The 144,179-nt window shown below is 36.8% G+C and overlaps 6 protein-coding genes, 5 long non-coding RNA genes and 3 pseudogenes across 14 annotated transcripts; 7 read left to right on the forward strand and 7 right to left on the reverse strand.

Annotated features, from left to right (window-relative positions):
• Positions 1–48,062: 48,062 nt before the first annotated feature.
• On the reverse strand, positions 48,063–48,459 carry LOC147512973 (uncharacterized). The gene is made up of 2 exons (XR_015217310.1): positions 48,422–48,459; positions 48,063–48,301 (listed from the first exon to the last, which is right to left on the reverse strand). It is a non-coding gene; the product is annotated as an uncharacterized LOC147512973 (long non-coding RNA).
• A 671-nt stretch (positions 48,460–49,130) lies between these two features.
• LOC147512974 (zinc finger BED domain-containing protein RICESLEEPER 2-like) lies at positions 49,131–51,173 on the reverse strand. The gene is made up of 4 exons (XM_086598837.1): positions 51,073–51,173; positions 50,101–50,911; positions 49,904–50,007; positions 49,131–49,803 (listed from the first exon to the last, which is right to left on the reverse strand). Exons 1-4 carry the CDS (start codon positions 51,171–51,173, stop codon positions 49,131–49,133), a joined length of 1,689 nt encoding a protein of 562 aa, XP_086454963.1.
• A 9,559-nt stretch (positions 51,174–60,732) lies between these two features.
• LOC147512975 (uncharacterized) lies at positions 60,733–62,421 on the forward strand. Its single transcript, XR_015217311.1, has 3 exons — positions 60,733–61,586; positions 61,864–61,975; positions 62,209–62,421. It is a non-coding gene; the product is annotated as an uncharacterized LOC147512975 (long non-coding RNA).
• A 285-nt stretch (positions 62,422–62,706) lies between these two features.
• Positions 62,707–72,282, forward strand: LOC147512976 (WD repeat-containing protein 55-like; annotated as a pseudogene). Its single transcript, XR_015216106.1, has 16 exons — positions 62,707–62,864; positions 63,342–63,394; positions 65,037–65,109; positions 66,111–66,357; positions 66,475–66,700; positions 66,769–66,841; positions 67,287–67,393; positions 67,520–67,562; positions 67,690–67,746; positions 68,315–68,391; positions 68,517–68,565; positions 68,654–68,700; positions 68,951–69,024; positions 69,505–69,560; positions 70,949–71,075; positions 71,976–72,282. The product of XR_015216106.1 is annotated as a WD repeat-containing protein 55-like (transcript).
• Positions 72,283–73,634: 1,352 nt separating this feature from the next.
• On the reverse strand, positions 73,635–74,811 carry LOC147512977 (acetylajmalan esterase 1-like). Its single transcript, XM_086598839.1, has 4 exons — positions 74,676–74,811; positions 74,352–74,505; positions 73,937–74,019; positions 73,635–73,846 (listed from the first exon to the last, which is right to left on the reverse strand). Exons 1-4 carry the CDS (start codon positions 74,809–74,811, stop codon positions 73,635–73,637), a joined length of 585 nt encoding a protein of 194 aa, XP_086454965.1.
• Positions 74,812–75,192: 381 nt separating this feature from the next.
• On the reverse strand, positions 75,193–76,344 carry LOC147512978 (uncharacterized). Its single transcript, XR_015215157.1, has 3 exons — positions 76,284–76,344; positions 76,143–76,215; positions 75,193–75,695 (listed from the first exon to the last, which is right to left on the reverse strand). It is a non-coding gene; the product is annotated as an uncharacterized LOC147512978 (long non-coding RNA).
• Positions 76,345–76,969: 625 nt separating this feature from the next.
• Positions 76,970–77,568, forward strand: LOC147512979 (uncharacterized). The gene is made up of 2 exons (XR_015215159.1): positions 76,970–77,363; positions 77,467–77,568. It is a non-coding gene; the product is annotated as an uncharacterized LOC147512979 (long non-coding RNA).
• Positions 77,569–78,023: 455 nt separating this feature from the next.
• LOC147512980 (uncharacterized) lies at positions 78,024–80,457 on the forward strand. Its single transcript, XR_015215158.1, has 2 exons — positions 78,024–79,820; positions 79,968–80,457. It is a non-coding gene; the product is annotated as an uncharacterized LOC147512980 (long non-coding RNA).
• A 210-nt stretch (positions 80,458–80,667) lies between these two features.
• On the reverse strand, positions 80,668–82,649 carry LOC147512981 (psbP domain-containing protein 3, chloroplastic-like). Its single transcript, XM_086595961.1, has 7 exons — positions 82,494–82,649; positions 82,341–82,409; positions 81,987–82,067; positions 81,820–81,902; positions 81,642–81,717; positions 81,408–81,526; positions 80,668–80,920 (listed from the first exon to the last, which is right to left on the reverse strand). Exons 1-7 carry the CDS (start codon positions 82,630–82,632, stop codon positions 80,834–80,836), a joined length of 654 nt encoding a protein of 217 aa, XP_086452087.1. The 5' UTR covers positions 82,633–82,649; the 3' UTR covers positions 80,668–80,833.
• A 922-nt stretch (positions 82,650–83,571) lies between these two features.
• LOC147512982 (WD repeat-containing protein 55-like) lies at positions 83,572–102,859 on the reverse strand (annotated as a pseudogene). The gene is made up of 14 exons (XR_015216107.1): positions 102,085–102,859; positions 101,910–102,010; positions 101,745–101,832; positions 101,599–101,672; positions 88,120–88,226; positions 87,950–87,992; positions 87,766–87,822; positions 87,120–87,196; positions 86,946–86,994; positions 86,811–86,857; positions 86,488–86,561; positions 85,984–86,039; positions 84,839–84,957; positions 83,572–83,600 (listed from the first exon to the last, which is right to left on the reverse strand). The product of XR_015216107.1 is annotated as a WD repeat-containing protein 55-like (transcript).
• Positions 102,763–104,598, reverse strand: LOC147512983 (WD repeat-containing protein 55-like). The gene is made up of 7 exons (XM_086598840.1): positions 104,347–104,598; positions 104,158–104,258; positions 103,993–104,080; positions 103,852–103,924; positions 103,300–103,406; positions 102,961–103,034; positions 102,763–102,860 (listed from the first exon to the last, which is right to left on the reverse strand). Exons 1-7 carry the CDS (start codon positions 104,439–104,441, stop codon positions 102,763–102,765), a joined length of 636 nt encoding a protein of 211 aa, XP_086454966.1. The 5' UTR covers positions 104,442–104,598.
• A 4,415-nt stretch (positions 104,599–109,013) lies between these two features.
• Positions 109,014–110,126, forward strand: LOC147512984 (uncharacterized). Its single transcript, XM_086598841.1, has one exon. The coding sequence runs from the start codon at positions 109,014–109,016 to the stop codon at positions 110,124–110,126; it is 1,113 nt and encodes a 370-aa protein (XP_086454967.1).
• A 6,924-nt stretch (positions 110,127–117,050) lies between these two features.
• Positions 117,051–118,682, forward strand: LOC147512985 (F-box protein At5g46170 pseudogene; annotated as a pseudogene).
• A 9,904-nt stretch (positions 118,683–128,586) lies between these two features.
• VAD1 (GRAM domain family protein) lies at positions 128,587–138,241 on the forward strand. 2 transcript variants are annotated; one of them, XM_086595962.1, is made up of 18 exons: positions 128,587–128,844; positions 128,916–128,978; positions 129,054–129,104; positions 129,185–129,250; positions 129,600–129,695; positions 129,857–129,958; positions 130,598–130,698; positions 130,797–130,987; positions 133,509–133,549; positions 133,698–133,785; positions 133,960–134,046; positions 134,303–134,357; positions 134,542–134,608; positions 135,422–135,521; positions 136,484–136,545; positions 136,636–136,678; positions 136,813–137,114; positions 137,793–138,241. In XM_086595962.1, the coding sequence occupies exons 1-18, from the start codon at positions 128,677–128,679 to the stop codon at positions 138,039–138,041; spliced, it is 1,932 nt and encodes a 643-aa protein (XP_086452088.1). In that variant the 5' UTR covers positions 128,587–128,676; the 3' UTR covers positions 138,042–138,241. The 2 variants fall into 2 exon arrangements, with proteins under 2 accessions (XP_086452088.1, XP_086452089.1); XM_086595963.1 differs by having other exon boundaries at positions 128,919–128,978.
• Positions 138,242–144,179: the final 5,938 nt, after the last annotated feature.

Here is a 144,179-nt window from a genome sequence, read left to right on the forward strand (position 1 = left end):
TTTGTTCGGTCTACTACGAAAATCTCTTCTTAATATTATTGTTGTTAAATAAGTTAGATAATTGAATTGAATAGAAGGACAGAGGAAGAACTGTCCTTAAGAAGAGATTTTGCCCCCTCAGATGGTGTAAAAGGCTTCACAGGTGCAGTGTCTACTCACAAGATTCAATGAAAAAAGTATACCTAAAATATACTTTAATAGGCTACTCTCTAGAACATCAACACAACTCTCTCCGGGGACTAGAGGAAAAAGAGAAAGAAAATGTTTTTGGGCTTCTTAATTGAGTATCTAGATCTGGACATGAGTCATGTTTATATAGAGATCAAAGGTTTCTAAATTGGTATTATAAACCTAATGTAATTAGGAAATCAAAACTTGCTCAAGAAGCCAAAACCAGTTTTAATTTGGAAATTGGCTAATCAAACCCACTAACATATCACACACGAGAAACCCAAACTCAAGCCCGAATCCGACCAACAAAGTTAGTAGTAGTTTATCAGGACTATCACATAAACATAAAGTAGGCGGGAACACTCATTGTTCTACTTCTCTCTACTTGGGTACAAATAATTTGAAATACACTGTTTCGACCAAATATGATCAAAACACCAAGTGTTGATGAAAAAAGACGAAGAACGTAGAAAAGTAATTAGAAAAATGATGGTGATCGGGGGAATGATGAGACTGTACCTTGCGGTTGCCTACGCATTCCAAATTATCGGTGGGATCAAGTCTCAAGAACGTAGTTCTGAATGAAAAATAGTTTGGTATTTATATGTATAGAATAAAGACTTCTTGTAGCTGAAGTATTCTTGTAGCTCAAGTAATTGTAATTGAATAGAACTTTCAACCGATAATTATCTCTTTGATAAGAAACGAATATGGACGTAAATTAATGTAATTAGTGGCAAAGCCATGTGGCTAAGGTTCAGCCTTTAGACACATGAGTTAATGGGCCCGCATACATTAATCTATGGTATTATTGTAAATTGGGCTTTAGCCCCGTCGATTAAATGAATAAAGTGGAGATTCCTACCAATGGACGCGTTACAGCCACGTAGGTGGGGGTCGAAACATCGCCCCCTTTTTGCATGCGAACAAAGTTCATATGGCAAAGAAGAAAGAAAAATGAGCGGAATGTATAACGAAGTGTCGTATGAAAAGAAATAATTGAAAATTGATCGAAAAAAATTAAGTGAATTATCGAACGAAATAATGTCAAACTAACGATATCACGGACGAATGTAGTTAAATAAAAGATGGCCGAAAAATGCACAGAAAATATATATATATATATATATATATATATATATATATATATATATATATATATATATATATGCACATAAATAAAATTGCAAAAAAATTCAATTGGCGAAAACTGTACCGAACGTGTCACGTAATAATACAAAATTTGAATTTGACGATGCGTGCCAACGGAATAGCGATACTTGGATTATACCGTTGAAAATTAAACGTAGAGGCAGTATAGTAATAATAGGAAAAAAAAAAAAAAAAAGACGAATTGAATTCGAAGGCGACTAAAGACGATAAGAATTCGGATTAGATAAGAGTTTGATTAGATAAGAGTTTAGATTAGATAAGATATGATAAGAGTTTGGATTAGATGATAAGAGTTTAGATTAGATAAGAGATGATAAGAGTTTGGATTAGATGATAAGAGTTTAGATTAGATAAGTGTTTTTCTATTTGGTTCATCCAAAATACATTAGGCATGCTTAATTGTTGGTTGGCGAAACCACAAAAGGGTGAATAATGGTATCCATGTGAAAACATCACATTACAATCTCCTGCCTGCCTTAACTCAAACTCAAAAGGAAAGCTAAAACCGAAAAATATAAGTTTGACCATGATACCAAAACCAAAAGCCAAACATGCGGAGGATTAAGTTTCTCTTATGAGTCTGAAAAGTATTTTTTGTCTCATTATAAGGATTCCTTTTTCTGAATAAGAAGATTTGTCCAGCAGTGGGATGTCCTCACGTGAGGACTAATTTCGAAGCTCTACCGCTACATGGCGCCATGGGAGAGTGAATTTCTAGAATCTCAACGTGTCTGGGCAGAATATGCATTGACGAGGCAGGAGGCACAATCCCAGAATCCCAGAACAGACGCTTAACTATTGAGGATCTTGAGAATTCTTGGGATAACCGACAGCATCCAAGCACTCGGGGAAGTTGAGGGAATTCTCGAGCATACCTTATTTAAAGTAACATACTTTCCAACTTGTTTGTGGGTGTGAAGAAAATTCTCATTGTTTGTTCGTTCTCGAAGGAAATCTGCTTGAACAGAAACAGAAAAACTTCTCAATATGGATGAGCAGGATAATGGATATGACAACAGAGACGATGTCAGACGCCATTGATGATGCTGTAAATGATGACGAAGCTGAAGAAGAAACTGATGATCTGACCAATGAGGTGCTAGATGAAATTGGGGTTGAAGTGGCAACACAGTTATCAGCCACTCCCAAAGGAAGAATTGCTGGTAAGAAGACGGAGGATTTGATGCAGTGATTAATCGATTCTGATGAAGATTTGAGCATTGAGGAAATTATTGAAGGTATGAATTTGGGCTGCCGAAGAAGATGAAAAAAGTCAAGGAAGCCTAAGAAAAGGGGAGGCAGACGCAAGGGGTCTAAAAGCAAGCTTAGCTCTGAAGTCAATACAAAACTTGGGGAAGCTAATATTTTTTATGCTAAAGGAAAGTATGAAGTGTATTTTTGTCGCAGCCTGAAACGGCGGTATAATGAGCAAAAGATATTGACGAAAAGTCTGCGAAAAAAGTTTCGAACGGAAAGACCTTGGAGAAAATTTTTGCACAAAAATTTGAAATTTGACGTAATGCGCCTTAGAAGAAAAAAGAAGCCAACAAAAACTTTCGCTTAGAAAAACTGACGAAAAGTCTCTAAAAAATATCGGCCTAATGACGTAGAAAAAATAATGAAGCTAACAGAAAGTTTCACTCAAAAAATTTCTCGTAGAAAGATCAGCATAATGTCTTAGAAAAAATAATGAAGCTGTCGGAAAGGTTCAATCCGCTTGGAAAGATTCGCTCAAAAAAATCGGCTCAATGCCTTAGAAAAAATAATGAAACTGTCGAAAATTGTCGCTCGAAAAGTTTCGCTTAGAAAGATCGGCACAATGCCTTAGAAAAAATAATAAAGCTGTTAAAAAATTTCACTTGGAAAATTTCTTGTAGAAAGATTGGCAAAATGCCTTAGAAAAAATAACGAAACTGTCGGAAAATTTTTAAACGCAAGTTTCTCGTAGAAAGATCGGCACAATGCCTTAGAAAAAATAATGAAGCTGACGAAAATTTTCGCTAGAAATTTTTCGTAGAAAGATCGGCACAATGCCTTAGAAAAAATAACAACGCTGACGAAAATTTTCCCTCGGAAAATTTTTCGTAGAAAGATCGGCACAATGCTTTAGAAAAAAATAATGAAGCTGACGAAAATTTTCGCTAGAAATTTTTCGTGGAAAAAGATCTGCATAATGCCTTAGAAAAAATAATGAAGCTGAACGGAAATTTTCGTTCGGAAAATTTCTCGTTGAAAGATCGGCACAATGCCGTAGAAAAAATAATGAAGCTGACGAAAATTTTCGTTCGGAAAATTTTTCGTTGAAAGATCGGCGCAATGCCGTAGAAAAAATAATGAAGCAGTCAGAAAATATTTAACCGAAAGCGCTAAACTAAGCGAAGCGAATGCATATTTCGTAGAAGAAAACGAAGATTTAATCGAAATAACCGTAAGACAATTGATAGAGACAATTAATTAGGTAATTGTGTGAATGTAATACCATAAAGCTAAAAAAAAATTTGATGAAAAATAAAAATAAAGTATGGGTTTGCTATTGAATATTGTTGTTGTGTCAGATAACATACCTGCGGAAAACTGACAATGTTGTAGATTTATGTAATTGAAATGAAATAGAACGAGACGCCCCCAATGTTAACTTTAAGCTTGCAAAATTAGATTGAGCGAAAAAATCCTCCGACGCTAACCGATTTAAACGAAATGGGGTAACTTCATCAGATGTTGACATAGCGCGAGTAACCGACTAAGCGAGCGTAAAATCATTCAATTTAGACTGACGAAATTAAATGTAGTAAGTTCGATAGATTTTTTCGTTGCGATAATACGACTAAGCGAGCGTAACGGCATTCAACTTAGACTGCCGAAATTAAACATGGTAATTTCGTAAGATTTTGTCGGAGCGATAGTAACGACTAAGTGAGCGTAAAAGCGTTCAACTTAGACTGACGAAATTAAACATGGTAATTTCTCCAGATTTTGTCGGAGCGATAGTAACGACTAAGCGAGCGTAAAAACGTTCAACTTAGACTGACGAAATTAAACGTAGTAATTTCGTCAGATTTTGTCAGAGCGATAGTAACGACTAAAGCGAAATAAAAAAGCGTTCATCTTAGGATCCGGACGAAAATTAAACGTGGTAATTTCGCCAGATTTTGTTATAGCGATAGTAACTAACTAAGCGGGGGTAAAAGTGTTCAAACTTAGATCGACGGTTAAACGCGTAACTTCGCCGATTTTGTCGTAACGATAATAATGACTAAGCGAGTGTAAAAGCGTTCAACTTAGACTGACGAAATTAAATGTGGTAATTTCGTCAGATTTTGTCGTAGCGATAGTAACGAACTAAGTGAGTATAACAGCGTTCAACTTAGACTGACGAAGCTAAACGCGGTAACTTCGTCAGATTATGTCATAGCGATAGTAACGAACTAAGCGAAAAAAAGCGTTCAAACTTAGACTGACGAAGCTAAACGCGGTAACTTCATCAGATTTTGTCGTCACGATAATAACGACTAAGCGAGCGTAAAAGCGTTCAACTTAGACTGACGAAATTAAACGTGGTAATTTTGCCAGATTTTGTCGTAGCAATAGTAACGAACTAAGTGAAATGTGAATAAAGATTCAACTTAGACCGACGGCTAAACGCGGTAACTTCGTCGATTATGTCATGAATAAATAGTAATAGAACTAACTAAGCCGTAAAGCCGCTCAAACTTAGACTAACGAAGCTAAACGCGATAACTTCATCAGCTTTTGTCGTAACGATAATAACGACTAAGTGTAATGATCCGGAATTTTACCTACGGGTAAACCGGTCATTTTACGTGTTAGTTCAGTGCTACTCTAGGTAATTACGTACTATATGGCGAGGTTTAACTTTTATCATTTGGTGAGCTTGATTAATTGATATGGGTTTTTTTTTTTCTTGATGGTTAATTTTATGTTGGGCCTTTATTTATATTAATTGTTTGATTATGTGGGTTTAGAATTGAATTGGACTTGATTGTGTGGGCTTGAGTAGAAATATCAATGTGCATGTGCTATTATATTGGGCTTGTTTTATTTTGGGCTTGGTTTAGAATATGGAGTCTGTTCTTTTAGTGGGCCTATTTTATGTTGGGCCTGCTCTAATATTAAGGGGATATGTTTCACTTTAACCCAGGAGGGCTTAAGAGGGGATGAGGACGAAAAAAAAAAAAAAAGAGGAGCAGATGGAAATGGACGCCTGAAGTGCCCATCTATCTCATCTCCTTCACCACTCTCTAAACTTTCCACACTACCTCGAAAAGGATAAGCGTAAACACCTCCCCGCCCGAAAAAATCTACTGTTACCGGAGACATTGAAGATTTTGGGGACGATTCTCTCTCTATCGCTCTCGAATATGGGATCTCGGCCCTCACTTTGAAATATTGTTAGGTATATCGAAGGTAATTAAGTTCGGTAAGGGATCAAGCTAGTTATTTTAGTATCTTATGAATAAAGAGAGTTGCATGCAATGGAAAAACAAAAAAAGGGTTTCGAATTATATTCGTTTATGAAGACACTTGTTCAGTTACATTGTTTGGGGTTGTTTAATTTCCTACTTTTTTCTAACTTTAATTGCTTTGAACGAGGAAAGCATTATAAACCATCAAAGAACTAAGTCGATGTTTAACTGGTTCAAAACGCCCATTGAATTGTTAACTTGTCCATGTTGGTCGGATTGGTTATAGTCAAGCGGATATTAATAAGTGAGTACTTGATAATAAGTATAGTTTCTTAAGCCAAGGCCATTAACAATCTTGATTAATATGTAAGTGGTTGCTCTGGATATTGATGTTGGTTAAGCGACATTTATTGGGTTTATATAATCTGGTGGACTAATCAACCATAGATTAATTCGGTCTTGCTTAGTTGTTGCTTGGCTTGCTGAACACATGAGGTGAAGGAACAAAGATTTGGAAGAACGTTGGGTACAGGATAGAAGTAGGGTATAGTTATTATTTTAATGGTCTTTACATTGAAGTAGGTCACTCTTAGTACTTTATAGAGTGATATGGTTATCGGGTACTGATGAGGATACACTATATGTGCTGGTTAGTTTTATTAGCTTGTTAGGTTGATATAGAATCATGTTTCTGATAGTATATGAAAGTCTCACGTTTTACGCTAACAATCATTGTATTATAGCTGTATTATTATAGCTGTATTAGTAGCATTTTAACATAAGATAAATTCAGGTATCCTTACTTGATAGTGAACTAGGATTCTAGTACTTAGCTAACGACTTACTTAAAGTCTGTGATAGTGTTTTCACTAGATTGATGAATAGAGGGTTAAGTTGCTTATATTATTAATGATATCTTGGTAATATGATTCTTAGTTTCTTACAAAGTTGGACGTTAGAATGAGAATATTTGTTATTATTAGTAAATCAAATAGTATTAGTGCGATAATTTGCATAGGTTTGAATAGTTACTTTGTGGAGCCGTAAAATAGTTATAGTGGGTTCAATTAGTGATTAGTTACGGAGGAACCGCGAATAGTTGTTAACAGAGAAACATGATTAGAACAGGAGTGAGGAGCCTATACCGCCGTCCTCATCGGAATGGCTTAATCCATTCCCATAGATCCTTACCGAATTGGAGAACTACGATTGGCTTGATCCCTAAAAGGGTGCGTGAAAGGCAGCCACCCGCTCACCGCGCCCTTCCATAGGAAAACCCCCACCCCTTGTAGTAAGAAAATCGGTTGTTCAAGTTATTTTATTACTGGTTAATTCTAGTACAATTCATTTGCCTATGTGTTAAGCACGATAGAAATCTTGTGAGTATGAATTATATTGAATGCTAACGTTTTTTTTTTTTTTTGAGATTATGTTAATCGATATAATTACGATGATTTAATAAGGAAACGGTAAGTGGTATTAAGCAGCTAAAGGTATGTGTTAACCTCGTCTTTTGTTTTCAATTTCATTTCAAGTTGATTATTATATATTGACTACGTATCCAACGTTGAGCGTTGGAATATCTTCACAGGTGCTCCCATAAGACAAGAAAAGGTGTACGAGCTAATTAAGAACAATTTAACGTGAAGTGCACTCTGATTGGCGGGGCGGTTCTTTTAGCTCTTTCTTGTTTATAAATTTATTCATTTAAGTTGTTTTGTAATAATTTAGTATTTCTTTATTGTCTTTAATAATGAATCCATTAGTTAGAAACTAGGATGGGGATTAAGCGTCAATTGTGAAAGACCGATCCGGGTATGAGATTTGTTTCTATTTGCAGCCTACTTGATTTAACCGGCATTTGTCGAGATGGTTAAGTAGTCGGTGCCACGAATCAATATCTTTAGTAGTTGGGTTTACGGTTGAGGTCTTAATATGATAAATGGAAGTGTGTTATTTGATTTTTCGTTTAAAACAGGTTGTAAATTTATGAAATGTTAGAAATACGAGGGAAACTCGTTTAAATTTCTTTGAACACGATGTTCAAAGGGGGTTTTTATATTTTAGTTATAGTTTGGACTCATTATGAGTCAAACCTGCTCACGCCTTGGTTTATTAGGCGGTTGAATATTTGGATCGAGCTCTTTATCCGAATATTCAATTGTCCGAAAAACCGAGACGCCATAATTGCGAGCATAAAAAACGTTCAACTTAAAACCGACGAAATTAAACGTGGTAATTTCGCCGATTTGTCGATAGCGATAGTAACAAACTAAGTGAGCGTAATAGCGTTCAACTTAGATCGATCGGTTAAACGCGGTAACCGTCGCCGATTATGTCGTAAGCGATAATAATGTTGCGATGGAAACATAATTATACCATTATAACCGGTGAAAGAAAGATCAGATTGATCACCAAATCTTGAAAAGTGCAAAGATAATAAATGTAAAAGAAAACAATTGAATGGAAACGGACTAACAAATTTTTGTCCGGTTTTTCGCTCAACTTGTTTATTTTGTCCGCCCCTTAGTAAAATAATTTGTTGACGAGCGAAACGAACACCGCCGTCGGTCATGTCGAAATAAACCAACAATGTCAAGGCCCCATTTCGCAAATTACCAAGGTTTATGGATTGGATGACGCTTTGTCATGGGAAGTTGACCCATATCATATATCATGTGTTTGACAAGGCACACACTTCTCGGACAAACGCTTAACATCCTTTGGCATGGATGGCCACCAATACCATTGGGTCATTGCTATGTGGCGATGAGAGACTTAAGCCGGAGTGGTGTTCACATAGTCCCGAATGAATTTCTTCGGGGCCTAGTAAATTGTTCGTTCTGCCCAAACAACGAAGGATAGGATTGAGACTTGTGCTGCTATGATAGAGTTTTTAGTCATCGAATTCACCGAGCATCGTCGGTGATGATCGCCATCGGTAGATACCGAGACATTATCGCTTAAGCTCGTTGGAATCATCTTACAAAGATAAGTGTTTAATCCAAAGTTGTCATAACAGTGGACGACTTTGATTTTCCACGGATAAGTATGCGATAAAATCGGGATGCCTTACATCATAACGCCGGATAATGTACGAATGATAGATGTAAAATTTCATGCAATTAAGTTGAACGAAGTCTAAATAAACGCTTCATTCTATCATTGCGAGCCGATATTATCATTCAAATTGGCTAACGACTAATTTAGAATAATTAATCGTAACTTAGTCAGCCCCACCAAGAGTTGTCGATACCACAAATGACGCTTTAAATTATTTGACACGTCAAATCCCCAATGTAGAGACCTCTCAATTATGTCTTCATTCAAACTCAAGATGACACAAACAAGACCGAGGCGGACTTATTATGCGAACTATCGGTGTAAATCTAGTAATTAGTCGATATATCCGATAAATATTTCAAGTCATCGCCCCGAGGTAATGACAATTAGAGATCGACATTTTCCTCATCGAGTAATGCTTTCGACATAGGAATATCATCAATAAGAAAATCAGTCATTAGCGAAACCAAAGTTTGTCTCTGTTTAATTGTATGAGTGTCAGAGACAATGTTGTAAACGTTAAGGTAACTTTTTCATTCTGCAACTCGATCCGTAGACGTTGCGAAAAAACTTGCGCAGCGGATATTCGACAAGTAGAAACTTCAACTATTCCTTCTTTGAAATAAGCTTAAGACGTCTGACAGCATAAAACAAGGCCAGTGTAATATTTTCAATTCAAGAATGCCTCGAGACATATGACGGACATTATCCGCAAACGATGACGAAAAATCGTCGAGGCAATAACTTCGTCTTTGAATAATTTGGCATCGGGTGGAATCGGTAGCCGGTCGTGTATCTGTCGGATGTTGAAAAGGAATAGGAGGGAGTAGTTCGATACCGCTTAGGTTGACACAGAACCGCATTCGCGATGATCGCCGATAAGTGCATCGAGAACTTAGGCTCGCGAAAGTATTCATCATAACTTTTGTAGAACGTGATCGTCGGTTTTGCATAAGAACCGCAGACGGCGCCAATTATGTTTCGACCAAATATGATCAAAACACCAAGTGTTGATGAAAAAAGACGAAGAACGTAGAAAAGTAATTAGAAAAATGATGGTGATCGGGGGAATGATGAGATCAGACCTTGCGGTTGCCTACGTACCCAAATTATCAGTGGGATCAAGTCTCAAGAACGTAGTTCTGAATGAAAAATAGTTTGGTATTTATATGTATAGAATAAAGACTTCTTGTAGCTGAAGTATTCTTGTAGCTCAAGTAATTGTAATTGAATAGAACTTTCAACTGATAATTATCTCTTTGATAAGAAACGAATATGGACGTAAATTAATGTACGTAAGTGGCAAGCCATGTGGCTAAGGTTCAGCCTTAGACACATGAGTTAATGGGCCCGTACATTGATCTATGGTATTATTGTAAATTGGGCTTTAGCCCTATCGATTAAATGAATAAAGTGGAGATTCCTACCAATGGACGTTCGCCACGTAGGTGGGGGTCGAAACATACACGAATAAGAATTCCAATATATTCGATCATATCAAATTATCTTTCTTGTTTTACTTTTGGAGAAGTACATTGTGGAACTGTGGATCCACTGTGTTGCCACTTGATGTGGAAAAAAAAGGTCTTGCGCCCTCAATCAAATTTTAATTATTTTTTGTACATTATTTTTTATGTTTTTTATAGAAGATCGAAAACCAAATTTTTGGTAGTGGTGGTCTTTGCAAGGAAGTGTTTTTAGACAAGGTTTGAGATCAATATTTGTAAGATCTCAGGAACATGTAACTTAACGGAGTAAAGATAAATTTTCAGTCTCGATCAAGTGATCGTGATCAGCTTATTTAGCTAAAAGGGAAAAATAGATATTTTTATTTGACACGACTATTAGCGCGAAACACACATTGTCAAAGGGCTTTACTCTTTGGGTGCGTTTGTTTACCAGGAATCGGACTTGAGGAGTGGAATTAACTAGAATTCTTGGTGGACCACTCACTTTTGGCCTATTTGGAGACATAGAATCCAATAGAATTGGATTCTAAACGGACTCCAATTCCTTTTATTAAGTCTTTGACAGACCCCTGTTAATCCAAAGGAATCCTAGACTATGGGAATCGGTTTTTTATTTCTAATCCGAAAATGGGGAAATAAACTAAAAATTGGAGTTTGTTAGAGGATTCTATACGGCAACCAAACGCATTAATTGAAGTAGGAATTGAATTCCGATGATTTCTAAATGTTTGCCAAATATACATTTTGTAAGTTGGAATCAAATTCCCGATCTATTCTAATAGATTCCATTCCAATGGTTTCCTACTCCATTCTATTCTTAATTAGTTTCCAGTCTCAGTTGCCAAACACACTCTTTGCCTTAGAGATGCAATTGGCTCCACTCCTCTCTCTTTATCTCACAAAAGAACAACTAATCATTGTGATGCACCGCAACCTTACTTCAAGTTATCATGTACCTCACATTTATCAACTTCGTTCTCTCGGTGCAATGGTCTGTGGACAAGTACACAAGTTCTTCAAAAGGGTACTAGGTATTTTCCCAAAACAAGCAATCAACCATTGTTTCATTAAATCTGCCAATCCAATCATCAGTCGTCTCTCTGTACTCAATCTAGATTTAATACATTCATTGATAATACCTCCTCGGTGACGACGCTCTTGTTCTTTTTCCATTGGAACTGGATCCGCCATATATGGTGGGACTTTCGTGCTTCATTCTAAATTTGCTGGTTTCAACATTTAAAGAAACTAAGTATAATACATTGGGTCCAGAAAGACGGTATCATCATTACCAACCAATGAAATTCCTTGTGTACCTGCAAGATTAGTTCTGTTAACGTATGAAATTGCGCGGATGACTTTGAAGGAATGTGTAGCTACTTCTTTCCACTTGCTTTCACCCTGCGTGAACTCTAGGGATTTTCCTAGAATGCGTATCCCACACACCTTGTATTTATAGATGAAGGGTCGTAGACTAAAGCCCAACTAACTCGATCATATTTAGCAGGAGGAAGAGCCACAAATTGTGAAGTGATATAGCTATAGATGTAAAGCTGGTTAGGACAATTTATCTTTTGAAAGAGGAACAAATAATTACACGACGACAACAACTAACCATAAGTCGTTTGGATTTACGATTTGTTTAGAGGAAAACAACAACTCTTTTGGTCTCGTATTCTTTTTAAAGTTGATGAAAAAAATAAGTGGCTGACTCTTCGGACTTTTGATTAACAGTTTTGAAGATAGTCTCTTCTCGATGTTCAACTTCTTGATGAGAACGGGCAAGCACCTCGTTAGAAAAAATAGGATTAGTGATCAAAGAATGCCAGGTCAAGGCACACAGACTTGACTTTGATGATATCTGTAAAGGTGCATTTTGGTCTTTCCTTTACATAAAAAGAGAGAGAGAAGGAGAACGGATTAGAATATGGTCAAGACCGAGTTCGTCGAGAAGCGAACTGCCTTCACGTATCTTCTCTTGATTCTGTGGGGGAGAGAAGAATCACGTCTGGCGTAGTTCATATGGAGAGTATTTATAGGTGATCAAAGTGAATCCCCACCCAACACGTGTAAAGAACAACACAAATGTAGGGTGAAGATTGTGGAGGCGTGTGAGAACTGTGTTTATAGGTCTGTTGTAATGATGGGGATTAGTAGCCTGGCTTAGTAGCTTGCGGCAGTGATTTGCGTACGTATAGATTCCCTCATGATTGCTTCTAGAAGGTAAGATGAGTCACGTTATAGAACGGTTTGTATGATGATACGAACTGTTCTAGAGCGATCTCGTAGCTTGTCGCTGCAAGCTAGTAACATAGGTCGGCGAAGTACGTCAGAGATTGATGTGGTATTTCCACCATGCTGAGCACGTGCTTGATATTCCTGAAGGAGAATATTACGCCCTCACACAGCCCCCTCTCAGTAGGGTCGTTGAAGCGATCTGCTGAGAGAACACATTAGCGTGTGTGGAGCATGGCTAAAGAGTGGAGCTGGCGATAGTGGAAATACCTAACGGACTGTGGAGATTGATCCGTGCTATCTGGTGTCCTGATGGGCAAAAATATTTGACACGTGAGCAGATCTGAGCAGTTGCAGAGAAAATGTGTCGCCCCATTTTTCGAGATTTGAAAAGACAAAATAGTTTGTTGGAAGTCGTGTGCAACTAGGGCTAGGGTGCAATCATAACGCTTTTTGAACTGGAGGGGTGGTTATACAAAAACTACGCTGGTGCACTAAAACGCCATTTTGTTGCTTCTCTTTGCAGAAAAATCTCACTACACCAAGAGTTTTCAGGTTAGTTTTCTGTCATTGTTGATCTTCTGTTGTGTGCTTCGTTCTTGCGCTTTGTTAGTAAGTTGTTAGGTCGCTCGCTTAGTTGCTTGCGGTTAGAGTTGTGAGAGACAGGAGATGTCTGACTCAGACGATACGTGATCTAATGAGGTTTCCCTTGGTTAGGATGACGCGGAGGAAGAGAAGGAAGAGTCGGTTTGTGGGGTGAGTGAGGGTGGCGATGAAGATGATGATGTTGATGAGGCGAAAAGTGGGGAAGATGATGCCCGATCTGCGTCTGTGGTTGCTGAAACTAGCACTTCAGGTCACGGTGAGAGGTCGTCTTCTAGTGGGCTGCCTCCTATCCCCCCTAGGGTTGTAGACAGACACGCTTTGAGGCGTTCCCCTATTTGAGGGAAACGTATGGGATAACCGTAAGCGGCTTGGAGATCCATGAGCCCGACCAGGAAGCTCGGGTCTTTAGTGGTAGGTATAACCCACCGAACTATGGGGTTATAATCTGTGAGGGGCAGTTGAGGGCGCACATGATGATACCGTTCTCTAAGCTGGTTTGTGAGTTCTTGAATCATTGTGGCAAAGCGCCTGTTCAGTTTGTGGGTAACACGTGGCGGTTGTTCAAGGTGTTTGACCTGTTGAACGCCAGTGGTGAATACCGGATAGAGGTCCCTGATATTATTGAGCATTTATCAGTAAAGCGATCTCGGGCGCTTAACTTTAGCTTGCAAACTCAAGCTACGCTGTCAAGCGTTATGGATGGTGTAAGTAACGAGTCTTGGGATAAAAGACCGTTGCTGCTTGTTGGCAACTACTGTGCTAGGGGGTTCAGTGTGGAAAATAAAATATGCGAATTTACTGGTGGGTACCAGTACACTATCTGAGAATTCTAATCTTGCGATGGTTGATTTTGTACTGACATTACTATTTTGTTGTCTGTGCAGAGCTCGCTCTAGAGAAAGAGACAAATCGGGGGGTGATTGAGAAGTTCGCTAGGTTGATGCGAGTTGAGAAACGGGCGAAGCTTCCTGAGGTTGTGCATTTCTTTAAGGAACGGGGAGGGCCCGCGATTAGGGAGAAGAGGGAAGTGCAAAAGAAGAGGGCGGGGTAAGGTGAGTGGTAAAGCATCGAGGAATCCTGTGATGGAAAAGCGTAAAAGCAATTTGGTGACGAGGGAAGATAAAAACCAAGGTCGTGCTGGGTCGAAGCGACCCGCTGGAGGTGTTGGTACGTCTGGGTCTGGAGTTGGGAGGGGTTAAGAGGACGCTCCATTCGACTTGGATGACATCCTCTTTGAAATCTCTGAGCGAAGTTGCTTGCCAAAGAGGAAGGGTAGCGATCCAAAGTCTCGACCTACCAAGGTCGCAAGGGTAGTTGAGACCGCGCTTGGGGGTGGTACAGGAGCTGGTGGTGAATGGCAAACCGGGGGGAGGGTGGCTCGTAGTTCAAGGTCAAGGCTGATGCCCGACTTCAGTGTGTTGGGTGAAGAGACCACGAGAGGTCGCTGGAGATACTCCCGGGAAGATGAAGGGGAAGGTTGTTATGAAAGAGACTGGCAAAGGTCACTCCAGTGGTGGGAAAGATGAGCTAGAATGCAATCTAATGTATGTGGATGACGTGTCTGGCAAAAAACGCTATGTGAAAAGGTCGGATTATAGCTACAAGTCCGTACCTATAGTTGCTTGTTTGCTGGAGGGAATGACGCTGGATGGCGATAGGAAGGACTTGGATTCCAAGGAGCTAGAGTCGAATGTGAGGGGGATGGATAAGGCGTTGTGCCTGGTAAGTAGCTCATGTATTATGACTTGACTGTTTTATTGTGCTCTGTGTTATTACTTGATGCTAACGTGATATATACCGCGGCGATTTTTCGCAACTGATTCTTTGGGTACCGTAAATTGAAGATGGTCACCCAATTACCGAGCTAGAAAAAGATCGAGGTTACGTTCTTTGAGGGACGAAGCTCGACTCTTTAAGAAGTGGAGCAGTCTGAGAAGAAAGATCTGGATGCTTTGAGGATGGAATTGAGTCGCTGACGCTGGAGAAGACGCCAGCTGTCAATGAGTCGGTCGGGCTGAGGCATGAAGTGGACAACCTAAATAACAAGGTAGCTACCACGAATGCTTATGCTGAAAGGTGCAAAACTACCGCCCTGCAGGCGAAGGACGCCTATCTTGCTATTCGTGCTGAGATAGAGGAGTTGGAGAAAAAATATTATGATCTGCAAGAGGAACACGAACGTGGGGCTCTGGGTGATCGTAGGGGCGAGCCACTTGAAGATGCTAGTACTGTTCCTGAAGTCGTGCTTCTTTTGTCTACTGGTGCGGTGGTTGAGCAACCTCCAATTTTGAGCGACCTGGATATAACCGTGACTGATGCAGCTATAGCGACTTCTGGTGACCCGAGCTCTTCTCAAGTTTTGGATGTCATCTTCACTGAAAGTTTTGATCACGTTGTTTAAAGATGGTCGTTTGAATTTGTGTTTGTATGTGGCCTTTGGTCTTGAAACAATAGAGCTGGTTTCCTGGGGTAACCTGGGCAGTTCGTCTTTCTTTATGTTTGTGACAATGATGAACTACTTGGCTTCCTTGAATGTATTGGGGAGTTCAAGTAGTGATAACTGGTGGTTAACTGAGCTAGATTTCCTGAGTAGACTCAGCAGCTTGGTTAGTCTGCGAACTGCGGCTTAACTGTGGTCATCAGTTTGCTTATTTGCTTGTATGGAGAGCATGTTGCTTTACTTTGTTCAATTAGCTTTGCATATGATATGTCTGATTGCATTTTGTAAGCGTGTGACTGTTGTTGTGACTTGTTGTGAGAGTGATATAGTTTAAACGACCTGTGAAATTGTTGGCCTGTCTTGCTTGTTGTTCGGTTTAAGCGATGTAGGTTGCACATATTTTGAGGACGCATGGAGCGTTCTATAATCTGGAGTTACCTGGGCTACAGTACGTGCATGGCACATGTAGGAATATGAGCGGTCGAGAGATACGAAATGATAGCTGCCTAGTGGCCTGCCGTTTGGCGTCTCGATGCCATTATGACTTGCCTTGGGAAGAGACGTTACTTGGGCATAAATAGAACTGTTTCGAGAATCTGAAGAGTATTTGCTCATCTTCTTTTTCAAGCTGCTCTGTTCTTTTGGGTAGTGTTTGCATTCTTTCCTCTACTGATCTCTTCAGGTACGTGTTTTTGGTTTTTGGTTCTTTGTTTGATCTAGAAAACTTTGTTTGTGTAGCAACTCGCTGATCATTGGCTGTGTTTGTAGACTGTAAAATGGCTAGACGTCGTGAAAACATTGCTGGTGGTAGTGAGGGGTCGAGGAAAACTTCTCCCCTGGTGATGGAGGAGATGGAATTCAGACCTCATCCTCTTGGTAACCATGGTAAGCGTAAAGCTGACGATTCTGACACTAGGAAAGGCAAGTGTGCGAAGGTGGAGGGATGCGCGAACCGGGGTCGTGTTCAGGTCCCCGAGCCGCAGAAGGGGCGACGACCTGGGTCGAGATCACCATGTTGCGGCTGGTAGCTCATCTGCGCGTCTTGGTGATGTGGGGTGCGACTTCTTCTACTTTGGGAAGACAGGGAAGAAGCGCATTGTGAAGCGTTCTGATTGTAGTTTCCATTCCGCCTCTATAGCGAGCTATCTTTTGGAGGGAATAGTGCTAGATGGAGACAAAGACGAGCTGGAGAGTGAAAGTTTGGAAACGACTCTAAAGACCTCCGATGCGGCTTGTTGTTTGGTGAGTTTTCTAGTTGTATCTTTTTATTGTGACATGAACGAGGACTATTAATAGTAACGTTCTTTGTGCAGTTTTTGGCGGGGTACGATAGGTAGGTTGATAGGTTAACCGCTCATCGCTTTGGTAGCGGCGATGGTGGTGGCGGGCGAAATGGGCGAGGATAATGCGTCTTTGCCAGGAAGTCGATAAGAAGAAGCTGACGTCCCTGAGGAACAAACATCAGGACACACTGAAGGAGAAGGCTATTCTGGTTAAGGCAATGAGGGACCTGCAAAAACAGTTGGCGTCCGTGACTGAGTATGCCAAGCAATGTCAAATGGTGGCTCGCAAAGCGTAGAAGGAGTATGATAGAACTTGTAAAGATCATGCTGTGTTAGCGGAATTGCACGTGGAGCTACCGGAAGCAGGACCAGGAAGCTGAAGATACTGCCGCACTTGTCATTGCACATGATGCGAGTCATATCCCTTCTACCAGTGCCGTTCTAAGGGATAAGCATGTTGTTGCTGATGCAGGACGATGATTTTTTTTTAGACTTCTCTCAGTAAGTGTTGAAACGAATTTTTGGATGTGTTATGGGTTCTCCTCTCTGTAAAAGAGTTAAACAATAGAGCTGGTTTCTCAGGCTTGCCTTAGCAGTTCGCCTTTTGGTATAGATACCTAACGAGCTGGTTTCCACGAAAGTGGCAGCTCGATATTTTGCAACACTTGTAAGAACTGCCGATCTGGATTTCTTGGGTAAACCCAGCAGATCGGTGAATACGCTAACTGGTTTCCCGGCCTTGGGCCGGCAGTTCTGTTGATGAATATGTATGGAATGCATGTTTCTGCTTATGCTTGACTGCTTGTAGCTAGTGTTTTGTTTATGATGGTTGTGGGACATAGTGGCTATGGAGCCTATGAGTTAGCTTAAGAAAATGTTTTGCTCGTTAAGTATTGCACAAGAGAGTGATCTCATTGAGTTGATCCTAGAAGTATAGGGGCTACTAGTGAGAATTAGAGAGGCTATGAAGCCTGTTGGCTCAAGAGAGCGTCTTGCTCGTAGAGAGCGTATTTAGATTACAAAAGTGTATGGCTCACTGAGAGCGTATTTAGTCTCTGAAGGCATACTTTGCTTCAAGCGATTTAGCGGCGTATTTAGCCGTGTTAGCCTCGGCGCATTACGATTGAGAGCGTATTTAGCCGCTGAAGGCATACTGCTCACTCAGAGCGTATTTAGCCTCTAAAGGCGTATTGCTCACTGAGAGCGTATTTAGCCTCTGGGCGATCATCGCTTCAATCGAGGCGTGCTTAGCCTCTAAAAGCCGCATCGCTTCACCGAGAGTGTTTAGCCTTTGAAGGCGCATCGCTTCAATCGAGAGCGTTTTAGCCTCCTGAAGATGATCGCTTTGCTCACTAAGTTGATCCTAGAAGTATAGGTCTTCAACTTAGTGAGAATTTGGAGAGGCTATGAGCCTGTAAGCTCATTAGAGCGTCTTTGCTTTCAGAGCCGCGATTTAACTTATGAAAGCGCATCGCTTCATCGAGAGCGATTTAGCCTCTCGAAGGTGTAATCTTGCTCATCGAGAGCGTTCTCACTGAGTTGATCCTAGAAGTATATGTCCTCAACTTAGTGAGAATTTCGAGAGGCTATGAGCCTGTAAGCTCATGAGAGTGTGCTGCTCACAGAGAGTTTATTTAACTTATGAAAGTGTATGGCTTGCTAAAAGCGTTGGATCTTATGGGAGTGCTGGAAGTGTGCGAACTGGTGGTGCATTTGGTGCAAGCGTGGTTGACAATACAAACATAATTAAACTAACTATATTGACAGAAATAAAAAACCTGAATTGTACAAGAGTGCATCTTTATTGATAAAATCTCTTTAACAAATAAGTATTCCAGGGGCGTGGTAGTGATCTCCCTTCTTGCGTCTTGATCCAGTACGCCTCGTTGCCAACAACTCGGTCTACTATGTATGGTCCTTCCCATGTTGGTGCTAGTTTGGAGTCATCCTGAGTCTTTTTCAGAACTAAATCACCAGGCTGAAAAGATCGAGGATGTACTCGTTTGTTGTAGGACTTCTTTAGAATCTGTTGATACGACGCCACTCTGGTGGCTGCCAAGTCGCGGTGCTCTTCCAGCAAATCGACCTCATGAGTTAGGACGGAGTCATTTTGTCCTGATTCGATGAGTTCTGATCGAGTCATAGTGATTGTCAGCTCGGTGGGAATGACGACTTCTGTGCCATAACATAGGGAGAATGGTGACTCGCCAGTGCTGGAGCGAGCTGTGGTGCGATGAGCCCACAGAATGTTCTCTAACTGGTTTGGCCATTGGCTCTTGTTCTTTTCAATCTCTTTCTTCAAATTTTCTAAGATTGTTTTGTTACTGGCCTCTGCTTGGCCATTGCTTTGAGCGTACTGGGGAGTGGAGAATGCATGAACGATCTTCCACTTGGCTAGAAATTCTTTGACTATTTTGCCCTTGAACTGGGAACCATTGTCCATCACCAGGGTGTGCGGCAAACCAAATCTGGTGATAATGTGAGTCCAGATGAAGTTTCTAATATGTGACTCCTTAAGATGTGCTAACAGAATTGCTTCGCCCACTTAGTGAAATAATCGGTTACAGCTAAGACGAAGTGAAAACCGGTGTTTTTCTGTGGAATGAATGGTCCCATGATGTCCACTCCCCACATGTGAAATGGCCAAGGGCTCGCAATGCTAATCAACTCGCAAGCTGGTTGGATGATGTTGTGGCCGAAGGTTTAGCATTTGATGCACTTGAGGACATATGCTTTGGCGTCGATCTGCATGCGAGGCCAAAAGTATCATTAGGAGATCGCTTTGTGGGCCAAAGAGCGCCCTCCAGCATGGTTGCCACACTCTCCTTCATGAATTTCTACAAAAATTAACTGACCTTGTTCTGGGCTTATGCACCTCAAAAGAGGTCTGCCAGCGAATTTGCAGAATAACTTGTTATTAACCAGGCAATAACGGCGAGCCAGATATGGGACCTATCTGGCTTTGGCACACTCTTCTGGGAGTGTACCGTGCTGGATGTACTCTATGATGGGCTGCATCCACGTCTCACTCATCTGAGCCTCAGAGAGTGGGCATAGGTCGCTGATTTCTAAAATGTAGTCCATTTGGTAAGCAGGTCGGTCAACTACCTCAATCAGTAGTTGTCTCGTGGGCGCAATTCGGTGTTTGAGTAGCCAAGTAAGCTAAACTGTCTGTGTGATGGTTCTCATCACGCAAAAAGTGGTGTATGGTGGCTCTCTTGAAAGACGGGAGTAACTGATTAACAACTTGAAGATATTTAGAAAGGTTACCTTCATGGGTAGTGTACTCTTTAGCAATTTGGCGAACGACCAGTTGCGAGTCACTAAAGACCTGCAAATCTTGTACACCGAGCTGTAGTGCCATTCTGAGCCCCATGATTAATGTCTCGTACTCCGCCTCATTGTTGGAAGTCGCAAAGTCGATGGGAACTGATTTCTCCACCATTGCTCTATCTGGCGACACTAAGACAACTCCGATTCTACTCCCTCCAGGGTTGCTAGAGCCATCCACAAAGAGAGACCAGACGGTCTTGTCATTTTGCTTTGAGGGTAAGATGTCGGCTTCAGGTTCCCAATGTAGGTCGTCGACAGGGAAGTTGGCGAGGAAATTGTCGACGACCTGTCCTTTCTGCGAGGTGCGTGGGACGAACTCGATATAGTGTTCCCCGAGTTTTTTAGCCCATACTGCCATACGAGTTGTCTTATTCTCTTTATGAAGGATTTTCTTCAACGGGAGGTCAGTGAGTACTTTGATTGGGTGCGCTTGGAAATAAGGCCTAAACTTCCTTACAGAGTATAATAATGTGAGTACTGCTCTTTCGATGTAAAAGTAGTTCTTTTTTGCTGGAGTTAGCGTCTTACTTGTGAAATAGATTGGTTTCTTGGAGTTATTATCCTCTTTGAAGAGAACCGAACTGATAGCAAAGTCTAATATTGCGAGATAAAGCCCCAGCGTTTCTCCATCTGTTGGTTTAGCTAGGACAGGAGGTGTTGTGAGATACTCTTTGAAGGTGGAGAACGCTTGGTGACATTGATCGTTCAATGAGAATTGCTCACCTTTTTTAAGAAGTTGTAGGAACGATCGGCACTTGTCTGATGCTCTGTATATGAATCGGTTGAGTGCAGCGACCATGCCTGACAGCTTCTGTATTTGCTTCTTTGTCTTCGGGTCGGGCATATCCAAGAACACCCAGATTTGGTCTGGGTTAGCTTCGATTCCGCTTTGTGAGACCTGATAGCCCAGAAATTTCCCGGAGGTCACTCCAAAAAAGCATTTTTCTGGATTCATCTTCATTCGAGTTCGGCGTAATCTGGAGAACGCTTGCTTAAGGTGAGTGAGATGGTCACTTGCTTTCTTGCTCTTGACGACCATGTCATCAATATAGACCTCCATGGTATCCCCTAACATGTCCTGAAACATGTCAGTTACCAGTCGTTGATACGTCGCTCCGGCGTTCTTGAGGTCGAACGGGAGGACATTGTAGCAATAAATGCCCTGCTCTGTAATGAATGTGTTTTCTCTTGATCTTCCTCAGCAAGTGGTATTTGGTTGTACCCACTATATGCATCCATGAAGGAGAGGAGCTCGTGGCCACAGGTTTGGTCCACAAGTCGGTTGATTTTAGGTAAAGAGAAGCTGTCTTTGGGTGTTTCTTGGTTGACATTGGTGAAGTCAACACAAAAGCGAACCATGCCATTCTTCTTTGGAACTGCCACTATATTAGCGATCCAATCTGGGTAGTCGACCTTTCGGATGAAACCGACTTGCTTGAGTTTGTCGACCTCGTCATTGATTGCTTTCTGAAACCATAATGATAGTCTCCTAGGTCGCTATTGAACTGGTTAAACATTAGGATTGACATTTAATCTATGGCATGCGACATTAGGATCTATACCTGGCACATCAATATATGACCAAGCAAAAACATCTTTATTCATGGATAAAAAATTTACAAGCTGGGCTTTGAGTGTGGGATCAAGGTTAGCCCCTACATAGACGAACTTAGGATCATCGTATGTTCCTAAGTTCACTTTCTGCCTTTCTTCGGCTTGTACTGTGGCATGTGGTGGGTGAACACCCTGTGGGGGACTGCTCTCTGTAGTTGCTTTGTCTGTCTGATGAGTAATGGGAGTTGTTGCAGGAACCGGAGCGTTTTTTGTGGTTACGACAACAGGGTCTGAGATGACTTCTGTGGTCATAACAACAGAAGCTGGAGTACTTGTCTAAAGATGTATTGGTTATATATATGGGATCTGGTGGGGTGACCGCTGGGGTCTGAACAGGTGGAGCGCTGACTGTGGGAGCGACCTCTAGGGTCCTTACGATTGAATCAATAACTGCTTTAACGACCTTCGTGGTCTGGACAGAGGGATAGACCTTCTTGCTAGAGCCCCCAACGTTCTGATTTGGTACGTTGCCTCTGACCTCAGCGACCAAGTTTTTGGCCATCGTGTATCTAGTGGGCTCGTTTCTTATGCTAACAGGGGACTTGGCAGTTTTATTCATTGAGAGGATTTGATTACAATGATAGGCCTCGAGTTGGTTGCTTCGAAGCTCCATCATGCCCCTAGGGCCTGGAAAACGAAGGACTTAATGCAGTGTTAACGGTACGGCTTGCATTTGATGAATCCAACGCCGTCCTAAGATGGCGTTGTAAGACGACTTGATATCTAAGACGCTGAAACGCGTATTGAAGCTGACTTTGTCCTCTCGTGAGCCCACTGAAACTGGGAGTATAATGTCTCCAATTGGGTTGGCTCTAAAGCCATTGAACCCGTAAAGAGGAGCAATCGGATATATGAAGACTGACTTGGGGAAGTTCATCTCCTGTACTGTGTTGTAGAACAAAATGTCACATGAGCTACCAGGGTCAATTAGAACACGCTTAACTGTTCAGTCACTGATTTTGACATGGACTACAAGCGCATCGTTATGCGGGAGACAAACTTTGCTAAGGTCGGCTGCTGTGAAAGTGATGTCTCCGGTGCTGCGACCTGAACTTTGCAGGGCGGGTGCTGCTTATGAGGAGAAATGGTAAACTTCTTGAAGGGCACCTACGCGCCTTCTTTTCTCTCTGGGCGAACTAACCGAGTTGTCAGGGAAAGTGATCATATGAATAGTTCTTTTATTGTTGCAAATCGATGATCGCAGCGTGCCGCCATATGGCGGAACGGTCTCTCGAACGCCCCTCTCTAACCTAGAGATCGAGTTTGATCGTTGTGGCAATCAAGGCGGGGTAGAGTTCGGCTGCGCAGCCTCCAAGCCATTAGTTTATGGCGCAGATTGCCATCAGCTATGTTGGTGTACTGCTTGATGTGTCTAGCTTCGATGAGGTCTTGAAGGTAATGTTTTAGCCCCCATCATGCATCGGTCTCATGACATTTGGCTCAGTGAAAGGCGCAGTAAGGCTTGTCAGGTCGATCTGCTGGCTGTCGTACATCAGGTCGGTAGTATGCAGCTCGCTTAATCTTTTCCAGTATATAACTGGGAGATCGTGTGAGGACAGTGAACACACAATCATTGTTCATTCGGTTTCCTGACTTCCGTTCTTGCGGTTGTGGTTGTTGTCGGGGTCACTTTTTTGAAGCTGAGGGGTTATCAAAAATTGCTGTGACTTCTTCTTCTTCTAGTAGGCTCGAGGCGCCTCAGTCCTTCTTGTAACTTAATGTACTTGTCCACGCAAGCATATAGCTCGGATAACGTCTCGGGGCATTCTTTCATCAACGATCTGGAGAGTGTCATGTGTTGCGCACACGACAGGCGTTGGAGAATGCCAAAGTGGCAAATGATTCTTTCAGGCCAGCTTCCATGCATAGTAGCTCTGCTTTGAATCGACCTAGAAACTCACGAATGGTTTCGTCTTCGCCCAGTGAGAGTTGGAACAGCGAATCGAGATCAGCTTTCTTACGTCTGTTGTGGACATACTGACTAGCGAACAAATTGGTGAGTTGCTCGAAGGTCTTTATTGAGTCTGACTCAAGTGAAAAGAACTAATCGAGTGCGCCATCTTTGAGACTGACGAAACAGACGACAATGAAGATGGTCAAACTCAGGTGCGATGTAGAGTGCTAGGCTTTGAATGTAGCGGGCTACGTGCTGCCCAGGACATGCGCTGCCATCATACATCGGAAAACATGGTTGTATGAAATCTGGAGGAGAAGCTCTGCTCAGTACTTCAGCAGTAAAAGGAGACGTACGGTATGTCTTCAGCATTTTTTGGACGATCTGGGTGGCGTCTTTTTTTACAGCGCTTTGGTCGATCCGTTGTGACAATTCATTAATCTGTTAATTAACTTCATTGATGTCGTCGTCTGCTAGGGGAGGAGGTGGAGTATGAGTAACGACTTGCGTGCGAAGTAAGACGTTATCCTGCCTGAGAAGGGTGATTTATTCATTCATCGTTCCTAGCTTACCAGCTAAACTCTGGATTTGAGCTTCGAGGCTTGTCATGCTTCGTGGGCTTGAGAATTTTGGTTTCTGGTTTTAGGATTTGTTAGGTGGTTTTTCAAGAAATCGAGACCACAGACGGCGCCAATGTAAATGTGCGTTTTGGTCTTTCCTTTACATAAAAAGAGAGAGAAGGAGAACGGATTAGAATATGGTCAAGACCGAGTTCGTCGAGGAGCGAACTGCCTACGTATCTTCTCTTGATTCTTGGGGGAGAGAAGAATCAGGTCTGACGTAGTTCATATGGAGAGTATTTATAGGTGATCAAAGTGAATCCCCACCCAACACGTGTAAAGAACAACACAAATGTATGGTGAAGACTATGGAAGCGTGTAAGAACTGTGTTTATGGGTCTGCTGTAATGATGGAGATTAGTAGTCTGGCTTAGTAGCTTGCGGCGATGGGTCGTTCGAGAGTCGGGGGCGATGATTTGGCGTGACGTGTAGATTCCCTCATGATTGCTTCTAGAAGGCAAGATGAGTCACGCTATAGAACAGTCTGTATGATGATACGAACTGTTCTGGAGCGATCTTGTAGCTTGTTGCTGCGAGCTAGTGACATAGGTCGGCGAAATACGTCAGAGATTGGTGTGGTATTTCCACCATTCTGAGCACGTGCTTGATATTCCTGAAGGAGAATATTACTCCCTCACAATATCCTTTATAGAAACTCTTAGCAGAATCTCTGTTATTAAATCTTGATGTAATAATAAGCAACCAATCCCTCTGTTTGATTTTTCCATTCAGATAACATAAAAACTATAAAACTCTTATCTACTATTATCCAAAAAAAACTATAAAAACTATACAGCAACTTAGCCAAAAAAATATCTATATATATACAGCACAATTTTTTCCTTGTTTGTTTTTGGAAACGTAAATGGTTAACCGACCATCGTTTTTCATAGATTTTAGTTTTTATCATGGCCCAAAATATCGGCAAGAATTGGTACACCGATATCGATATTTCCGATATATATCCACCGAATATTGAACCCTTTTTTCCGAGATATATCGGAATTTCCGATATAAAACTTTATATCGCCGATATAATCGATATTTCCAATATAATCGATATATATCGGCTGACTTTTTGACCATTTTTAAATATAAATCCGATATTTCCAATATATTTCCGATATTATATGTCTGATATATCCTGATATATCCGATATTTTTGATATTTTAAATAGTTTGGACTGGTCACCAAAAAAACCGATATATCCGATATATCTCGGTTTTTGAGTACACCGATATATTAACCAATATCGAAATTTTGGGCCTTGGTTTTTATATCCTTTTCGGAAACTTTTTCCTGTTTGTTTTCGGAAACGTAAATGGTTCAACAATTCAAATTCTTTGGTAGGGTAGCAAATGATTAGTGTCCCAGAGAATTCATAGTTTATATAGGTCATATAGATGTTAGTGTTCTATTTGTTAAAGAAATTCAACTGTCCATGAGCATTTGGTTACTTTGACTATTGCATCAACTCTCTGCACACTTGAAGTGGCAAATGTGTAAATTCTCTTCTATTGCACTGGCTAAGATTTACAGGCATCCAGCCTAATTTGTAATTATTCAGTTTAACGTAACCACAGTCTAACTTCTGTAATTTAGAACCGGAAGAACCCACCCTTGTTTTAGCATTTCGAACAAGAAGCGGCGATAATAGGCTTTGATTTCCAAACAAGACCAAGTAACAATCAATTACGGTTTGGGCTTTGAGAGCAAGTCCAATGTAGTGCTATATGGGGTTGCCTATAGCACCCCCAAACACCAAATGACCATTTCAACTAGCTATTAAGCCCGCCCTGTGGTCGGACATGCTACCTTGATAGTCCAATATATGGTTGAATAATTTTTTTAAGTATGTATGTATTTTATGAAAGCCATTAACTAAATAGAGTTTTATTAGTAAGTTTTCTAATTGGATTCCACTTTTATTAACTTATTAAAAGTTAATATATATATAAATATATATAGAAATAATAAAGTAACTTTTGAATCTTGGAGACGAAGGAGATCGAACTTTGTACGGCTCGCATGGAAAGTCGGCGCTTGAGTTCTAAAAATCCTCTTGTTTTCAAATTTCTATCTGGGTGACATTTGATTCTATGATTTAAAAAGTTCTCTTAAAATAGAGTTGCAGTGTTTGCCAGAAGTGGGAAGGAGTTCTCTTGTAAAATTGAGCATCAGAGATTGTTCAAGCCTGACGACATTGTTACATGTCCTGAGATATAAAGGAACTCTACAGGATTTAGTTATTTCTGGTTGTCCAAATTTGGACATCTCAAAGGTGGAGTTTTATCACGTAAGATTTCCTCCTGTAAGAGTTTGACAATCCTGTCAAACGGATTGTCAAACGGATCTGACTGGTCTTCAGACTCTAATTCACATTTCATTTATTGGGCCTATAATCCATTAAGTTGTTGAAGTTTTTTTTTAAATTGTTTGGGCCTCATTGTTTATTTATTTTAAAAAAACCAATTAAAGCCCATTAGATAGAGTTATTTTCTTAGTTGACGTCTGATGCAAATATTGTTAGGAGTCTCTCTTTTCTCATCAGTATATCCTTTACCAAGGTTTACCTATTTTAGGTACTGTTCTTGAATGGAGTTCGAATTTTCTTTTCTGTTTTCGTTTTTTTTTGGTAAAGATCGTTTTTTTATTGTTTTGTGTTATTTCTCAAAAAACTAACTAAATGTATGGGTTTATGTTGATTCATGATAAATTGAATGTACTATTTTTTTTTCCAGGTTATCTTGCTATTTTATCAAAATGGAAGTGTAAGTTGATTTAATTTTGTTTTATGTTTAAATGTTTATTTTTGTTATGATTACTAATTTCTCTTATTTATTTATTTTTATGTTTTGTAGAGATTGTTCTTGTAAATTTCGTAATATTTTTTGTTCTCCAAAAGACAAATGGTCAGCAAAATCGCATGCTCGATATAATTATGAGTGCATGACTGTTTTTGGTTTTTTTGAATATCTCATTAAAAAAATCATGCAGAAAAGGTATTGTATACACCGTGGTGAATCTAATGTTTATGCGAATAGTGAAACTCATCAGTCGGTTCTAAGGATGAGGAATATATTAGATGAGTAAGTTTTTATTTATTTATTTTATTTGTAATTTAATTACTTATAATGTTATTAATTTGATGTTTATTATTATTATTATTATTATTATTTTGTGAAGTGTTGGTGTTCATTCGTATGCTATAAAGATGTTCTGGGTAAATAATGAAGCGGATAATTTGTGCGCGTATTATAGGGAAAACTTTGAAAGATTAAGTTTCTTGAACTGTATGGAATATTTGGTTGAAGTTCTTACGAAGTATATTGATTTGGATGAATCTGATGAAGTGGTTGTTCCCTTTATATCATCTACTTGTCGTTTTTTGTTTTTCTCCTAATTTTTATTTTGGTTGAATTGAATATTTTATATTTGATTTGACATGTTTGGTAGTTAACCTGCGTTAGGAGTAAAATGTCAGAGTATGTATAGGGAAGACAAATGTGTCGCTGTTGCGAACACAGAAATGGATAGGAAAGTTGAAGGCTGAAAGGCTAGCTGTGGATATTTTTAAGAAAGACATGATGTTTTGTTAGTTTTAGAAAGTTAGTGTTAATTTATTGGTGTTTGGATAGCTATTTTTTTCATTTTGAATTGTAATATGTCTTGATACTTTGCAAGTTTATGTGTTTCAGTCAAATTAATTATTTTCTAGCTTATGTTGATTTTATGTTATTTTGTAATTGCTCCAGTTAGTAAGTCTTTTGGCGTTGTTTGAGAATGATGTCACAAACTAAAGTAATAAATCAGTGCTCTGTGGAAACTATGAATCATAGGTGTTGAAACAGTTTGAATTGACACTCAATCACTTCCCATTACCCTCGCAGTGACCATGCCTTAATTGGCTTATTGCCAGTCCTTGTATAGAGATGTTCAGTTCCAAAGACAGCCAATGCATGAATCTTATTCTAGCGACAATCTTTTTGCTCATACTTGGGTTAATATGGGTAATGGGATTCATGGGAAGGTTTTGAAGTTTGGGTTTGAGTGGAATACGTTTGTTAGGAATACCCTTATTTATTTTCATAAAAATTGTTGGGAGTTGAAGGTTGCGAGGATGCTCTTTGAGAGTTTCGTGGAGAGGGATGTGGTAGCTTGGTCAGCTTTGACGGCTGGGTATGCAAGGAGAGGTGAGTTGGTGATGGCTCGCCAACTTTTTGATGAGATGCCGATTAAAGATTTGGTTTCTTGGAATGTCATGATTACTGGGTATGCTAAGCGTGGGGAGATGGAGAATGCTAGGAAACTTTTTAATGAGGTACCTGAGAAAGATGTTGTTACGTGGAATGTGATGATTGTTGGATATGTGCTTTGTGGGTCTCATGAGCAGCATTTGTAGAAAAGATGGAAATCGAACCCAATCCCATCATTTGGAGAACATTGCTTGGGGCCTGTAGGATCCAAGGCAACGTTGTTCTAGGGAAACGTGCAAATGATTAGCTTTTAGCAATGAGACGGAATCATAGTGGGGACTATGTTTTGCTTTCAAATATATATGCCTCAAAGGGTGAGTGGGATGGTGTGGAGAGAGTCAGGAATTTAATGGATTATAGAGGGGTGATAAAAGAAGATGGTTCTAGCACAATTGACACAGACAACAAAGAGCTTATGGGGTTCCTTTTCAATTCAAAATCTTAATTGAACCTGGAAATGGTCTCTAAACGAAAGTGTGTGAGTGATTAAGATTGATCTCAATGGTTTATATATTTCCCAACTTCTTATCCACCCCCTCGCCTAACTTCCTAACTCACGGCAACACAAGATGTAATGTGGGTTTGCTCCTCTAGCAATCATTAATGGTGAATGCTAAGCCCAAATCATAGGAAAGTTTTGTCAAGATGACCTTATTTGGGAAACAGCATGTACTTTCTTAGTCTTTGAGTAGTTCCTAAACAATGATGTGTTTCCTTAAAACTGTGTATGGAATTTAAGAATGAAGGCTTATGATTGTGTATTAATAAAAATTTTACGATTCTGCAGTAAATCACAACCAGCTGACATGATTGTCTATAGCAGAATTAAGGACATGAAGATCTACTTGCAGAATATGCTAAAGGAAGTACCAAACACAGCTGCTACTAAAGTATCGTCTTTTTGGATAATTTGGGGATATTGGGTACAATCAAATTTCAAACCTAAGATTACTACCTGGGGCTGTAAAAGTGAATGCAGATGGTTCTTTTATGGCTGATAGATATGGTTTTGAGGTATGATCATAGATGACCAAGGGAGTGTCATGCTCAGGGCTATTGATGCAGGTCTTGCAAACTGCATAATGTTAGATTCTAAAAGGTAGAAGTCAGTTTAGATCATAAACAACGTCACCTCTCTTCCATGGTCATGTCAGAAGGATAGAATATCTTTCGGCTATTAAAAGGAACTCTTGAGATTCCGCAGATTAAGGCAAGTTTCCAAAGAACCAAGAATATAATATTCATTTGGTTAAAAGAAACTGAAGTTAAATATATGCTACAAAGGATCTCCCATTGTCGTGAGTTATAAGCTATAATATTTAAGAGAGAACTGAACCCAGTGACAGGAAGCACATTCCTTAGAATAGTAATTTAAATTATACAAACAATAAAATACAACAAAAAAAGTAGTCCAAACCTCAGCACCAAAATGCAAAAGGGACAATTCAACCAAAGTGCCCCTGCAGAGTTGGCTCGATCCAAATGGGGGAGGGAATTTCATATTGGTTTGAATTGGACAGTGTCTCTCAATACTGCCATCTTCCAAGCTGAAGACACCCGTATCATAAAATACATCTGGTCCCGCTACATCATGTACTTCAAAATGATCATCTGTGACGTATATGCAATTCATCTTGCACCCAGTGAAGTCTGATGGAGATAGACATATTGAAAAATTATCGCCCAAAAACAATGCACGTCCGCAAAGACTCTTCACTTCATCCCACTTAAAGGACATCGAGTGTAGTTTGAAGATTTCAAACTCAGTAGTGAAGTAAGTTGAGCCCCCTATCATCCAATCTCCTTCGACTTGCAACAAATCTCCAGATGACTCCACAAGATATATCCTCATCGAAGGGAATCTAGCCTTAGGGGAAGCTGCTACCCGGGATAACTGTGGTTGAGGGCGATACACATCCGCAGATCGACAGATTGTCCCTCCCCAAGTGACAACATACGTAGATCTTTATACCATATAACATCTTCAAACACATAGTCATAGTCGGACAAATGGTAACCATCCAAACTTATGTTGCAAGTCCAAGTCGTGTCTCCAGCATAAAGAAGGCCAATCTACTACAACCACCATAAACAGCCATAACTACACAATTGGCATTTGACGCGGGGGTTAGCGGAGACAAAACAACTTTGTATAGGCAAGTCAGTTATCAAGTTTAAATTCAGGGAGCTTAATCTCATTATTGACAACCAAAAATGGGTTAAATAATATAACATCTCTATAATTCTGCGTCCGTTATAACCAGCCATCCATGGCTAGAACCATGGCAGACCATATTGTGAGGTAGTGTAACCCGAATATTGCAAACTCTTCTCTCGTGAAAAGACTCGTAGAAACTCGAGTTTGATTTTCGTCCCTCGTCGGTGTCTAGTTTAGTAGTAAGCATTAGAAATGGAAGTTGGAGAGCTTTTTCATTAATACTTGCCATCTATTATCGCCCCAAATATTGTTGTCACTTTTGTCCATTTTTTTCTTGACAACCTAAGGGTTCAAGCAAGTTCCCTTTCCCTTGAGTTCCTTTTATTTCTTCTATTATCGCCCCATTGTTGCAAACCTAAGGGAAGCATCTCCCTTGAGTTCCTTGAAGTCCTTCGTTGTTGGGTCATTGTTGGTCATCCGTGAGCTCCCATGGGAACCACCATTTTCTCAGGGGAGTAGGGCTCTGAGGTTACCAGGAATATCAAGTGTAGAACTCCTAGGAGAAGTGGCTGCCCTAACCTGCTCAAACAAGAGGACCTGCACCACCACCCGGAGAGGAAGCCGCTCATTTTGCACAGCATGCATGCAAGCAACTGTTGTTAACTTTTTTCAATCCATCAGTCCATCAGTTTTCAGATCCTTTTCCTCTCACTCTTGCTCACACCTAGGTGCTCTTGAACAAAAACATGAACAGTTGGAGCAATCAGTGAGTTATCCATAATCACTAATATATCGTGCTATTGTGTATAACATAACGGACTGACACATTGTAAATAACTGTTATACACAATAGTTCAGAACGTCATCAATTAATATGGTTTCATTAAACAATCTCTGAGCTATATGTACATACCAGTTCAGAAGGTCATCAATCATGTTACAATTTTAAACAAAACCAAAACATCAAGAAACATACCTTGAGAAACATATCAATAGCACGATAAAGTCCATCATGAGATGGCCTTGAGAAGCCCGATACCATCTCAGCAAGGTCAATAAACTTTGACAGAGGAAGATTTGGGTCCCTTGCAATTTCAGGAAGATATCCGTCAACTAATTTTGCCACTGTAAGCTTGGAAGTATTTGACATAAATCCTGAGCTTCTAATCTCCTACATCTCTTCAGTCGGCAGAGGATCAATCTTTAGATTTTGCTCCTGCAATACAAACTCTTCCACTATACTCTGTACTACATCAACATCATTCATCATTGTCTCACCTTCTGGGACTGGAATTTTTCAATAGGTAACAGCCATATAATGGACTCCACTAAAGATCGGCACTTGGCAACATCACAATCTTGGATGACACCCTTACTAAAGCCTGGAATTTTCATGAGTGCATATGCTTTGAGAGCTTCTCCAATTACATCGGCCGACACTCTTTACTTGGTTATAAGTCTTCCAATTTTAGACCAATAGTTCAACGTAGTAAAACTTCAAGGTTATAAGTCTGTTTTATTTTGGCCACAATCATAATTAGACACCACAATGTCAAATAAGTGTTTTTACAGCTTCAACGTTATTATTGTATTGGTTATGTGTTGGTCCTGAGTTTTTGGAGGAAGAGATTTTCTTGTAACTTATTGCTTATCTCCGTATGTCTTCTTTCCCACCCTTTTTTAACCTTTCCCATTATTGTTTTGACCTTTCTTACTATACAATATAGTGTAATGCTTTCATATAGATGTTACCGATAACAATATAGTGTAATGCATTTATATGTGCAAATATAGACATTCTATGTTTATTCAAGTTTTGACATCAAAGTAAATTGAATGAATAATTCAAACTTTGCTACTTAATTGATGAATCATGAATAGTGTGAGATCCGGGAGAAGATTACTCACCCATATTGAGTGTATGCAAACCCTTGTTCGTAGTTGTAATTGATTGGCTGGTGGTAACTAGGGCTTTGATAAACATAAAAAAGATAAAAGTTTACCTAACGAAATGAACGATAAAACTCAAAACGTAAGTAAACTAAAACTTATTACATGCCTAAATTATCAAAGATTTCTACTCTCAATCCTATTGAGCAGATAGTGTGGAGTAGGAAGTTCGTTCCACTCCTAGTTCTTTCGCATGGTAATGTTCTCTACGTATAAATAATCTTAACTAAAGTCTAATGAGAGATTTACAAAATGATAACTAGACTACGATGCAACTACCCACAAGATGCAACTAGTTGACTATTTAAACAACTATGGAAATACTACGTCGATTCTATGATAAGGAGTTAGAGGGGGATTGATTCCACCTTAGCTCAATTTAATTCACTAACGACGAATCGTTGTAATCCGAATTGATCGCTTCCAAAGAATTACAATGGGTTATTCCTAATCCCTAATTACACATGGCATTTCTACCAATTCATAACTAGCATGTGAACGATTACACCCATTCTCATGGTGAACTAATCATTTCTAGAGTGGAAAGGAAATTACGACTATTCAACATTAACACCCGAATCAAGCGCATCATCAAGGCTTCATGAAACCTCTAATGGAGGTTTAGCCGAGAATCATCACGCTATCATTCCCAATCAAATTCGAACAAGACATAATAAAAAGATTTGAACTTTACTTGTTTAAACTCAATTCCAAACTACTCATGCAATAATTGAATTAAACTAATAATGACAAATAATTGAATCTAAGAATTGAACTAAATAAGTAAATGGAAATGAAACTAGATTATGGAGAACTAATTAACTTTATTTATCTAATGAATAGCAATAACAATAGTTTAATACTGAATTTAAGGCAAGAATAAAAACTAATTAATTAATCTAAAACTAGCTCTAGAACTAAAGTTTAATGGCTACTTTTCTTATCCTAACCTAATATATTTTCTAACCTAACTATCTACCATTAACAAAGAGCTAAGCTTTTGTTTTTATACTTTCAGATCCAAAAATCGTGCATGGGCTTGGAGCCATGTTTTGGGCCAGAGAATCAGGCCCAAAACCCAATTCTTTCAGTCCAAAAAGGCCTCTTCAACTGCAGTTAGCTTCAACAGACTTTTCGTCCACTTTTGCTCCTCTGATTGAATCAAGACTTAGACCATTGGAAAGCTCTTTCCGAGGCGGTCGTTTTGACATAAGGTAGGCCCAATTCCGAGGTCTGAGTCCAAAGATACGGCGCCCGGAAGTTCTCAAACATAAAAAGCGACTTTGTGTGCTATTTCTTCCCAAAACGCGTCGACTTTTCAACTTTTGACCGGGCTTTACAAAGGCTTTGTCTTCTTGAATCTTGGCCTTTAATCACGAAACTCCTTAGCAACCGACCTTTGCTCCTTTATCTCACTAAAGTGGCACATTTCTGTACATAATGGACTTTGAAGCCCTATCAAATGCATAAAAAAAACACGTGTCGATATTAACTCTTAATTATTACTCACATAATTGGTCTAAAAGTATGGCTTATCATTCCCAATGGTTAAAACTACAGATTTTGGGCTCTTATCAAACCACCCCCAAATAGCATTTTGCTTGTCCTCAAATGCAAAGATGAGAAATTAGAATAAGTGACCAAAAATGGAGTTCTATCTATCTCGTTTATTTGAGATCGCGATTGCATTGACCATATCATACGCAACAAGGCCTTAAACCACTAGGAATTCCCTAGTGGACGAGTTATAACCTCGTGAGAGTTTTCGAGTGAAGGTACTTACAAACTTCATCCATACTTCTGGCGACTAAGAAATAAAACTATTGTTTCCTTATTCATGCTCTAAATTAACTATACCTCTCACTAGCAATGCATATAGAGTAATCAAGTCGAAACCTAAGCTAATATATGCATAATAATCAATCATCTACAATAAACGTATATACAATGAGTAATACTATGAAATGCTTAGCCAGGTTCGTTTACGAAACTTCGAAATAAGCGTCCTTAAGTAGGTTCTCACAATAATAGTCAAGATACAACACTGATTTTTCCACTCAAGTTTATTTACTCCGATTAATGCGGTGGGCACACTTTACCTTACAATCTCAATGATAACAAGGAAGCCAGAGTCGATCAAACACATCTGCCACTTACTATCACACTAACATATTCCTAATTGAGCTAGAGGTCTTTATTAGGTGTTGCGGGGATTAGGAGATGGTTTAAGAATGAAAGAAATAGATATTCAAGAAGGACAAGTCTGAGATAATAGAGTCTTCATATTATGTAACTAGAGAAAACCTTGTTATTTACTTTTGCTTCTACACTTTGTTTCCATCCTTAGCCATATTTTTTTTCTTTTTCTTTGGCTTTTGACTCCTTTTATTCTATTATTTTTTTTTTGGAGTTTTTATTTTATTTCTATTTTTTTTTCTTTTCTCGGATGGAAACTTCTTTTCTTTATTTTTCCATCAAGCAATTAACTAACTTTTTTGTTTACCACGTGTTTTCTCTTCTTCTTCTTTCTTCCTCATTCTATTCTCGGACTTATTCTAGATTGGGTAGGTTAATTTTTTATTTTTTTTTTGTTTTGTTTTTGTAATAAGGTAAAGGATTTGTGGTTTATGAAAGGCTAAAGAAAGGCTCGAGAGGGGCTTACTAGCGGAAAATAATTCATAGGTTTGAATTTCTGGCTATATCGATCCAAAGAGGGCCTAAATTCTCGCTTTAGGATATGGTTTAGTGATCAAGCAAGTGGACGTGTGATTTCTCTATCCGGATTTTACTTCTCCCTTGTGTCATTTCTCAAATGTTTAAATTTCATATAAGGCTTTAGGCTATATATTCTCACAGGATTTGTAGAATAAGTACTCTAGCCTAGATTTCAGAAACTTACTGCTAACAATCATAGATACTCATATAATATATTTATAGATAGATGCAAAGATTATTACCTACATATTAACCTAAGTTTCTAAAAATTATTCTAATGCAAAAGCTACGTGAGACTTCTAGATTATTAAGAGCATAGAGAAGGAAAACAATACCAATATTCCTAAGTGTATAGCATGAACTTATTTATTTATATTTTTGAATTTTTTTTTTGAAATTTTAACTAGAAAACAAATGCATATTATACCTATCTATATCCTAACAGATGCCTTAATTACACGTGTTTCTATGCCCCCCCCCCAAACAAGAAACATGCTTTGTCCTCAAAGTATTTTAAATAAAGATGGTAGGAAAAATACCATTGAAACGCGTGAAATTCGGAACATCCGCAAAAAACAAGTTAGAATGTACTAATATAGGAAATAAAACCGACGCTTAACTCTATAAAGAGTTTCACCCATTATGGGGTTAACAAGAATCAAATTGCTTGGGACATAAGCGCATTACTAACTAGAATTAAAACTTACCTTATCTCCCCCGCTTTATTCATCATCCTCCTCCTCATCTTCTTCTATAAAGAAGTGAGGTTCCTTCAGCGATCTGCCATGCCATGATAATTTGCCGGGCTTCCGCCATTTATCATCTATTATTGCTAACCTATTAAAGCCACTTGTCCGGCGGGGTGTAGGGTGCAACCCGATGAGGTTGTATCATCCACCCTTGCCAAGTCATTGTACCTGCGGAAAAGATCGAATAATACTATTGGTGGGTCGCGATTAATGTCGACAATCGTAATCCAATCCGTGAAAACGCGTGTACAAAAATCGGGAAAAGAAACATAGCATAATACGAGGAAATTAGAACAGGCATAAGAAGGTACTTATGCCTTATACTATGGGATCGAGCTAAACTAGACATCAAGGTTAAGGGAAGGTCATGACACATACGTCCCGTGGCTAAAGCAAGGAAGATCTTTGCAAGTGGCATCATTCACGTAAGAAAAACGCCATTCCCCAAAATGTTTAGCATGATCCAAAACATAACAGTTCCTACGTTCATGGACCGGGCTACCAAAGGCGGCGTTATATTCCCCTTGGTCCTCGATCACGGAAAATGCCCGCCCCATACGACTCATGCAAAAACTCATACGCGTGTAGACATACATATTATCTACCCAATAACACCATGGGTCTTGTATTTCAAACGGGCATAGCAAGTCCAATAACAAATGCTAGCAAGAACACGGTAATTTCCATTGGTTCATCATCAATGTTGATGGAGAACACTTGTTCTCCATCCGGTCTCTTAAAAAAAATGCAGTTATCGTAAAAATAAGATGCTAGTGTTGGAGAATAAAGTTCAAAGCCAGGTCTTACCATAAGCGGTTCCCAAATTTACGTATATGATAAGCCTCATGAAACCAAGCACCATAAGTAGTGCTTTGGAACAAATCTTCGAAAGACTGTTCCGGTATTATTGTATGATATGTCATCTCAAAACGATGCTCTGGAACAGCTACAAATGATCTGGGAACAACCTGCAGAAAATTGGAAATTTTTGTGTTTACGGAGGTCAGGGTGCGGGTGCGCCCCACTTGGGCGCAGGTGCGCTCTGATGATTTTTGAGTTCCAGTCTTTGGGCGCAAGTCGCGATCACCTTGGGCGCGGATGCACTCTGTGCAAAATTTCTGACAAATGAGTAGGGTGCGAGTGCGCTCCTCTGGGGCGCAGGTGCGCTCCGAGGTGGTGATGGTTGAAAAATGAGACGAAACGTGGGAAATGTAGGAGTGAAAGGTGAGTGATGGAACTTAGGTGTAGTGTGGGTTGTGAGTGTAGAATAAATGAAGTTTATATAGGTTTTAAGTTGCTAAAACGGATCGGGAAGTTGCCAAAAAGTTTTTACGGCAGTTTCCGGAAATACTAAAATTTCCAAACCCGAAAACGGAAACAACTCATATTCTTGATTCTTAAACAACCCTAGTATCTTTTAGGTTGAATTTAGGATAGAACCTACCTATTTTATCAAGATTTCATCCTAACATGATATTTATTCATAGATATGCCTAATCGGCCATATTCTCACCCTGACTCCGAAATAACTTCTAAAAACGAGGGTCATATAAAAATTATGCTGGGATAGATAACACCACCCCCAAACAATTTGGGAAGGTGGGATCAATATTAAACAACCACGCACAATGAAAATAACCGCATTATATTAAATTTTTCATTCAAAGTACATTTCACTACAAAATTCAAATTACGGAATTAAAACTTACATTAAAATAACTAACAATAATAAAACTACAAATAAAAATCATCAAGCTATACTATCCCTAAACACGTTGATGCTTCGGTAGCGGGGGCACACGCCGGGGAGATGGCTCGAAGCTCGATCAGGCCAGGCACCATTAGCCTTTTCGGCGACGACGCTCGTGCCTCGATGATGTATCCTCAGAAGGAGAATCCCCGTGAGGTGGGAAGCGTGCAAGCATATCGGCGAATCGGCCGAGCTTCTAGCTCAGCCCTCATTTGTTCCCACCGCTTATCCTCTCGCTGGGTACGGATCTCGAAGTTATGGTGGATAGTAGCCTGTTGAGTCCGGAGGTCTTCGCAGATAGTATTGAGTGAACGCATGCCACGATGAATCACAGCCATGCGTTCTGCATCTGACCAACACCTCTCCAAGGCATCAGCATCAAAACAAGTCAAGTCCTCCTCATCCTCCGAGTCATTCTCATTTCCACCATCCTCCTCATCCTCTTCCCTATCCTCAGGCAACCTCCAAACTCGTTGGACACAATCCTTATAAATACGAGGATTTTGGTGTAGGGTGAGGTAAATCCTATCAGACGTCGGAGTCACTCTCAACTTCAACATGATCATGGTTATCAAAACAGGGAGAGGTGCAATAGACTTTTCCACTCCCCTAATCATGCTAAGCAAAAACTCCAAAATGCAGAACTCGTACTTCTGCTCCTGGAGTATCCATAGAATGTGGAGGCAGTTCAGACCGATGTCGCTGACCTTCTCCTTCCCTAGGACGTTCCGACCAATCCACTGAGCTGCAGCCAGTTGGTTGGTTCTGAGGGATGCCTGGCGAATACAATGCGAGCTCGCATTGTAGTTCCCTTCAGTAACAGTCGCATTCATCAAGGCTTCTACCCCATTATATTGCGACTCCTGTAACGTGGCATCAAGATGGATTCTAGGCGGAATGCCTAGAATCTCAGCCAACAATCCAGCAGTTACTTCCCTCCTCCTCTTTGCCACCGTAACAAAAACTCTACTCCCATCCAACTCCCTCGTGTTGTAAAACCGTCGGACTAACTCTTCGTGGTAAAAGCGTCAGTCGAGTACCACAAGCTATTCCAATCTCTATTAATCATTTCATCACCGTAAAACGGCGCGAAGTGGTCGCCAGTAAATGTTTGCTCCGGCAAAATTCGACGTTGTTGAGACATTAGAGTTTGAACTGATTTGGGGTTTGTAGAAGGTGTAGGAAGCAATGAGGAACAACCTCACTGGAACAAAAATGGTGGTGGTGCGGTGGTGGATCGGCAGTTCAAATTTTTTTTTTTTTTTTTTCGATGGTTTTTGATGATTTAAATTGGTGGAGGTGTTGGTGGAAAGATTTTAGAGAAGATTTGAAGTTGATTTGAACTGTGGGCGTGGGTTTAATTAGGTTTCTTTTTAATTTTTTTTTTTTTTTAGGTTTTGAAGCTTTGTTGGTCGTTAATGGCGGTTTGGAAGGATGAAGATCGCGACTGTTGGTGTGAAGGTAAGGGGCGCAGGTGCGTGCGGGTTGGGCCCAAGCCCAATTCGAATTTTTCAATTTTTAGCGCAACTTCAAACTAAATTTGCCGCTTCGTTACCGGTCCGATATTTACGAATGAGATATGGAAATGATTAGGAGAGAATTTCCAATCCAATGATCCATAAAACACTCTATTCCGACCGTGGATGACATATAAGATAGTGGAAAACGCCTCAAAGTGCGTGCATGACGTAAGTTATGCGAACAAATGAACTCTAAATTCATAGATTATGTCAATCCGAATCGAAATACAATTAAACGGCCTAAGTAACTCTAATGGGACATAAAATATTCTAGGACGGAAACATGAACACCCCACCCCCAAACAATTTTTTTACAACTGAGTTTAGAAAATTTGTTTTTTAAAAGTGGGTCTTTTAAAGTCAGATTCCCGAGACTTCCTAGATTACTATGTTTATTATTTAATATTTTTTTTACTTTTATAAGGAAAAACAATAAGCAATAATGACATAATTCACCCCATAGAGAAACATGACTAAAAAATCCGAGAAAACATGCAAGAGTAGAAAACGTGGACTTAGGATCCGGTACTTATAGCCACACACTCCATAAGGAGGGCCCGGTTACCTTAATGGTGCACTCACCAATATATGGAAATGAAAGAAAATGCACCAAACACAAAAAATTAAGTCATTTATACTCAGATACTCGAGACTTTGTCTAAACATATGTATGAACATGCAGTTTATCATATATCAACAACCGAAATAGTTGTGGATCATTCCATAAATAAATATCACAGAAAACATATCCAAACACAATCAAGCACCAAGATTTCCTATGACGCAAACTAGTGAACTGAACGCGAAGTCGGATAGACCTATAACGTAACCTAGCATGCACCTTCTTTTTCATCTTTGAACGAGAGGGTGTCCTAGTGAATAAGTGTGGAAAAGTGAATGGTTGCGGAAGATATGGTGGATATGGATAAGTTGTAGAAGAAAAGCATGTAAACAATGAGGATGTGGGTTTAGCACAAAACTCATTCATGGTGTAGGTAGGGACTGTCTCAAGTCTGAAAATGAAGGTGTCAAATGGTTTGTCCTTCTGAAGTATTTGTTTACTAGGTGGATTTAAAAAATTATGAAGCCGCAGGGAGAAATAAAAATGATCGAAAGTGCAAACTCGAGATTCCTTTGAAAGGGTGGAAGGAGGGGAGTCGAGGTGGATGTTGTGCAAAGTAGTTCTTGATAGGGTGAATCATCACCTGCTCTAAGAAAGTCATCGAATTCCTCATCTAGATTGGTCATATCCACATTACTATGGTAGTCCTCTATATCTTTGAGAAAGTCATCTATCTCGTCCTCATCCATAATATGTGTATCGACTAGTGTAGGGATGAAAATGTTGGAGTCTGAACTTCCAAAGGAAAGAAATTTGGGCATATGATTATCAGGGAACGTGTTGTTGAAATAATCTCGAGCGAAGCTCTCGATCATGCTAACCTCTCTATCCATAGAACGAATCGGGTAAATGTGTCTTTGTTTTAAAAACATTTACTTCAACATAAGATGGCCAAAAGACATGGACATCGAACCATCGCGCAATTAATAAAGCGCATTGGCGGTTGCCGAAAAATGACGCCCTAAGATGTTCGGGACAGAGTCGTTAGCGACTTCTGTATCGAGGATGACAAAATCAACCGGATAGTAGAAATCATGAACTTTTACCAGCACATTTTCGACCACACCCTTAGGATACTTAATAGACCGATCAGCTAATTGCAACGTCATTTTAGTGGGTTGCATCTTGTCTAGACCTATTTGTCTATACAAATAAAACAGGAGTAAGTTAACACTAGCCCCCAGGTCTAATAACGCGATCGTCGTATAAGAATCTCCTAAGGTGCATTGTACAATAGGACGACCAGGGTCCTTGTACTTAACAATTCCATTATGTTCAGATAGAGTTGGGAATTGTTATGTTAAAAAGGTATCTTTTGATATATTGGTCTTACGCCTAGTAGTACACAACTCCTTAAGAAACTTAGCATGGTGTGGTAGCTTTTTAATAGCTTCGAGGAAGGGAAGGTTTATAGTTAGATTCTTGAAAATGTCCCTAATCTCCTCATAATTTGTATCCCTAGTTAACATAGCTAATTTTTGTGGAAACGGTGGTTTCTGTCTATATTTAGCAATGGTATCACCTGGATGTTTAACCTTGGCTTTACGTTTTTCTTAGGTTGTGTTGTGGCGGGTACCTCTACGGTGGTAGGCTCTTCGTTTCTATTTCGGTATCTAGTAAAATAATAACAGTGTAGGGCTCTTGGTGGGGGGTAACTATAGGCATAGTTACTTTGTTATCAACCACTCTGCCAAAACGGAGAGTGGTGATGGCATTTAGCTCACCTACATTTTCATATTCATTACTAGTATTATCGGTTACCTCAAAGGCTATGTTTGTTGTTTTAGGATTAAGTATTGCGTGACCTGGAAACACACCTTTGGGTTGGGTTTTATCTTGGGCCAACTGTTGGCTTAAATTATTAACGGATTGTAGAAGCTGTTGGTTAGATTGAGCCATGGTTTGGAAAAGTTTTTGGCTCACTTGTAAGAAAGTGTCAAGACGATCCGGTTGTGTGGGTGTAGTAGTCACGGGTGGTGTGACTGGAACTATCTCGCATGCATTATTTATGGGCAGATTTTGATAGTTATTATTTACCGGAACGATATCTTTATTAGCATTATAATTATTATAACTACCTTGACCTTGTGCTTGACCTTGTCGAGGTTGCACTTGGTTGTTATAATTATTATAATTACCCCGACCGCCCCCTGTCGTCGTGGTGGAGCTTGGATAAAACGTGGCGTTGGCCTAACATATTGATTATTGTACCACCTGAGGTGTGACGTGTTGGGTATTTCTCCAACCGAAGTTGGGATTTTGTCTCCAAGGGGTGTTAGGTTCACTATTAATGGAACAAGCATGTTCATAGGCTATAGGACAATGGAAGTCGGGATGCTCAGGGCTCCAACAGAAACTACATAGATTTGAATTTACATTCATGACGGGGATAGGCTTTTGTTGAACAGAAATGACCTCTACCTTTTTAGTGAGTGATTCGATTAGAGTTTTAATCTCGGGATCGTGTTTAATTTCAAACATACCGGCGGCCTTAACTGTATTAGAAGAACTAGTGGAGCGGTGGATATCGTCATTACCCCCCTAGTTGTTATTTCGCTTAGTTTGATCCTCTAAAAATTTATAAGCCTCCGAGGCTCCTTTGCTTAAGAAATTACCCCCATTCATTATGTCAAGGACTTCTTTATGGTGGTGTAGAAGTCCTTTGAAAAGGCACGAACTAACGTGTCTTTTCAAGGTAGGTTATGATGTGGACACTTTATAAGGAGATCGGTGAAACGATTCCAAGCCTCAAAAATGATTCATGAGGATTTTGTCGAAAAGAAATGAATCTTGGAAAGCATCTCATCCGTCTTTAGGGGTGGGTAAAATGTTCCATAAACAAACAACAAGTTTAGCCCACGAGTCCACGTAATTAGGCTTAGGCAGGGCGCGTTAACCAAGACGCCCTTATCGGGCTAAGGTGAAAGGGAATACCCCGGTTTAATTTGTTCCGCACCAACCGTAGGATGATGAAATGTTGTTAGGACTTGTTCAATCCCACGCGTGTCTTTATAAGGTTTTCATGGTCTAAACCATGAAAAACGGGTAACAAATTAAAATATTTGGGGATTCGAAATCCCCCAATCGGGTCTGCTAGAACGATGCAAGATTTAGGGCTATCGCTCAAGGCTTTGTAGAAGTCGAGAGAGAGAGCTCTCCGCCTTCGGGCATTATATCGAGGTTGGGTGTGTGTGTGAAATAGTAGCTAGAGGTGTAGTGGGTGGTATACTAGATAGACTTGTTTGTTGACGTTGTCGTGTAATTTTGTTCGGTGTTTTTGTCCGACCAGACCTTAATCTCATATAAGGCTAAGACCAAACTTAGCTAAACACGTCAACACTCCAAACAATCCTGATATACTAGTATAAACCTCTAACAGGAGATGCGAGGTGTGGAAGAAAGGAATACCTGATTGCATCCTTGCTTCGCTTATGAATAGCGTCTTGTTTACGCGTGTTCAGTGTATTTAACAAGTTAGAACACTGAAAAACTTGAAAAATCGAAGTTTGAATCAAACCTGTGGAAATCCGGCAAAATTCAGCTCAGGGCGCGGGTGCACTCACTTTGGGCGCAGGTGCGCTCTGTGTAAACTCAAGTTCTGATGTTTGAGTCGCGGGGTCGCGCTCGGTTTGAAGCGTGGTCGCGCCGCTTCCAAGAACCCCGAGCCAAGTCAGTGTCGCTCTTTTTGGAGCGCAAGTGCGCCCGTGCATTTTTTTTTTTTTTTTTTTTTATTTTGTTAGGAAGTTTAATGCTGAAAAAGATAACCACAGTTAGAATCGAACAAGGGTGGGTGGGTGAAATGGGACTTTAAGAAGAGTACTTATACTACGAAAATAATGCGAAAGTGAAACTAAGATGACAGCGGCGCCATTTGATAAACATAAAAAAGATAAAAGTTTACCTAACGAAATGAACGATAAAACTCAAAACGTAAGTAAACTAAAACTTATTACGTGCCTAAATTATCAAAGATTTCTACTCTCAATCCTATTGAGCAGATAGTGTGGAGTAGGAAGTTTGTTCCACTCCTAGTTCTTTCGCATGGTAATGTTCTCTACGTATAAATAATCTTAACTAAAGTCTAATGAGAGATTTACGAAATGATAACTAGACTACGATGCAACTACCCACAAGATGCAACTAGTCGACTATTTAAACAACTATGGAAATACTACGTCGATTCTATGATAAGGAGTTAGAGGGGGATTGATTCCACCTTAGCTCAACTTAATCCACTAACGACGAATCATCGTAATCCGAATTGAATCGCCCCAGCAAACAATGGTTATTCCTAATCCCTAATTACACATGGCATTTCTACCAATTGATAACTAGCATGTGAACGATTACACCCATTCTCATGGTGAACTAATCATTTCTAGAGTGGAAAGGAAATTACGACTATTCAACATTAACACGAATCAAGCCTTCATCAAGGCTTCGCAACCCCCTCTAATGGAGGTTTAGCCAAGAATCATCACGCTATCATTCCCAATCAAATTCGAACAAGACATAATATAAAGATTTGAACTTTACTTGTTTAAACTCAATTCCAAACTACTCATGGAATAATTGAATTAAACTAATAATGACAAATAATTGAATCTAAGAATTGAACTAAATAAGTAAATGGAAATGAAACTAGATTATGGAGAACTAATTAACTTTATTTATCTAATGAATAGCAATAACAATAGTTTAATACTGAATTTAAGGCAAGAATAAAAACTAATTAATTAATCTAAAACTAGCTCTAGAACTAAGGTTTAATGGCTACTTTTCTTATCCTAACCTAATATATTTTATAACCTAATTATCTACCATTAACAAAGAGCTAAGCTTTTGTTTTTATACTTTCAGATCCAAAAATCGTGCATGGGCTTGGAGCCATGTTTTTGGGCCAGATTCTCAGGCCCAAAACCCAATTCTTTCAGTCCAAAAAGGCCTCTTCAGCTGCAGTTGGCTTCAACAGATTTTTCATCCACTTCCACTCCTCTGATTGGGTCAAGACTTAGACCATTGGAAAGCTCTTTCCGAGCCGGTCGTTTTGAAATAAGGTAGGCCCAATTCCAAGGTCTGAGTCCAAAGATACGACCTTCGGAAGTTCTCACGACTTTGTGTCTTTGTTTTACGCCCGCGTCGACTTTTCAGCTTTTGACCGGGCTTTACAAAGGCTTTGTCTTCTTGAATCTTGGCCTTTAATCACGGAACTCCTTAGCAACCTACCTTTGCTCCTTTATCTCGCTAAAGTGGCACATTTCTGCACATAATGGACTTTGAAGCCTGAAATGCATAAAACACGTAATCAGTATTAACTCTTAATTATTACTCACATAATTGGTCTAAAAGTATGGCTGTTACAGGGTTAAAACTACAGTTTTGGGCTCTTATCAGGCTTCCAATGTAAGGGATCGAGTTTTTCCCACTTGCAAAGTAAGGGGTCATTGCCCTCAAATGCCCTAGGGGAAATAGCAAAAACATAAAATTATACTTGCCACACGGAATGCAAAAAAAACTATTGTACCTATACATTTTACACCTACTATAAGGGTAGCAATTAAATGATAGAAAAAAGAGAATTAGTTCTGAGATGACTCTCAAACACCTATCGTATACATTTTACACAGAAATGACATTTTTGAGCCTTCCATTTAGTAATCACGAAATAATGAGGAAATAAGATTACCATAAGGCGATGGAGGGTGAGGTCGTCCAAGTGAAGCCAAATTCCAATTTGCACGTCTCCCGGGACTTGGGTCAAGACAGGCTTTCTTGGCAGCTTTGGGATCACCAAAAGTCACCTAAATAAATAATTTTTTTTTAGCAAAATGAAGAATAAATAAAAAAGAATGAATAATGACAAAACCATAGTCTTTGGATCTTCCAGTGATCCTATCGGTAATGACGACAGCCTCAAGGATGTCTCCGAACTGGTCGAAATAACGACACATTCAGAGTCTCCTATCTTAAAGAACTAACCAATTTGAAGCCACTTCCAGAGTCTCCTATCTTAAATAACTAACACTGCCAATCTGATTTCTACCTCATCTAAATTCGAAGAAACGATTGTGCAAAATAAGAAGAGGCGGAAATCTTTAGAACCATTCGGTGGAATAGTCACACTCGGGTTGTTCAATCTTGTCATCTTGTAATATTCTGATTTTGCACAATCGGGTATACTTATGAAAATATTTGTAATAGCTATAACATTGTAGTAAACATATACACAATAATTACAGTAAGAAAGATTATATATTGCAATGACCCAAATAATCAAAGCAATTAATGGAAAAGAGCCATGTAACAACCAAAGAAACTATAACCTCTAAACTTAGTCATCTGAGTATCTGACTAATAAGTAATAAAGTTTAAGGTTTCATAGAAAGAGAACAAATGTCTCTTTGACAGAGTATTATTGTCCTGTAAAACGGGTTCAAACTTTCATCGTATAATTGAAGGGGTTGTTAATATAAGGGCTGAAAAAGAAAAGGTCTTGGGTGTGGAAGATCGCAAGTAACTAGTACTGTCAAATGGGCCGGGCCGGGCCAGCCCGGCCCTCAAAACTTACAACCATCACAAATTGAGGGTCGGGCCAAAACGGAATAATAGAAAATGTATGAAGCCCTTGCCCGCCCTTCAGCCCATTATAGAGGGCTGAGGGCCGGGTTAGAGAGTCGGGCTGAAGGCCGGGTTAGGAGCTTTTTTTTACTCACTGTAATCTTTGGGTGTGGTTAGCAAAAGACAGACAAGGACTTCAGACTCCAGCAAATTCAGGAAATAAAAAACGTACATGTCCAATTAGTACAAGTGTACAACACATTTGAAAAGAACACTAGTGCCCTCATATACTCAAACTTAGCCACCAGCCCACCACATCCTAAACTTTCTTTATTCGTGGACTACAATTCTGAAAGACTGTGTATGTCACATTGCACAAAACAATACTCTACTTCCTGCTTCAACAAACCTACATAATGAATTTGTGGACGTGCATCAAAAAACATGTCAGTCACACGGCCATCAACTTATCGTTCAATTATTGCTTCAACTGAAAGGCTTTCATCCGCGACAGATTGGGGACTATTGCTTGGAGGATGTCCAAAAAAAATACTCTCAGGAGAGTCAAGAGTGTAGCCCATAGAGGAGCACCACAACAATTTTGTGAGATTGTTTTTGATATTTAAGTCTCGATGAGTTACCTACTCACCTCTCATAGTTTTGTCGGATTGTCGCAATATTCCCAATCCACACTCCCCCTGTCAGAAACATAGAAAATTAGGTGCTCCCCATCAGCATCGAACACATAAAAACCAATATATAAAGAGGCTTGGTACAGAACAATTTAAAACAAACTAATATTTAAAACAAACTAATTTAGCAAACTGGGCTAATATTAGGCCATTCAAATTTCTGAAAATGGTGTTCAGAAGAATCCAGTAGCCAGGATAAACTATTTGGGCTTCCATGTTGAACAATTTTCACTCCTTACGGGTAAAGAATTATGCGTTAAATAAAGCAAACAGATAATAAGATGCATTTTGAGTTTCTGACAACATTAGAATTGAATCAATTGATACACATAATAATATCTAGGAAGTACAAGTAACAAGTATCTCTAGTAAGTTAAATTTTATATGGTAGTACAACGATAAGACTACTCTATTCCATTTTCAGGATACCCTCTAACTTGATTTCAGAACTTTGTTGCTCCTCAATGGGTGACAAGTCCGACAAAAGGCTTACCGAAGCCTCGTCTGCAACTATTTGATGTTGCTGGGAAACAACAGGATGAGCTTCTACAAAATTATCTGATGGCTTGCTCAAAGAGACACTTTTGTAATAGAAAAAATTTGTAAGCAAAACACATTGGAATTGTAAGAAAGCACCTATCAATGGCAGACGATGTCCTATCAGCAGAGCGAAAAGTGTGCATATTAACCATAATAAGGGGTAACATGGGTACATACCATTTGGCTCGCCTAACATGAAGATAACCAAAGACTGCAGAAGTGCAAATACACGAAACTCGCAGAGTAGCAGTCTTCATTCAATATTGAAATACTGATCTTATCCCATACTACAATACAAACACTTAGACCCAAAATAGAGTGTTGATTTATGGTTACAAATACATGTATAATGTTTGGGATCCAACCATACAAAATGAGGAACAAATACATAGTTTAAGTCTCAAGTGGTTTATGGCCCCATCCACTGTCATGATTCAGTAATCAGGTCATGACTTCAAGGCATACCTGAACATGCAGCACAACGAGTCAACGACAATATACATGCCTTTTAAGAAAAATGTGGACTGTAACCAACTTGTTACAATAAACTTCATACACATTAACAAATAACAAAACTTGGCATACCTTTCTGAGTTCAGTGTTCTTCAAGTGACCAGTGCTACTGGAATTGAAAGATAACTGCATAAGAAGAAAATTAATATATGGTTAGACAAGCTTGTAGATTGAAAAGCTAATTGATCCGCCAAATTAAGTCAAAAGTCATAATGCACTCAAAGAATCTTGCGTGTAAAATACACTGATTTGAGCAGCCAACTCAGATGGCATAAACCAATTGTATCACTACCAAATATGCAAAATTTACATTGCTAGTCTAAAAAATGTGAAGGCAATCTCAAGTATCAGGACAATGAAATTAAGCTACATAAGTACATAACTAAGCAAAATAACATAGAAATCACCTGTACACCATCAACTATTCTTGAAAGGTAACACCGAGTCACCGACCCACCATAGCACTACACAAAATATATGACTGAATATGAAATGTGATACCTATACCACCACAATCAGCAAACATAAAATTAAACTTAGTAAGACATAGTAATACTTAAAGAATAATAATTATTATAAAAAAGATATTGAAAAAACTAATCGTACCCTTCCAATAAATGGCCTAGTCACTAGTCAGACCATTCATCTCCCCACCAAAAATTTATCCAAAATTACCTACAAGTCTGAATTAGGAAAATGAAGCATGTACTTAATACTTGTTCGATAATGGAACGCAAAATGTAACCAAAATTTTATCCCCTTGTCCAAAATAGACATCGAGTTACAACTCGAGATCCTGCATCAGCTCTTCCATCACCTTCACACCATGATCTTGGAGCCCTTCTTCAGCTTGAAACCAATCCTTCAAGTACATCAAAGCCTCAATAGTCTCCGGCAACAAAGAGCTGCGGTACTTGCTGACCACCCTTGCACTAGCGCTAAAAGCTGATTCCGATGGAATTGTAGAAACAGGTGAAGTTAGTAAATCTCGAGCTATTGCCGACATAATTAGATAAGTACCTTCCTGAGTTTTCCACCAATCCAAAACGTTAAATGGTGGCTCTTTGTCGACTTTAATGACTGGCTGCTCCAAATAATGTTGCAAATCAGACTTGTTAGTATTACTAGAAGATGCTCTCCTCCACAGTAACAACAAGTCAAATACAATGTCATCATCATCACCGAAATTAGGCACCCGGTGATTCAAACCAAATTCAATATTACCCATTTTCTTTTCATATTCTTCAAAGAGCTCAGTCAATTTGGTTTTATAAGTCTTCATTTTCAACTGATTAAATGTAAGTTCTGAGTTTGGTACAACTTGAGGCTCAGATTCATAATTCAGGTCCACACACAACTCAAGAATTGTAAACTTGTATCGGGGATCCATGCATGAAGCCAGCCCAAGAACCAAAGGAACATCTTTCCAATATCTATCATATTTTTTTCTCATGCTAGTATACATAGGTTTGAAAGCAGGTTCACTATCACATTTTTTTCAAGACCAACAAGATTTTACTCAACTGATAACAAAAGGCACTAGATGTAACATACCGACTCCCTGAAAACAACTTAGTCGCATCTTGGTAAACCTTGAAAAGATCTCTAATAGCAACAGCATTTTTCCAATCAGCAAGAGTAGGAGTATTTGCATACTCCTAACCATAAAAGAAGAGATCAATAACTTTTTGGTACGGTATTGCATCTCTCAACATTATAAAGGTGGAATTCCACTGAGTCGGAATGTCAACGGGCAATCTTTTTGTCTTCATGTTCAAAGATTTACAGTTCTCAAAAAACTTTTCCAGTTTACCTTGAGAAGACTTGAGATGTTTCACACTCTCTCTAATGTTATTAAGGGACACCTCAACATGCTTTAATCCTGCTTTTACTATCAGATTCATGTCATGTGTTGTACAACGAAGATGACACAGCTCTCTACTTAATGTAGCATCACCAAAAAATTTATCTTTCAACTGAGACACAACACTATCATTGTTAGACGCATTATCCAAAGTTATAGTTCCTATCCTATCACATATCCCCCAACTCAACAAGTTGGCATACATTGCATCACTAATCGCTCTTCCAGTGTGAGGTGCAAGAAGCACGGGGAAGCTAAGGACTCGTTGATGAAGTTTCCAGTCTTTAGTTATAAAGTGGGCAGTTATACACATATATCCTAGCTTCTTATTTGACGTCCACAAATCTGATGTTAAACAAACTTTACCAGGAACACTTCTCAAGATATCTTTCAAAGCAGACCGTTCTTCTTGAAAACTCAACATCACATCACTTCTCATTGTTGAATGACAAGGAGGTTTAAACTGTGGACCAAATGCCATCTTAATCCATCTATGAAAGGTTGGTTTCTCAACTTTCACAAATGGTAATTCCTCAACGACAAAATACCTAACAGTTTCTCGACGGGCAATTATCTGATTAAACTTAAAGGAATAAACCACACCATTCTCAGTTCTACCAATTATTGTTTGACCTTTCTCAGTTGAAGTTCTAATAACACAAGATTCTGCATGCCTACGAAGGTGACTAGTCCCTCCCCTACCCCCAGTAGAAATATGAGTTTCACAAATTTAACAAACAACACTATATTTAACAAACCCATCAGATTTTTTTACTTCACTACCATCGTCATTCTTATCAGCCTTAACATTAAAATGGTTCCAAATAGAAGATCTTGGGTGTTTTTGACCAATGGATACCTTCTTAAATCGTATAGTAGTAGGGGTGAGAACCAACCCACTCTACAAGAATGGTTCAACCGAGATTCTACCTCAGAATCACAATCCAATATGTTATCCATCTAGTAAAGAAAATATAACAAGCTGAAGGAAGCAAACCTAAGGAAATAATAATTTGTAACGCAGCGTCGCAGTGTCAACTCTGCATTTAAAAACAAATGAGTATATAATAGAATATTAGTATTTATTTTGATCGGTGAGAGAAGTAACTAATTTGAGGACAGTATTGAAAATCATTTTACCTTGACAAAGACACTTTGATGTGATTCAAGGACTTCTTATAGCTTGGTTCTCCACCACTACCAAAACAACAACCTGGACCTAGGGCTGCAGACGGATAGTTTCGGATTCGGATATGCCTACATCCGAATCCGAATCCGACCGGATGTGTAAAATAATGTCCGAATCCGATATCCGATCCGATCACTAAACATGGGCTTTCATGATTTCGTGATGGGCTTTCGTGATTTCATGGACCTTATCACTTGGTACAGTCCAAATCATGTTCTAAATTAACCTGTTAAAAGCTGCGGCAATACCTTATTCATCAAAATCAACCTGTTAAACACTAAATTAACATTAACATAGCAGTTCATCAGTTCATGCTTCATTAACCTGTTAAACAAACTTCAATAGTTCAACCTCTTAATTAAGAAAATACTTCTAACTTAAGAAAATACCCTCATAACCTATTACAAACATAGAAATCTATTACAAACTAGAGATCATCTCTATTACATAAACATAGAAATCTGGCCCCTGCCCATACAACACTTTTCGCATCCAAAATAGTTCCAATCAATTAACACATTAACACCTGCATAGAGGTAAAATCACAACCAACTCATTTAGAGATTATATTTGAAAATAAATAATTAAATACTTCACGAAAACATAAAGAAACATATGTATCACTAATTAGTAATTACTTAAAAAAGTAGACAAGATATAAATTAACCTTACTAGTCTTATTCTTACCTTGTTCATAGTGTCGAGACTAAAAGTTGTTCTATCACAAGTCAAGCATCCAAGCCAACAATCGGTACTAATGCATAAATGAATTAAGATATAAAGAAAGTTAGACATGATGTAATTCTTGAATATATATATATTCTTAAATAAAGTTCAAGAGAAGGAATTACCATTAAGTTTAGGCAACCAATCCTTCAAACATACCAACGCCTCCACAGAATCAACACCCAATGATGAACGAGAGTCGGTAATTATTCTACCACCAGAACTAAATGCAGATTCTGAAGCAACACTCGACATAGGAACTGCTAGAAGGTCACGTGCCACTACAACAAATATGACATATGACATCACTAATTTTACATCACTTTCAGTGAAGTGATGTCATATGAAAGCTATGACATCACTTTTCTCAGCATGTGATGTAATAATTATCACAATGTTTTTTTAACATCACTTATTTCAAAAGCTGATATAGTAGAGTTGTACAACAACATTTTAATAAGTGATGTCGTGATAGTGATGTAGTAACACTTTTTTATGTCACTCACTATGTCACTTATAAAGTGATGTAATATCCATGTATTCAACATCACTTTAAATGTGTTGTCACTCACCATGTCACTTATAAAGTGATGTAATATCTATGTATTCAACATCACTTTAAAAGTGAATTTGCCAAGTTTTCGAAATCACTTATAATATGACTTCCAGAAGTGTTATTATTAATATAGCTCCTTTTAATTAAGTTAATTAGTTAGAAAAAAAAACCGTAGAAAAAATTAGGTTAACGTTAAAATGTTAAATATAAATGAAAAAAAAGGGCCCCCAAGATGGTTTGCTAGGTTTGCTAGACTAGCCACCCTTAAACAAAAAATAGAAAATAAAAAACCTCTACTATTTTCTTGACTCTTTTCTTTTCTTGCACCAAAAATAGCCCAACCAAATACAAACCGAGAAAACTGGTTATCCTCTTCATCCGCTTCTATTTCAATCCAACCTCCAACTTCAAAAAACATTTTGGGCTCATTTGAATAACCGATGTGAAAATATCAGAGGTTTGTTTTTTTTTAATCAAAGATTGTTTCTTTTACACTAACGCTTCAAATAATCTTTCACAGTAGTTGACACCAAAACAGTTGCTATTGATTTCTAACTTGTTGTTTTAAAGATCATTAAATGCTTTTATACTGTTAGGGCTTAAAGGTTTATTGAGTTTGTTTTGGCATCTTATTATGGAGTCTTACGGTTTCCAAGTCTTCACGGATAACAGTGCATTGCGTTGCAGTGAATTATTTACTACATTGTTGCCCTAATAATTTGAGCTAGTTATAATAGTTTTTATAATCAGTATTTGATTCTACTCACAGGAGATTGGCCTGGGAATTCTGGCAATCATCGCCTGCCATGATGTCCTAAGAAATAGTATAGTTTCTCTCCCAGGATTGATTGACACAGTTGTGGATCACTTATTTGTAGATGACTCTCTGTGCCTTTGTCAAGTTTTTTGGTAAGACTAGCAAAACTACTCTTGGTTATTTTTACCGTCTGATCTATGAGTAGTTTGTTTTTTGTAAAATCTTGTTCCAGATCAGTAGTTCACATGGATATATAAGAAATATAGTATTTATGGATTCAAGAATATCAAGGTAGTGGACCGAAATCATAGTGATCCAAAAAGAAGAGAAAAAAGCATTTACCGTCTTCTATCACTGAATTTGGGGCTGTTGGAGATGGGGCTACTTTAAATACAAAGCATTCCAGAATGCCATCTATCTTCAGTTATTTGCCGACAAGGGTATTAACAAGGGTATTTCAGTTATCTTCAGTTAGACCATTAGTACAATGACACAACAACAAAGCAAACTAAAAATACAAGTACAACAATATTAACAAGAACGGAATTTAGTAGTGACTTGAGACTTGCATTGAGAGGCATTATTGAACAAATATTTTTCTTGTCTCAACAAATGAGATGAGAATGAAAATGGCGTGGTGTGATGCTGCTCCTCTTGGCATTATAAATCCAGTGTCTTCCTTTTCTTCTCATCCATTTTCCTCCTCCTTCTCACAGGTATAATACCTCTCTTTCTTCTGTAACATTTTTTTGTTTTGCTCTTTCCTGATTGACCCTTTCAAATTTCTTATTTATTTCGATTGTTTCTACTTGAGTCAATGATTTTATGGAATTGTTTGGAAACTTTGGCTAATTGAAAGTGAACTACACATTGGTGAAGATACTCTTGCAACGATTGGTTATACATTGTTGTTCATTCAACGGTCAAACCGCTTGTTTTCCTTCTTCCGAAATGATCAAAAAAGAATTTAGTAAATTGTGCACATTATAACGCTTTGTTGCCGATAGTGACTCAAGTCCCTAGTCGTCACCAAGAGGTGCCAAACGGTTCCTTAATTAGGATCAACTAACCCTGCAATTTGGTAACAATGCAACTGATTTTACAGGTACTGAGTAACTGAGGTTAAACAGTGTTGTAGTGATAGATCTGCATAGAGCATTAAAGCCCCATCTTAGTAGAACGTTGGATACCCCATTGGAAGTGATGAGGTTTGAGTTAACTGTCAAATGGCAGTGAAGCATATGAAGGATTTAGTTTCTGTAGTGGGTCTGTCATTTGCTAGTACAGAGACCGAGGCTCTTGCTTAAATGATATCTGTTTAGTGTTAGAGGGTTTGGAACCCTATGGATACTCACATTCCGGGAGGGGTGAGTAGGAAATCTTGGTTTAACTAGGAGGGGTAGTCCAAGGTTGAGCCTAAGTATACGTTGTCTAAAAAGTCGTAGAGGCTATCGGCCTCTTTCAGCTATGGAGATGAGCCACTAATGGTAGTAGTCATAGACAATGGGAACTGAAGTTTCAGAATGAATCACAAAGTCCAGTCTTATTATGGTAGGGATTTTATTTATGATGTCACTAATATACATGATTGGTCTATATCAATCTTGCATTTAGGTCGTAACTTCTTTGATTTGCGATTAAAAAGCGTGCAAAAAAATTACACTCTTTGTATAGTCAGCATGATGCTAAAAACCCGAGCAAATGTTTGTTAAACAATGCAACATGACATATCATCGTCATCACCTACGTAGTCCCGTTGCCTCCACATCGCACAAGAGAAACCTAAGCACCCACTTTATCAGATGCCCGCCCGAAGCTTACCAACCCCGGAAGGTAATCAACGTGGAGACATAACCAGCTCTAGAGAAACCAAGCACAATGTCTATCATCAAGTCCCATAGGATTTGAATTATAACATGATTCTAGGAGATTCTGGGGAAATTCAAACCCAACAGTTGAGCCAATGGCTCATGAGTATAGTTTGTGAATTATTCATTAGTATCTCTCTCTTAATGGAGTTCACAAATAGAAAAGAAATGAGATTATATTTTGTATCATCAAGTCCCGTAGGATTTGAATTATAACATGATTCCAGGAGATTCTGGGGAAATTCAAACCCAACAGTTGAGCCAATGGCTCAAGAGTATAGTTTGTGAATTATTCATTAGTATCTCTCTCTTAATGGAGTTCACAAATAGAAAAGAAAAGAAATAAATGAGTTTCCCAATACGTGCGCATGTGTTTGACATGTCAACAGATCGGTCATGAAAATGGAAATTAGAAATGCTATTTATTAGTTTAAGGTAGAGTTTTGCGCTTAAAGTTCTCAATAAGACATTGGGATTCTGCACCATGCATGTAAATAACAATGACATCTTCTTCTTTGAAGGTTTGGTTTTTCTGGTTTTTAAGTATATGTTTTTTTACTGGTTTTGAAGGGTTGGGCCAATTAATACAGAATGAAGGAAAGGAAAGTTATGACTCGCGGAAATTTGGTTAGTGTGTGAGTGTGGTGTTGTGTCTTTAGCTGCTTTGCGGCCGGGTACCTTTTGCTTCATTTCACTGGTGCCACTGCTGGCCCATGGACCTCACCGGGTGCTTGCCGCCGCTGGGTGTTCTTTACCGGTGCCCGGCTTCTTGCCATGGACCCATCGGGGTGGGTGTTCTTTGGTCTTTGGTGCCCTGCTGCTGTTGCCTTGGACCTGCTGGTGCTTGCTGGTGGTGTCGCTGCTGGTGCCTTTGGTGTTTAGTTCTTCTGTGAAGGGCTAAGTATCAAAAGCCTTTGGTACTTAAGTCATGATGGCCTTACTGTTTCTGGCAACAGTTTCCGCAGAGTACGCGATGTCATTCACAGAGCAATTGTCGATGCCATCACAGAGGTGGTGGTCAGGTCATTCCAACTGTAAGGAGAGTCATCTATGCTTCACAGATTACTGCCAAGCTAAGGCTGTTGGAGCTTGTTTACATGGTCGAGATCCGTGCCCCGTGAGCAGGCACATGGTGGCATTTATGGTGTTTTGAATCAGAATCGTGGGCATGTCTTTGAGGAGATGCAGAGGCCAGGTACTCCATTATATAACATCAAAGCGTATTTGCTAGTAGTCATTTGGGTTCTCCAGTCAACTCAGAGCTGCAACATCCGAACAAGCCTTCCCACAGTGTTTGTTTGATCACTGAGACATGATGTCCTCAGATCCTTTGGAGCCTGGGTCGCAAGCACCCTTGTGTCTGAGATTTGTAGGAGGAAGGGCTTGATGGAGCAAATGACACCTCCTCCGAATTTGAGGACAAGTTATAAGGTGTTAATTATCAAGTTGGGGTTTTCCCATTGTACTTTTGGCTGTCATGTGATATGTTTTTATTATGATTTTGACACTCTGTTGACTGCTTTACACACTTATGTTTCCGACTTTCATGTTTTAAGGTTTACTTGTGGTTATTTGGATTCAGTTATTTTAAGGTTTACCTCATAACTGTTTAAATGTGATTTAAAGATACATTTCATTTTTATTTGATGATAAATGACCAGGAAAATGATATTATATTGGGATGATATTGGCAATTTTGTTTTTGTTTTTGTTTTTATTTTGTTTTTATTTTTTTTATTATTTTGATAAATGGGACATCACTTTTAAAGTGATGTATAGAGTTATTTCACATCACTTTACATGTAATTTGAAATATGAATGAAAAGTGATGTTAAACGTTACAAGACATCACTTTTGAGAGTGTTGTGAATGGTGGCGACGTGAAAAGTCAGGATTTTCCACATCACTTTTTAATTGATGTCCACAAGTGATGTTATAATGTTTAACATCACTTGTGGACATCGATTAAAAAGTTATGCAAAATTATAACATCACTTGTGGACATCATTTAAAAAGTGATGTGAAGTAACATCACTTGTGAACATCGTTTAAAAAGTGATGTGGAAAACCCTGACTTTTCACGTCGCCACCATTCACAACACTCTCGAAAGTGATGTCTTATACTTTTGACATCACTTTTTAAGTGATGGGAAATGTCATTTATGTTGTAGTGTGCCATCCTTGCTAATATAGGAAACTTCGGACCATTGTTTTTCCACCAAACCAATATGTCACAACCTTTCCCATTAGCATCAAATGGGAATAAATCTTCTTCTAGATACTTCTCCAACTCTGTTTTCGGAACTTTTGAACTTTCCGAACGTTGTTTCGTGAAATTTTGGAAACCTTCATCCATCTTAGAACTCCCTTGGTCACTAGAAAATGAATTCAACAAACTAGAAGATGATCCGACATCAACCATAGAAGAATCGGACATTGCATACATGGTGTACAACTCATTCAAAGAATTTTTCACATCTTCTTCTTGTGTAGACTCCTTACCATAAATCATAGTAAAGGCATACTCAATAAACTCCATCTTATAACAAGGATCAAGTATAACACAAAAACTCATCAATAAATTACATTCACTCCAATATTTATCAAAATTTTCTTTCATAGCATTTGCCATATCACGGATATAATAAAAATCAGAGTCTAACCACTCAAGAATATCATGATGAATATCACAAACATATTTAAAATGCAAATTTGCAGTTGGGTATTGGACGCTGGAGAAATGAAGTGTAGCATCATTGAAAACTTTCAAACACTCACAAATTTTAGTTCCCATTTCCCACTATTCAGGAGAAGGTAAATGCTTATAGTTGGAAGCTAACTCTGCCAAACGCTCAAAGGCTCTACGCACTCGGATGGCACTACAGAGCATGTCATAAGTAGAGTTCCATCTTGTAGGAACATCCATAGAAACCCCTTTCCCAGTTAACCTTGTCTGAGCTAATGCATTCAAAAACTTTTCATTCCTACTCTGAGAATTCTTGCCATACCTAGCACTCTCTCGAATCTTAACAATAAAAGAAGCAATCACATTCAATCCATCTTGCACAATAAGATTTAAAATATGGGCACTACATCTTATATGAAACAAACTACCATCAAGACATAAAACCCCTTTCCTCTTAAGCCAATCCTTGAGCTCCACTACCATAGTATTATTGTTAGAAGCATTATCAACGGTTATAGCAAATAACTTTCTATCAACATTCCATGCCAACGCTTGAGCCTTGATAACCTCACTAAGAACAACACCACTATGTGGAGGAACGAGAAGATAAGCAATGATTTTTTTTTTTCAACACCCACTCATCATCAATATAATGACAAGTAACACAACAATAACCAATATTTTGATAGTCAGGGGTCCACATATCAGTTGTAAAACTAACTTTTGATGGCAACTTATCAAAAAAATCTTGTAACTCAGTTCTTGACTCATTGTAAAGTTGCATGACATCCTCTCGAACAGTGGTTCTTGAGACCCATTTGAACATAGGACAAATACAATTTATAAAAACTCTAAAGTATTCATGCTCAGCCATAAGAAAAGGATAATCATGTTTAGCAACCATGCGTGCAAAGTCAAGTCTACTTGTACGTGGGTCATATTTCCAACTTGCTAATTTTGGAGCTTCATTTGCGCTAAATGAATTACACAAAAGCTTTTGACCCGAAGTAGAACGTTTTTTATCTTGCAAGCTTTCAAATGATTTCTCAAATGCGTAGTACCCAACTTACTACTATGATCAAAACTCTTTTTGCAATGTTTACAATAAGCTTTAGAGGTTCCATCTCCTAATTTTTTTAATTTCAAACTCTAGCCACACTTTTGAACGTTTACCTTTCAATGGATCAAGACTTTCAAAGGGAGTTGTTTCTTCATCCGACGATATACTAGCAGCAGCAGTATCGGCATCAATAGGTGTAGGCTCGTTGATAGGCGTATGGCTCACACTACCACTAGGTGAAGGAGCTGATGCAGCACTGCTTGGGGTTGGAGTAGCCATTTCTACCTAGATAATACAATAAATAGAGTCAATATTAAAGACAGACTGACAGACAACACTTCTAGATTCTTCAAAATTCGAAAATTCAAAAAATTCTTCAAAAAAAAAATGATACTGAGAGAGAGAACAACTTGTCAAACTTCATAAACATACCAACTTTAAACTTTTCTTCATTTCAGTAGAGAGGATAATAGGTTTTAAAGGAACAGTAGAGATGATAACAAGTCCTCGTACAACTACAGTATCAGCATTCAAACTTAGAAGGTTGTTTTTTATTAGTTGATAATATGCTTTTATAACACTGCAAGTTTTTTTTTTTAAATCTGTTGCAGAGAGAGAAGAAAAAATTTTATGGGGAAGGAGCGACAATATTGAGAAGAACTACAAATCTCAATATTTACTGAGAAATGCATATTCACTACAAATCTCGTTATTACTTGTAGTAGCTCTGTTAGTTATATGTGTTCATGCATTGTTCTTAGTAATTTCATTGAAGGAAAACTTTATCAACTACAAATCTCGATTAGTAACATCTAGTGTCACTTGTAGTAGCTATGTTAGTTATTACTTGTTGAACATATACTTCCTTGATTTACTGAGAGTGAACTTTCGCAGGAAACCATTTTCTATACTGCGAATAAGTTTACTAAGACTGAACAGATACTTGTTGAACAGATTTCGTAGGTTGTTTTTTCCATTTTCTATACTGCAGGTAAACCATGTTGGTTTCAGCACCATATTCACTAGCCTTCCATCAAGTAAAAGTTCCCAAGCAAAAGCAAGAAAGTTTAAAAGTGGTAGCCATTCTTTAGTGACAAAATCTGAGATGTGTGCTCAAGTGGATGTATCTGTGAAAGAATCTACCACTTTTGACGATATTGTCGATTTGAGAATTTGACATACTTTTGCGTATTGAAGAGTGGTGGTGCTTTGGAGGAAGAAGAAGAGGAGCGGTGGTGCCTGGTGGTGCGTTGAGAATTTGAAATTTGAGAATTTGAGTGGTGGTTGCGGGTTGTGGCGTTGAGAATTGAGATTAGGTTTGACTGTTTGAGAAAGAAAAAAAACCCTAAACTAAATTAAATTTGTATTTATATTTTATAGTTTTAATATAATAATATATTTATATTAATTAAATCGGATTCGGATATTATCCGATGGATAGTACCAAAGATCCGTGATTCAGATTCAAATCTGCTCGATGTGAAAATTTATCCGAATCCGAATCCGATATCTGAAAATTTCGGATAATATCCTATTTTTCAAATACGAATACGAATCGGATTCGGATATTCGGCTATCCATCTGCACCCCTACCTAGACCATAAACAAAAAAAAAAAAATGGTAAGGAAAAGCAAGCATATGAAGCTTAAACTTGACTTGATTGACTTGATTGTGCCTCCTATTCTCTTTGAACAAACAGTCCACATAGATAATTGGGAAGGTCTAGGCCATGTGACTCATGTTGCAAAAGGTAAATATGGGATATTCGTTGTCGCAGATGAGAGTTGCCGGGTCTTGGTTGAAGGTTAAACCAAAAGCCTTTGAACACGTCAACTGCTATTTATCCCTGCAAAGATCAAGATACGGAATGAGGAAAGTACCCGCAGCGTTTTAAACTGCTATGGATGTCACTTAAATTGATCTCCACGTCCCCGCAGCGTTTTTATCCATATTGGTCAGATAGTGGTGACACTTGGTTTGGCGCAGAAAATCCCATTTTAGCTCCAGGGGGAGCTTCTCATTGGAGATGTCGACTGATTTCAGCAAATGTTTAGCATTAGAGGTTTTTTCCTAGAATTATCCATAAAATGGTTGAATATTCTGCCAAACTCCCTTCAACTGAGGGACACGAAAAGATAAACATTGGAAAAAAATCCCTCAATAGATTTTGGGCAAACTATTCAAATGTTTAGATCATAATTCATCCCTATTCCCACCAATGGATGCATGTACTGGTCCGTCCGATTACTCTTCTTCTGGTTTTGGATCACCATCTCTTCTTAGCTGACCCTTACCTGTTTGTGAAGAGTAGTTGAGTGTAACCCTGTCTCACTGTTGCACGTTATTATGCCCGTTTATCTGTCAATTGCTAGGAAAGAAAAGCGAGAAATAAAGTCTTGCTTTGTGTTGTTACAAGGATGCATTTTTAAAAATCTTGAGATTGATCGGTTAAAATAAAACTCTGAACAACAAATTTTAGTAGTTAGAGTTCTGTTGGTGATGATGTTACTTATGTGAAGATGATGTTACTGTAAGTTGAAGTTATCTTAAAACGATTCATTTGCAAGGCCAGCTGTACATGATTGCTTTTACTTTTGGACTTATAATAAAATACCCAATAGCTTCACTGTGCATCTCTGGAACCTCCCATATTCCGGGCTAATTCTGGTTAACTTAGCATGATAAATTACTTGGTGCTAATATATATTGTTTATTCAATAATGTCTATTGTTGCTACATTATACTCTGCGGAAGGGAGCCACGTGGCTTTGGTTTTGTTCCATATGTGGATCATGATGATGCTGCAGAAGCGAAATATCAAATGGATGGACAAGTTCTTCATGGCCAGAAGTTGACAGTTGTGTTTGCAGAGGAGACCACAAAGAAACCTGGTGAGATGAGGGCAAAGGAACGACAGAGGTAAACTTGGGATTTATGTTTTTTTTTTTTTTTATCTTTTATACTGTATTTTCTTAGATTTGTTGCTTTGGTTCATGCTTTGTTTCATAAGTGGTTCATGATTTCTCTAACATACCCTGCATCTCCACAGTTGGAAGATAAGGTACTTTAACAGCAGCTGACCCGGCAGTAGAAGAAAAGTTCCTCGGTGGTATAGCGAAAGCATTGCAAGTGCATCACCCTCCATCTTTTAGAAACACCCCATTAAATTGTGAAGTGTATTTATGATCAATCTCCACCAACAAAATTTCCTCAGAAACCTATTTATTCAAATGGAGCTTTAGAACTCTCTGAGATTCCAAGCAAAGTAAGCACAAAAAACTTTTGAATCTAGAGCTAAGAATATGGATGAATTTCTATTTAAATCCCTTGCATCTCTACAGAATGAAAAAAGATTAAACTGAAGTGATTCCTGTACTTTTTCATAAGCTGAACACGCTCCATCATAAAGAAGCAACTCAGAAAATAGTAGGTTACATTGACACGGGCACGGCGAGCTGTGGGAGTTCGACACGGGGACACGGCTAGGAATAATTAATTAATTTTTTAATAGATATAAAATTTATAAATTACTAAAATTTAGTACGGTATTAAACCAAAACTACTATAAATGCCACTTAATTGTAATTAAGAGGGAAGTAAATAACTGAAAAATGCAATATTACATCAATAAGTTGCAATTTCTTTATTTTGTTGTACAAGATGTTTCATTACCTGAAAAACAGAAAAGTGAAAGCTCAATTAAACAAGGCCCAAGCCCAGTAAACATACAAACCCTACCTCTTCTCAAAAAGAAAACCAGGTTCTTCTTCATCATCGAAAACAGATCGTCATCATCAAAGAAAAACAGGTTCTTCATCATTTACTACTTTTTATAGTCGTTTGTGGGTTCTTTATTTAGCTGTGTCGACGCATATTTATTTTAAAAATTTTCCAATCAAACCACCAACTCAAACGCAGGAAAAAATATAAAAAAGGCTTTAATTCCTAAGCTCCTTCTCAACCAAAGAATCGGAAGTCGACAGAGAATAAATACATACAGTTAACTGATTTATAATATCCAATATTAATTTAACAATAATGCAATACCCTTGATAAAACAAATACCCAATATTTTTCAATTTTTTTGCTCGATTTCTTAGCTTTTAATCAAACATTAGATGTTTTGGGTTTTGCTCAGTATTAGAATAAGAACTCCCTTTGATTCTATTTCCCTCTTTATCTGTCATTCTATTTCACGGTTCAATTCTCCATAGTCATTACCTTAATCAGATGAAATATTAGTGTGTAGCTTAATTAGATTTTTTTTATTTTTTCTGTTTTGCAGAAGACAAAGTTTTAGTGTCTGTTGCTGCTGGAATACCACTGCTTTATCTACAGGTCTGCATATCAACTTCTCATAGTTTGTTGTTATAAACTCTCTATTTGTGCACATGAATATTGTGGGATGCTTTTCTTTCTTCTAACCATCAATTTCCATGTTGAAGTTCCATAAAGGAAAATATATATAGAGTGAGATAATACCAAGTTTGGAAGTGAAAATATGCATAATGCAGTAAAATTCATTGGACCTTGAACTGTCTGAAAGCTTTTAAGAAACTGGATTGAGTTTCACCAGAGGAAAATATGTTTCAATGAAAGTCATGGTAAATTTTACTTCCAAGAAAATAGATTTTCCATCGATGGTTTTCAATCCATCAGTTGATTCTAACTGTAGCATAATTAGTTGAAAAAAAAAACCATCAATCAGTTCAAAAACAAGAATTTATAAACATACAAAAAATTAGAAATATCTCATTCGTGGTTAAGCTAAACACAAAGTAGATAAAAAATAAATAACTTCAGACAGATACTCAAACCTCTTCCGATCCTCACTAAAAAAAATCTCTACGATTGAAACAAGAGGGTCCCTCATTAATTATAATACCAAGAGCTTATATCGACAAGACACTTGTAAATTTTAGCTTATTTAAGCCTCTCTAATTTAGTATTAAAAGTTCCAAGGCTATCAATCACATACAACTAAGACAATTAATTCCACCTGCTGACAGTTGCAAAATATCGGCGGAAAGAAACAAACTTACTACCACCCTATACCCCTCAAAAACCGATGTCGGGTGAGAAGAGATAAGAACTCACTAAACACCCATCAAACTTGATTATGCATGGAGCTTTAAGTTAATGTTTTGACTGTTGTTTGGTAAAAGGAAGTTAGTGTGTTAGTTCTGAAATTGGTTTCTTGGAGTTGGGTTTTTATTATATGACTTCTTTTAAGCTTGCTCTTAGTGTTAAAGCTGCTGTGGCAAATGTACATACATGGGAATATGATTAATCTATAATTTTTTGGTATTTGTAATGGTAATTAAACTTGTTTTCTTAATTTGAATTCAAGGGGTGGTTAATTGTATAATGTTCTTTGCTTGGTTATCCAGTGATGAATAAATTAAGGCTCTAACTTATTTATTTTGTGTGATGATTTATAAATAGAGTAGAGGATCACACCCATGAGAGGTACTCTAGTAGAAGTTAAGATTACTGTTGTGATTAATGTGGACAAACTTGTTGGGAGGTGGATCCCCTCAATTGTTTAGACTTTGGAGCCTATGGATAGAATGTGGTAGGAGAACTTTTTGTTGGGGAAAGTTTAACTCTTAGACTCTTTTCATGAAATAAACCATTGATCTACTGGTATAAGTTGCCAGATTGTATTCCAGCAAAAGAAATTTAGGATTATTTTCTGTAAATCATATGGATGGTTTCATTTGAAGGTGAAGGCTGACCGCTGTTTGGAGTTTATAGTTGGAACATAATTGACGAAATTTCATAATGAGCTGTACAGCTCTTGAGGTGTTAGCCGTTTGTTTTTGTCCTCTAATAGTTTGTGAGTTTCATTTTATAGCTATTTTTCTGTTATGTTACTCTGTTACAACACTTACTGCGTATGCATTAAGTTGGATCTTCATTTTGTTACCTTTTATTTTTGTGTCCTTAGCTAACTCCTGTGGGATAGCTAATTTCGCAGAATTGGGCAGGTCATGGTCGTCTGATAAGGGTGGTGCCAAATACTCCTGCTGCTGTAGGTCACGGTGTAACAGGTACAACACCCAAAATTGAATTATCCACTTGACTAAATTGAATTAACAGGTTACATGGACTTAATAGAAATGTGTTAAAATGAGATTTTTTTTATCTGAAAGATCACATCTGTTGCAGCAAAAGAAGATTTTGATGAGAATGAGGATGACGATCACGATGATGATAAATGTAGTAATTGAAATCTGATATATAATTTCCTTCTCGGTATACGTTTAACAATAGAGAGAAATTATTGTGAATAGAAATTGCCATGTTTAGTAGCTCACAATATTTTCCTTTTCTAACTTTTTCTCATTTTCAGACATTAGTGGTTCATAATTTACTTATCTACTTGTACCTGCTTTTTGTTGTTTCTATTGTTAGGATACCTCATCCTACTTTTTCTATGTTTCTATATTATTATATCAGTAAAATATTTATTCACTGATCAATAGGAAAAAAGAAAATGTTGTGCCGTTAGTGATATGGTTGGTTTCTGTTTATAACTTGGTAATATTGCATCCGTCCCTTTTAGAGGTATGGTTGGTTTTCACCCTTCTGATCCAGTTTGGTTCTCTAGTCATTTATCATCTGTAGTTTTGTGAGAACCTTAAATCTTTTTTGAGAATATTATCTCCAACCATTTGTCTGACTATTGAAATGAAAGTGGAATTTTGTGTAATCACGAGTTTAGCTTGTATTTTGAAGTGAATTCATCACTTCAAAATACAAGCTAAAATCAAAGGAGTTATTTTCGGAATAAAATGGTTAATACTTTTTTCCTTCTTTTCTTGCAAAAACTGGCCTAAAATGGATATAGGACCTATCAAACATCTTAACCTCCATGGTCCAATCCATGGCAGAACGGCAAAAAGCAAATCGGACAAAGAATACAACTAGCATATTGAAGTGTTCTTTTCTTATTACATAATATATCCATTAAAAAAAATGTAATATGTTACTATTTTAATTTACATGCGTTCATTCAATTAATTTTCTCCACCCCAATTTTCTTTCCTAGAACGTGCAACGCCGGTACCCATTTAGTAAGTTTTAAAAAAAAACTTGCAAGCTCGATGGTGTGTCTATAAAAGAAGGTCCGTCCATAATAAAACTGTGGGCATTGATCTAAAATAAGTCAAAACCCTAACACCGAGACTGAGGGGGGTTTAATGGAGATAGATTTGGGAAAGCTACCGTTTGATTTGGACTTCCACCCGTCAAGCCCTCTCATCACTGCTGGTCTCATCACTGGTGATCTGCACTTGTAAGTTGTTATCTCACTTTCACTTTCATCATCATCATCATCATCTTCATCATGTAATTATTCAATTGAATCTTAACTACAGGTATCGGTATGTCGCCATCTGTTTCAACCGTAAAAGGTTTTCGAAATACATGCACATGAAGAATCTTGTAGAGCTGTTCGTTTTATCAATGGCGGTACCGGTATTATTTCATTTTATTTATTTTCTTTCCTAAATTGCATTTTTTACTCTTCTTCTCACTTTGGTTTGTCATTACAACATTTTGATCGCTTCTCCCGATTTCTTATTAAAATCACGGATGTTCAAACCGAGCAACAATTGCTCGTTTGGATAATGCCCATGAGTAAGTTTTTCTTTTACTTTATTCTTGTGAGAAATTTTATGTCATTCTTCTGCTCTGTTGTCGTGCAGGGCAGCTGTAAATCGCTTGGTCAACTTGACTGAGACCACTATTGCCTCAGGAGACGATAACGGCTGCATCAAGGTGCTGTTATCCACACTTTGTATATATTCATTATTATTGCCATCAAGGGATTTTCCTCGAATTCAGCATATAGTGACCTCCTTTGTGTTTAAACATACTCTGGGCTTATAAATTTATACACTTGTTTTTTTCACCCAAACTGCCGAATAGGTATGACACCTTAGGTTACTATCTAATCCCTCTAAGCTAGATGAATCTATTTGTGATATCACCATGACTCAGTTTCACGTCCTATTACTAGGAACAATTTAATGGTTTCGCAATACGTGATATGTTAATCCCACGATTCAATTGGTAAGAAGAACCAAAGTGGAGTATCTTATCTTGTTGTTAGACTTCATCATCCAATTTAGTCATTACTAATCTTAAACTCCATTTATATGCCTGTTGATGAAATACCAGTTACTTTTCTTTATCCTGATGTTTTATAAATTTCATTCCATAGGTTTGGGATACAAGGCAACGTACTTGCTGCAATTCTTTTGACGCCCATGAAGAGTATATTTCTGATATGACTTATGCGGCGGATTCATTGAAACTTTTGGGAACGAGGTAGTTTTATTTTCTTTCATATTTATGATATTACGTCGTTCTTTTATGCAACTCTGGCTTGCGCATATTTTTCTTATTGAGGTTTGAAGCACGTCTAAGATTCACACTTTATTTTTTGCTGAGCAGTGGGGACGGCACTCTATCTGTCTGCAGTCTTAGAAAAAATAAAGTAAGTTGTCTGTTTCTTTTAACTCTAGAAAATTTTCTTGCAGACAGTTGGTATTATTACGCTTATTGTACTTCTCACTTCAGTTTTGAATAAATAATTTTATTTGGTTGTTGTATGACGTTGTTAGGTCCTAACGCAGTCTGAATTTTCTGAGGATGAGCCCCTTTCAATAGTTTTGATGAAGGTAAAGTTACATTTTATCCTTTAACTTTGGGTTATGTGATAGACGCATGGTCATATACTGCTCAGAAACAAACATCTAGACTTAGTATGTCGTACAGTCAGTGTAGTTGTGTTGGATTCCACAAGTTGATAGCATGAGTATATGAGAAACATTAAACATAGATACATCGTTGCAACAATGGACCATATATTGTTGCATTTTTGTATCCATTGAAATTTTGGATATGAGAAACCTCTTTATTGGGTCAATGAGAGGATTATGGTTGGTATCATTAAGGTTTCAAGCTCTTATCTTGTTAGAAAGGTGAATTGGGCAAACATTGAGTCTTGGAATATGGTTTTTTGAAATATGATGTTTTCCATTATTCTAGGTATTAAAAATAGTGTCGTTTCTGTTACCTCTTTTTTCATGGGTTAGGAAACGATTGGTCATGTATTTTGAGGAGCGTAGCTGTGTAGGTGTTCTTCATGGGAGTTAGCTTGTGATGCTAAATATCAAAGGAGTTATTTTTTACTTAAGTGTGTTAATTATTACTTGATCTTCCTTGATAAGTATATATTCTTATCAGAATGGCCGAAAAGTGATCTGTGGAACTCAGAATGGGGTTTTGTTATTGTATTCTTGGGGATATTTTAAGGATTGCAGGTATGCTGCTAAAAAATGTCGGAACAAATTTGGGAATCAACAGTTTATTTTCTCTTTTCACTTATAATTATATTTATTAAAATTAGAGACATCTTAACTTGAAATTTGTATTTATCGGATTTCAGTGACCGTTTTACTGGATTTCAGTCTAACTCCATCGATGTATTACTCAAGGTGAGTGCATTTTCCTGTAATATTTTTCATTGGATTACAAAATACGAGTTACATTATTCTAAACTATTTTTGCTTATTTTGGTTTCAGCTTGATGAAGATAGAGTTATTACTGGAACAGAAAATGGACTCATTAGGTAACAGGACTTGTTCTTTAGCGCAAAGGGGGAGGGGGTACACACTTTGGGTCAGTCAATCATCATTGTCGTATCGCAGAATATATTGGTGGAGAATTGGCTTGATGTGTGCACACTGGTCATTTATGTAGTGTTGAACCGATGGAGATGATGGATAATGTAGATGAAAGATAATGTTTTCCTATTTGTTATCTAGTGGTCCTCATATATTTGCTTTCTATTTGCTAACGCCGTCTTTGTTCAAATCCAGCTTGATTGGGATCTTACCCAATAGAATAATTCAACCAATTGCTGAGCATTCTGAATATCCTGTTGAGCGACTTGGTACGACTCTGTGTGTGTGTTTAAGGTGCTTTATTTATTGTTGGTATAAGAGTCCCTTATTACTGTATTATACCATTATACTCAGGGGAACCAAACCTTGAAACCTGCATTATATCTCTTCTGAACCAAGTCCCAACTGCAAATCCATCCACCCCCACCCCCCCCAACAGGAAAAAACTTGAACCTTTTTGAGAACCTTAAATCTTTTTTGAGAATATTATCTCCAACCATTTGTCTGACTATTGAAATGAAAGTGGAATTTTGTGTAATCACGAGTTTAGCTTGTATTTTGAAGTGAATTCTTCCACTGGGGGCCTTCAGATGGTTAATGCCTCCGTGTGTGTTTTTTTTTTCCATTTGCGCCTTCCCCCTTTACTGCCAGTTTGTTTGTTTTAAATTCAAGCTAGCTTAGTCTTGTGTTATATCTTGCAGCTTATTCTTTAAATTCAAGCTTGCTTAATCTTGTGTTATATCTTGCAGCTTATTCTCATGATAGGAAGTTCTTGGGCAGTATTTCACATGATCAAATGTTGAAGGTATATGATGCTCTCTCTCTCTCTGATAGTATGATACATATATTTATAAGTAACGTTATATCGAAATTCAGTTTTGCACTCAATTGATGTAGTTGTTCAGTACAAATTTATGTATCTGTGTAGAGAGATGACGTACTTGCGGTTACTACTAGAGATTTTTTTTTTTTACTTTCTATTATAAATATTAATTGCTATAGCTTTTGTTCCACTACTCGTTGGATATATTTATTTCTGGAAGAGAAGTGGAAAATCAATAAGTTCAAAGAACAAAACCTGTTTGAATAGTTTAATCCTATGTTACATGGACAAGCCATATTTCAAAAATAATTTGTGTTGGATACGTATCCACGTGTCCATATTTTATTAGAATGGACTTTGCACTGTTACAGATAGTGAGTGAGAACACTACAAGTTCTGCAACTGAAAGGAAAACATACAGGGAACTGAGGGAAGTAAACCAAAATAGCATCCCTAGAATATTAACATCCCTGGAGTCGGCCATTATCACACGAGGAAAAAGTTCCCTAATTGGTATTGTTGTCTTTCCTCATAATTAGACATCCAATACCACAACACACCTTTGGGAAGTAAACCAAAATAGCATCCCTAGAATATTAACAAAACCCCCCGAGTGGAGTAGCGGCCATTATCATTACTCGAGATGTCTTAATTTTTGTTTTTATATGTAGCATGTACATTGGCCATACAACATGGTACAAAATTTTTGCTATCAATATGCTATAGAAATGTTGACATTGTCCATAGTTATTTGACCACTAAAGGTTTTTCAATCTTTTCTTTTCTTTAACTTGTCATAGTTACAAATGCAAAACATGGGTCTCATACACCACATAGTTAAAAAAAAAAATCGACGACATCCAATACCACAACACACCTTTGATTTCTCCCTTTTATATACCGATTTATGGTGAGTAACTTCGACCGATTTGTGAGATTTTTGACCCCATCACTTATGGGGAACATTTTTGTTCCTTTAATATACAAAAATATGATGATTTATGTTCTTCCATATTACCCAAATAACAACATATGGCAATAGACTCCACGTGTCCGTATCAGACACTTATTGTATGTACTATACCTCAGTTTTTGATATTTCGCCGTGTAAGACACTTCGTATCCGTGTCAGATATGGACAGTTGGACACACGTATCCGTGTCAATGTAACTTAGGTTTAATCTCTTAAGCATTTTCCTATCCCCTTTGAGGAATCTGTGGGACTGATGAGATATATACCTATTGTTTGCAAACAGAATCCATATCCTTCATTTCCATTTCATATCCTCCGCTTCATATATTAAATTTTCTTGAGATAGAATCTAAGACATTGCTTAAAGTATTTGACATGTTGTAATTTGTCCATGTAGCTCTGGGATTTGGATGATCTGTTGCAAGGTTCTAGTGATGTTCCAAGGAGCCAGTCAGCAGTGGCTGATAGTGACAATGATGAGATGGATATGGATATGGACACTAATCCTTCAACCTCTTTTAAAGGTATGTTGGTGTTTTTATAGAGGTAGTAACGTAAGTTATTACATCTAGGGGTCATTTCGGATCGGATCGGATTGACCTCTTTCGGAAATTTTTCCAAATATTTTCGGAACTTAATATGCTATCTAAATCCGATCCAATTTTTTTTCGGAATCAAAATATTTATCCAAATTCGGAAACTTGGGAAATTTCGGAATTCTTAGTATATTTCATAGATCTCTTGACTTTCCACTCTTTTTGGAAAATAAAATTTGACTAAACCAATTTGGAATTTCAAAAAACCAAAATTTTACATGTCACAAGTTAAAAAAGAAATATTATAGGAAATGTTACTATGAAAAATTAATTTAAGAACCCTACTTACCATGATGAGGGAGAGAAGTGTTTGAGAGGAGTTAGAGAGAGAGGGAGTGAAGTAGCGGGCTAAGATTTGTTTAGTTATTTGTTTTGTTTTGCTAGTGTAGAAAACTAGAAAATGAATGAATGGTCATGATCTTATCAAATGAACAATGGAGTTTTGTTATATTATAAGTATATGGTTTCACAAAAAATCAGAAATAATATCGGAAATTTTGGATCGGCTATATTTCAGAATTTTCGGATCGGATTTGAGAGTTATATCCGAATCCGATCCGATTATTTTTCGGAATTTTTGGAAAATAGAAAATCGGTTAGGTCGGAATTCGGCAAAAAGAGAACCCCTAATTACATTGTATACAATCAAATATTTAAGTATAATCACCTCCCCTCTCTTCAGTCTTCTCCCCTTATGTTGGAGATATTAAAAGCTTCCAGCGAATTTGTATCTTTGCATGTTTTATTTTTTCACGTCTACTAGTTATGATACTGTGTTGTAAATACCTTTAACTTGTGAATACATATTGATCCATTTAATCTCTGCAGGAACCAAGGGTTCAAAGTCAAATAAAGGTCAACGAGCTCTTGATGCGTCCAACAATTTCTTTGCCGATCTATGATACTTATGTACCTCTGTACAAGAAAATATTTCTGGTAGAAAGGTCCTATATGTATGTGATTAACCTTGAAAAAGATAATTTAGCTGTTTGTTTCCACAATTGCGTGTGGCCCTTGGTTTTTCTTTAAGAGGTGTCTAGGAAATCTATGCAATGGTTTATTATATTCTGATCGTCATTCTCTTTCTGAAGGCATATGAGTTGAGATTTTGAATAACTATGGAATGGTTGATTTGGTCGGATTGGGTATTTAGAGTGGATGCATATATGATTTAGAGCTGTTTACTTGTTTCCCTGGGGAAACTGTTGTGTGAAATTATAATTCTCAGTCCTCCGAGGACCGTAATGCAGTGAGTTGAGAAAATTTCAATGAGCTCAAATGCAATAGATGTCTGCGTGCGGAGAAGGTGCATGGTTTGAGAACAACCTGAGTTTAAACTTTAAAGTTTAACTGACTTGGCTCGAATACCCTCTCGACAACTCTATTGGTAGAGTAGCCAAAGTTTGTTTCATTCTAATCTAAAAGTGAAAAGTGCTGCAAAATTATTCGCTGAAATGTAATTTGTGCCAAAGAGTGTCCACAGTTCAGTGCGTGGGTGCCTGATATAATGTGACTGGGCATCCATTATCGATATTATGGGTGAAATTATAAGTTATGTTCAGAAGCAGATGTGTGATGCCAAGAAGAAGGCAATCTCAAAAGAATGGCGCCTGTTTCTTCAGTGTGTTCCCAGTCCATACGGTCTCAATTCTGGGATTCCAGTTCCACACCTTTCTCTCAGTTCAAACAACGTTCTCATCACACCCCAAAAATCATAAATATCCAGTTTTAAGCATCACAGTTTTTCTGAACTTGCTTTCTTGCCCTTTTGTTTTCAGGTGTTCCGAAATGTGCAAGTCCATCTGCTGTATTGTCGAGCTATAATAAGAAGCAGCAAGGCCAATGCAAAAAAGAATGCCACTTTCTTCCACACTAATGACTTGAAAGAAATCCTAGTGAACAACATACTCGTACTAATTTCCTTTTGCTATGTAGTCTTTATTGTTGAATATTTGTTTTGGATGGACAAAAGTACTAATATCAATTGCCTGTGTAGGCAGCAACATCCTAACTAGTTTGGCTCTTGCATGACAACTTCACAACATATCAGGCGCGCAACTCGCAATTCACACACCCAATGAAATCAGGCATGTCATCATAATTATATCTACTTGGACCCAAGAACCTCTTTTGGCAGCTTCATACCAGTACCGCAGGTACGTCTTTGTGTAGAATGGTCAAGAAATGTGTTACTGAACTGTGAAATCTTGCGAACATAAAGTCATCTCCTTAATTCAATTGACGTACCCTTGCATCCATGTAAATCATATAAATCACTAATAATGTAAAACCATACGTTCTTAAAATAGATCAAACAATTTGAAGGTCTTAAATATCCTTAACAAATCAGTAGACAGGAGTTGAAACATCATTGCCTAAATCAGAAGCAAACTACTATGAGCTCCTATTTAAAAAACCTAACACCACAGTAAATTAAATATTGTCTAAAACCATAAACAAAGGACTAAATCTTTGTAACTTGAAGTCCTAAACAATGCACTCGAACACTTGACTTTTAATAAGCCAATCAGCCATACTCTGATGTGCTTTTTCTGTCAAGTGAACTCCATCCCAATTTATATATTGATCTGGATCAGAACATGCAAAAACTCCTTCCATCCCGTACATACTCATCAAACTAAAGTTGTAGTCACCTCCAGTTCCACAACATACTTTTAGAATAGACTTTGTTTCAAATCCTAAAATTCAGAAAAAGAAACGGAGTTAATATTAGAATTAATTCATTAGTACTTGACATTGCTTCAGACATATTCAGTGTATAAACTTACCAAGTTGAGGAGCATTGGTAAGAACCCATTCAGAAGCTTGATAGTAATCAGCATACAATATTGCCACATTAGGGTACTCTAACCTTAATCAAGGCAAGGCATTTTGTAGATACCGATTGTGATACATGGCAAAAGTGTTAAGACCCTTCAAACAACCTTTGTCATCGTAAGAAGTTGAATCGTTGTTTTAAAGAGCGTAAGGTACATAGGTGAGCATCCAATTGGAAAATTCCCGTGAACAACTAATCGAGTAGCTCCAAGGTCAATCAGTTTACGCATCCAAAGACCCAATATCAAAGCAATTTCAGTTAGTCTTTTGCATGCTAGCTTAAATTAATTATAATGTAGTAAATCAGCAATACATAATGACATATATCTCCAAACAATATTATTGATATATATAACTAAATCTTACCTTGGCAACGTCTCGATGTTGTTAACCACAAGAGGCACTAAAGCGGTGGCATCCTCGATGCTTTTACCTTGTAAAAAGGCATAGTTGTAATCATTACCTCCAGTTTCGCCCACCATGAAGAGAGACCTTTTGAGTATGTCATATACATCGCAATCTACAAATAACCAATAAAAGAAATAAATTAGTTATGAGACTGTACAAGTATTCAAAGTTCATATAAAATTCAATAGTATGATAAATCTCATTACTTTTATCAATCTCACAGAGGTTCTGGTAATGAGCCAAGAACCAATCCAGTTGAACCAGAAGAGAGCTATTGGTGACCGTGAAAAGAATTCGTTAGAAGCAAGACTGAAGTCTTAAGTGCTGTTGATCCTGCTACCGCAAAATTCACTCCATGATTGAATGAAACACCAGGTTTCAAGTACGGATTCGGCGTAGGTAAACCCTCAAAATACATGACCAATTGTTTCGTAACCCATGAAAAAAGAGGTAACAGAAACGACACTATTTTTAATACCTAGAATAATGGAAAACATCATATTTCAAAAAACCATATTTCAAGACTCAATGTTTGCCCAATTCACCTTTCTAACAAGATAAGAGCTTGAAACCTTAATGATACCAACCATAATCCTCTCATTGACCCAATAAAGAGGTTTCTCATATCCAAAATTTCAATGGATACAAAAATGCAACAATATATGGTCCATTGTTGCAACGATGTATCTATGTTTAATGTTTCTCATATACTCATGCTATCAACTTGCGGAATCCAACACAACTACACTGATACGACATACTAATAGATGTTTGTTTCTGAGCAGTATATGACCATGCGTCTATCACATAACCCAAAGTTGAAGGACAAAATGTAACTTTACCTTCATCAGAACTATTGAAAGGGGGCTATCCTCAGAAAATTCAGACTGCGTTAGGACCTAACAACGTCATACAACAACCAAATAAAATTATTTATTCAAAACTAAAGTGAGAAGTACAATAAGCGTAATAATACCAACTGTCTGCAAGAAAATTTTCTAGAGTTAAAAGAAAAAGACAACTTACTTTATTTTTTCTAAGACTGCAGATAGATAGAGTGCCGTCTCCACTGCTCAGCAAAAAATAAAGTGTGAATCTTAGACGTGCTTCAAACCTCAATAAGAAAAATATACGCAAGCCAGAGTTGCATAAAAGAACGACGTAATATCATAAATATGAAAGAAAATAAATCTACCTCGTTCCCAAAAGTTTCAATGAATCCGCCGCATAAATCATATCAGAAATATACTCTTCATGGGCGTCAAAAGAATTGCAGCAAGTACGTTGCCTTGTATCCCAAACCTAAGGAATGAAATTTATAAAGCATCAGGATAAAGAAAAGTAACTGGTATTTCATCAACAGGCATATAAATGGAGTTTAAGATTAGTAATGACTAAATTGGATGATGAAGTCTAACAACAAGATAAGATACTCCACTTTGGTTCTTCTTACCAATTGAATCGTGGGATTAACATATCACGTATTGCGAAACCATTAAATTGCTCCTAGTAATAGGACGTGAAACTGAGTCATGGTGATATCACAAATAGATTCATCTAGTTTAGAGGGATCAGATAGTAACCTAAGGTGCCATACCTATTCGGCAGTTTGGGTGAAAAAAACAAGTGTATAAATTTATAAGCCCAGAGTATGTTTAAACACAAAGGAGGTCACTATATGCTGAATTTGAGGAAAATCCCTTGATGACAATAATAATGAATATATATACAAAGTGTGGATAACAGCACCTTGATGCAGCCGTTATCGTCTCCTGAGGCAATAGTGATCTCAGTCAAGTTGACCAAGCGATTTACAGCTGCCCTGCACGACAATAGAGCAGAAGAATGACATAAAATTCCTCACAAAAATAAAGTAAAAGAAAAACTTACTCATGGGCATTATCCAAACGAGCAATTGTTGCTCCAGTTTGAACATCCGTGAGCCGAATAGAGAAAATCGGAGAAGCGATCAAAATCATTTGTAATGACAAACCAAAGTGAGAAGAAGAGTAAAGAATGCAATTTAGGAAAGAAAATAAATAAAATGAAATAATACCAGTACCACCATTGATAAAACGAACAGCTTTACAAGATTCTTCATGTGCATGTATTTCGAAAACCTTTTCTGGTTGAGTACCGATGGCAGCATACCTATAGTTAAGATTCAATTGAATAATTACATGATGAAGATGATGATGATGATGATGATGACGAAAGTGAAAGTGAGAGAACAACTTACAAGTGCAGATCACCAGTGATGAGACCAACAGTGACGAGAGGGCTTGACGGGTGGAAGTCCAAATCAAACGGTAGCTTTTCCAAATCTATCTCCATTAAACCCCCCTCGGTCTCGGTGTTAGGGTTTTGACTTTTGACTTATTTTAGATCAATGCCCACAGTTTTATTATGGACGGACCTTCTTTTATAGACACACCATCGGGCTTGCAAGTATTTTTTTTAAAACTTACTAAATGGGTACCGGCGTTGCACGTTCTAGGAAAGAAAATTGAGGTGCAGAAAATTAAATGAATGAACGCATGTAAATTAAAATAGGCTAGGTCTCTATCCCTGGGTTTTAGATGGGATGGGGGGCTCATCCAATTCCGTGGGTCTCCCTGACGCCCTCTCGATTTCTTCCTTCTTTGATTCAACCCCTCGCCTATCGAAGGCAGCAGGGAAGCAGTCTTGAATAGTGTGTGTCAACTTATAAGAATTGGTAAGGAGTACCAGATTTATACCCCCCTACTTAGAAAAAGTTGCCCAAACAATTCGCACAAGAAGATATGAAGTGAACAGGACCTTCAAAAGTTCAACCGTTGATATTGATTTTAAATGTTTATCTACACTCTCCTTTTTGAAGGAATCCATATCTCCTTTCCTCCTTCTACATTCTCTATTCTCTACATTCATCTCCCTTAATGTTCGTTTCTCTCGGACACAACTCTATTCAATCTTGCTTTCCTCATACACGTATTTCACTGCTCTGATTTATTTATTTTTTTTTTTCGGTTTTATTTTTTGCTTCTTTTCCAAATTTAAGTTTTCACGAATATCGCTACTCTGCATGTTATAGGCTTACTGTGTATGGTTGCGCACTTCATTTTCAGTATCATACCCAAAGGTGCGATTATTTTTTAAAGGATTGTTTCAATTTAAATAATACTACATTTTATCCTAGACTTTCTACCCGCAACTTCATGTTTCAATCTCAGAGTTAGGGTCTTCTGAAGAGTTTAACATTTAAATTTTGTAGTGTTCTTATTTTTTTAGGGTGTTATTTGGTTGTCATGTGGATAATGACTAATCATAAATTGTGTTTTGATTTTTTTTTTGGGTGTTATTTGGTCGTCATGTGGATTACAAATAATTGTATGCTCTATAATGGTTCTGTGTGATTTTTCTCGAGAGTTGATTTGGTTTTTTGTACCAATTCATTAGATCCTTACTAACCGAAAGACCAAAATAAGGAAAGGAAAACCTCATTAATAACTCAAGTTCCCTATCATAGTCATTCTTTTCAGTTCCAAATGAATCATACCTCACGAACGTGCTATGCGTTGTCCATTACTAATCAATCCATATTAGTAACAATAGTAAGTGGAGAACAACGATCATCAGCAGTTATTTTAGGTTATTCTTTAGTTTCCGCTTAGTTTCCAAATCTTACCTGCAACCGTGGTTTGTCCATATGAAGCCCACATAAAGGAGGATGAAAAAGCTAGGTGATGTCACTACTGTATGATTGAATCAAATTCCTTCATCATGTCTTACCTACTTTTGGTGATGATGTCATTTGATATGCAAGTTTGAAAGTAAATGTTTAATATGGAACACATTTCTTGCAATTTTCTTCTGTGCAGAGAGAGGGAGTGCTAATTGAGTTATTTGCGAGGCTTCCATTATAAGTTGAGAAAATTCTATCCTAAAAGCAAAATATCCAACTTGCTAATTAGAACTCGCACCGGGTTAACCTTTGTGGCTTTAAAAGTCATTCAATGAGCAAAATGTCCATACGCTATCTTTGCAGTTTGTTGGGACTAGATTATGAAGCTAAGAAGAATTAAATCAATGACGAGATGGAGGATATTTGTGTTCTCTTCTCATTTGTAAAATTACTGTTTTTGTTTAACATGCTCTTTGACATTTATTTCCAATGTTCCCATGCTATCTACATTTTTTCCTGTTACTACTTTCTGGTGTATCTATTACTACTTAGCAGATATCAAAGTTCTATACCATAAACATTTTTCCCTTTTAGTAAAGAAACAAACTACCACATATAAATCCTTAATTAAGATAACCTGGACTATTTGGAACAATGCTTCAAGGAGATTGTAGAATTAACAAGTGGCTTCCATCCAGACTGTTACATTGGTAAACATGAATAATTTGAGTTGTGTGATGGATTTCTCAAGTACCGTTCTCTACATGTCGTGTTTAAGAAACTGAATAGTGATCCAACTGCCGTCATGTCATCAAAATGTTTGGAGTTGTCAACTTATAATGAAAGTGCATGTGTAACTCTATGCCATTGCTATTATAGGAACTATGGATCCGCATATCTATGGTTAGTGTAACCTCCCACCTTTTAATATCAATCTAACATTTATGGGAAATTTAGTATTTTATGAGTAACCAAACACTAACATTATAGGTTAAGTACTAAACTATTCTCTTGCAAGACTAATTATTATAGATTTCCCTGTTAGAATAACATTCATATATAAGACCGCATGTGTAGGCTAGGGGCATTCCTTTATATGTTCCTTATTTCCTTATATTATGAGATCAGGTGGGATTGACTTTTACGAATATAATGCAGATTGTAAACTTAATTTTGTCTACTATGTACGTATTCTTCTAATCTATGGAATTGTCTAAAATTTGATCTGCGAATTATGTCATAACTTCTCATCTATAGGATATTTGTGGCTTTATATTAGACTTTTTCAGCATCCTAGAATTTATACAGGATATTCATAATTGGCTTTCTCATCTCTACTGGTATGGCCGACTCATCACTAACACTTATTACTCCAAATTTTTTCATTTTTTATCACCATCTTAATCACATATCGATTATGTGGTTCATATAAAATCGAATGGAGTCCTATTTTATATTTCCTTTTTGATTTTCGTTTTTCATGATCTGCAATAGTAGTGTCTTCAATAATGAGATATCATTGCAAAGACGAGTTGTTCTTGCTATCCAGGCTTCAAACAACAATCTTCACCTTTCAATGGAAAGAAAGCCTTCTCATTTACAGGAAGCATATGTATGTATGCTAAGCCCTTAAGTAATGCTAAAAAATGTTTGTGTTATGAAAGATTTATTGGTCACCTTATTTACCTGATTAAGAGTACTAGCTAGGGTGAGTTGCAGCGCGCACTTGCATAACTATTTGATCGCAAGAAGATTACACTGAGGTAATAGCCTAATACGTAGTTACGTACGTTGCATAACATAAGGTTCTTGAAAATTTGTTTTATTGAAAATTGCTTTATTTCAAGAAGGCTGGGTGTTCATTGATCAACACCACCATATCATGACATCAAGTATTTATGGTTATACAGAATGTTCAAATGAGATAGCAGGTTCAGATGCAACATTACATCAAGTGACCATGTATGTACAAAAGAGCATTTCCGTGTTCTGAGTGAACTTGATCAGATGAAACATGCACCAATGCTTCGAGTTGGATAGCAACCGTATCAACATATTGCACTTATTGATATCCATGTTAAAGATTATGAGTTGTGGCAGTGCATATGATAATGGGAAATACACTACGGAAAGTATATGAATGAGCCAACATTACGGATAGAAGAATTTCTTCACTTTATGAGTTGGGATAATCAACTGCTATCAGGGATTCCACTTCCATAGCATAAACACCAAACAGTGAAGAGACTAAGGGTCAATAATAAGCTAAATTCTTAAATTTATATTATACTTTAGACATTTTCTATACACCGAAAGATGATATGTTAAAAGTTACTTCTCATTATATTGTTCAATAAATTTTTATGTCGATAAAGTTGTCAATGTTAAGGATTTGTTCTTTGGGTGTTTTCGTATAAAGACAGTAAAGAGCAACTTCACAGCAAAAGAAAATGTTTCCACACATGATAGAAAGTTTATATAATGTTAGCCATGAAGACATATTTAGATAGCCAATGTATTTCAAATTATAAACCCACTCCGTATTTTTTCATATTAGAATTTTTTTTTTTAATATAATGGTGCAATTTGAATGTTTGACTGACATCAAAATTTGATGTCATTAACGAATATAACTTATTTGGCATAATAATATCAGTTGTGTTGGGAAACTCTGAATTTGGTTGACAAATTGTAAGCTTTACGTTCAATATTATCACCCCCACCATACCAGATTATCAGCTACGAGCCTACGATATTACATTGTATCAGAATACAATCACGTGCATCGCACGTGCCCTCTACTAGAGAATATCATCCAACTCACCTTGACAATCTTGTATTTCTCTGACTCGTCTTCGAAAAACTGCAGTAGCAGTTCAACCTTCAAAAACATTTACTAAAAGAAACTGGGAAAATGAAACACGCTAAGATGGGCTGATACATGTGGATGTGGTAAGTGGTTATACACATACCCATAGTACAAAATATCCCGATATTTATCATCCATATTCCGTAAAAATATATAAATATCACGATATGTTCAAAATATATGGATCTGTATTCTCTATTTTAACGATATTTGTCTTATTTAGAAATTTTTTTAGATATTTGGTATATTTTGCAGTAATAATTTTATTTAATATTTACCATTATATTTCAAATAAATATAAATAATGTATCAAGATATATCGCTAATATCTACAATATCCACGATATTTTTCGATATTTTGGATATATCAACGATATTTGCGTAATGAAACAATGTCAAATATCCCCAAAAAGGTATATCCACGCATACATATCCTTCCCGATAAATACCCATATCCTGATATTTTGTACTATGCACATACCTGCCCTCTCACAGTGTAGAGTTTGTTGTACCAGCCGAAAGATCCCATCCCAAGAACTGAAAATATGTGTCTGCTGCTTTCGCCTGGTTTTTGCAGCGAATACTCAATGTAATACAACCCTGCTCAGTTGTACAAGAAAATGGTAAGGGCGCAATTGAATGAACTTCTTCAAACCCATCATTCTTACATATTTTGGTAATCGACTCTTCATGACAAATCCAAAAAGACTCTTACCATTTGAAGCCTTGGAGTTGATCAGTTTTGCCGCAACACCAGGTGGATTCTGCCAACTCCTGTCCAATCCACTAACCTAGTAATGACATATTAGATTTGCATCTGTGTAAGTAGAAGTGAAATGGAGCTTCCAGTGAAAGAAGAAGACGAAACTCGGTATCAAGATTTTATAGCCTACCAGAGTCTCAGCGAACTCATCCACCTTGCCAAAAGATTCCAATTTAGTATAATCCGCGCCAAGCCCAGAGATTAATACACTGACTGAACAATTCGTTTTAGTGAATTCTCATTTGTACGAATTGACAACAATCTAAAACTAGATCCATTAGAAAACTCCATGAGTACCGTTTGAACTAGTAGACTCTTCTGGGTAAAATGCTGTTAACGATCTGATTCCATCAGATTCTCCTTCACCCACTATCCAATCTGCAGGAAAACTTGCTCATTAAAACAAATGAAAAAATGTGGAATTATTTTAACTTAGAACTTGTAAAGAGTTCAAATAAAATATGAGCAAAAGATAGAGATTTTATATTAATTATAAAAGAGTTTGCAATCATTCCAATTCAAGAAAGTGGCACAGTTCTATCAATATAATGTAATTCCAAGTACACAATGCGCCTTATGTGAGTTAGAGAACTATCTTCACTCATATTGAACTAATACATTGAGTTTTGAAGTGCTAAAATATTCATTCACCTTTAGGAATCACTATCTTGAACTTTTTAGTCTCATCTGAGTATACACCAAAAGTACTCTCTTGTACATCTGAGGAAGGGAATTGAATGAAAAGTTACTATAAGTTGTGTAGAAAAACAAAAACAGACTTAAAGAATAAGAGAGAGAAATGACCAGTTTCAGCTAAAGCAGTTGAAGCGATAGACGGTAAAGAAAATGCCGCAAACACTGTCTGTAATAACGCCTCTCTCCTTTTAGTTTTTCCAATTTTCATTTCTTCTTCATTTTGTTTCATGCATACACTATAAATCATTCCAAAAGACAACAAAACCATTCAATGAGTTGAAGCATGAAAGAAAGAATCAAAAATAATGAATTACCCTTACCTCATTTGAGTGAAGTACATAACTTTTAGCAATCTAACTCTATTATAAAACTTGATCATGAAGTCAAATTTGAAGTAACCAACATGATTTACAAGACTGGTATCCTGGGAAATACGTGGATATTTCGAACTGCCTGGTGAACTTACAACTTACAATTAAGTTACAACTTGACAAACTAAAGCAAATAAGTAACAACATCTCCCATGGAATAATGTACACATCATACTGTTCACTTTAAAGAGTCGCCCTTGCGGCCTTGCCTGGGCTATAGAATAGTGTACCTTGTCCACTCCTGTACTGCACTTCCGTGTGAAGACTGAAGACTAAGCTAAAATTAGTTAAACCAAAAAAACAACAGAAATCATACATTTGAAGCTCGATCTGAAATTCCATCTACATCGAAGAAAAGTACGCCTGGAATGTGGGCAACCTGCAGAGTATAGAAGAGAGCGGTAGCATCACCACCGTTGTTCCACAATTTTTTTAGAAAGAAGAAAATAAAGTAATTGCGGTTACAAAGTTCAGATACATCAAGATCGAAAATAGACCTTGCCCTAGAGATTTAACTAAAATCAAGGGAATTCCTAAACGCTTGAAGCATTGTAATAGAACATGAAATATATTGAAGTATGTGTGTGAGGGACTAATATACACAACCAATGTATATTATACACGTGTCCAACACAACTTATCACAAAATTATACCAAGACCCCAACCAAGTCGATTATACCAAGACCTCATCCAGGTCGCTTATATCAAGACCTCAACCAGGTCGATTATACCAAGACCTCAGCCAGGTCTTGGAACGCTCAAAGATGGAAAAGCAGCAATTCTGTAATAGCAGCCATGCACTCTTTTAAGCTCATTAAAGTCTAACAATTAAGAGGACTTGACCTGACCCAGAGTAAAAGGAAGAGTCTCAAATATTACTACAAAAGCAAGAGGATCGAAGGCTAGGCAAAGGAGGAGAGCTCCATGCTCACATTCTCTCCATCTCTAATTCAATCACTCAATTCCAATATGAATTATGTCTGCCTTGATTTCAGTTCACCAGAGAACTAGATACGTAGGCAATTTGATCATTCGAACTCAATCATAACATATTGAGTTATTTTCAATAAAACAAGTGGTTATGTTTGGAGTGACTTTATTTAGTCCCACATTGGAGAGGAAACACTAGTGAATAGTGTTTATAAGTGAAAGTCCCGTACTTAGGGCGTTCCCTTAGGGTACAAAGACTTTTGGGTTAGGAGAGAGGAGAGAGGACTCACACAAAGCCATACACGCGTGCGCCATACCGGCTGGGCTTGAGGCTTGGGCTTGGGCTCTCTTTGATCCCTTATCTTCTCTTTTTGGTAAACTGTTTCCAGATAAGTTTGGAAACAGAATTGGATATGGATTAGGAAATAGAAATGTTACAGAAACATGATGTGAAAGTCCCATACTTAGGGCGTGCCCTTAGGGTACAAAGACTTTTGGGTTAGGAGAGAGGACTCACACAAAGCCATACACGCGTGCGCCAAACCGGGCCGGGCTGGAGGCTTGGGCTTGGGCTCTCTTTGATCCCTTATCTTCTCTTTTTGGTAAACTATTTCCGGATAAGTTTGGAAACAGAATTGGATATGGATTAGGAAATAGAAACGTTACAGAAACGTGATGGACTTGTATAATCCAATCCTTATCGAAACTGAAGTAGTTCCCTACAATTCGGATCTACTAAGTTCTCCATGATCTGTCTGTAAAACAGCGGTCGGGTTTGTCATTTCGTTCACATTTCAATAAAATTGCAAAAGTTTATGTATAAACAAAAACTAATTCAATCACGTGATGTTTGTGAAAATTGATTTAGGTGAGCAAAATGATGAAAATAAAAGAAAATAGACTTTGATTTCGAAGATAGAAAATCCTTTTGAGCGAATCATATCTCCAATATTAAAATAGTTAGTCTCGATTTTTTATCCCTAATTTGGATAAATATTTTGATTCCAAAAAAAAATTGGATCGGATTGGATAACATATTGAGTTCCGAAAATATTTGGAAAAATTTCCGAAAGAGGTCAATCCGATCCGATCCGAAGTCACCCCTAGATGTAATAACTTATGTTACTACCTCTATAAAAACACCAACATACCTTTAAAAGAGGTTGAAGGATTAGTGTCCATATCCATCTCATCATTGTCACTATCACCATCTTCGACCGGCTCCTTGAACATCACCAGAACCTTGCAACAGATCATCCAAATCCCAGAGCTACATGGACAAATTACAACATGTCAAATACTTTAAGCAATGTCTTAGATTCTATCTCAAGAAAATTTAATATATGGAGCGGAGGATATGAAATGGAAATGAAGGATATGGATTCTGTTTGCAAACAATAGGTATATATCTCATCAGTCCCACAGATTCCTCAAAGGGGATAGGAAAACGCTCAAGAGATTAAACCTAAGTTACACTAACACGGATACGTGTGTTCAACTATCCATATCTGACACGGATACGAAGTGTCTTACACGGCAAAATATCAAAAACTGAGGTATAGTACATACAATAAGTGTCCGATACGGACACGTGGAGTCTATTGTCATATGTTGTTATTTGGGTAATATGGAAGAACATAAATCATCATATTTTCAGGAACAAAGAATGTTCGGTCTCACAAATAGTCAGGGAGATCAAAGGTGTGTTGTGGTATTGGATGTCTAATTATGAGGAAAGGCAACAATACCAATTCAGGAACTTGGTACTGGACTGGCCTCGTGTGATAATGGCCGACTCCAAGGATGTTAATATTCTAGGGATGCTATTTTCGTTTACTTCCCTCAGTTCCCTGTATGTTTTCCTTTCAGTTGCAGAACTTGCATTGTAGTGTTCTCACTCACTATCTGTAACAGTGCAAAGTCCATTCTAATAAAATTTGGACACGTGGATACGTATCCAACATAGATTATTTTTGAAATATGGCCTGTCCATGTAACATAGGATTAAACTATTCAAATAGGTTTTGTTCTTTGAACTGATTGATTTTCCATTTCTCTTCCAGAAATAAGTATATCCAACGAGTAGTGGATCAAAAGCTATAGCAATTAATATTTATAATAGAAAGTAAAAAAAAAAAATTCTAGTAGTAACCGCAAGTACGTCATCTCTCTACACAGATACATAAATTTGTACTAAACAACTACATCAATTGAGTGCAAAACTGAATTTCGATATAACGTTACTTATAAATATATGTATCATACTATCGAGAGAGAGAGAGAGAGCATCATATACCTTCAACATTTGATCATGTGAAATACTGCCCAAGAACTTCCTATCATGAGAATAAGCTGCAAGATATAACACAAGACTAAGCTAGCTTGAATTTAAAACGCACAAACTGGCAGTAAAGGGGAAGGCACAAATGGAGAAAAAAAACACACACAAAGGGAGGCATTGACCATCTGAAGGCCCGCAGTGGAAGAATTCACTTCAAAATACAAGCTAAACTCGTGATTACACAAAATTCCACTTTCATTTCAATAGTCAAACAAATGGTTGGAGATAATATTCTCAAAAAAGATTTAAGGTTCTCACAAAAGGTTCAAGTTTTTATTTCCTGTTGGGGGCGGGTGGGGGTGGATGGATTTGCAGCTGGGACTTGGTTCAGAAGAGATATAATGCAGGTTTCAAGGTTTGGTTCCCCTGAGTATAATGGTATAATGCAGTAATAAGGGACTCTTATACCAACAGTAAATAAAGCACCTTAAATACACACACACACACATAGAGTCGTACCGAGTCGCTCAACAAGATATCCAGAATGCTCAGCAATTGGTTGAATTATTCTATTGGGTAAGATCCCAATCAAGCTGGATTTGAACAAAGACGGCGTTAGCAAATAGAAAGCAAATATATGAGGACCACTAGATAACAAATAGGAAAACATTATCTTTCATCTACATTATTCATCATCTCCATCCGTTCAACACTACATAAATGACCAGTGTGCACACATCAGCCCAATTCTCCACCAATATATTCTGCGATACGACAATGATGATTGGCTGACCCAAAGTGTGTACCCCCTCCCCTTTGCGCTAAAGAACAAGTCCAGTTACCTAATGAGTCCATTTTCTGTTCCAGTGATAACTCTATCTTCATCAAGCTGAAACCAAAATAAGCAAAAATAGTTTAGAATAATGTAACTCGTATTTTGTAATCCAATGAAAAATATTACAGCAAAATGCACTCACCTTAAGTAATACATCGATGGAGTTAGACTGAAATCCAGTAAAACGGTCACTGAAATCCGATATATATAAATTTCAAGTTAAGATGTCTCTAATTTTAATAAATATAATTATAAGTGAAAAGAGAAAATGAACTGTTGATTCTCAAATTTGTTCCAACATTTTTTAGCAACATACCTGCAATCCTTGAAATATCCCCAAGAATACAGTAACAAAACCCCATTCTGAGTTCCACATATCACTTTTCGGCCATTCTGATAAGAATATATACTTATCAAGGAAGATCAAGTAATAATTAACACACTTAAGTAAAAAAATAACTCCTTTGATATTTAGCATCACAAGCTAACTCCCATGAAGAACACCTACACAGCTACGCTCCTCAAAATACATGACCAATCGTCTCCTAACCCATGAAAAAAGAGTTGACAGAAACGACACTATTTTTAATACCTAGAATAATGGAAAACATCATATTTCAAAAAACCATATTCCAAGACTCAATGTTTGCCCAATTCACCTTTCTAACAAGATAAGAGCTTGAAACCTTAATGATACCAACCATAATCCTCTCACTGACCCAATAAAGAGGTTTCTCATATCCAAAATTTCAATGGATACATAAATGCAACAATATATGGTCCATTGTTGCAACGATGTATCTATGTTTAATGTTTCTCATATACTCATGCTATCAACTTGCGGAATCCAACACAACTACACTGACTGTACGACATACTAAGTCTAGATGCTTGTTTCTGAGCAGTATATGACCATGCATCTATCACATAACCCAAAGTTGAAGGACAAAATGTAACTTTACCTTCATCGGAACTATTGAAAGGGGCTCATCCTCGAAAAATTCAGGGGACGTTAGGACCTAACAACGTCATACAACAACCAAATAAAATTATTTATTCAAAATTGAAGTGAGAAGTACAATAAGCGTAATAATACCAACTGTCTGCAAGAAAATTTTCTAGAGTTAAAAGAAACAAACAACTTACTTTATTTTTTCTAAGACCGCAGACAGATAGAGTGCCGTCCCCACTGCTCAACAAAAAATAAAGTGTGAAGCTTAGACGTGTCATCAAACCTCAATAAGAAACATATACGCAAGCCAGAGTTGCATAAAAGAACGACGTAATATCATAAATATGAAACAAAATAGATCTACCTCGTTCCCAAAAGTTTCAATGAATCCGCCCCATAAGTCATATCATAAATGTACTCTTCATGGGGGTCAAAAGAATTGCAGCAAGTACGTTGCCTTGTATCCCAAACCTATGGAATGAAATTTATAAAGCATCGGGATAAAGAAAAGTAACTGGTATTTCATCAAAAGGCATATAAATGGAGTTTAAAATTAGTAATGACTAAATTGGATGATGAAGTCTAACAACAAGATAAGAAACTCCACTTTGGTTCTTCTTACCAATTGAATCGTGGGATTAACATATCACGTATTGTGAAACCATTAAATTGCTCCTAGTAATAGGACGTGAAACTGAGTCATGGTGATATCACAAATAGATTCATCTAGCTTAGAGGGATCAGATAGTAACCTAAGGTGTCATACCTATTCGGCAGTTTGGGTGAAAAAAACAAGTGTATAAATTTATAAGCCCAGAGTATGTTTAAACACAAAGGAGGTCACTATATGCTGAATTCGAGGAAAATCCCTTGATGGCAATAATAATGAATATATACAAAGTGTGGATAAAGACATATTTAATTTTTATGAATTAATTTAATTAATTATCGCCTCCTAAGGCAATAGTGGTCTCACCAAGTTGACCAAGCGATTCTACATAAAATAATAAAAATATTAAAATGGAACAGAAAATTTGCAGAAGAATGAAATAAAATTCCTCACAAGAATAAAGTAAAAGAAAACTTTTACTCATGGGCATTATCCAAACGAGGCATTTGTCCAACTGTTTTGAACATCCGTAGAGCTCTGTTGCCTTTAATAGAGAAATCAAAACTGCTGTTGTTCAATCAACAGAATGACAAACCAAAGTGAGAAGAAGAGTAAAGAATGCAATTTAGGGAAGAAAATAAATAAAATAAAATAATACCGGTACCGACATTGATAAAACGAATGGCGGCTTTTGGCTACAAGATTCTTCATGTGCATGTATTTCAAAACCTTTTTCGGTTGAGTACCGATGGCAACATACCGATACGATATGTGAAGTTAAGATTCAATTGAATAATTACATGATGAAGATGATGATGATGATGATGATGATGAAAAGTGAAAGTGAAAGAACAACTTACAAGTTTTAATTTTGCAGATCACCGATTGAGTTCATGAGACCAAAGAAGCGACGTTTTAATTTTTGAGGGCTTTGATTTTTTGGTGGAAGTCCAAATCAAACGGTAGCTTTCCCAAATCTATCTCCATTAAACCCCCTCGGTCTCGTGTTAGGGTTTTTTGACTTTTGACTTATTTTAGATCAATGCCCACAGTTTTATTATGGACGGACCTTCTTTTATAGACACACCATCGACCGGGCTTGCAAAAAATTTTTTTTTTTAACTTACTAAATGGGTACCGGCGCGCGTGGCCCGTGCGCTCTAGGAAAGAAAATTGGGGTGGAGAAAATTAAATGAATGAACGCATGTAAATTAAAATAGTAACATATTACATTTTTTTGAATGGATATATTATGTAATAAGAAAATAACACTTCAATACGCTAGTTGTGTTCTTTGTCCGATTTGTTTTTTTCTTTCCGCTTGCATTGAAAAAACGAACACGTAATTATTTGTGTCGGATGTTGTTTGTGTTAATGATTTTTTTGCAAATCTTACTTAGCCTATTAAATATTGATTAGTATAGTGGCTAGTAAGGTATCAATCCTACTCTAAATAACTAAGTGATGATAATAGAAATTCCTAATCTAAGTTACTCTAATGGATGCAAGTAAAAGATGTGGCTAAGTAATGCAGAATATATGGTTGATTTGATTTGAGATTTAAACTATGCATAAACTAAACTAAATTAAATTTATGAATATGAATCAAGAGAGAGAATATCTTGGGAGAGATGAATCCACCAAAATCATAGAATTAGTCTAATAGATCTACCTATCATGCTTAATATAAATCACTAATAGAAACTCACCATACCTACAAACCTTATGCTCATAACCATGATGATATTATGTGGCTTATAACGTGCTTTCTATCTTTCCATCAAATACTTCTTCAATCTCCAATGATATCATCTATCTAACCAAATTGTGCTTTAAATCCAAACGAAATTGTTGCTCCAGCATTCAATATACAACTCTAAGTGTCATGGAAAATCCATATGTGGCATTAACCATACAACTAATTGAGGTTCCATAAAGAATTCAATCATCACACTAGAACACTAAAACTAGAAGAAAAGAATCTAGGGTTTTTGGGTATTTGGCTCTACACAATCTTGAATTACCCTAAGACCTCCTAACCTCCACAGAGCGTTAGATCGGTGGATGAATAAGAAGAAACTCAATGAGGATTTAAACTAAAACATGATAGAAGAAGAACTAAACTAAAACATAACTGAAAAGGCTTCATCTCCCTCCCAAGAGAAGGGAGATTAGCCCTCATACTATGCTATGAACAATATGAAAAGGAATAATCTTTATAGCTATTAATGGTGAAAAGGTCCTAACTTTCTTCTCTCTTAATTCTAGATCTAAGATGCAAACACTAAATTTCCTAGATAATGTAAACCGAGGTTTTGTGCCTTATATATTGGCTTACATGCTCGTTGCGGATAGAGATCCGAATCCTATGTTTATTTGGTGTCAAACTCTATGTAATCTTTCTAGAAGCAATCCTGGAAAAGTTAAATTTGGTTGGACCAAAGTTGGACGTAGCCCACTTTGCCCCTCGCAGTTACTTCCCAAGCCGCCGCTTTAATGGTGACTTTCCTTTTTCTTCTTGAAACTCTAACTTCTTTTCCATGTTGATCTCATCTTCCTATGAAGTTGAAATTAAGGCTTTGAGATTAGATTGAAGACTCTTCTAACTCAATTATTATCCTCTTTTAGAGTCCCATTAGGCTTGGCACTTATGGAGACAAATAGGACATTTTTGCCCTAGGCCTTTAGCTGTAATTCCCAGTGACTCCTTTTTGACTTGTTTGACTTCTTTTCCCTCCATATTTCATATTTAGGTTCTTTGACCCACAAAAACTCAAATTGCATTATATTAGAATATTTAAATATAAAATGGAGACTAACATACACATAATTAGGGTTATAAATCATTACTTTTGAGCACTTATCACCGCTCTGCCATGGATTGGACCATGGAGGTTAAGATGTTTTATAGGTCCTATATCCATTTCAGGCCAATTTTTGCAAGAAAAAAAGGAAAAAAGTATTAACCATTTTATTCCGAAAATAACTCCTTTGATATTTAGCTTGTATTTTGAAGTAATCACTTCAAAATACAAGCTAAACTCGTGATTACGCAAAATTCCACTTTCATTTCAATAGTCAGACAAATGGTTGGAGATAATATTCTCAAAAAAGATTTAAGGTTCTCACAAAAGGTTCAAGTTTTTTCATGTTGGGGGCGGGTGGGGGTGGATGGATTTGCAGCTGGGACTTGGTTCAGAAGAGATATAATGCAGGTTTCAAGGTTTGGTTCCCCTGAGTATAATGGTATAATGCAGTAAAAGGGACTCTTATACCAACAGTAAATAAAGAACCTTAAACACACACACACACACAGAGTCGTACCGAGTCGCTCAACAAGATATTCAGAATGCTCAGCAATTGGTAGAATTATTCTATTGGGTAAGATCCCAATCAAGCTGGATTTGAACAAAGACGGCGTTAGCAAATAGAAAGCAAATATATGAGGACCACTAGATAACAAATAGGAAAACATTATCTTTCATCTACATTATCCATCATCTCCATCCGTTCAACACTACATAAATGACCAGTGTGCACACATCAGGCCAATTCTCCACCAATATATTCTGCGATACGACAATGATGATTGGCTGACCCAAAGTGTGTACCCTGATAAGAGCCCAAAACTGTAGTTTTAACCCCTTAATAATCATACTTTTAGACCAATTATGTGAGTAATAAATAAGAGTTAACACCGACACGTGTTTTTATGTATTTCGTGCAAACTAAAGTCAATTATGTGCAGAAATGTTCTACTTTCGTGAGATAAAGGAGCAAGGATTGGTTGCTAAGAAGTTCTATGATAAAGGCCAAGATTCAAGGAGACAAAGCCTTTTTAAAGCCCGGTAAAAGCTAAGAAGTCAAAGTCAACGCGGGGAGAAACATAACACAAAGTTAGCAGAACTTCCGAAGGCCGTATCTTTGGACTCAGACCTCGGAATTGGGTCTACCTTATGTCAAAACGACCGGCTCGGGAAGAGGTTTCTAATGGTCCAAGTCTTGACCTAATCAGAGGAGCAGAAGTGGATGAAAAGTTTGTTGAAGCCAAATCTAGCTGAAGAGCCCTTTTCGGACTAAAAGAATTGGGTTTTAGGCCCAATTTTCCGGCCCAAAACATGGCTCCAACCCCATGCACGATTTTTGGATCTGGAGCATATAAAAACAAAAGCTTAGCTCTTTGTTAATGGTAGCTAATTAGACCTAAAACTATAGATAATTCTAGATCTAGTTTTAATTATTTTTAATTAAGTTTAGTTTCAATTCAATTCTTGTTTTAGATTAAACTCTTAAATCATTGTTCTTCATCGATTAGATAAATAAAATAGTAGATTCTTGTTCATTTCGATTTTGTCATTTACAATTGTTTAGATCTAAATTCCTTTATTACTTGTTATTCATTTCCCAGTTATTACCTAAGATTTCAATTATTGTTTAGACAAATTGCATAAAGATAGAATTTTTATATGATGTCTAGTTTTAATTCAATGGAAAATGATAGTTGTATGAATCAAGGCTAAACCTCCATTAGAGGGGTTGAAGAAGCCTTGATGAAGCTTGATCTTTGTTAAACTTAGAAATCGTCGTGATAGTTATTCCACTCTAGAAACGATTAATTCACCATGAGAATGGGTTTAATCGCTCACATGCTAGTTATGAATTGGTAGAAATGACATATATAATTAGGGACTAGAATTACTATTTTGATATGCGAAGCATTCAATTTGGATCACGACGAGTCTTTGTTAGTAGGATTAAGTCGAGTTAAGGTGGATTCAACAGTTAAGGCCGCCGGTATGTTTGAGATGAAACCCGATCCAGAACTTAAAAATTTAATCGAATCTCTAACTAAAAGGGTAGAGGCTATTTCTGTTCAACAAAAGCATATCCCCGTCATGAATGTCAACTCCAACCCATGTAATTTCTGTTTGAGTCCCGAGCACCCCGACTCTATTGTCCTCTCTTTATGAACAACAACAATTAGAGCAAGATAATGTTTGCTCCATTAATAGCTATCCTATTCCTAATCCCCATGGAGACAAAATCCCAACTTCAAATGGCGAAACAATCAACAAGTTACACCTCCAGGGTTTAATAACCAAAATGTTAGGCAAGTAAACAATTATAACCAAGCTCCACCTAGGCAAGGACAATGACAAAGTCAGGGGAATTATAATAATTATAACAACCAAGCACAACCACGACAAGGTCAAGCACAAGGTCAGGGTAATTATAATAGTTATTATACCAATAGAGGTATCGTTCCGGTTAACAATAATAACTATCACAACCCGCCCATAAATAATCAACGTGAGATAGTTCCAGTCGCACCACCTGTGACTACTACACCTACACAATCGGATTGTATCGACGCCTTTATACAGGTTACCCAACAACTTTTCCAATCAATGACTCAATTGAACCAACAGCTCTTACAATCCATAAATCATGGCATACAACAGTTAGCCCAAGAGAAAGCCCAACCAAAAGGCGTGTTTCCAGGCCAAGCGATATCAAACCCTAAAACGAAAAGCCGCGGCCTTTGAGATAAAAACGGTAATACTAGTACGGAAACTACAACCGTAGGTGAGCTAAATGCCATCACCACCACTCGCTTATAGTAAAGTGGTTGATAACAAAGTAACTATGCCTATAGTTACCCCACCATAGTCCCTACACCGGATATCGAACTAGATACGAAATAGAAATCAAGAGCCTACCACTTTAGAGGTACCCGTTAAACCACAACCCTAAGAAACAGATACCCAAGGTTAGACATCCAATGAGCCATACGCTAAATATAGAGAGAAACCACCATTTCTCCAGAAATTAGCCATGCTAACCAGGGATACAAACTTTGAGGAGATTAGGAACGTTTTCAAAAATCTAATGATAAACCTTCCTTTTCTCGAAGCTATTAAAAAACTACCTAACCACGTTAAGTTTCTTAAGGAGTTGTGCACTACTAGGCGTAAGACCAACATACCTTAAGACGCCTTTCTAACTGAACAGTTCCCAACTTTATCAAAAAATAATGGAATTGTTAAGTACAAGGACCCTGATCATCCTACTGTAAAATGCACCTTAGGAGAATCCCACACGAGGACCGCTTTATTAGACCTGGGGGCGAGTGTTAACTTACTCCCGTTTTATTTGTATAAACAAATAGGTCTACAAGAAATGCAACCTACAAAATGACGTTGCGGTTAGCGGACAGTCTATAAAGTATCCTAAGGGTGTAGTGGAAAACGCGTGCTTGTTAAGGTTCAGATTTCTACTATCCTCGCAGATTTTGTTATCCTCGATACGAAGTCACTAACGACTCTGTACCGATCATCTTAGAAGCCCTTTCGCTTGGCTGCCAACGCTTATAAATTGTCGCGATGGTAAGATGTCCTTGTCTTTTGGCCATCTTTCTGTTGAGGTAAATGTTTTTAAAATGATGAAACAGTTACCAAAATCGTCTATAGATAGGGAGGTTAGCATGATTGAAAACTTAGCTCAAGATTATTTTAACAACACGTTTCCCGAAAACCATATGTATAAATTCCTTTCTTTTGGAACTTCAGATTTTGTAAATTACTCCTACTTAGAGGAAGTCAACACCATCCTTAAGTCCACACCGATTGTAGACCCTTCGGTTTCTCCTTATACTGAGTATGAAGACTTGCTACCTAAGCAAGTATTCATTATGCAAAATGAGGACCCTGACGAAACATCTATTGACTTTCCTTCCACCCCGGTGCTTAAACCTCTTCCCCCAGAGTTAAAATATATTCAACTTGATCCGGATGGTAGTCATCCGGTAATTATATCTTTTCTATTATCTAAGGATGAAGAGACACGTTTAATCAGGGTGATTAGGGAACATCGTTCTGCGATTGGTTGGTCCCTAGCCGACATTAAGGGAATTGACCCTAATGTTTGCACTCATCGTATCCATTTGGAGGATAACGCGAAGACTTCTCGCGAACCTCTGCGTCGCTTGAACCCTACCATGAAAGAGGTGGTTAGGGAAGAAGTCTTACGATTACTCGATGCGGGTATCATATACCCAATCTCCGATAGCGAATGGGTAAGTCCCATTCATGTAGTTCCTAAGAAATCGGGGGTTACCATGGTACGTAACGCTAAGGGTGACTATGTTTTCACACAAGGTCCTATGAAATTTAGAATCAGATTGATTCTGACGCGTTTAAATGCTATGACACGAAAAGGATCACTTTCCCTTATCTTTTATAGATCGATGCTCGAACGCCTAGGCGGTCATGCTTTTTATTGTTTTCTGGATGGCTACTCAGGCTATTTTCATATTATTATTGATATTGATGACCAAGAAAAGACTACCTTCACGTGTCCCTTTGGAACGTATGCCTATAAACGATTGCCTTTTGGCCTTTGTAATGCTCCCGTACCTTCCAAATTGTATGCTTCATATATTTAGTGACATGGTAGAGCGCTTTATGGAAGTTTTTATGGATGATTTTTCTATATATGGAGACTCCTTCACAGATTGCTTGTCTAACCTGTCTAAGGTTTTGACACGGTGTGAAGAAAAGAGCCTCGTTTTAAATTGGGAAAAGTGTCATTTCATGGTGAAAAAAGGCATAGTACTAGGTCACATTGTATCTAGTGATGGAATCGAAGTAGATAAGGCCAAACTAGATAAGATAGCGAATCTACCTATACCACGGATTGTCCGTGATATTAGAGCCTTTCTAGGCCATGCAGGTTTTTATAGGCGCTTTATTAAAGATTTCTCGAAAATAGTTAGGCCTTTAACTAATCTGCTTTTAAAGGATACCATCTTTGATTTTAATTTTAACTGTAAGCAGGCTTTTGAAACTTTAAAAGCCGCCCTAATCTCTGCACCAATTATACAGCCTCCCGATTTGTCTAAACCTTTCAAACTCATGTGTGATGCTAGTGATTATGCAGTTGGTGCTGTCTTGGGACATAAACTAGATAATAAGTCCACTGTTATTTATTATGCTAGTAAAATCTTAAACGATGCTCAACGGAATTATACAACTACTGAAAAAGAATTCTTAGCTGTCATTTATGCTATAGATAAGTTTAGGCCTTATTTGGTTGGTTCTAAAACTTTAGTTTACACGGACCATGCAGACCATAGGTACCTTCTTGCAAAGAAGGATGCTAAGCGCAGATTAATCCGATGGATTCTTCTCCGCAAAGAGTTCACATTAGAAATAAAGGACAAAAGAGGGGTCGAAAACATAGTTGCCGACCACTTATCTAGACTTACAAACGACGATGATAGTGATTCTGAGTCCATACCGGACTCTTTTCCTGATGAGCATCTATATGCTATTTTTTCAGCACCTTGGTATACTGACATTGTAAATTATTTAGCGGCTGATGTTATTCCTTATAATTGGTCAAGAAATGAACGTAAGAAGTTATTGGCCAGAGTTAAGTTATACTACTGGATGAGCCCTACCTTTTTAAGTATTGTCGGATCGATTATTCGTCGTTATATTCCCCGTGGGAATATAATGAAGTTCTATCATTCTGCCATGACAAAGAGTGTGGTGGCCATTTTAGTGGAATGAAAACAGCCGCTAAAGTTCTTCAATGTGGATTTTATTGGCCTACCCTTTTTAAGGAAGCCCAAGTGCATTGCAAGACGTGTATTCGTTGCCAACAACTTGGGCGAATCACGAAGCGTAATATGATGCCATTAAACCCAATCATGATAGTAGAAATTTTTGACGTTTGGGGTATTGATTTCATGGGTCCGATCCCTTCCCTGTTTCCCACGGTTTCATTTATATTCTAGTTGCCCTGGACTACGTGTCTAAATGGATAGAAGCCATGGCTTGCCGTAGCAATGACCATAAGACAGTGGTATTTTTTATTAAGGAGTATATTTTCTGTTGTTTTGGCATTCCTAAAGTCATCATTAGTGATGGTGGAACACATTTTTGCAACAGAGTTGTTGCATCTCTAGTGAAAAAGTATGGAGTTACACACAAGGTAGCAACTCCTTATCATCCACAAACTAGCGGACAAGTAGAAGTTTCTAATAGGGAAATCAAAAATATTTTAGAAAACAATCAGAAATCCCGATAGGAAAGACCGGGTCGTCTATCGGATGCCTTATGGGGATAGGGACGGCTTTCAAAACTCCTATAGGTATGTCTCCCCTTTAGACTTGTATTTGGGAAACCTTGTCATTTGCCTCTTTGAATTAGAGCACCGCGGCTCGTGGGCTATAAAAGCCTTAACTTCAATATTGATGAAGCGGGTGTCAAACGCAAGTTGCAATTGAATGAGCTTGAGGAAATCCATAGCGATTCTTACGATCTCACGAAGGATTATAAAGCTAACATGAAACGTGTTCATGATAAGCAAATCTTGCACAAATAGTTTGTGGTCGGTCAAAAGGTCTTGCTTTACAACTCCCGTCTACATATTTTCCCAAGGAAACTAAAAACCCGTTGGTTTGGTCCTTTTCTAGTTACTGAAGTCACCCCTTACGGGGCAATCACCTTGGTAAATCCCAAGGACAACAGTACCTTTCAAGTTAATAGCCAACGGTTAAAACATTTTCATGAACTTCTGTCCCCTGATGTAGAGGAAGTCCTTTTACAGGACCCTGTCTATGAGGACTGACGTTTGTCATTTGGTGTACTTCCTTTCACTTCTATATAGTGGTAAGTGCACCATTAAGGTAATCAGGCCCTCCCTATGGAGTGTGTGGTTGTAAGTACCGGATCCTAAGTCCACGTTTCACATAATTCACGTTTTCCACTTTTGCATGTTTTCTCGATTTTTGAGTCATGTTCATCTATGGGGTGAATTATGTATTTATTGTTTTTCATTTTTCTTATAATAAACTAATAAAAAATAAAAATAAAAAATAAAAATAAATAAAAATTCTAAAATCATAGAAATAGCAATCCAACAAGTCTTGTGAATCTGACTTTAAACGACCCATGTTTAAAACAAATTTTGTGTTTAAAAATTTGTTTGGGGGTGGGCAGTCGGTCTTTCCATCCGGATTGCTCGAACTTTCCATTTGTGTTGCTTAGGCCCATTAGTCGTAGTTCATTCGGGTTGACGTTATCTATAACTTAGATTTCCTTCGTTCGCATAACTTACGTCACACACACACTTCGAGGCGTTTTTCCACCTTCTTATACATTATACATGGTTGGAATTAAGTGTTTTATGGATCATTGGATTGGAAATTCTCTACTGATCATTTCCATAACTCATTCGCCAAAATCGGACTAGTAACGAAGCGGCAAATTGAATTTGAAATTGCGTGAAATATCGAAAAAGTTCGGAATTCGAATTGGGCTTGGGCCCAAACCGCCCGCTTGCGTCGGGCACATCGTCGTCTCCTTCCTTCCCAAAAAACGCAAAAATGGGTTTCCTTTTCCATCCCGCCAGTTAACAAGGTTTAAAGGAAAACCTAACAACCAAAAATAAAAAATTAAAAATAAAATTAAAAAAAGAAAAAAAAAACAAACACCCTATTTACACCACGCCCATTGTTAACCACCCAGCCCGAAGTTCTCTCAAACAAATTTCCAAAACCACCGAAAAATAGCCGCCAATTCAAGCTTCCAACCCCCACCGTACCCACCACCATCACCACCACCATTGTTTTTAGTTGTTTTTCATCAAACTCCGCCTCCTCCGCCTACAAAACCATTGTTTGTTTCAAAAACTTCAATGGCGCTTGACGAAAGAATTTTGCCGAGCACGCGTTTTGTCGCCGACCGCTTCGCCATTTTACAACGCCGGAGATGATTAGAAGAAATTGGAATAAACCGTGGTACTCAACAGAGGATTTTACCACTATAATTTGGTAGAACAATTCTATATGAAGAAAGAGGTGGAGGGGGATCAATTTTGTTAAGGTTCAAGGGGAGAAGGAGGGAAGTAACGAGACAGTTGTTGGCTGAGCTTTTAGGCGTTACGCCTGAAAGCAACCTAGAAACTACCATTCAAGAATCCCAGTATACTGGAGTTCCTACTTTGATGAAAGATACTGCGTGGAAGGTGAATACAATTCGAGTTCTCATTGCGTCCGCCAGTCAAGTCTGAGAACCAACCAACTGACTGTAGCTCAGTGGATTGGTAGGAACGTCCTCGAGAAAGAAAAAGTCAGCGACATCGGTCTGCAATGTCTGCACATTCTCTAGATTTTGCAAACGAATAAGTATAATTTCTGCATCCTCGAGTTAATTTTAAATGTGATTAGAGGAGTGGGACAAAGCACTGCGCCCCTTCCAGTATTGATCACTAAGATCATGCTGTCTTTTAGAGCTGTCGCAAAATCTGCTCCTATTAAGATCAAATTGCATTCTAATGCAAGTATTTATACAGGATTGCATCCAAGAGACTTGGCCGTTGTCCGAAGGAAATGTAGTCGAGTTGGAGGATGAAATGGAAGATATGACATGTCTGGATGAAGATACATTAGATAGTTGTAGTTCTAATTTAGAACGCATGCAAGTGTTACAAACTGGCTTGCGTTGCATTTATGGTATCTGTGAAGATATCCGAGATAGACAGATTGTAGTTCGAAATAAACAAACGAACCTTCAGATGAGAGTTGAAATGCTCGAAAGGGGTCAGGAAGATATCTTGTCTAACATGGAGACTATCCACCAGCGTCACCAAGCCCAATTATCGCGATTACTCAAGATCGAGATGGAAGCCGCAGTAGCTTGTTCGAATAGAGATGCTACGACGCATGCCACCCTTGGAGGGTTACGCTTTCGATGAGTCCGAGAGGCATGAGTCGTCGCCAAAAACGTAATGACGATCCATTCTTCATCCCAGGACCAATCTCCATCTCAGGGTCCATCTTCATCACATGGCTAGGTGTTCACCATCACTTTGTGTTCGCTGTTATTTCATTATTTTTATTGTTTTATTAGTTGGATTTTAATTCAGTAGTTAAATTTAAATATTAATTTGTTTGTTTTATGTTGTTTGGATTAAATTTTTTTTAATGTAATTGGTTATTTTCGAATTGTGCGTGTTTTTATCATTAATCCCACCTTCCCGAATTGTTTGGGGGTGGTAATATTTATACCGAGCATAATTAGTTATATGATCATCTTACAGAAAGTTGTCTTGGAGTAAAGGTTGAGAATTTGGCGATATCGGCATATCTATGATTATGTGTGGTGGTAGCATGAAATCTAGGAGAGTTTAGAAGTTACTATTCTAAATCCAGTATAAAAGATACCAGGGTTGTTATAAAATCAAGAATATGGTTTGTTTCCGTTTTCGGGTTTGGAAATTTTCTATTTCCGGAAATTGCCTTAAACAATTTGGCAACTTGCCGATTCGTTTTGGAAGCTCATAACCTATTTAAACTTCCTTCATTCTACACTCACAACCCACACTACACCCCACCATCATCTCTCACCTTTCACTCCAAGCTTTTCCTTCTTTTTCCTTGTAAACTTCTGCTTCAGCACTTACGAGCGCACCTGCTTATTTCTACGACCACGTTAGTTTCTATTGTAATCAGGATGGAGAACAATAATTCTCCGTCGTAGTCGATGACACGACACTAGAATTCAATAAATATGTAGTTAGCTTTAGTTTGGGGATTACCAATACCGATCCTGTTCACACATGGGGATATATGACCGATAATGCATACCTTTATGATTATACATATTTCCATGAGTATTATGGGGGAGGGGTATTTCGAGTAATGGACCAGGGGCGATATAGCATTGCCCTTGGTAGCCTGTCCCTAAACGTAGGCACCACCATGTTATTCATCTTGATGAATATTTTGGGGGAATGGCAGTTCACTTCTACAAACAGTACTGCTGGTATTTCATCAACATGCATATAAATGGAGTTTAAGATTAGTAATGACTAAATTGGATGATGAAGTCTAACAACAAGATAAGATACTCCACTTTAGTTCCTCTTACCAATTGAATCGTGGGATTAACATATCACGTATTGCGAAACCATTAAATTGCTCCTAGTAATAAGACGTGAAACTGAGTCATGGTGATATCACAAATAGATTCATCTAGCTTAGAGGGATCATATAGTAACCTAAGGTGCCATACCTATTCGGCAGTTTGGGTGAAAAAAACAAGTGTATAAATTTATAAGCCCAGAGTATGTTTAAACACAAAGGAGGTCACTATATGCTGAATTCGAGGAAAATCCCTTGATGGCAATAATAATGAATATATACAAAGTGTGGATAATAAAGACCTTGATGCACCCGTTATCGCCTCCTCGAGGCAATAGTGGTCTCGATCAAGTTGACCAAGCGATTTACAGGCTGCCTGCCCGACAACAACAAAGCAGAAAGAATGAAATAAAATTCCTCACAAGAATAAAGTAAAAGAAAAACTTACTCATGGGCATTATCCAAACGAGCAATTGTTGCTCCAGTCTGAACATCCGTACCCAAAATAGAGAAATCAGGAGAAGCAGTCAAAATTGTTGTAATGACAAACCAAAGTGAGAAGAAGAGTAAAGAATGCAATTTAGGGAAGAAAATAAATAAAATGAAATAATACCGGTACCGCCATTGATAAAACGAACAACTCTACAAGATTCTTCATGTGCATGTATTTCGAAAACCTTTTCTGGATGAGTACCGATGGCAGCATACCGATACCTGTAGTTAAGATTCAATTGAATAATTACATGATGAAAGATGATGATGAAAGTAAAAGTGAAAGAATAACTTACAAGTGCAAATCACCAGTGATGAGACCAGCAGTGACGAGAGGGCTTGACGGGTGGAAGTCCAAATCAAACGGTAGCTTTCCCAAATCTATCTCCATTAAACCCCCTCGGTCTCGGTGTTAGGGTTTTGACTTTTGACTTATTTTAGATCAATGCCCACAGTTTTATTATGGACGGACCTTCTTTTATAGACACACCATCGGGCTCGCAAGTTTTTTTAAAACTTACTAAATGGGTACCGGCGTTGCACGTTCTAGGAAAGAAAATTGGGGTGGAGAAAATTAAATGAATGAACGCATGTAAATTAAAATAGTAACATATTACATTTTTTTGAATGGATATATTATGTAATAAGAAAAGAACACTTCAATACGCTAGTTGTGTTCTTTGTCCGATTTGCTTTTTACCGCTCTGCCATGGATTGGACCATGGAGGTTAAGATGTTTGATAGGTCCTATATCCATTTCAGGCCAGTTTTTGCAAGAAAAAAAGGAAAAAAGTATTAACCATTTTATTCCGAAAATAACTCCTTTGATATTTAGCTTGTATTTTGAAGTGATGAATTCACTTCAAAATACAAGCTAAACTCGTGATTCCACAAAATTCCACTTTCATTTCAATAGTCTGACAAATGGTTGGAGATAATATTCTCAAAAAAGATTTAAGGTTCTCACAAAAGGTTCAAGTTTTTTCCTGTTGGGGGCGGGTGGGGGTGGATGGATTTGCAGCTGGGACTTGGTTCAGAAGAGATATAATGCAGGTTTCAAGGTTTGGTTCCCCTGAGTATTATGTATAATGCAATAATAAGGGACTCTTATACCAACAGTAAATAAAGCACCTTAAACACACACACACACACACACACACACACAGTCGTACCGAGTCGCTCAACAGGATATTCAGAATGCTCAGCAATTGGTTGAATTATTCTACTGGGTAAGATCCCAATCAAGCTGGATTTGAACAAAGACATCATTAGCAAATAGAAAGCAAATATATGAGGACCACTAGATAACAAATAGGAAAACATTATCTTTCATCTACATTATCCATCATCTCCATCCGTTTAACACTACATAAATGACTAGTGTGCACACATCAGGCCAATTCTCCACCAATATATTCTGCGATACGACAATGATGATTGGCTGACCCAAAGTGTGTACCCCCTCCCCCTTTGTGACGTAATATCATAAATATGAAAGAAAATAGATCTACCTCGTTCCCAAAAGTTTCAATGAATCCGCCGCATAAGTCATATCAGAAATGTACTCTTCATGGGCGTCAAAAGAATTGCAGCAAGTACGTTGCCTTGTATCCCAAACCTATGGAATGAAATTTATAAAGCATTAGGATAAAGAAAAGTAACTGGTATTTCATCAACAGGCATATAAATGGAGTTTAAGATTAGTAATGACTAAATTGGATGATGAAGTCTAACAACAAGATAAGATACTCCACTTTGGTTCTTCTTACCAATTGAATCGTGGGATTAACATATCACGTATTGAGAAACCATTAAATTGCTCCTAGTAATAGGACGTGAAACTGAGTCATGGTGATATCACAAATAGATTCATCTAGCTTAGAGGGATCAGATAGTAACCTAAGGTGCCATACATATTCGGCAGTTTGGGTGAAAAAAACAAGTGTATAAATTTATAAGCCCAGAGTATGTTTAAACACAAAGGAGGTCACTATATGCTGAATTCGAGGAAAATCCCTTGATGGCAATAATAATGAATATATACAAAGTGTGGATAACAGCACCTTGATGCAGTCGTTATCATCTCCTGAGGCAATAGTGGTCTCAGTCAAGTTGACCAAGCGATTTACAGCTGCCCTGCACGACAACAAAGCAGAAGAATGAAATAAAATTCCTCACAAGAATAAAGTAAAAGAAAAACTTACTCATGGGCATTATCCAAACGAGCAATTGTTGCTCCAGTTTGAACATCCGTAGCCAGAATAGAGAAATCAGGAGAAGCAGTCAAAATCACTGTAATGACAAACCAAAGTGAGAAGAAGAGTAAAGAATGCAATTTAGGGAAGAAAATAAATAAAATAAAATAATACCGGTACCGACATTGATAAAACGAACAGCTCTACAAGATTCTTCATGTGCATGTATTTCGAAAACCTTTTCTGGTTGAGTACCGATGGCAGCATACCGATACCTGTAGTTAAGATTCAATTGAATAATTACATGATGAAGATGATGATGATGATGATGATGATGAAAGTGAAAGTGAAAGAACAACTTACAAGTGCAGATCACCAGTGATGAGACCAACAGTGACGAGAGGGCTTGACGGGTGGAAGTCCAAATCAAACGGTAGCTTTTCCAAATCTATCTCCATTAAACCCCCCTCGGTCTCGGTGTTAGGGTTTTAACTTTTGACTTATTTTAGATCAATGCCCACAGTTTTATTATGGACGGACCTTCTTTTATAGACACACCATCGGGCTTGCAAGTTTTTTTTTAAAACTTACTGAATGAGTACCGGCGTTGTACGTTCTAGGAAAAAAAATTGGGGTGGATAAAATTAAATGAATGAACGCATGTAAATTAAAATAGTAACATATTACATTCTTTTTGAATGGATATTTCTATATAATAAGCTAAAGTTTTTTTTTAGCACTACAGGACAAAATTACAAACAAAGGACAGTCAAGATCTACTTTAGACAAATCTAACGGCTGTGCAAAACCCAACAATTTCTCTTTAGAGAAACCCCTTCCTTTCTTCTCCAACAGGCGTAAATTAAACCTCAACAATTTCTCTTCCCCCTCTTTGAAAGCAAGGTGCTGCAAACAATAAAATCTGAACTGAACCTTTTCGATTCAAGTAAAGATGAAGGGTTGAATATTCATTGATATGCTATTATCCCCTGGTCGAGGGAGTACGATACATCGGTGTAAAAGATTGAGTGGGATCTGTGAGGTTGGTTATAGTAAGGCCTGGTCAATCGAATATCCCGGCCGAAAACATCTCGTGAGCAACAAACTTATCAACCTAATTGAAGCTCTAGACAAGGAAGAAGGAAGCAACTGCTTTCAGAGTCTTGACCAGTCCACTCCGCAAAATTCAGCGATTACGACTCCCAGTCACTAAGTTACGAAGGAGCAACACTTGAGGGAAAGAATTGATTCCTTTCTTCTTCACAAAGTTTATCAATTAGTGGTAGAGGGTTTTGATGTTGTGATTACCAGCAGAGAAGGCAGCAATTACGTGAGTCTATTTTTGTATTGAATGTTTTAGAAGCTGGGTATCATTCATGTAGTGTCATTCATGTAGTGTTACAACTGTTGGAAGAAATAAAGGCCGTATTTATGTAGTGTTACAACTGTATCATTCATGTAGTGTCAATAGAAGCTGGGTAGGAGAAGCTGGGTGGGTTGACAATCATTAGTGTTACAACTGTAAAAAATAGAGGATCATATTGATCTATCAGTAAAGTTACTGAGATCTTCTGTTGCTGGAGATGCCTGCGTACCATTCACATTAGAGGCGACCAATTTCTTCCTAGGTTATTATTTTAAAATGGAAATGAAAATATTAGCAAAATATAGTTCCAAGCAATGTTCTAAACAGTAGATTTTCATGCTACACTTTCATAATACGTCGAAAGATCATGCTGAACATAATCTTTTTGTTTCGTGCTTAGATTTGTCAACTGGGAAAAGATGGATGAATGTTCTTACCAAGAAGCAAGTTCTTTAGATTGATGACCATGTGTAGTTCGGATTTTCGATGCACTTTCACAATACGTCGAAAGATATTTCAATTATCCATCTACACTTTCCTCAAAATGAGTCATTTTATAAGATTCTCTTATCTCCAAATTAGATGAACATAATCTTTTTGTTTCGTGCTTAGATTTGTTAACTGGGAAAAGATGGATGGATGTTCTTACCAAGAAGCAAGTTCTCTAGATTGATGACCATGTGTAGTTCGGATTTTCGATGACAATTTAATATTGTCTATCATGAGAATCAGTCTATCAATCTATTACAACATTGCTTGAACTTAATTTGATTTTTGTTCTGAAGGATATTCATGAACTTCTCGAGTTTCACAGAAGTTGGTTAGAGCTCCCCTAAACCAATATTCCAGGTATAATATTTCACCCGCTTTTGTCCAGTTACATATCTATCATTATATTGATTGTTTGTTATTTACGAGTACAACTATATCAACATATTAACGGGAATCGAAATGTCATTTGAATATTTTCTATCATGAGAATCAGTCTATTAAAATATTGTTTGAACTTAATTTGATTTTTTGTTCAGGAGGATATTCATGAGCTTCTCTTGAGTTTCACAAAAGTTGGTTAGAGCTCCCCTAAACCAATATTCCAGGTATAATATTTCATCCGCTTTTGTTCTTAGAACTCTCCTTATTAAACCATCATTTCAATTATTATACCATTTAACTTTCTGCATAATTTCCTTCCTAGGCAATCATGGTGAAAGAACGAATTGCAACACTATGAAATACTATTATGTGATTTCACTTTATGTCATAACCACTTTAATATCTATCACACACATATATTTGTTCACACATATATTTTTGTCCAGTTACATATCTATCATTATATTGATTGTTTGTTAGTTACGAGTACAACTATATCAACATATTAACGGGCGTATCTTAGGTCGCGACTTCATTATCCACAAACTGGAGAAATGAAAGAGAGGGGAAAGGAGTCGTTAATTCACACAGTCAATTCCATAGCACGACATCCTGTTACGCCTCCCAATTCGATATATGTGCCTCCCCATCAAAGATATGCTACGCCCTCGAATTTGGTATATGTGCCTCCTAATCGAAGATCTACTCCTTCTCCATCTGATGTGCTTCATAATCAAAGATCTACTCCTTCTCCATCTGTTGTGCCTCATAATCGAAGATCTACTCCTTCTCCATCGGTTGTGCCTCCTAATCGAAGATCTAATGCAGCTCCCAATAGACTATCTGTTGTGCCTCCTAATCGAAAATTTACTGCAGCTCCCAATAGACTATCTGTTGTGCCTCTTAATCGAAAATTTACTGCAGCTCCCAATAGGCTATCTATTGTGCCTCCTAATCGAAGATCCACTACAGTTCCCACTAGGCTATATGTTGTGCCTCCTAATCGAAGTTTTATTGCGGTTCCCAATATGTTATCTGTTGTGCCTCCCAGTCAAAGATCTATTGCACCTCCTAATCGGAGATTTGTTGCACAACGTCTTCGAAGAGAAAGGGAAATGCAAGTGCCTCTAGATCACGATCAAATGACTATAGCATAACAAAATCGGAGACAGAGAGAAAAAGATGTTATGTCTGATTATATAGCAGATTCCTTTAAGAAGACGAGGTCAACATACGAAGTTGAGTCCTCTTCATCAATGTATGATATCTCTTACAGAGAAAACCAGCCTCCAGTCACAAAAGATGTAACAATGCAAAGTTGTGAGGATAACACTATGTAAGTTAAGTGCTTAAATTCTCACTCTTATGTTAGGTTTCAACATACCGTAAAGCATGATATATCATAGGTCTATTTTTGCAGTGATCATGATATGACTGTATTTGACAAAAGTGAAGAAGAAATTCTTAATCCTCATAGAGGTCATGCGCTTCCATTTCCAAATCGCCGTCACTTTTTGGGAAATATGGATGTTCTTTGTCCATTTTGTTCGGCCATTCATTGGAAAGATGAACAGTTATCGAAATCAAGGCGCAACCGACCTTTATTTGAAACTTGATGTTTACAAGGAAAAGTTAAGCTACCGCTTCTTTCTCCACTGCCTCCGGCACTTAAATCTGTATTCGAAGGATCTAATAAACGTGCAAGATTATTCCGTGAGCATATTCGGCAATACAATGTGTGTAATGCCTTTACCAGTCTTGGTTGCAAATTTAACGATCGTGTGTTACATGGGCGTGGTCCAACCTCATTCACTGTTCATAGGGAGTTGCGACACCAAATCGGTTCATTGTTGCCTGATCCGGGGATGGAACCTAAGTTTTCGCAACTTTATATTTATGATCCCCTAGCTGCTTTGGATCACCGCCACAATCGCAACCCGAATTTGTCAAGGGAAGTGTTGAAAATTGTACAATAAACTCTTCTGCAGACCCACAAGTTTTGTGATATCTATAAGCAAGCATTTGAGGTTTTAACGAAAATGCTTCGAAATAACAATGTTCCGTCCATCTACACTATGATCCGCGTTCGGATAGACGAAGGTACAATCTTCCGACAACTGATGAGATCGCAGTGATATTGCCTGGAGATGGGAGTAAGGTTGATGCCATGCGTGATATTGTACTTCGCTTGAGAGGAGGGCATGAGTTGGAACGGATAAGCGAATGTCATCCCGCTTATTTGCCTTTGCATTATGTTTTTATGTTTCCTTATGGGGATTTGGGTTGGTCACCTGATTTAAAGTTGTGGGACATCAAGAGAAATGCTCCAAGCAATGCAAGACTGACCCAATTATTGTATTACGCCTACCGTTTGTTTGAACGACCCACAGAGTACTCATCCATCTTGCTGGGGTGTAAATTGTTGCATGAATTTTTTGTTGATGCTTGGGCTGCATATGAACAGAACCGTCCATACATTAGACTAAATCAAGACACCATCCGTTCGGATGTGTACAAGTGCTTGACGATGTTGCACTTGAGGGATTAAGTCCCCGATCAAATTGGCCAACGATTCATTTTGCCTTCCTCGCATGTTGGAAGTCCAAGGCACATGTACGAGATTTTTAGGATTCAATGGCTATCACCCGCACTATAAGCACCCGGATATTTTTCTTACAAAGGACTCGCAAACCCTAATTGGCGGAAATTAAAATGCGCTCAAGGAATACCAAACTTCAACACTTCGCCTGAAATAGTTGAACGGGTATTCGAAATAAACGAAAAAGTAATTATGAAAGAAATCTTGAAGAATGATATCTTCGGTCGGGTGGTTACATATGTTTATACCATTGAATTTCAGAAGCGCGGTCTTCCACACATGCATTGTCTTTTATTTCTCGCGCATGATGACAAGATCCGAAATAGTGAGCAAGTGGATAAATTTGTATGTGCTGAATTCCCAGACCCCGACACCCACCCTGCATTGTTTGAAACAGTGAAGAAGTGCATGGTTCATGGCCCCTGTGGTGATCGAGATCCGAGTGCTTCATGTATGGAAAATGGTCGATGCACCAAAGGCTATCCAAAAGAGTTTGTGGAGGAAACAATTATGGATAAAAAAGGGTACTCCATTTATCGAAAGCGCGACACTAGCAAGAAATATTTTGTGAAGAGGAAGAATAAAATGGTTAAAGTTGATAATGGTGATGTTGTTCCCTATAATGCATATCTGTCTGAAATGTTTGACTGCCATATCAATGTTGAAGTTTGTGCATCGTGTCAAGCTGTTAAATATATTAACAAGTACATCTACAAAGGCTATGACAAAGCAACAGTGGTGGCATCAGGAACAAATGATGAGATTCAGCAATATATCGATGCGAGGTACATTGGACCAACAGAAGCTGCATGGCATCTATTTCATAATCCAATGCATAAAGAGTTTCTAAGTGTCCAACGATTGGCGCTTCATTTGGAAGGTATGCATAGGGTTGTTTTCAATAGCAAAGAGCCTATGGATGCAATTCTTGCCCGAGCCAGAGACCAAACTTCAACACTGACAACTTTCTTTAAACGTTGTGATGAAGATCTAGATGCACGAGCATATACCTATCAAGAATTTCTACGACACTATGTTTTCCACAAAGACTCTCAAGAGTGGACTCCTAGGACTCAGGGACCTTCCATTGGTAGGATGTATTTTGCAAGCCCTAATGCCGGGAAGAGATTTTATCTACGCTTGCTACTTACTGTTGTAAAAGGGCCTACCTCCTTTGCATATCTTTATAAAGTCGGTGATACCGTGTACAACACATACAAAGAAGCATGTATTGCCCGTGGGCTGTTGGAAGCTGATGATGAGTGGATACAATGCCTAGAAGAGGCGGCGATAATGAAAACTTGATATCAACTGCAGAGGTTATTTTGTGTAATTCTTTTAGAGTGTCATCCATTACGACAAGATCTACTTTGGAGCAAATTTGCATCGAGTATATGTGATGATCTTGGACACTGGCTTCGAACAAAACATGGCAATCTCTGCCCACAACTTCAACAGTTACATAACTTCCTAAAAAGATGAAATTTCGTTTAGAAAGATTTAGTGAAAGATGGAAATCTAAAGTAAAGAGATATCTTTTGCAAGTTATAAAAAGTAATTGTATTTATTGCTCCCCCAAAATAAAGGAACGTGAGAGATGAAGAATCGAGTGGCCAAGAAATACAAAAGTGGAAGATCTAACACAAAACAACGGGTGACAGAGAGACCATTTCCCGATCTCCCACTAGATATCATGGAAAACATCATGAGACGTCTATACTATGCATATCACGTTTGTGCACTTGTAGTTTGTAAAAGACGGCGTTCAATGTATGGCGTTCCACCATTGCAAATTAAACTGCAAGTTACAAATCATAATTGAAAATAATTGATCCCATTTCTGAACAGGCAAGTTACAAATCATAATTGATCCCGTTGAAAATAAATAGTTACCTAAGAATTGAGATACTTTTTAAGTTTTAAACTTATAAGAAGTGGCAATACTTGCAAATACATATACATACATATTGGCCTATAAATATTTAATGAAGTCAAAGGATAGACTTGTTCTTAATAACCATCTCCATCTTTTTGTAGTGTATCATTTGTCACATAATACCTATAACTATTAACATAGATAGTGCAGATGAGGGCTATTCACTATAACATCAGAACATATAACTCCAGTGACTATTCACTACCAGTGAGATTGATTACGATAAATAATCATGAGTATATAAGTTATCCAAACTTAAAAAGCAATGGCAGGAGAAAAGGCACTGCAGTCACAAAAGGATGAGATGATGCAGACAATTACCACGGAACATATGGGATGAGACCAAAAGTAGGGTACCATTGTCCGGCAACTAAACATGTCAATGGGTGCAATACTCCCTACAGAAACCGTATACAATATATAAATAGAACAAAACCTAGGACGGATTTTGCAGTAAAGTGTGAAAATCAGCCAAACACACCCAATTCTGACATGAATCACTTACAAAGATTACTAATCATCACAGCAGAATCAAAGAAGAAAACTTGACAGTAGAGTCCATAATTTGACCCAGTGCACCTCGAGGTAATAACTCTTTCACAATCCAACCTGATGAAATGATGAAAATGCTATGGAAACTGTTGTCATTTAAGAACCGCCTACAACCAATTCTTCATGGCGCCTGTCACATGTTTCCAGTCATTCAACATGACTAAGAGGTGACTTACTGACTAATTCATTCACGGCATTGATTCCGACTGAACCTGTCATACGATACCATCGGGAGACCCACTAAGAATTTCATTTCCACCGTACAGTGTCCGGTATAAAGAAGGCTCTCTAAATATCACTAATCTACTGCCTTCAACATCATCCCTACATAGCGGTTTTCTGTAAATTCACCACAAGTTTTTAGTGTGTCTGTCAAATGCCTACTTGCTGCATTGCACTTCTCAAGTCATAGTTACAATCTTACAGATAGTGCAAAACTCAAAGTAGCGTTTTGGCGCATATTCCAATATAGCTATTTTTCAAAATCAGCCTACTTGCTATATTTGAACCTTAAAATTATATAAGACTAAGGTATATGTAGAGCAAACCTGCTTCTTCTTTCACAAAATTGCATCTAAACTGGAAGCAGTTGCCGCCTTTCTGAAACTCTACTTCTCCAGTGTGTTTCTCTATATGATGTGCCTAGGCTATCTTTTGTATCTAGAATTCTAGACAAACCTCGGCATCAATTGTCAACTCTTCATTGCCATTGCATATGACGGTACATGTTCTCAGAAATTTTTCTAATAACAATGAAAGTGGAGTAAGATCTAATCATGAGATTGAAAATGAAAATGAAAAAAGTGAAACATACATACAACAAAGACAACTAAAACCAGTTAATACTAACAACCTGGTCAAATTGATCAAGATTTTTTACAGCCTCTGCAATTGCTTCCTGGTTTTTCTCATCCCACTTTTTCTTCCTTTCTTTCTGTTCACATACCATGATTAGTCATAATTGAGAACTAAGACATAGAGTTCAATTCAGTAAGTCAAGATGTTTCCAAATGAAGACTTGTTTGAATAAAGTACACAAAAATCCAATGACAAACCTCGACAATTGTCAACTCTTCATTGCCATAATCCTACCTTTAAACGGGAAGTCAAACTAATCTTGTGAAAAGCTCATAGACCAATTTACATCCTACATGCCACTACCCAAGATGATTTTTTCTTCCTTTCTTTAGGCCCATGAAGGATTCGCAACCAGTGATATTCCTACATGACATAAAGACCTCGACATAAAACTATGATCTAACATTCAACTAAGAAACACATTATCTGCATATAAATTTATGCTAACACTAACCTGATGATCTAACATTCTCGATAATACAACCATTTGCATCAGCCTTAACAACTTTCGAAGCAACGAAAAGTCTTCATTAGAATATCATCAAAGGTGGATTGGACTCCTTCGAAAAAGCATGAAGCGAATCAAATATCGCTCACATTATTAACATGCACATATATTCAGCCTGTATCCACTGGAGTCTCTGAAGGTAGAACCCACCCCAGCTGGGCCTGGGTTGCCTTTTGCCGCTCCGTCAGTGTTTATCTTAATGCAATCTCCAACAGGTAGGCGGTAGCAACCAGTTGCAAGGCTTAATTCTCGGTGCAGGTCCTGGCTTGAGGTCAAGGCCCCAAGTTTTCATGATGTGTTTATCATGCGTGGAATTATAAGTATACCCGTTAGATAGGTGAGCAGTTGTGTTAATATGCGCATATATAAATTTATGACAGAAAGGTATACTCTGTTTCGGTGTGTCCAAATGGCAACCATGCCACTTCGAATTGCTGCCCACCACAAATTACTTATGAGAGGGAAACTCTTCCCTTTCGCACATGCTTCTTTGAGGTTTCGAAAGTTTGCTGTGGTTTTGAATTTGCTTGAAATCCAATTCCAAATAACTTTGGCAAGGGGGCATGTCCACAGTAGATGTTCCAAGTCTTTCGTTTTTTGACTGACAGATGCAACACTTTGACACTAAGTGAATGCCCTTCCTTCTTACTGCTTCCTGTATTGCAGCGCACCATGGCGTAACTTTCAGGCTATTGCATAGAGTTGAGGGGTGAACAAAGGGTCTCCTGGAGAGTATAATCTTGGTAAGAAAACCCTTGCCAAAATTCAAATCTTAGTGCGCTCAGTACTTTGGTCACCAAGCTAGACGACAAACTACATGTTTTTCCAGTAGTTAACAAAATCAAGCACAGTTTGGTACTAATGTACCATAGATAGTCACAATAGAAGTAAGTGAATACATTAAACAACGGCAGTAACAATAAATTTATGAAAATTTTACCGAAGGAATATTTAAAGCATTGAAATCCTCATCAGTAAAGTACTTAAGACCAACCATATCAATCTGCAGAAAGATGCACATGCAGTTAATCAGTAAAAAAGGACAATTAGTAAATGGTTTTGTATCGGCAAAAGGACAATTAGTTAGATTTAAAATATACTCCAAGCCTTTAGTTATGTTCTTCTCTCAATTGAAGGAAGCGACCAATACAGAGAGTATGGCAAAGAAAAAGAATGGGGAAGATTCAGCCATTATACCTTCAGTGACTCTCGCATACCAATGACACACTAAAAATCCCTTGTCCTAGGAAGCCATATCATACGTTTTGACCTCGTTTAATTTTGGAAGAAGAGAATAATAAGAGAGAGGGTTTGAAGAGATGATTTTTTTTTTTTTTTTAGTGGGAGTGTTTTGTAGAATTGAAAAAAAATATAGAAAGAGGTTTTTATCTATTTTGGGTCACGAACAATTGAAATCGGCAAAAAATAACGTATAATTTTTTTTTTTTTTTTATGTAAAATCTGATGTGTCAGTCTTAGAAAAAAAAATGGGGGCTGACGTAGGTCAATAGGAGCATTTTCCACTACTCAGTATTAATGGTCTTTGATAGGACTACTAAAAAGGTCTTAAATTTAGTTGTTGTGATAAACCCAGTGAAATTTGTGGCTTGTTTAGCAGTTGCCATAATTAAGTTTTAGGAGACGGACGACACAATTTTTGCTATTCATGTGTTAAATTTCAACGGACGGCATAAATTGTCGTTTGTTTAAAAGACGACATGTTATGCCGTCTTATCTATTTAGCACTTCAAAACATAAAGGAATATTGGAATGAAATTCAAGGTTTTGGCCTGGCCGACAAGGTAAAAATCCTAAAAATCATATGTGGCAAGGTTTTAGCAACTCCTTTTAGGCAGCCCTCCATTTGACTTGCTCTGATAATCTATTGATGGGCATGACTAGTCTTTGATGTATAATGTGTATTAATATGTTCTTTGGTCTTTCAATGCCTAGGTAGCTTATTATCTTTTCATTGAATTGAAAGAAAAGTGTGGTTCAGCTTGTTTGAGATTGGTGCAATAATCATTTATCGAAAAGAAAAAAAAGAGATTGGTGCAATAATCGTATGTTGAAATTTTAGCACGTCTACTTGGATTAAGAAAGTTATCCGGTTTTTGAAAGAAAATTGCCAAACAAGGTGAAAAGAGACTCTGGATATGCACCCAAAATGAAAACAAGTCCTTGATTTTTTTTCTTGTTCATATTTGCTTTCATTTGGAGAAAATTACCGTAAAATACATCAAATTTTGATGTTGGTTTCAAAAAAGAGACTGGTTCCTCTATAACCGGGTACATAAATTGATCTATGTACCACACACACACATATCTCGTATCTCGGCACACACACACATCTCGGAGCACACACACAGTATCGAGGCATACACACACATCTCGGATTCGGATCAACAGCGAGATAGCACGGTTACAGAGATAATCTATGTACCCGGTTGTAGAGATCTCGAGTCCTTCAAAAAATATAACAAACTATTTTTTTATTCGATAAAACATTGAACTTTCCAAAAGTTTCAATTGATACATACGGTCTAATTAATCTACCAGCATGCTTACGTGGACTGTTAGAGAAATTCCCAAATTTATCAATATGCTAGTGTGTTTTATCAAAGATCTGGGCTACCACGAGGATATCCCTATAGGGATGAGTGTTTCGGATCCAACGGTCCGAAAATCAAAAACAAAAAGAAAGAGAAAGAATATGGGTTTGTTTTTTATTTTCGGACCGTTAGATCTCGGATCCAACGGTCTCGGCTGGCGTCCCTATAGGGATATCCTCGTGTTTATCAAATAGATCATTTGGACCATGAAAAGACACGTGGCAAAAAAAATGTTTAAACTAAATAAAAACTAAATTCTGTTACTACTCTAATGAAAAAAAATACACTTTTTCTAAAATAGTGTAACTTAATTGTTAAACAATTCCTAGTTATATGGATATGATCATAAACTACACAAAGACCATTTTTATTTTTATTTTTTTGGTAAAGCTTAACAAACCAATTACTTCATCTTCTTCTCCGTGTTTTCTCAAATTTCTTTGCAAGTCCAAATCAAATCTTCGAAAACTTAATCAATGAGCACCGTTCACAAATCAAGAAGCAAATAAGCAGGTTGAAAGTAATCTTCATCAATTACTTTGAAGATATATATTGAATGTCACTAGCTAACACTATTAATCTTTATATATATATAATAGCAGTCCCTTTTCAAGCCCTCTAAAGGTGTCCACGTCAACAGGGAGATTACTAAAAATTTGGAGAAAAAAAAGGGAAGTTTAACTCAACTCCACAAAACCCGACTTTCTTCTTCACGTAGGAAACCAATAAAAAAACCCACGACTATTCCAAAAAAAAGAAAAACCCTCAGACTAAAATTAAAAACAACCCTAGAGATTCTCTCGCTGAAATTTTGTCTCTCTTCTTTCAATTTCTTTCTATTGACTGTTGTGGTTTGCTGATGATTGATATTTTGCTACTGATTTCTTTATTTTCTTTTAGTACTTGATTTTTGGTTATTTGCTGCCGACTGGTTGTCTCTTTATTTTTGGGTTGTTGCCGACTGATTGATAAGAATGTGTTTAGTTTAGGATGAAAATATATAGATCATTAAACTGAACTGAGATTGTTGCTCCGTTGAAAAGTATTTTACTGGGATTCATGATGAACATCAAGACAATATATCTGCAGATTATATAGTCATCTATGCATTTACTTTTAATTTTTTTGTGAGAGATGGGTGGGGTAGGTTAGGGAGTGTTTGTGTGCGTGTGGAGGGACGTCAAACAACAGTAGAACATGATAGTCAGGGATGGTCAAGATTTTCCAGTGCACATAACTTTTTATAATATAAATGAATTGTTGATCATAACCACCCTGCATGGGAATCTGATGAAACTATCGAGTATATGTTCTTCCTGCTGCTCAGCTCTTGGTGTGAAAAGAAACAGTTTTACTTGCATCCTGTATGAATTGTATGATTCTTGAGTCCAACCTTTTTAGTTGAAACTTCTCAGCTTTTTAGTAAGGCATTGAGCTCTTTAAGCTAAGGATACATAGAGTAAGGTAATATTTGAAATCTTCAGTCATTGGATTTTGTCTATAAAACATGACCAGAACTCCTTAAAAACAACTTGGAGTTGATGAAAATAGAATGAATTGATTGAATCAGGATCTGCTGCCTCCAATATAGTAAATTGCTAACTATAAACAAAATACAAGTGATAGGAGCCAAAAAAGATAACAATGGCATGACAGCTTCGAGCTCAATCGATAGCGTGCCATCTGACTCTGAGGGGATAAAAACATTTTTTACGACTGGTATAGGCCCTTGCACATCATAGATTCCTAGCTTATGGCTGAATATGGCAAGACCGAATAATGATCCTGGTGCCAGAGTTGTAATGTTTGAAGCACACCTTTTATTGTTTGAACAATATAGCAGATATAGTATAATCTAATATCATACAAAGGAAGCCATCAAGTACCTTCCAAAGCTGCTAACAAGGCACTTTTGGTGAGTTCCAAGAACTCTTCGGAAGCTGCAGAGAAATTAGATTAAAGTTAGACATTCCAAGTTTTCTTACCCACTAATGTGAGCAAAATATTAGTGGATAGGTATACTCATGTGAAAAGGACAAAATTCCTTGATCTTTTATTGGTCTAAGTGACAGTAACCATATGTAAGGAAAGGGCTCACAACCATCACCCCAGACATCTATTTCCAAAAGATTTGAAGCATTTCCAGCGCAAATGCAATAAATGATATAAGGACTATTAACTCTCCATGTTTAAAAGCATTATATTTGAGAAGTGAGTCATATCATGCAGTAGGCTGCACCATTTGAATCAATCAAAATTTTTATCTGGGAGATGGAAGAAGGTAGAGCTGAGATAAATTCTTCATTCTAACGAAGAAACTAACAAAACAAAGAGAACTTAGAATACTAGCTAAAAGGTTTTGTCAGTATGCAAACCCTTAAAACCAAAAACAACAACGAAATCATACCCAAAGCAGTGCATGTCATCAAGGGGTGGACCTACGTGAGGACATTATAGGTGTAATATGAAAGTAGTTTAGTGCCAAGCATGGACGTTGGCCTTTTGATTTTACCACTTTGAAGTTTGAAAGCCTTAAATTTGAATTTTTTCAAAAACTGTGCCAAGATTACACTACAAAAAAGTGGGGGGTGGACATAAATCCTTCTACCGGATACAAATTTGTTCACATTTTGTTTTCAAAGCACAAAAAAAAAAGTGGCGAGTGTGCCTTCACTTCACATTGGTTCACCTACAAAGCTCTAATAAGAATAAACCAAAACTTCTCTTCAAGCTAAAATTCGTGAAATATTCATGTCAAAAGATTAAGTTTAACAATAACCGAAAAGAAAATTTGTGTCTTGGATTAAATCAAGGTGATAAGTTATTGAAAGGCTTAAAGCGTAGTTGTTGTTGTTATAAATTCGACTACTGCTTCCACGTCGGACGATGAGATTGGATCATCATCAAGTGGTGTGATTCACCATTCACCCACACAAGTGTTGAAGAATTTTAACGAGATTCGTAGTCTTCGAATTGAGCTACCCAGTGAGGAATTGGAGATAGGGGATATTGTTTTATTGAAATGGCGAGCGGATTTTGGTTCATCGCTTGATAAATGTTTCATTTTAGGCGTGTCGTCAGTTATTCCTAAGGAGAATAATATTACTAGGGCTGTTGGTAATAGTTCAGATGATAATGGGAGTATTCCTGAATCATTTTGTACAAATGGGGGTTTGAAATTGCGAGTGGTTTGGACTATTAGCTCTTTGATTGCTGCTTCGGCTAGGCATTATTTGCTACAGCCTATAATTGTTGAGCATCAGACGTTTAACAATTTGGTTTTAACTAATGCGGATGGGCAAGGGATGTTTTGTATAAATAAAGATCAGCTGGAGGAACTGAGGGTGAAGCCGTTATCGCCATCTACTGATATATATATATTTGGCTTGATATGAATGATTTGATCGTCACACAGAAACCTTGAACACACACTCTTTCACTCAATGATTAGGCTGTATACACAATCTCCATTACTGAGCTCAGTGATTTAGACATTCTTCTAATCATTTATCGGTGTAATTTAGACATGTTTAAACAATGATGAAGTTTGTGTAGCATGTCACTGAGATACACCCTTGGCAGAGATGTTATTATTTGCAAGATAGGTGTATATATGTGAAAGCACCTCTGTCATTAAATTGCATCATAATCTTTTATCTAAATCTCCGTGCATCACACATGCAAATAAGTATCAACACCCGAACAAGCCATAATGTAGAAATAACCTCTTGAATTTAGTCTACGATAAAGGTTTCTTCATTCACCATGAAACAAGTAGGAAGGATGGCAAGACAATTTGCTAAACCAAGGTCCAATCCATTTGAGGTCAGGAATGGGGAAAAACTTCCCAGCTATCAGGGGGACAATATCAATAGTGATGCCTTCAATGAGAAATCTAGAACACCTGATCCCTAAAGGCTGCTTCGAGCCTATGTGCAGTCCGCGTCTACTTTGAAGTTTGAACCTCCTCAAATCATTTGCCACTGGTGGATGTGTAGCTATGCAAAGAGTCACAAAGTGGAATCTTGATTTTGCTGAACACAGTGAGCAAGGGGACAGATATGTGGACTTACAAACTTGCGTGCATTAATTGTTATATAGACCTGTTTAAATATTCTTTTGATTTTGAATGCTTCTTTCTTTTAAGGTTCATTCATAATACTTTACACTTTACAGGTCCCTTACTATGAAATCAAACACTCGAACTAGAACTAGGATAAGTGAGAGGACGATTATACTGTCTTCTAATTTTCAAGATCATCCGCAAGTCGCCCATGACAATTCTTAGTTTGTCATTTCAAGGAATATTGTTGAATGGTGGCCATGTATTAGATGCTCTACTATTGCATTTGATAAAATTGGGACATTGAATACTAGGGAGCTTATGTGCAAAGCAATTGAGCGAACTCATGGACAAATAGGCTTTGATAACACAAAAGTAGCTTCCTTTGTATTCCCAGGTTGTGAAAAGGAAGCTCTTGCCATGGAAAAGAGGCTACGCACCCAATTAGAAGGTAATAGATAAATAGTATACATGCATTCCCTATCTTCCTATTGCTTCTTGAAGTGAATTAAATATTTAAGTGACTATTGCCTCTGTTTCAATCTTTTTTTTTTTTTTTAGTATTTTCCATCATTTTACTATAAAACATTTGGCATTAGCAAAGATATGTATCGAGTTTTTGACAATGTCCTATATATCGTGACGATATGTATATATTTTGCATAAACCATAAGCGTAGTCTACTGATTGCACAGGTTGAGGGATGTACTCAGAAGGAATAGAATGACCATAAAGAACAAATCAAAAAAAGTAGGTGAATTAACTTATTTTTGTTATATTTCTAATTCTTATCGTCATTCTCAGACATCCTAAGTGGCGGTCTTATCCTAGGTGGCGCTCTCCCAAGAGAGAGTGAAGCCATGAAGACGAGGGCCTAGAAAAAGCAAGCCTTTGGTTTCAGCAAGTTCGAGTGATAAGTAGGCCTTCTTCCGAGTTTTTTAAATTGCAATTCCAAAAAAAAAAAAGGGGAGTGTACATTACTTAAGGAAGTGTTCTTAATGAGGGGTTGTTGAGTAAGGGAGTGGTCGGTATACTAATAATGTACAAGTCTTTGTCTCTACCCTAGCTAGAAGAAAGAAAGGGTATGCTTGCGCGTAGAAGACCTAAACAGCCTAAGCCTAATTTGGGAAAAGTAGTTCCCGGTGGAAAGCAAGAGATCTGCTGATGGACACGATAGTAAGATCTGGTGTTGCTGGACACGCGGTTTTACGGTCATGGGTTCAGATGATTATATTGGTCTAGGCGTCTAGCATCAAGGTATTCAATTTTTTCCCCTTAATTCATTAGAATTTATTTGCCAATTTTTCTCACTACATAACTATCTTCTCGATATATAAAATTTTCAAAATTGTATTTGATTGTTTGGCAGAATTCGCTTCTTTATTTGAGTTTTTAACTGTTTATTATTTGATAGGATTTCACTTTCAAGCTTTGTACTTGCATACTGCCATGATGAATTGTTACTTCCATCATATGAATTTGTGGATGTGTTCATGCATGATTATTAAGGCAGGCTAATCTATTTTGCTGAACCAACTTTTTTTCTTACTTGACAAATTTTGGAATCATTGCGTCTGGGCTTTGGTGTCCTGAAAAGTAATAAGAAGTTCAAATATTATATTACAGGGTATGGTTTTATCTGCGTGCTCACATTATTAAACTCATATTAACATGGTAGCTGTAATCATATGGTAATCAATGTTATTTTGGAACAATTTTCGCTTGAAATGACTTTAAAGTTGTTGCAAGTTTGATCATGAAGTATAGACCTCATACCATAATCATAGTTTAAATCATATGTTTTTTTTTTACTTGACAAATTTTGGAATCATTGCGTGGGTTTTGGAGTCCTGAAAAGTAATAAGAAGTTCAATATATTATAGGGTATGGTTTTATCTGCATGCTCACATTATTAAACTCATATTAACATGGTAGCTGTAATCATACGGTAATCAATGTTATTTTGGATCAGTTTTCGCTTTAAATGACTTTAAAGTTGTTGCAAGTTTGATCACATATTGATGTATAGACCTCATACCAGTGGGCTCTCCCCGTGGTTTGTATCTGCTAGACCGAGCCTCCACTGCAAGGAGTTATGGCTGATACATAAGTTTTACTTGCAAAGGGCTTTGATAAATACAAATTATAGCCCCCATCTCCGTCTCTCCTCCATCTCCCATACAAGTTATATACTACCTTCTCAAGCTATCTTTGAAGAGTATTAATTTCCAAAACCACAATGTCATCATTTCTCACTTGGAAGGCCTCTACTATACATTGAGATGAACACTGGAGTATTGGACGTTACTTATTCAAAGTTTAAAGGTACGTTTTTTTTTTCAAATTTTATATTGTTTTACTTCAATAGGTCCTTTTTTTTTAAATCCTTTTAATCCAATATTTCAATTGTAAGATGCGAGGTTTTAAATCCTCAAAGAACTAAGTTTTGGACATCTATTAATTTGTTCATTATATTTTTGATGTTTAGCCATGAAGGCGCCGGGTGATTTCTAAAGTTTTTAAATGCGGGTTTTCCAATCTTGAAATAACTAAGTTATGAATTTCCTAGGTTTGCAAGTTTGTTCTTTAATTTCTTCTCTACCTTTTTTTCATTTTGACTTCTTCATATTTTTGGCATCTCTGCCACACTCTTTAGGGTGATTAGTATGTATGTATGCTCTTCACTTGCTAATTCATCATGTCCTTGCAGAAGTTTTGGCACATGTTACCTTTGGTGGTTTTAAGCATCTAGCTTAAATCACATGTTACCACAATTTTTTGAATGACACGAAGACAATGCATCAAGCTGCACTCATTCCACTTCTCAGCCACACACAATTGGTTTTTAATAATCTCTTTTAACAATATATCATATAATATCCATTTCTACTTCATCATATAATAATAATAATAATAATAATAATAATAATAATAGTAAACTAAAAAATATAGCAAGCCCAAAGCCAACTTTAAAAAATTGCAAGTCCGGCCATAGGGCAGACCAAATATAGGATGAGGTATATATATGGAGATATTGTTGCAGATACATTCGAATTTAGTACAATCACCTCTTTCAAACTCTTTCTTTCCATTATGTATTAGTGTTATGCAGGACATGATTTAGTAGATCATGGTAAAACTCTAAGTATGAGTGCAGTTGATAGGGTCTTAATATATGTTGTGATATTTGATGGTGAACTAATACATGACTACGTTTTGTTTTAAACAATCTTGATTGTGTTTAAAATTTGATTTGATTTGGTGGTTTTCTGGATTTTAAATATTTTGACTAATGATCATGTAGTTGTCTATTGGGTGTTTGCTGATAAATTGCTTCTAAGCAAGTACCAGCTCAATTTAGTGATTTGAAAAACAAAGGGTGATCAAAAACTTGGTGTTGCTGATGCAGTTATTGATTGGCAGTTAAGCTTATTGTTGAAATCCCTATAACTGAGATAGGTATTTCCTTAGCCTTTTTTCTTATTTATTACCAAAACTTCTCTAGGCCATGAGAAAAACCCCACAAAGATGATGCATCAACTTAATTATACAAATTTGTTTGTGCTGGGCTTTTCTGATTTGCTATTTATATGTCCAAATCAAATAGTGTGGCGGCAGTCTTAATTTTTATTATTTGGTGCTTTAAAATTATATTCTGCCTACAACAATCACTTTTTAATAAGCAAATTAGAGCATTTATGGATTAGGGATGACGGGTTGTATGATGGAAGCCCATTCATGCTATTTGTAAAGAAAAATTTTGTCTGTAGCAATTTTATTTGCTAAAGTTATTTATTTATTTATTTTTTACATATTCAATTTTTGTTGGTTTTCCAATAAGAAAGGCAGTTGAGAAGATAATTTCTTAGAGAATAATGCATACTTTCATGAAAGATGATTGCTCTCACACGCTTACCGCATTTCTAGCTAAATGGATGAACAAATGGAACAACACCTTTGTAAAGTTCTTTGTTCTTTGTTCTTTCAAGTTATCTCCGCTCATGTGCTACTATTTATTTGATTTTATGGGTGGTTATATATTAATTGTATTGGAGTTATAAGTTTACGAGTTTTTGGTTTGTTATTTTTGTGTTTTCTTAGTGTAGGATATTTCTATTGTTGTTATGCTCCCACTCATCTTATAAGGTTGGGGCATGCACACCAATTGATACCATTTTCCGTTGAAACTTACCTCAAGCACCATAGGAGGTAGTCGAAGTCATATCCTATGCAGTTAAAGGTGCAAGTGTACCTAGGTGTTACCATTTGTCACCGAGGCAACCATAGGCACCCTTAGGCTGTTAGGTGATAGGGGTGAGCCTAGAGGCTAAGTGGTCCTAAATTTTTTTTGACTACATAACCCATTTCTTAGTTATATATCTAAGTACATGTATACGGCAGGCCTTACTTATATGGGATTATGGTGTACAATACCAAGGTTTTAATCATTTAAAAAAAAACTTTTCAGTGAGCATATGAATTTTAGATGCTCCAGTATGGGAATCATTATACTATTGGAGCCACCGAAGACGTCTTTACACTAAAAAAGAAATACATAACATTAGGCATGTACCACATTGCTTCATTCTCACACTTATTCTCTAAGTGATTGCCTATTGGGAAATTAGAGTTCTTTAAGCTAGGTCTTTTTGTAGATAGTTGATACTTGATAACTTCTACCACATTTACTTCATTTGATTTGAGTGTTTGATAGTTTCTTTTTTTTTTCTTTATCTTTTTATTAATCTTTATTAGGGCAAAAAACATAATGGGTATGATTTCATTTGATTCAAGAATATGGTTATCAGGTGAAGCATGTGAAGTAAATGTCACTTTAATCTATAAAAGAGCATGACATTCGGAGTAATAGTTTTAAGAGACAATGAAACAAGAAAGAATTGCACCAATTAGCTCATTTGCATGTTTATTTTATCATACTTAGTATTATAACGATGCTTCGCCTACTATGAATGATTTTGTACTTCACTTCTTGGTTTATTTGGTTTTATTATTGTTTCATCGTTGTTAGTCCTAATTTTCTTATTAGAATGACATAGCTTCTGAATTTATTTCCTGAAGGCCAAAACAATTCTAAATAGGTGAGAGGACTAATCCCTATTAAACAGTTGTAGGAATAGATTGAATAGAGAGAGCATCACATTTCGGTAACTATTCGGTCCGTCATTACATTGTTTATGTTATTGTTATGTGCTAACTTCAATTTTTCTGTAATTGCAAGGGTGATATGAAGTGTCGAATATGTTCCTCTACATGAGTGAATTAAGTTTCGAGTATTTTCCTGCTTATGGCGTTGAAACATAATGGGTTTTATTTCATTTCTTCGTCCTGATTGTGTTCACTGTTATGGAGATTGGTCTCTGTCATGTCTATATAAAACTACTAGCTTTTTCTTTCTTTCAATTCTCACTTTTTGCTGCAACAATTCAGTTTTATATTCTTAATTTATTCCAATCTATATTGGACTATCACCATGTGGAAATAAAAAGTTTGTTCCAGACTTTCGTGATTAGCATTGAAAAGTTGCCGACTTCCTGTGAATTTAGGGATACTTAATAAGTGCTTCAGACTGGCATCAAGATGCCACATGTGCACAAAGGCAGTTGAGACTACTGGTGGGGTTGCAAGGTTTGTGTGAAGCTATGGAGATGGATAGGTAACCTATTCAACTTCCAATTTGTCATTAACAATGTAAAGCCCAAAATTGACAAGGGTAAGGCATTCAGGTCCTCCATATAAAGGATCTTTGTTGCTGCGGAGTATGTGAAACTTGAGTCGAGACTTTGGAAAGAAATAAATAAATTTGTTTCAATTGCGAGAGCTTCAGGTCAATTGTGTGCAAAAAATCCTTTTCTGGGTCGTTTTGTAACGGTGGTGACTAATTATATTGAACATGCTAAATATGAATTCTAACAGCTTCCCTATGAGTTCCTTTAGGTTGTTTCCGTGTAATGAGTTACATGTAGTTCTCTGGATAGTAAGATCCTTCAAACTACACTTAAGTATAATTCCACCAATTTGACCATTTTAACTCCATAAACTTAAGCACATTCATCAACCCCTGGGAGATTGCTGAACTGAACCGAACCGACTATTTTTTTCCAGTTCATGAGAGACCCGGTTCGGTTTTCAGTTCCTAAAAATAAAAACTGAGGGGTTTGATGCAGTTTGAATATAGCAAATATATCTGAACAAGTCTTCTTGAAACCTTGAGCTACTTTCAGTGTTCTATATCTAAATCAAGTTTTTCAGTATTCGAATTCATTCTTAACCTACTCTTAACCTTGAGCTACTTTCAGTGTTCTATATCTAAATCAAGTTTTTCAGTGTTCAGGGAGTGTTGTGTGATAGCTTATGAGTTACGACATGCGAATCTTCGAAAAAAAAGAAAATAGTATTGCAAAGCTACACAACAGGTGAGCCTCCTCAATGGGTAAATATTCCTTAACATAAACATGCAATAGAGATACCACTAGCCTTGGACGCGATGATTTAGGATACTTATTTAAGTTCCCAAAAGTTCATGTGACGAATAAAATTCATTGCTGACACAGGCAATCAACCATTGAGACAGAAAAAATCCACCTATTACATAAAAGACATTACGGTGAGTAAAGGTAAAACCCCCCATCAATTAGGAACCAACGTGAAAGTATTCGAATAAATTACTTTAAGTCTGCCATACAACGTTAAAATACAATTTCAAAATCAACTAAAGAAAATACATTTAGTAAAAGTGTCATTTGTTAAACGATCAATTTTTTCAAGCATTACAAAAGAAAAAAAAAAGGTTTATTGACAGAAGCAAATCCTTCCTACACACTCAAATCAATTATTCATAAAATAAATAAATAAATAAAAACAAAAAACATAATAAAATAACTCTGTAAAAAGCAAACAAGGAAATTTGCAGTACAATCAACAATGGGCAGATGCAGATGAAGGTATTATCAGTGATTTTTTTTTAAGAATAAAGTGTGAGTTTACACGTGTTATTTTTCTGTAAAATAAATCAAATCTTACCACGTGTTCATTATACAAACAAATGTGCTTATGCATTAAGCACACCAAACAAAATTAAAAGCCTAAAAATTAACAGGGCCTAGAAATAATAGATTTGAAATAAAACATGCACTTTTACCACATTGTACTTCAAAAATAATTTTAAAAGACAATAATAATTTTAAAACCAAAAACCCAAGCAATGGATTATACTTCAAAAATCAATAAATAGATTATTAATTCAATTGGACTTTGGCCTCTTGAACCATTAACAATCAATGTACATATATTATTTTTTCAAGTGGACTTTGGGGGCTTTGGATTGTTAACTATCAATGTAGCAGGCCGACCTATAAGTATTTTTAAAATTTTACCAAAAAAAAATAAAATAAATTGTATTTTTAATTATCGTTACAAAATATATAATAGAAAGTAAATAAAAAATAATAATGGCAAAGCCATAATGAAAAAAAAAAATGCTATTAGATAACACAGAATAAATAGTAGAAATAAATAAAATAAAATAAACAATGCAGTTCACAGGCAAAACACACTAACAAGTGTCTAAACATATTTAATTAAACATATATACCTTTCATGCACATTTCTTCATGACAACAAGCTCATTCTGATCATGGGACAAAACTCACTAATGGAATTAATTGCATGCAAACTAAAGTATTCTACCACTAATGAATCGTGTGTTGTATACAATAATTGTTTTCTTTTCATTTTAGTTAAATAATATTGTAAGAAAACAAAAAATCAAAGAAGATTATGTTAATGATTATTTGTTAATTAAATAATTAAAAATAACCTTTTATGAAAACAATATTAAAAAATGCAACCCGTTAGTAGAACGGGTTCAAAAACTAGTTAATATAATAGATATGTCAAGGGAGAGATTTGTATATAGAGAAATGTTTGCTTTAAATAATTTTGTAGAGAAAGAGACACGTGTTATTGACTGAATTAGATGTTTAGTAGTTGAAAGTAATGGATTGTCCTTAGATCAACTTAATTAGTTAAATATTAACATGTGGGGGGCGACAATACTACAATAGTGGTGGTGGTTGGGAAGACGTAGGTATCAATTAACAGTGGTCGTTGGATCTGATTAAATCTTGATGGTTAGGATCACTCTAAAATAATAGCATGGACTTGAATAGGCCCATCTTTATCATCCGACATTCACGATACCATTAATATCTCATTGTTCATAGCTCAAAGGAAACTCCCCAAAATCAATGTTCATGGTCCAATATCTTATTGTTCATAGCTCAACTGGAAACTCCCCAATATTTATAGCTCTTAAGAAGTTTTAGTAGAGAAAGTTGAAACTTGCTTTGTTTGGATTTCAGAACTGATGTTGTTTGGACTTATATTTTTAATGTTGGGACAATAGGCAAAATCAATTTATGAGATTTGTATTGATTATTCTCTTTTCAATAGTCTATTATATATTTGTTCAGAGGAGGATTTTGGCCTTACTGAACATTTCTTTATTACTAATTCAAAGTTATCTAGTTCAAATCATACAGCTACAACTTTTACTCCCAAGAATTTGTCATCCCATCTATGCAAAGATAACTATTAACTTTCTTCTACTGTAGTTGGTCGTTGATTCAATTAAGCAAGTTCTGCTTGGTTTACTAGTTTCTTCTTGCAGGGTCGCGAACCATTTGGTTCCCAAGAAGCTCTGGAACAACTTTATCGTTTTCTGTTTGTTCTTGGGATTACTCATGTATTGTATAGTTGTGTAGCAGTTGGTCTGACCATGATTAAGTTACAACTTACATTTCCACACGCAAGAAAGGGGTTTTGGGTTTTCTCACCGGTAATTTTATTTATTAAGAAGAAAGAGTAAAAGTGGGATTTAAAAACAATAAAAAGGGTCGGGCCAATTTATTTTGTCATGAAGGGTTATTAAAATTTAAAAATTGGGTCGTGAGAATTGGATTTGTGAGTGATTATAAAAAAATGATGTCCTCTAGAATTGTTTTGAAATGAATTGGGCCTTGTGGCTAATTTATTGTAAAAAAAATATCGAGGCCCAATGGAAAGATTGACAACTTATATTATTATTTATTTATATTCCTTAACCAGTTAGCCGACATCGTTATTGACTCTGGTGTTATTTTAGTCGTTTGCAAACGGGAGTGTAGGAAAAGAAAGGAGTGTTTTTAGTTGACCCGACGAAGAAAGTGAAGGTGAGTTCCAACCGACAGACGACACATTCTCTCTCCTCCACCAAACTGTTTTAAAACCAAAATAAAAACCCTGAATAATTTTTAAACCAAATAAAAATGGCATCATCAACATTATTAACAGAAGAAGCATTCCATTTATCATCACAAATATCATTAAATCCCGAGTTAGAATCTACTAATGGTTGGGAATTAGATCCTTCTTTTTCCGATCATAATAATCACTCTGGTTCTGAATCTGGTTCCCGTAAAAGTATCGAAGTTCAGGTCTGATGTCTATATATTTTTACTGTAATTAATAATGGGTTTTACTTAATTTTTTTTTTTTTTATGTGTAGCAGTCACCGGCTTATTTGAAGAGTGAAGAGTATCGGCTTTTATTCCGACTTCCACCTGATGAAGTAAGTTTATATATTTTCTTCTAGTGTTTGTAGTTAACAATTAGTTTTGATATAATAAATGTTGTATGCCACCAGATTCTTGTTCAAGACTTCAACTGTGCATTCCAGGAGAGTATCCTTCTTCAGGTAAAATTTTATTATTCTTCAATTCTTCTTTTTGCTCCCACAACTTTCTCATTGCTTATTTCTTTTTTCGTGTATTACAGGGTCATATGTACTTGTTTGTTCGTCATATATGTTTCTACTCAAACATTTTTGGATTTGAAACAAAGGTGCGCTAAATTATACTGTTTATCTAAACACCTGATCTATATAAAAGACACTTATGTTCATGCCATAAAAAAGTCGATAAAAGTATTTTGGACAACTGATGTATAAAAGTTGCTAATGTTCATGCCATTAGAACACTGATAAGTAAGTATTAGATGCATGATACTAGATTAGACTTATTTGCCTGATGATGTTGATATACTTGGGGTTCCAGATATAACTTAGATATTATTTTAGAAGCAGAGTGTGTTGTGCTAAGCATACCATTTTTTTTTTTCAGTCTACTTGGTAATATATTATGCTTAATTTAAATTGGGCAAGGACCTCATTTGGAATGACTCTATATTGCAGAAGACTATCCCTTTCAATGAAGTAACTTGTGTACGGAAAGCAAAGACTGCAGGAATTTTTCCTAATGCTATAGAAATTGTAGCTGGCGGGAAAAAGGTAATATTTGGTATCTTATCCTCAGTTTGTGCATGCATCAAGTTTTCTTTCTAGGAAATATGGCAGTGAGCTTTTGCTGCACTTCCTGTGAACTGATACGTTCTTAGGTGACTTCTCTGTCATCCATAAATGTCTTAATCCACTTTTCTTTGAAGTGACAGAACTTCTTTGCATCTTTTCTGTCACGTGATGAAGCTTATCGTCTTATTGTTGATGGCTGGTCCCAATATCTTAATGGCACTGAAGTCCTTATAGATCATCAGGTAAATTTTCTTTTCTTTCCAGACTTCCTGGTTGATTTAAACTGGGAATATCACAGTGATTTTATCTTTCTATGACATAGAATATTATAGTCGCTTTACTTTTTTGATATAAAAAAAATCAAAGTTTGATTATGATTACATTTTTTACATTGTCACATTCACTCATTCTTATTTATTTTTGTGACTAGCTGTTATGTTTTTTGAAGTCCTATACCTATTGTGTTTTACCAATGCTGTTTAAGCTTAGAGGTTGTAGCCCAAGTAATCAACAGCAAATTGATTTAGAAACTTTCTGCGATGGATTTAGATCCCAATGGAGTCATATTGTGGGTTGTTTGCCATAAATTGTTTAGATGATTGGAATCGGAAATAATAACTTATTGAAGCATAGCTCATCTTACCTCATGTTTGCGTCTTTATACTTGCTGCATACAAAAGAAGCTCCATAGTCCAAAGAAACATAATTGTTTCTGTTATAAATGTATTTATCTAGTTTTGATTAATAAATTTGTGCGTTCAATTTATGAAGGGGATGAGCAAGTGCAATATGTTAATTTTGTTAGGATGCCAATTTTTGATAGATGCGGATGGTATTATGTCAGACTTGGTCATGTTCTTAATAATTTTTTTGTTCTTTAGGACTTCAAGTCTGAGATATTGAGTGGAAGCAGTGTGCGTGTCATACATGAAAAACCCGTGGGATCTGAACAACAGACAAATGAGTTGAATCCATTTGACAGGTATTTCATCTATAACTTTTTCATTAAGCTAGATTTTGTCTATTCTTCTAATGGATTATCCTTTTATATGCATCTTTTAATATGTTTTTATGAAATAGGAATAAAGATGGCGATCTTTCAGGAGATTGTAAGCTTTTATCAAATGGTGAAGATGACATTAGTGTACCGAGCAGTCCTTTGGAAGCAGAAGAAAATGGAGAGGGAGATGCAGAACCGATTGACAATGCAGAGCATTTGTCTTCTGGAAAACCTTTGGTTTGGACTATGGAGGATGTTAGTGCACCTGAAGGTTAGATGACTTATGATTGTTCTCACAGCTGTTTGGTTGTTTGATGTATTTGATGGTCAAAGAATGTGTAAATATAGGGCCCAGTAAAATAATGGAGAAAATAGGTAACATCTCCAAAACGGGGTGGGAGGGACTGAGGGCAAGGAGAAATTAGTGACAGAGTGTTAATATAGCAAGATTACCTATGCATAAACTTTGGCAAGTCTCTGTGGTCCATATGTGAGGGTATTTCTAATAGTAAATACTTTTGTTGATCTTCATATTTATTGAAATTGTTAGCATTGTCATTTTTTTAATCTTATTAAGTTATTATTCTTTCTTGGAAGATGGCTGGTGATAATAGGTTAAAAATCCAAATACTTTAATGACATAATGACCTAAAAATACAATGTACTTTGGAGCTTTTTACATTAAATACAATTATTTTTTTCTTGCCTAAAAATACAAGATACTTTCAATTTTTTACAATTGGTACCATCTGTTAACTAGACCTAAACGGAATACGATTTGGGCCGTTTAAAAAAGGCCACGTGACTTGCACGCACCACTTCTCACTTGTTTACAAAATGAGCACTCAACTAAGCACCAAACCTTTGCCACGTTGCCCCTCAATTCTTCCCATTCTAAATCTCGATCCGAGCCAACAGTAAGCAAGCTTCTCACTATTGTGATGTAACTGAAAAGCTTTTTCTTCATCTTTAATATCTAACATAACTTCTGAAATTTTTGGTTGGTAACCTACTGTGTTCAACTGATCTGCTATTTCGTCCGGTTTCTTGTATATTTTTTCTGCTTGTGGGTGCTCCGTGTCGCCAGCAAAAAATTTGTGGATTATACCTTTGACCTCAATCCTACTAGATCCTTTTGGTTTTGTAAGTCCTTTCTTATTTATCAAATCTCTTACTTTTGCTTTCTCACTCCAATTTCCATTTGAGGCATATACATTTCCGTAAAGGACATAACTTCCACTATCACTGGATTCCATTTGTAGAAGCTGATTCTGGTTCATTAAACCGTCACCTCGATAATGATCTCCATGCATCTTACAAGCCCAGATGAGATTTTGCCAGACCACTGAGTCAGGTTCGATGGGCATCCTTTTGATAAATAGTTCTGCTTCTTTTAGATGCCCTACTCGAGCGAGTAGATCAACCATACATCCGTAGTGTTGAATAGTGAGTCTTATTCCAAATCATATTGTTGAGCGATTGTCGTCTACATAACCATCAATAATCGAAGTCCAGGTGACAACGTCTTTGTTCGACATTTGCTCAAACATGTGTCGCACAATCTGACTCACCGCAATAGCAGTACATATGAATGAGAGAGTTTTGTATATATCTATCAGATTGAAGGCCAGTCTTGTACACCAATGCATGAAATTTTTTCCTTCATCGACCTTGCTCAAGCAACCGCAAGATTTAAGAATAAAAGGGTAAGTAAATTTGTCTGGTTTATGGTCTTTATGTTGCATTGAAAGGAATAGATGGAGAGCTTGTTCTGGTTCTGTGCTTTTTGCATAAGCCCTGATGATGGTGTTCCAGAAATATGAATTGGGACGTGGGAGGGAATCAAAGATTTTACGAGCATAGCTAAAATTTCCAGAGTGGGAGAGAGCAGTGAAGTTAAAGAGCTTGCTTAGTGAGAGGATATTGCTTACGAGCTATTTCCTGCTTACTGTTGGCTCGGATCGAGATTTAGAAAAACGGTAGAATGGGAAGAATTGAGTGGCAACGTGGCAAATGTTTGGTGCTTAGTTGCGTGTTCATTTTGTAAACAATTGAGAAAACGTGGTGCGTGCAAGTCACGTGGTTTTTTTAAACGGTCAAATCGTATTCCGTTTAGGTCTAGTTAACAGATGGTACCAATTGTAAAAAATTAAAAGTATCTTGTATTTTTAGGCAAGAAAAATAATACATTGTATTTAATGTAAAAAACTGTAAAGTGCGTTGTATTTTTAGGTCATTATGTCTACTTTAATTGACCGATATCTAGAATTCACTTAGGCCTTGCAGCGTTTGATGTACGCCTCCAAAAGTCCAATTACCAGTAGTTTGGATTATACATTGCTGACGGTGGAAGTATGAGAGTTGTACGTTTGAAGTTGTCCAATAATTTTTCTCTCCCCAAAATTTGGGGCAACAGGCATACCGAAATTTTTGGAAGTGGTACACTACAGTGCTGCAGATTATGTTCCCATGGTTTCTGACATTGAAGGAATCTTAACCTCATTGATCAAATAAACGATCAAAAGCAGAAAAAAAAGTGTCATCAATCAAATATAAATATCTCTACACAATCAATGATGCGAATAATTGCAGCAAGCAGAAAACAACCGTGCAGAGGGAGTCACTGCTAAATTTATGCTAACTAAGAGTGTAAAAATGTTTTTCGTTACAGAAGTTTCATTCTTTGGAAAATCAGTTAGTACTATCTCCTTGTTTCTACTGATTTCAGCTAACATTGTTAAGATCTTAGCCCAGTTGATACTCACTTTGCTAATTACCTCTTTTTTGTGCAGTACCTGATTATTTTACCAAGGTCGCTGAATCGAAGTTTCAGGTAAAGAATCTTTTTTCCACTATATATTCTTGTTTTTGTGGCATGTAATTCATCATCAGTAGTCGCATAAGCTTTATATTTTCACTACTTTCACTTATATTGTGTAGGATACTGAAGTTTTATTAAGACCTTCATTTCCAACACACAGGTTCAGGTGGAAGACTTTTTTAACCTGTTCTTTTCGGATAAGGCTGTTACCTTTGTTGACACATTTCATAGAATATGCGGGGACAAAGGTAGGATATTCAACATTTTTGACACTAATTTGGAATTGTGAATTCTATCAAATTAGTTCATATTCATGTTTACCACTGCCCTGATGACTAAATAAATCGTCTTTTCCTCAGTGGTGCTCTATGCTTTTGCTATCGCATCATGCGTTCAGTATATGTGATTCTTATATCTTTCAGATTTTAGGTGCACATCTTGGTCTGCGCATACACAATTTGGTCATGCCCGTGAATTGTCCTTTCAACATCCAATCAAATTTTACTTTGGTAAGGTTTCCAATTAAACTTTCTTAGTTATTCCAGTATAGATTATATATTGGCACAACAATCTATAGAAATCGCTCTTGGCTTTTAGCGTGCTTCTAGGTGACGTTATTATACACGAAACCTGTTCTGCAATATAAGCTAAGACGATTTCTTTGAGCAGGCACTTTAGGAGATCTCTATGTTAGTGTTCTAGACATTTCGCGTGTTTAAGTTTCGCGAATTCTAGTTTAAATCCTGGTGATTTGTTTTTCTAAAGGTGCAAAGTTTGGTCACTGCCGGGAAGTCCAGAGATTCCGAGTTTACAGAAACAGGTACTTCATATGCTTTTTCTTGTTTTCTTTGATTGTTCATATCTTTTGTAACACATGTTTTTGGAACACATGTTCATATCTTTTGTTTCCTTTCTAAACAGCTTCTGCTGAAACCATCAGCGTATTATATGTATCTCTTATTTTGTATGTCTCTCTAACATTTTGAATGTTTCTTGTTTGCTAGTCATTTGGTTATTGAGACATCACAGGAAATAGGTGATGTGCCTTATGCAGACTACTTCCTTGTTGAGGTATCATTCTATAATCTGCCATGTATTGTTTTTTCTATATGATGCTACAGCTTTTATGTGTGCACTTTTAGTGTAGGATATTTTTGCGGACATACTGTGTAGAAAATTTAGTTTGAAGTACGTGTTACTCAATGTTTTTGTCACAATACCTGCGTCATGTATACGTGATGCCTCAACTTGGTGCTATGTGGACAATGAATCCTTAGTGTGGTTGTGGTTGTGGTTGTGGTTGTGGTTGTGGAGACATTAGTAGTTATATATTCGTTTGTGGAATTACCATATTCTTTTTATACTGTTAGGCACCAATTTTATTCCCTATTGCATTTGTTGCTATTGATTTAAATACAATATTTTCGTAGTGTTTTTTCTTATTTTGAAGCTATATTTAGTTACGAGTCCGTTATTTTATGATTTATTTTCTTATTACTTTTTTGGTGTTGTGTGTTCTATGCAAAACTCAAAATGACACTCTAATAGGTAAACAATTGAGCTACTTAGACTATTATAACTTTGTAATTATAGAACTTATAATTTTAAACATCTAAAAGCTAAGGATTCACATTCTTTTTTTCGGTCATCCTAATTCCTAAATCCTATGTGAGTATGTCTGTTATGTTTGTTCTTCATCATTATATGCGATATTGGGGTAACTTCTTCCTTAGTTGATTGACCATGGTAGTTTCTTTTATGAAAATAACTGTGTATTGGGCATCTTTTTGGAAATCATGCATCCTCAAAACTTCTTGTAGTGTACTCAACTACTCATTCCAACCATGATTGTTTTTTCTCCGTTCTCATTTTATCGACTTTCAGGGACGTTGGGTGGTACAAAAAGATGTTATTGAGACAAACAAATGTTGCATATTGCGGGTTTATGTGAATGTGGCTTTTTCGAAGAAAACCATCTGGAAAGGTATGTCCAGACTTCTAATTTACAGTGGCATAGTATTGTAAGATCTTGGCAACTCCACTCAAAACTAAATCATTTTTGAGTGTGATAGCCCCAGGATCTTTTATATTAGGGTGCAAGAATTTAAATGCCAGACTTGGGACTATATTGTCTACGCTACCCCTGAAAGATCAATCAGCTACGTGTTTACACATTGTTTGATCACTCAATTAATTAAGTATTTGCAAATAGTAGACTGGCACTCAAGTACATTATTTGCAAATAAACGATGGGAGAAACACGTGATTTCAAGCACTTTGAGGCTAGGGATCAAGAAGTGGTCATCTTTGGAAAGATTTCAACTCTGATAGCCCTGTTTACCTGTTGCAATGTCCCTCGAATATTGACACAGGTTTAATTGCCTTGAATCCCGTAAAACGAATGTGTACTTTCTATATCATCTGCTATTTTATGAAAATTTGAATTTGTTGAACTTTTCATTTAAAGTTATCCACACAATTTGTTGGACATCAAATGTTGGAATTAGAGTTGTTGATTATTCACGAGACCACTAAAAATATTAGAACTGTTCATGAGAAATTACATGTTCAAATCTGTGGATGGTTAAGGGGTGTTCCCCTCCCTCCCCCTCCCAAGGCCCCAACAATCCCCAATATTTAAAAAAAAAAAAAAAAAAAAAATTAAATCAAATAGATAATACACAAACCCAAGAAACAAAAGAAAATTTTGAATTTGTTAGAAACAAAAATATATAATAGAAGGATAACCTGCAATATAGAAAAGGTTGCCATTTCTTTGTTAAACTTGGATTCTCTTTAGAGGTAAGGACCAGCTTTAACGCATTCTTTTTGATGCATGTCTTTCAGAATATTTGCTCGAGGCCATGTGAACTTTTTTTATTTATTATCGAAATATCATGAACTGGAAATGTTATCAATACCGAATTGCTTGAACCTTTTTTACAGGAAAAATTGAGCAGTCCACAATTGAAGAGTGCCGGGAAGCTTATTCTGCTTGGCTCGACAATGTAACCTTATTTCTTCCTGCAATACTCTTGTTTCCCTATGAGCTATTACAGTTATATCACATATGCGATTGATTTCTGTACTTGTTTCAGGCCCATGAATTTTTGAAGCAAAATAGCCTTGAAAAGATAGATGGTATGTTTCTTAAACTGCAGTATAAGAAATATTCATCAACCAATATCCTTTTTACTGTGAAGTCCTTAGAAGTGGCGCTTATGAAGTATGTAAACCATTTATTGTTTAACATGCTATTGATCTGCTTAATGCAGGAGAAACTTCTGCTCCAAATATTATTCCAATTGATGCTCAATTTGAAGAGTGTGAAAGAGTAATGAGTCCTTTGCAAAGATTGCCTGTTACTAGTGATGTACTTCAGATCCTGTCAGTGGCATCTGATACCAAGCATGTTAATCCAGCATTTGAGAATTCTCTTCATGGAGGTTTAAGTGCGGCATCCTTTAGTGCATCTTTTTTTAGAGAATCATTCATGAGATTCTCTATGTATCTTAAAAGTCATAATCATATTCCTTTGCTTCTGGTCATCGCCTCTGTCTTGATCCTTCTTATGCAGGTACGTACATGCCTATAGGTGTGTTTTTTTACTATTCCTTTTGCTTAGATTTGCAGCAAAAGTATCCCGTCCAAAAGTTTTCCAGTGAACTTTTGTGTCTTTATATCCTGATTGCCTCAGCGGCTGAGCCACAACTTCTGCTTTAAGCATCTCGAATATTTGACGCCCTAGTCACCTGCACGTTAAGTTTTCTATTCCATGTCATAAATCTAAAGTATGGTTTTCTATTACATGACCTTAGAAAGTAGTTCAGTGTCAAGATGATATAAATCTAGGAATTGTATACAATGGTAAGAAATAATCAGAAGAAACCAAATTGTAATTTGTAAGAATGAATGGCGTTAAATGTAAAAGATGAGATCTGATGCAAATAAAAGGACCTAAATCGTGAAGTTAATATTTTTTAATGTCCTAATCCCTCTCAGTGATAATTGTTCTCAAGTTAGTTGATTTAATTCAAGTAGAATATTCAGGGTTAACTTGTTGTGTCGTTTCTCAAGAGGCCTCAACATCATGATATGGGAATATGGGGTAGGAAACTCACACAAAAGGATCTGCTTCCAGTGATCATTATTTTTTCTTTTAAATGAAAATGCGTGTTTTTTCAAAAAAATTAATTTTGGTTGGTTTTTTGTGTAATTACCCTGTTAATTGAACTTTGTTCTGGATTTTCTGCAGCTGAGTATTATTGTTCTACTCACAAGATCTCCGCAAGTTCACCTAATATCTCACATGGACCACATGAATGGTATTGGAACTAGTAGAAACGATATGGCAGAGGCCGGAGCTTGGTTGGAGAAACGGGTTCACTACCTGAAGGATGAAATGCACATGGTAGAGGCTCGGCTGGAAAGGATGCAGCATGAGCATTCAATGTTGAAAGAGCATTTTAAGGGCCTTGAACAACTTAGAAAGTCTAGACAATAACCCATCTCCACTCACCCATTTGTATTGTGTGTGTATATATATAATACAATAAATATGATCTCCATACGTAATAGTTGTACTTTTTGCATTTCACCGATGTAAAAGCACAATAAATGAGAATAACTGTAACAGTAAGTCAGTCTTTCAGAGGATCATTTTACAGTGGCAGGCCTTGGAAATATGATGACTTTCTTTATACCTTTTTTCCATGTACTATTTTGGGTGAGATATTGTTAATGGGACTGGGGGGATACTTCAGTCCTTTACGCTTGCTTAATTGAACTGCATTTGCTTTTGATACTGTTGGTTAGAGCGTTAGACAAGGTTCGTTTTTAAAAGCCAAGCAAGAAAAACAGAAAAGATGCCCACTATCAGGGCATCGCCGTTTTTTTTTTAGTTATTATCTTTTGCGCTGGTTTGAAGTTTGAACATTCTGTCAATTTTATGGGCACACAGAAAGTGTGTATCCTTGGGAGTTACATCTATGTATTGGCGTATTGCTGAGTCTGAACTCTGGAGAGGTCTTGCTTGCTTACGAGTATTACCCTAATGGCATACATTTGGTATGTTCATCAGTTCATGTAATCAGGGTCCACTGGCAGAACTGGGATTTTACTCAAGTGGGGGGCTATTATGAAGTTGAACTGTAGAATGACTAGAGGCAGGTAGGTAATATATCTACTATCTATATACTAAAGCAGAGACCTCTAATAGAGGATTTTCTCTCTCCTATGTGGCACTTTGAGAGTTAGTTTTTTTTCTTTATGTGAAACTCTAATATGAAAGATAATCTTTTAATATCCCAATCGATAGAATCTCTTTTGAAGAGTTTGAGTATTTCTAATTTTATATTTGGAAAGTTGGAGTGTATTACGACTTCTTACATATTTGATCGATAAACAAAATTGCTAAAAAATATAGGTGATTTATAAAAGGTAATTTCCTATTAAGAATCAAATTTTTTAGTGTTCCAATTCTTATATATTTGATCAAATAAAAAAAATTGCTAAAACATGTGATTTGTAGAAACTAATTCCTATTACAAATCATACAATTTTAATAAGCACCGACTTATTTGAATATATCATTAACACATAGTTAAAACAATTATACAAAAAATAACATCACAAAATATATAATGGAAAATTTTTAAAAAAAATAAAATAAAAAAAAAACGGCAAAACGATAATGACAAATATTTTAAAAATATATAATAATTAATGAAACTAATGTAAAAAACAATTAATGGGGAACCAGAAAGCCGGATGCAAATGCATCAAACTATAACCTCAAATAATATTTAAAAAATCCATGCAAATGCAAGTATTAAATTAATCTTAAAAAAGTAATTAATAGAAAATTGGAATATGAATACAAGCGCATTAAACTAACCTTAAAGAATAATTAAAAAAATCAAAACTTTGATACAAATACATCAAACTAACATAAAAAAATAATTGTCGAAAATCGAAAAACGGATGCAAATGCATTGAGCTAACCCTCAAATATTAAATTAATGGGAAATCGAAACTGGATGCAACCTGCATTGAACTAACCTCGAAGAAAAATTAATTATAAATTAGAAACATGATGCAAATCGTGGAACTGATCTTAAAAATTAATTAACGGAAATCAAAATCTGTTAGATGCAAATTCAATCTTATCAAATAATAAACGAAAATCGAAACTAGATGAAAATGCATTAAACTAATCTCACAAAATAATTAATGGAAAACTAGAAACTGGATGTAAATGCATTGAATCGACCTCAAAGAACAATTAATAGAAATTGAAAATTAGATGCAAATGTATTGAACTAATCGAAAAGAATAATTAACGAAAATCAGAAACTGGATGCAACTACATTGAACTGATCTCAAAAAATAAATAACGAAAATTGGAAATTGGATGCAACTACATTGAACTAACCTCAAAATATAAATAATGAAAAATCAGAAACTACATGCAAATACATTGAACTAACCTCAAAACATAGTTGGGTTATATTGTGGTAATATCTCGATAAGTATAGTTTTGCATTTAAAATGGTGTTTATCTTATCTCTTTCCGTATGATTGGGAACTCCTTGCTATTCAAGTAGCTTCAATATATATGAACTTCACCTTATTAGGCAATCTCACAAAACTTCAATCAAACTTCTATTATTAAACAACAAAATGAAGTTGAAGGATTTTATCAAATCACGAGTTATTTTTTTAATGGAGAGTGAGGTTTTTCATGTTATAAGAAATTTGGTTGAGTGATTAATATAATATTAGTATATAATAGTTATGCATATTTACAAATATTTTTCAGAATAATTAATATAACAACACCGCTCATAGATAATCGTTGAATATTCCACATAGTGAGTCATGCATAATTTAAATAATAATTAATGGAAAATCAGGAACTGGATAATCTTCGATGATCCCACATAGTAAATCAAGCATAATTTACTTTCTATGTCATGTTTGCAAGGACACTACAGATGAATCAGTAGAAGTTGGTATTACACACCACATTAGATAATTAAAAGGAAATCATAAACTGGATTTAAATACATAATAGAGCTCAAAGAGTAATTAACTAAAAATCGGAAATTTTATGCAAATGCAATAAACTAAACTTAAAAAGTAATTAACTAAAAATCGGAAACTGGGTGCAATTGCATTAAACTAACGTCAGATAATAACTAATGGAAAATTAGAAAGTGGATGAAAATCCCTGAAAAATAATTAACAGAAAATCGGAAACGGTATGCAAATACATCAAACAAACCTCATATAATAATTAATAGAAAATCGGAAACTGGATGCAAATGCATTGAACTAACCTCATAGAATAATTGGTGGGAAATCGGAAACTAAATGCAAATACATTGAAATAATCTCAAAGAATAATTAACGGGAAATCAGAAACTTGATATAATTGCATCGAACTAACCTCAAAGCATAAATAATCAGAAACTAAATGCAGATGCATTGAACTAACTTTAAAGAGTTATTAACAAGAAATCGAAAACTGAATCCAAATGCAATGAACTAATATCAAAGACTAATTAATTAAACATTGAAAAATGGATAAAACTGTATTGAACTAATCTAAATGAATAATTAACGGGAAATTATAAATTTGATGTAACTGCATTGAACTAACCTTAAAAAATAATTAACGGAAAATCGGAAACTTGATGCAAATGCATTGAACTAACTTTAAAGAACAATTAACACAAAATCGAAAATTGGATGCAAATCTTGAACTAACCTCAAAGAATAATTAACGGAAAACTAAAAACCTGGATGCAACCGATTAAACTAAAATCGAGAGATTAATTAAAAATCAGAAATTGGATGCAAATGCATTGAAATAACCTAAAAATAGTTAAGCGAAAATCGAGTCGGATGTAAGCGCATCATCAGTTCAAAGCATAAATGTCTGTTTTTTAGCCTTCTCACATGAGTAATTAGGAACCAAAAACGAAAGTGAGTTTATAAAAACAGACTTTATATGTATGCAAACCGTATAGAAATTGTAAACTATCGAACTAACCTAGAAAAATAATTAATGGGAAATCAAACCGGATGCAAATGTATTGAACTAATCTCAAAGAGTAATTAATGGGAGATTGGAACATAAATGCAATGAACTAATCTCAAATACTAATTAACGAAACATCAAAAATTGGATGCAACTTTCTTGAATTAACCTTAATGAATAACTAACGGAAATCATAAAGTGGATGCAATTGCAATCAACTAACCTCAAATAATAATTAAGAAATCGGAAACTTGATGCAATGCATTGAACTAACCTCAAAGAATAATTAATGAGAATTTGGAAACTAGATGCATTACTACATTAAACTAACCTCAAAGAATAATTAATGGAAAATCGAAACTTGATGCAAATGTATTGAACTAATAACCCTAAAACATATTTGTATTATATGTAGGGGAATAAATGTCTCGACAAATATAATTTTACATTTTAAGTAGTGTTTATCATAATTCTTTTATTGTGATTGGGAATGTTTTGCTATTCAAGTAGCTTCAATATTATCTTAAATACATTGGGCATTCTCACAAAACTTCAATCAAACTTCTATTGTTAAACCTAACAATAAAAAGAAGTCATTAAGTTTTATCAAGGTTTGATGCTTCCTTTTATAGAGCTATGCATAGTGGTGCAAGAAATTTAAATGAATAATTAATATAATTTTTATATCTCATAGCTATGCATAGTTGCTAATATTTTTTAGAATAATTTAATATAACGCACCCGTTAAGAAAACACGCTCATATGACAAATCTGTTCAAGTGGGAGTAGTGTATTATTTGAGGATATGGAAACAATCAATCTGTTTTAGTGATTTGTACACATTAGTAAATAGTGAGAAATGATTTACTGCTAAATCACAATAAATATAATAAAACTATTATACAAGCTAGATCGAGTTTAAGATAATTCTATTTGAAAATTACGGATTAATACCCTAAACCACAAAGTGAAGAGGCTATTTCAATTTGATCCCTTAGTTTCCAAATACTTATGCACCATAATCACTGCCCATTAACGTATTTCGGTTTATTTTTAATAAAAATATATTGTGATTCGAAAATTTGCCGCTAAATCACCATAAATCTAAAAAAAACTATTATACAAGCTAGATCGAGTTTAAGATAATTCTATTTGAAAATTACTGATTAATATCCTGAACCACAAAGTGAAGAGGTTATCTCAATTTGATCTCTTAGTTTCCAAGTACTTATGCACCATTATCACTGCTCATTAATGTATTTCGGTTTATTTTCAATAAAAATATATTCTAATTCAAAAATTTGCCGCTAAATCACCATAAATCTAAAAAAACTATTATACAAGCTAGATCGAGTTTAAGATAATTATATTTGAAAATTATGGATTAATATCATAAACCACAAAGTGAAGAGGCTATCTCAATTTGATCCCTTAGTTTCCAAGTATTTATGCACCATAATCGCTGTTCATTAACTTATTTCAGTTTATTTTCAATAAAAATATATTCTGATTTAAAAGTTTGTGTAAAACATTTTGTGAAAACCTTTTCAGCACACAAAATATTTAATAGATCCCGGGCGTATGCCCGGGTCCAAAATCTAGTATATGACTATATGAGAAATATATCTAGTGTGGGCCTATATGATTGGGTTTGTAAGTTTAATATGGATAGAAATCTATATTTTCAAAAATTCTCTTTATGAACAAACTCTTTTGAACAAACCTTCTTGAACAACCTGACGTGGCAAACATCACGTGCCTTACTTAACTACAACACTCCTAAAATTGCAAAACAGTTCCCAAAAAAAAAAAATCGAAAAAAAAATTGCTCTTTTTCGTGGCGCGTAACCCCCATTTTTTTCTCTCTCTCCATTAGTCCATGTGTATCTCTAAATCTGTTAGCATCCTATTCCAAAAGTAAATATTGCTCTGGTCGTCAACAATCAAATCAATTAGGTTTATACGTGATCATTAGTCGCCAAAGTAAATTCAAGAGTAGTTTTTCTACAAATTTTACTTTTAATTTTCATCTAGTTTTTTTTCACCATCAACGGTGTTGTCTTTAGAAATGAAATATGTTAGGAAATCTAAGTGTGAGTAGAAATTAGTCCCATATATGAAAGATGATGTACTTGAACAACTTTAATAAGTTGGTCTAGTGGTACACATTTTGGAATCCAAGTTAGATGTGAAGGATTCAACAACAAAATAGACATAGGAATATATTGAATATTCTATGATCTATGATTGGGCCTTGGGGTCTTGGACTTATATGGTTTGGGACTTAGTTTTTATTTTTGGATTTCATAGACATCAAGAAGTTACTAACGTTTACTTTTTGGATAACTGCCATTCTATTTGTTGTCTGTTATAAAACTCTTTAAACATTGTCTTGGAAAAACATGTTTGAAGAGACAAAGTGACTCTTGGAACAGACATTGTGGCTGTTTGAAGAGACACTTTCATTTTATTTAAACCCCTGTCTTGTTATTTCAAAAAACACTTGAGAAAGATCTCTAAAGAAGATAAAAAAAACTTTTGAGAGTGATAAAAACGTCTATATCTTTTCTCATTGTTGATTTCTGAAGTTTTATTAAG

This window comes from Coptis chinensis, chromosome 3 (genome assembly GCF_015680905.1).
Source record: "Coptis chinensis isolate HL-2020 chromosome 3, ASM1568090v1, whole genome shotgun sequence".
NCBI lineage: Eukaryota > Viridiplantae > Streptophyta > Magnoliopsida > Ranunculales > Ranunculaceae > Coptis > Coptis chinensis.

Coding starts and splice junctions, on each gene's coding strand:
- LOC147512974 (XM_086598837.1), bottom strand. CDS start 51,173: ATGGATAACATATTGGATTGTGATTCTGAGGTAGAATCTCGGTTGAAC. Junction 50,008..50,100: donor TGAAGACAAAAAGATTGCCC/GTTGACATTCCG, acceptor TTTTATGGTTAG/GAGTATGCAAATACTCCTAC. Junction 49,804..49,903: donor AAGTTGTTTTCAGGGAGTCG/GTATGTTACATC, acceptor TATGTATACTAG/CATGAGAAAAAAATATGATA.
- LOC147512977 (XM_086598839.1), bottom strand. CDS start 74,811: ATGTATTTTGAGGGTTTACCTACGCCGAATCCGTACTTGAAACCTGGT. Junction 74,506..74,675: donor TCTAACGAATTCTTTTCACG/GTCACCAATAGC, acceptor GGTTATTTGTAG/ATTGCGATGTATATGACATA. Junction 74,020..74,351: donor AACATCGAGACGTTGCCAAG/GTAAGATTTAGT, acceptor GCCTTGATTAAG/GTTAGAGTACCCTAATGTGG.
- LOC147512981 (XM_086595961.1), bottom strand. CDS start 82,632: ATGATTTATAGTGTATGCATGAAACAAAATGAAGAAGAAATGAAAATT. Junction 82,410..82,493: donor AACTGCTTTAGCTGAAACTG/GTCATTTCTCTC, acceptor TCCCTTCCTCAG/ATGTACAAGAGAGTACTTTT. Junction 82,068..82,340: donor CAAGATAGTGATTCCTAAAG/GTGAATGAATAT, acceptor GTTTTCCTGCAG/ATTGGATAGTGGGTGAAGGA.
- LOC147512983 (XM_086598840.1), bottom strand. CDS start 104,441: ATGGAGATAGATTTGGAAAAGCTACCGTTTGATTTGGACTTCCACCCG. Junction 104,259..104,346: donor ATCACTGGTGATCTGCACTT/GTAAGTTGTTCT, acceptor TCTTAACTACAG/GTATCGGTATGCTGCCATCG. Junction 103,035..103,299: donor TTGAAACTTTTGGGAACGAG/GTAGATCTATTT, acceptor GTTCAAATCCAG/CTTGATTGGGATCTTACCCA.
- LOC147512984 (XM_086598841.1), top strand. CDS start 109,014: ATGAAAGAAATCTTGAAGAATGATATCTTCGGTCGGGTGGTTACATAT.
- VAD1 (XM_086595962.1), top strand. CDS start 128,677: ATGGCATCATCAACATTATTAACAGAAGAAGCATTCCATTTATCATCA. Junction 130,699..130,796: donor GAGTTGAATCCATTTGACAG/GTATTTCATCTA, acceptor TTTATGAAATAG/GAATAAAGATGGCGATCTTT. Junction 135,522..136,483: donor GAAGAAAACCATCTGGAAAG/GTATGTCCAGAC, acceptor CCTTTTTTACAG/GAAAAATTGAGCAGTCCACA.